The sequence below is a fragment of the Tachypleus tridentatus genome, chromosome 1, assembly GCF_004210375.1.
Source record: "Tachypleus tridentatus isolate NWPU-2018 chromosome 1, ASM421037v1, whole genome shotgun sequence".
Taxonomy (NCBI): domain Eukaryota; kingdom Metazoa; phylum Arthropoda; class Merostomata; order Xiphosura; family Limulidae; genus Tachypleus; species Tachypleus tridentatus.
Window position 1 is genome coordinate 93,259,135 of NC_134825.1, and position 134,302 is coordinate 93,393,436.

At 33.0% G+C, this 134,302-nt stretch overlaps 1 protein-coding gene across 6 annotated transcripts; it reads right to left on the reverse strand.

Moving 5' to 3' along the window:
• Window positions 1-5,488: 5,488 nt before the first annotated feature.
• LOC143255631 (alpha-actinin-like) lies at window positions 5,489-116,262 on the reverse strand. Of its 6 annotated transcripts, none has more exons than XM_076511629.1 (24): window positions 116,029-116,262; window positions 114,510-114,626; window positions 90,709-90,943; window positions 85,189-85,275; window positions 84,653-84,740; window positions 79,410-79,488; window positions 70,379-70,460; window positions 65,946-66,031; window positions 63,292-63,384; window positions 62,614-62,844; window positions 61,835-61,911; window positions 56,847-56,976; window positions 55,894-55,985; window positions 34,808-34,916; window positions 34,393-34,455; window positions 32,912-32,989; window positions 28,817-28,975; window positions 26,011-26,095; window positions 24,592-24,791; window positions 23,286-23,339; window positions 17,161-17,229; window positions 13,110-13,268; window positions 12,684-12,842; window positions 5,489-6,114 (listed from the first exon to the last, which is right to left on the reverse strand). In XM_076511629.1, the coding sequence occupies exons 2-24, from the start codon at window positions 114,603-114,605 to the stop codon at window positions 6,058-6,060; spliced, it is 2,568 nt and encodes an 855-aa protein (XP_076367744.1). In that variant the 5' UTR covers window positions 114,606-114,626; window positions 116,029-116,262; the 3' UTR covers window positions 5,489-6,057. The 6 variants fall into 6 exon arrangements, with proteins under 6 accessions (XP_076367744.1, XP_076367719.1, XP_076367754.1 ...); XM_076511604.1 differs by having other exon boundaries at window positions 5,489-6,130; XM_076511639.1 differs by having other exon boundaries at window positions 115,986-116,262.
• Between the last annotated feature and the right edge of the window lie 18,040 nt (window positions 116,263-134,302).

Below are 134,302 nucleotides of genomic sequence, written 5' to 3' on the forward strand. Positions count from 1 at the left end.
GCTATTGGATAAAGCATTAAATGACCTCAACAAGTAGGTGTTTTGACTTGCGACATAAAGAATCCGCAATAAGATAATGTACTTTTAATTTTTATGTAATAAGGCATATTTAAAATTCGATGTCGAAAATCGGTATTACAAATTGTCCGTGTCAAGATTGATTGTATGATACGTCTTGAAACTCTAAAGTCCTTCACAAATCTGTTTGTGCCAATTACTGATGTATATCATGGTATACAATAGTTAATCATATATTTTTACATGACACAAAGAGTTTGTAATAAGTTAATGTAGCTTCAAAGATATACGAAGTACGGGTATTTAGTATTCATTGTTGAATATCGGTATCACAGATTGGGTGAAGAAGTGTTATATACTAAGGCTTAGAACATTTAACGTTATTTACAGATATTTGTTTTGATGTGTGGCACAAAGAGTCCATAATAGGTTATATGCAGTTTCAAAGTTGAGTAACTGGGTGTATTTGGTATTCATTGTCGATTATCGATATTACACTATTATGAAATTCAACTTTATATGTACATAGCTTATTAAATGTGTCACATTTTCGGGTATAATAAAATAAACTCGCCCTCATTAGTACGACTTTTAAATTTCGTGTTATTTTTCTAAAATTAATTGAAACATTAAAAAAAAAATTAGATATTATTATTTTGTAGATCTCATAGTTTCGCATTTTGTCTTGCCTAATTTGAAGAGGTTACAGTTACACAATTATTGACGTGATATAAAATTTTTTTGAAACAGCAGATGTCGTAAAATGTAGTCAAACAAAGTATTAAACTTTATTTGTAACTTCATTCTAAGGGCTACTTTTAAGGGGTTTGCTGTTCCGCTTACCTGTTTTAGGGAAAGCTTACAAGTGCGTTTGGTTTGATTCTGAACACCGTTTTGCCAGTCAGCGGAATTTATAGTTCCGTTTTCACTGGTGCTTTTCCCGTGTAATTCATGAATAAATTTTCAAGTGTAATGTAGAAAGAACTATATAAGAAGTATTAAGGTAGGGATTGTAGTTCAATTTAAGATATTTTATTATTTCATTTCTTTTGTAAGTGCAGAAGTTGGGAGTAACAAACAGCACATACATCCACAAATAGTGGTCTAAAAAAATAGCAAGGCTTATATTCCAGATTTATCGTTATTTTTTATGTACATTTTGAAATACCATTGCAAGGCTTACGAATTCATTCATTGTACAGCACTCCCACTGGAAAAGAATATTTCACCCTACTTTCTTTTTTCCTTTTTTTTTCCCAGCACGTTAATTAACTTTTTTCATGTGAATCTTGTAATTGATACTTTAATAATCATTGCAGTTTTTTGTCATCATATCTTAGTATGTTAAAAATTTCATTTTTGTATATTCAGCATGTTGTTTAAAAATAAATTTGTACTTTCTTATCAATGTCATGCTAAGTCTAATAATTATAAATAAATTGTTTGAAAGGATAAAGTAGAAAAGCTAGGTACATCCTCTAACTAGTAATACAAAAACATAACAGTATTAGCCAAAAAAGTATATTACGTATATTTTGGAATGAAACTCAAGGACCATGACAAATAATAGGCTTCCCACAAAGTATGCACTATTTCTGTCAATGAGTTGAGACATGGATTAAAAGTAAAAGTATTTGCATTTTGGAATTTCAGTGGTCTGGAGGGAGCCTAGAAACCATGGGGAAGATTACTATTTTTGCTTGTGTAATGTGCAATGTACAACACTCGAAATGAGAAGGAAACTTCTTATCCAAACCTTCAGCCGGCTATAAGACCTGATGTACCAATATCTACTCCACTGAAGCCTCTTGACACAGTATCACCTCATTCTGATATCAATAGAAATGATGATAGGACTGTTTTCAACCTAAAATGTCTGATGAAGCACAACTTTTCACACAAGGTGAACTTAAATGATTTGGTGAGAGATTTAGGCTTTCTAAAGGATTCTTCAGAGATTTTGGGGTCTATATTTTGACTAAGAACGTATTTTCTCCAGGGACATCATTTTACTGGTACAGAAATTGCAAGAAAGTTTATACCATACTCTTCACAAGAAAGTTCATTGGCTTATTGCAATAATATTGCTGAATTAATGCCAAAGCTAGGAGCTGTAGTCTATTAAAAGAGTGAGTGGTGGTGGTTCATTGATTTCTCCCAAAAGAGTCTAAAAAAGGTTCTCCTTCATAATGAAACATATATGCATCTCTTCTTATTGCTCATTAGGTTTACTTGAAACATGAGAATCTGGAACTTATTCTTATTAAGATCAAATACAAAGAGCATGGTTGGTTGCTTTGTGGTGACTTAATAGTTCTTTGTCTGTTGCTGGGTCAACAATCCAGTTATACAAAATTTCCATGTTGTTTGTATGAGTAAAGCAGCACATCCCAAAATCAGTACTGGATAAAGAAGCAATGACCATGGAGAGTCAACCTGGTCCAAAGATTGAAAAACAATGAATGTGAATGTTTGGTTGACACAAGAGTACCTTTCCCTTCACTTTATATAAAAATGGGGTTGATGAAACAGTTTGTAAAGGCTTTAGATGATGATGGCAACTGTTTCAAGTATTTGAGGCAATTTTAGTTTTCCCAATTTGTAAAAAGTCCTTAGGTGATAGAAAAAAATGCACAACAAAAACGAATATTTTCTTAATCTGCATAGCTGAATTATAGATGTTATAAAAACAAAAAAAATTTTCTAATAACATAATTTATTTAAATCTTAAAATCACAGACCTGTAATGTATTCATGGTTACAGTACGTATGGAACAGAGTTTTGTTGCAACAGAAAGTGAACCACAGACTTTCAGAAGCAACATTCAAGATGTTAACCTATCCAGTCTTTAGTTATGAATAAGAATTTTAAAAATGTGAGGTATCTTTTTTCTAACATGAACGACAAAATATGTGTTACTGTAAAAGCTTATGACAATTGATTTTAATGATTTACTATACAAACGAACTGTCAAATAAATCGATGAAATAGCTTTTTCTATATAACATACATAGAAGTCCTTAGCAGTGATTAGTGGGATTGTGATATTGGTAGTATTTTTGTTTGTGTAGGATATGTAATAAGGAACTTTATGAACTAAAGCAATTTGACATATAATTAGCTTAGAAAAAAGCTGTTTAAAAAGCCAGTGTAGTTCATTAATACAAAAGAGACTGAAAAGAAAAATCAGTTAGTGCAAAGTAGCTCTTTCATGTTCTTTGATGACATAATATGAACAACCATTCAAATGGAATACATATTAGTGAATTACCTGTAGAATATTACACAAAAATTACTTATTAAAAATTCTAAAAGTGTATTTACTTATCTAGATTTTCGTTATGTTAATACAAACCTAAACCATTATTTGACAAGTCTGTGTGTATATTCACTTATAACTGGTGACGCATTGTTCTGCTTGTCACCAAACCTGGAATATACTCCTAGGTATCCCCAGGGAGTGACCTACAAGGGCTGGTGTTCAGTTCTTGCATTCCTCTGTCCTCCTCCTGCATTGAAGTGATTGTTATGTCAACTAATATGTCTACCAGAGACATGATATACAAAAGAAGTATAATTTATATTATTCTGAGTAAGTTAAATTTAGATATACTGCTTGGCTTTGTGAACTAAAAATGTTAATAAATTATAATCTATAACATTATGACTGCCAAATACTTGTTTTTTAAGTAATGACAAGGAAGTCTCAGATTTGGCTGAAGTTTAAAAGTAAGTTGAATAAGCAAAAGGATAACTAAACCAAGCAATAAAAATGCCCAAACATTATAGAGGAAACTGATGATTTTGTCTAATAAAAATAACTTGATTATTTCATGCAATTATGAAAACAAAGAATATGATGACCAAGATATGCAAATAATAGATCTGTGTGCAGTTCTGATATCAATTAGCAGTGTGGAATCATAGTGAAAGTAGACAGCTATTACAATGGAACTATTTTATATGAAATGTGATGAATAGGTTTACTAAGCCTAAAATGGATGATAATCTCAAGAAACTCCTATGTTCCAAAATTTTTTTAAAACTTGACTAAAACATAGTAGGAGTCAATAATTTATTAAGCCTATTTTAATTTTATATTTTATAATAGCATGTTATAGTTTTTTTAGTGTTCAACTCCACATTTTGCATTGCAGTCCCACCAAAATTTGAATAAAAAAACAACATACATTTGCATTAATTTTTTTCAAACACAAAAAAGTTACAACAATGTGTATCAAATGGCACCATTGTATGTCCATTAAGACAATATGTCTTGAGGAATCATCCTCAAATTCCCCTAGAGGTATTACGTGGATCTCCTTCCTTTCAAAACCTTTTTGGGTTTTCAGATTCATGACTTTTTAAGTGTCACACTTCAAAATTCTCTATTTGACTGAGAAATACAGAAACAACAAGATAAAAGAAACTGCATTTTGTACATTTACTCTGTTCTTTGGATATGCTAAACAAAACAACTGTAAACTTAAATATTTTGGAATAAAACTAGGTTTTATATCAGTGATTATCTTGATGTGATCTTGTTCATGTTAATAATAAATATACAGTAGTTCAAATATCTTAGATTCATCACAGTGATGTGTGTGATTTCATCAGTCAAAAATGGCATCACTGTTGTCTTTTAGCTCATTTATAAATTAAATAATATTTCTGTATATTTTACTAAAGTTATTGTGAAAAAATGTGGTAAATAAGCAGAAACTGAATTTAATGTGAAACTCACCTAACACGATATTGTTTGGTGTTTTCTTTATAATCAGGGAATGACTTTAACCTGTATGAACAATTTTAGAATTGACGCATGAAATAAAACGTATAGGAAAATTGATTAAAGTACTTCATATGTTTCATGATTCTTTTAATTAAATTTATTTTTTATATGTGCTTTGGTTAAAAAGCATCCTTAAAAACTGCAAAACAAAATATTTCTCCTGGAGCCTTTACACGTTATATCTAATATATTTGTTCAAAATTCCAGCAAAGCTACACAAGTCTTTCTGTGCATAATATCTTCAGCTTTGAACTAATAGACTAGAGGGAAGAAAACTTGTCTAAGTTTGTCAGGGAGATTAGTGGAACATGCCTATCACTTTTATAACATACACATGGTCCAAACTGTGAAGTATTTTTTGAAGGAGTGGGTAACGAACCATAAAATTGCAGACTCAATCTCCAAGTGCCTTAATTACAAGGTCACACTCAGCCCACTATTAGACTATTTTTGTATGCATTACATTATTAAAACTATTGGTTTATGACATGATAAATTAATATATGAACAGTACAGTTTGAATATTTCTGTACTGTTCATATATTAATTTATCAAGTCATACTCCAATATATTTTAATATATAGCTAGGTTACTTACACCTAGTCATAAACCCCTATGACAGGCTTATAATAATTCATCAGACCAGTTTTCTGAATAATGAACACAAGGTTAAAATATCAAGCCAAATTATTATTTAATGACCATCACAAATTGCTTTACACAAACAATATTTCTGATACATACACTCTAATTTGGAATATAGTGTTTCATTTATCTGAAGAACTAAAATGTGGCCTTGATAACAGGAAAGAAAAAGTCCTTTTATACAGATTTTTTAGCAATATTAAGCGATCTCTTAGGAGTCTGGAACTCGCTGGTTCCATAACTTAGACCATTACAGAAAACACTTTGGTATTGACTGCTGATTAAGGTACAATACCACATATTTGATACAAAAATCATAATCTGCTAATCATTCAGAATTATACATGCTTAATAATATGAACAGTTTTCAAAACAAACAAAACTGACATAAAGGCAGAGACAATCCACTGATGCTAGGTTTGTTTTGCAAGATCTCTGAAACAAATTGCAATATAGGACATTTTTGTTGAATAAAGGCACATCCTATTTAATCCAAACAGAATTCTAATGACAGACTAGAGATCACTCTCTCCATAGAGTGCAGTAGAAAAGGACATGTAATCCAGAGCCCCAGGTTCTGCCCCTGTCCCAATGTGAGGAGTCATCCGCTGAATACAGTACTCAGCCTGGTCTGGAGGAAGCTCCCTACGAAGTTCATCTGCTAAAATATATGGCTATGAAAAAACAAAACAAGAACACAAGTGTAAGAAATATGATCTTTTTTTTACAGTAAAAAAAAAAAAATGTCAGTACCCATGCACTAAAACAAATTAAAATATTCAACACCATTAAAAATCTTGCATGTTGATAGCACATGTATGTAGCTTTGTGAAGTTGATATATTTATGTATAGTTATTACTGAATTACACTATTATAATATAACAAATTGGAAAAACAAAGGCAGTATGAAAACATAAATTCAAATGAATGTCATACTTTTGGTTTCCGTGAATACTAGTTTTTGAAATGACCTATTTAACAAAGAAAATGTATTGGTACTTTAAATATAAATTTCCATTTACAGGATATTAGACATTTTTATAGATGTCATTACCTCTACAAAACTGAAATCCTGCTACATCAATTATAACATAGTCAATCAAAGTGACATGAACAAGTGATATTACAAAAGTTGGTTGGTTGTTTTGGTATTTCATGTCACAAAGCAGCTACGCTATCTGCACCAAACATCTGGTAAAAAGTTAAAATTAAATTTAGTAAAATTAATAAAAGAAAATTAACATAAAACAAAACAAAGTTTAAAACATAAATAGCATAAAGCCAATGTTTACATCTAGTCTAAAGCATTAAGAAAAAAACTTCAGTAATACAAGTTACAGAGGACTTTCTGTAGCATAACTGTAATAATCATAACTTGCCAGGATGATTAACAGGAAGTATAAACAGCAGTGTTGGTCACCTGAAGTTGGCCTTTCCAGTCTTGGTTTTGAGTTATTTGACATTATGGTCATTCTCTAAATTCAAATCGAACAAGATGGACTGTGATGCTTAAAATGGAACCACATTAAAAAAGGTATAATGTATAAACTAAAAAAAACAACTTAAATAGCATTAAAGAGATTAATGGCCTTTAAAAAACTAAAAACATTTCCAAGGTGGACAGTGTCACCACTGCCAATAACGCGGTCTAACATTAAGGAAAAATCTTGGAACAAAACATGTTTAAAATGGTGCCGTCGTTGAGAATCATAACGATGGCAAGACAGTAAAGTGTAGCTTACTGCAACCTGAGTTCAGTTGCAGATAAAAGAAAATGATGAGTTAAGAAACTGACCAATGTGTAGTCTAGTTAGATCAACTTCCTCTTTCCAATCCTTACAGAGGAAAGATGGCCAAAGTCCAATATAGGGTTTTATTTGGAAAAGCTTGTTTTTACGTTGCTCACTCCAAGTTGACTGCCAGCTGGCACATAACCGAGCCTTGAATACAGGACCACAGTCCATGTATGGAATAGGCACAGCAGTGATAGTGCCAGAGCAGATAGATTTAGCTGAGGTGTCAGCAAGCTTGTTCCTACAAATACCAATGTGGCCCAGTATCCAGAAAAACTGGATAGAAATGGATGTTAAAGAGAAATGGGCCAGGTGGTTTTTAATATCGGCTAGAACAGGATGTGAACTAACATGAAGCATTCCAGGGCCAGTGGAGAACTAAGCAAGTCAGTATAAATAGAACAGTTTGAGTACTGCTTAGTTTCTATGTGATCCAGGGCAAGAGAAATAGCATATGGTTCAGCAGTGAACACAGAAGCTGCAGAGGCAGTTCTGCGTGCAACCACCAAACCACAACAAACCATGTCAGAGCTCACACAGTCACCTGATTTCGAACCGTGTGTATAAATAGGAATGGAAGGATGGTTCGAATGATGTTCAGCATGTTGCAGACAGTATTTCCAATCAGGAGTGTCTGCTTTCCTCAGATGACTTAAAGAGAAGTAACATTTGGGGACTGTAAGAAGCCATGGTGGGATGGGTTGACCAGTGAATACAGCAACGTTATCCAACTGTGCCTGGGTACGAAGGCCAAAAGGAACAATAGCGGATCATCTGTTCCGAAAAAGTATGGCCCTACGAGGAAGATAAACACAACCCCAGGTGGGATGCTTTGGTAAGGAACAAAAATTCAAAGCATATAGTAAAGACAGTTGCAAATGGCAGAGGTACAGAGAAGGTTCATGAGACTCTGTGTACAAGCTCTGGTGCAGAGCTGAAGTCCTTGATGATGAACAGGGTCCATCATCTTTAAGCCTTAGGTCTTGGCAGAGCCATAGCTCAGTGATCAGTAGTAGCGTTTCGATTGAATAAGACCACGATATTTCTGTAGCACAGAACATCAATCTGCTCCCCAAGTGGTGGAAGAGCTGACACGGAGGATGTTAAGTGCTACTGTACATTTGACCCACAGCTGCTTGATATGTGGTATATCTTACTGTCAAAGATAAGCCCTGAGATCTTTCTCTCAGGGACCAGAAGCAGCACAACTTCACCAATATGGAGTTCAGGATCAGGGTGAATACCCCGTTGGTGGCAAAAGTGCATGCAAACAGTTTTAGAAAGAGAGAAGTTAAAGATGTTTGCTGTGGTCCACTTCAGTAGACAACTGAGGGCTGTTTGCAGCTGCAGCTCAATATACCTTGTGTTCGACGACTGATATGAGATGTGAGAGTCATCGACATAGAGCCCGTTTACAATGGTAAGAAGGTGTTGTTCAGTGATGACATTAATTTTTATACTGAAAAGTGTGACACTCAAAACACAGCCCTGAGGGGCTCCAAGTTCCTGTAGAAAAGAACACAAAAGTGTCGAACCCACACAAACTTGGAATCTTCTGTCCATTGAAAATTTTTTAATAAGAATGGGCAACTGGCCACATTACCCATGTATATTGAGGTCGCACATAATGCCACACCCCCATGTTGTATCATAAGCCTTCTCAATGTCAAAGAATATTCATACAAGATGTCACTGTCTGAGAAAGGCTTCTCTGCTTGACATTTCAAATTTAATCAGATGGTCCACTGCAGAGCGCTGTCGTCGGAACCCACATGAGCTGGGTGAGAGGAGGTTGTTTGATTCAAGGAACCAAACGAGAGGAGCATTCACCATTCTCTCTAAGATCTTACAGTGATAGCTCATCAAAGCAATGGGATACTTTGAAGGAATCTTGGGATCCTTTTCAGACTTAGAGAAAGGTAAGATAATAGCCTGGTGCTAGGCAGCAGGAAAAACATTCTCCTGCCAGCTCCAGTTAAAAACAATCAGAAGAATAACAAGAGAAGCTGTAGATAGATAGAGCAGCATTTCATAGTGTACATCATCAGGTCCAACCGATGTATTGCCAGACATATGAAGAGCCATTTTCAGTTCCACCAATGTAAAGGGACAATTATAGTAATAGAGACAATCTGCCCAAGTTTTGATGGCTAAGAAGGTGGAGAAAGAAACAGAAGTGCTAGATACCTGACAAAAGCTTTCACCTAGAGTATCAGCAATGGTCTGGGTATCAGCCACTTCCTGGCCATCAGAAAGCAAGATCGAGAGGGAGACAGAATTGTATTGTCCACTACCTTCCGAATCTTGTCCCATATGGTTTTGGAACTGGTATTAGAAGATATGCTAGATGTGAACTTAATCCAAGATTCTTTCTGGCTTTGATGTCTTACCCACTGAGCATGTTCATGGGCCTGCTGGAAAGTGATGAGGTGCAAGAGTGTTGAATACCTATGAAAAGTATCCCAGGTCCATTTTTGAGCTTTCCGTGTCATGTGGCAGGCAGAATTCCACCACGGATGAGGATATTGTGGAAAACATGTAGATGTTTTAGGAATGCACTGAGCAGCTGCTTGTACAATACAGTCAGTTACTGCTGCCACACACTTGTCTACTGATGGCTTATTGACGATTGCAGGATCAAGTTCTGTGAGAGCAGTGAAAGAGGACCAGTTTACTTGATCCAGCTTCCACCGAGGTACGTGGGGGTGGGTAGCATTGACCATAGCCAGTCTCTCTTACAATTATAGGAAAATGATCATTGCCTCGTGAATTATTGTCAACCCTCCAAGAAAGATGTGAGAATAGTGAAGGGAGACAAACTGAGAGATCAATAGCAGTAAACGACTTGCTAGGTGAATGAAAATAAGTAGAAGAACCAGTATTGAAATGAGAAAGGTTGTGATCAGAGAGCATATGCTCTATGGAGTTACCCCTCCTATCAATATCAGCACTTCCCCAAAGGGGATGATGTCCATTAAAGTCCCCCAGAATTAAAAAGGAAGATGGCAACTGTTCAATTAGAGCATCAAGAACTGACTGATCATAGGTCTCTCCAGGCAACAGCTAGAGAGAACAAACAGTGATGGTATGACCCAAGGAAACACAGATGGCTACAGCCTCCACAGGTGTGTTGAGTAGCAAAGACAGAGTTGGGCACATGCTGATCAACCAAGAGTGCCACCCCTTCATGCACTCGTCCATCACACAGCCTGTAATTTCTATACAAAGAAACCTGCCAACAAATGACTGTATCAGCAGGTTTCAGAAATGTTTCCTGTAAGGAAAGACATAAAGGATGGTAGGAAGCAATCAGTGTTTTGATGTCATCCAGATTACAACATACACTTCGACAGTTCCATTGTATCAAGGTGGCCATTTTTATTTATCTGTAGGAGGTAAAAAGGCTTTTCATTTGCTTTCAAAACAATTCTTTTGGAGGCAGAGAGAGATCTGTCTGCACTCTTACTGTAATAGTGGAATGGAGTGCAGCAGCATACGTCCGAGATGAAATTGTGGGCAGCAACTTTTGAGCCTCAGGATAACTAATGTTATGAATTGTTTTTAAATGCTGCACCTCATTTTCTTCCAACCATTTAGGGCAAGAATGAAAGTGAGATGGATGAGAGCCATTGCAATTGTTGCAATGAGGGTCCATTTCACAATTATAGGCATTGTGGTCCTTGCCACTGCAACGAGCACACATTAAGGAACCACTGACACTGGAAACATTGGAGAGGGTTTGAGATGTATGGCCATACACTGCAATTAAGATAACCTGCCTTGATGGTGGCAGGTGGATGTGGTGTTGTAAATGTCAGAATGAGGACACTGGTCGGCATTGTAATTCCATCTTTGAATGTGGAGATACGCTTCACTGCAGAAACTCCTTTGGTGGAGAAACCAGCAAGAATCTCTGACTCAGGGATGTTTTTCAAATCCCTCTCAATAATAACTCCTCATGATGAATTCAAAGTAGCATGAGGTGTAACCTCAACAGGTATACCCCCAATATCCTTTGAATGCAAGAGGAGTTCACTGTGTTGAGATGTGGATGTTTCCACCAATATGTCACCAGATCGAAGCTTCTTTATTGACTTTGGAGATCCAGCAAGTCCCTCTAGTCCTTCTGAATGAAAAAGAGAGATATTGTTTTCTAAAGCTTTGTCTGAAAGAGAACGTAGTATAATAAAATGAGGTACAACAGGTGTTACAGATGTTGAGGATTGCTGCTCAGAACCTTAAAGACGTGGTAATTTATCTATGGACTTTTTTTCATTATTTTGTTTAAGTTTTTATTAAGGAGGATCTATAATAAAAAAAAGGAATATTTTGGTGTCCACTGTCCCCACCTACCATGGAGCCCTACGTGGGGATGTACTAGAATGTCAAACAAGGACACTGCAGCAATGCCAGGGTTTCGTGAGCACTATACCCAAACACCAGCATCAGATAAAATGTCCAAAACACTTGTTGAGGACATCCAACATTGGTAATTGGTTGACCCTAGCCCAAGTGGACCTGGAATTCAAGGCCAAAGATCCAGGGTCACCACGGACGGCAAATACATGGGTGGATGTTTAGATCTCAGAGTAGGTAAAATGAAAAAACAATTCTGTGTCCCACAGCAATTCAGTTCAGTTCAAAACTGATTTGAATTCCATGTACAGGAATCCACACCGAGGAATATTACAGAAGGAAAAACATTTTAAAATCTTAACTTATTTTAACACACTAATAGATATCATGCATCAGCTTATATGGCTTTAAAAAATTTCTCTAAGGTCCAATTTTTGACAGACACTAGAACTAACACAAGAAGGAGTTTTAGAGACAAATATCATTTGGTTCTAGAAAAAATAAGTATATCTTCCTTGGGGTTTACTAATTGATGTTTGAATATGTTCCACTTCATTACAATGAAATTGGATCTTTGAAACGTAACTTTGAAAAGCTAAGAGGTTTTGTAACCGAGTTATTTAAGATTTTATTGTTTAGAATAGTTAAGAAATGTTTCTTTAAAATGCGATTTTCTGTCACATGTAATTTTGATTTCAATAAACTACAGATGTGTACCAACTTTACCATGATTATCACTGAATCATATAAAAAATATATAAAACAGCAATTTTAAGTGATGTAAGAGACCAAGTCCATAAAAAAGTTAGAAAACAAAGGGTTAAACAAATAGCACAACTTATTTTAAACTAACAGAAACAAAATAATCAATAACTGAGAAAAACATAGTGAACAATCTTAACTCAGTGCCATAGGTAACTTTTTCTATACTTATTTTCAACAAGTTATAAAAATATGCTGATAAAAAGTAATAAAAAATTGAAATTTTTATTAATAAAATCTGTAATTCCAGATAAAAATATCAATTATGTAATCTTGTAAAGGTTATAAAAAGAAATCTGTTATTTTATCACAAACCTTATCTCCTGCCAAAATACGAAAAGAATCTATAATCTGCTCTGCTGTATCTCTGTCAGTATTTTCTCTAGTCATAAAATCAAGGAAAGCATCAAAATGCACATAACCTGTGTTGTTTGGGTCCACACTGTTAAGGATTCTTTTGAATTCAGCATCGCTCTTTATATGTTAGGAAAATATAATAAATAAATTAAGAAATGATTTGAAAATACATTAACAAAATCGAAAGAAGTATATAAATAACTAGCATTTTAAAAAGAAAATTGTACATGAATGTGTTAAAACGTTTTTGAATCATGAGAATAAGTTCTATAATTTCTGGTGTTTCTCCTTCTTAAAATATTTTCAGTATGTTATTATACCATTTTTTATCTATATTTATTACAGTGAGACAAGGTTCATACTATTAAAAACAAGTTTTCTTACTTGTTTGTCATTTCTTATGTTGAAACCTAAACTGACAAGACAAGATTTGAATTCCTCTGGTTGGAGACGGCCTGATCGATCCTTATCAAAATGGTTAAAGGAACTTCTGCATTCATTCAATTGCTCCTGGGTAATTCCCTTTGAGTCTCGAGTAAGGATCTATTGAAAATTCTCATCAATCACAATTTGTTTATAGACATCAATTTTTATCGAAACCTATCTTCTAAAATGGTGAGAGTATTTAGTCTATGCTGAATTGACATAGACTTCATTTACCTGATTTTTCTAAAACAAGGTGCTGAAGCCTCTTTAGGAATGGAACAAGCATTCACAGTAAATTTCAAGAAATGATACTTTAACAATTTCAATTTCAGGACAAAAAACAAGAACCTGCAGATTTACAGCATCTTACTTAACCATATTTTCCCAAACACAGCCAGAATTCTGCTTAGCTATATATTTAACAATAAGAACTTTTATACTTTACTTTAAAAATTAAGATTTATAACTCAAAAGTTATATTTTCTTACATTGAAAATAGATTTCTGACAAGTACTTATTCCACTCACATAAAGCTATTATCATTCAGTGCTGCTCTTTTATTTGCAAAATTTTTCATGTCGTAAGCCTTTCACTCCCATGTACCCCTCAGTTCACATGGTGTGACTGATTCATGCATACAGATTTTCAGGAGACAAACTTCCACCAACACATACACCCTACAAATGTGTGACTTGTTTTACTCCCACTATGCTATTCTACCTAACTATCACTTTGAGTTTAGGCAGAAACCTAAGCACTAGTGAACAGTGGGAAGGCATTTTTTAGTGTAGGAAAATTATAACTTCCAACAAGGTACATTACTTCCACTCACGTACATAGCTAGAATCTTACATTCAATATGTGAAGGGACTTGGGGGCAAGGTAGAAGGATCCTTTGAAAACATCTGTATGATACCCTCATGAAGGAACCCTCTAATAAGAGGATAGTATGTGGATATATCTCTACCTGGTATACTCTTTGCCCAGATGTGGAAAAGGTGAGATAGATCCAGGCAGACAAATCGAAGAAGCAAATCTCAGTTTGAGAGAAAATGATTGGACAGTGATCCTAAAAACAGTATATAATATTTCTCCAAGATGAATGAAATATGTATAAAAGAAAAGATGACACATGTCCTAAGGCTAGGATGTGGTGGACCATACAAAGCAAGTCTACTGCATCAAAAACTTGACCACTTGGAACCAACAATCATATAAAGCTAGGACAAGGATCATACAGCAAGTCAAATAGAATCCAAAACTCAACTGCTGGGAACTAACATCCACATAGGGGTAAGAACTTCAAGTTCAGCCAATCTGAGGAAGAAATTTCTACTATTGATTGAAGAACAGAGTACATGTGATCAGAGCAAAATACATAGATGTCTCATTCTTACCAAACAAACTGAACCATTCAAGCACAGTGACATCCTCAGCACAAAGACACTGAGGATTAGTGCAAGATAAAGAAGTAGAACAACCAACAAGTGCACCTACAACAAGTCAGTGCATCCGAGGTGAAACAAGAGAGGAATGTACAGAGAAAAAATAAAAAGTGCAATGGGTGACCATAAAACTTATTTTGAAAAGCAGACCAAATCTATTTATTCAATCTGAGGAATGACAGGAATGTGCAGCAATCTCCTCCTACTTTACCCATAAAGTCCATAGGTCAGTATGGTCTGGAATATGCATATTTATGAAGCAAATGTATTGTGAAGAATAACCTGCAGGGGATCTTATGGATTACACTATTTCTAGCATATGGAATAGCAAAGAACAGTGTGCATTTAGTGGCCATGGAAATTATGAAAGTGAAATAAACATGGCCTTAAAATGTGGATTTGAGTACAAATCTAAGTGATTGAATTATACCTAGATTGGCACAACTTGCCACAGAGTGGGATCCAAATTGAAACATGGGACAAGCCCTTGAAAATATTCATAATGAAAGAAGAAAAACTAATGTCTGAAGAATGACAACAAGTGGAAGCCACTAACCTGAGGAGGAAGAAACAACAACACAATGCAGATAGTGAGAGATGAAAGTATGCAGAGCAGTCCACATGCTCGCTTGAAGAATTTCCTACATAAAATGACACAGATTAGACAACAGGTAACACTGAACTGGTAAGAATCAAAGAAAACAGATTATGAACAAAATATAGTTGCCAAGGTATGAATAGACAGGAAAAGTTATGACAGAAGGACAGTGAAGTCTACCTGGATCAGACCTGGAAAAGAAGTGGGAAAAGGAAGGATGGAATATTGATGAGAAGGAGCATTTACCCTTCTCAGCCACCAGAGGTTTGGGTAAAAGAGAAGATAAGAGGAATGGGTACATAGTACATGAAATGCTGAAAGCAAACAAATCTGACCAACAATATCTAGAGACTAAAATAAGGGGAAATGCATTTTAAGGGATAAATAAAACATGAAACAAAGAGACAAAGGTTCAAACAGAGAAAAGCAGAGTGGTGAAGCACAACATTAGCATCCCACACCAGAAAAGGCTGCATGCTGTGAAGGGTGACTAATCTGGAAGGAACGTGACAAGGTATGGGAGGCAAAAACTTTAGTGCCAGGATAATGAAAAGTGTGGGATAAGGCTGCCCAATAACCCATGATTGATGAGAGCAAAGAACCCTGATAAAATAACCAAGTGAGAAAACCTGTAATAAGAGGAAGAGTAGGACAAGCAGGGAAGAACCCTTGACCCAAAGACCAATGGCAGGATTAAGTATACGAGACAAAGGTTTCTGTAGAAGGAATGGGGTGCTGGGAAGATGCATATGTGGAGAAGATTGGATCTGGAGCAGACCTGAAAACCCACAACTGTGCCATCCTGTAAGGGGCAATCAGAAACTGATATGAAGTGTATGGTACAAAACAATCTTTGAAAGAGTTGGATAAGGAGGATCAACCTGAAGGAATCTGTTAAGAAAATAACTAATATATCATACTAACATTCTGAATGTGAGTCCACAAAAGCAGTGACATAGCCTTTGACTCACATCAGCAGGGTTAAAGTGGTCATTTTTTGCAAGCACTTTATGGTTTTTGAGTGAAAAAGTAGTAAAAAATATGGAAATCAGGCTTTGCAGAAATAAAAAGTATTATACTATTCTACATGAATAAAAAATAAATATCAAGCTATTATAAAACAATATTAAAAGTAACAGGTAAGTAAAATCTGTACAGCAAAAACTGTACTGTAAATGTTTTGAAAACTGATGACCTTCTTCATCAATAGGTAAGAATTAAGCAATATTTGTTAGTAGAAACTGTTAGTACAACTTGCAGTGTTTTATTATACCCATTAATGAAGTACTCTGTTGGCTTTCAAAATGTCTGCAGGACAGTTCTTAGTTTACAGACTTTTAATGACTAGTGAATTTCTATAAGTTTTATGAAAGTTACATAGATTTGTCTGAAAATGTTTATTTGGTTACAAATAGGAAATGTGCAAGAAATGCTGTGAAAATGTTTAAATATTCAGAGAGACCAAATAATAAATTTAATACATAAACTCAGACTTTAACACAATAACTGACTTTCTTGCCTTATTAGTTTTGGAAGTCTTATGTTATTATGGATCTTGTCATAAATAACAGTTTGGTTCCTTAATAAGTTCTCAGAAAAGGACATTTTTGAGATACAAAATGTTTTTCCTTGGCTAAGTGCTAACACTGGCACCTGAAAGTGTTAAATAATCTATTGAAGAAAGCATTCAGAAAATTTATATGAATACTATGTTTGGTATCTCTTCTGACTGAGTGTTTGATTTTTCTACTTTAAAACAGGATCTTTACAAACATATAAGGTCAGGATTTCTCATTTTCAACTAATAATTTAGTACATAACTTAGATTAATTGGCTGAAAGTCTTTTGTGCAATTTATTATGCATCAATAATGTCAAAAACAATGAATTACAAAAAGGATTTATAACATGTTTCATTCTATGTAGCAGTTAGTCTTATTTCAAATCTATTTTAAGTGTAAACTTACCTGGTTCTCAACTTCATTAATATTTCGGTGAATAGCAGTTAAAAGTTGTTCCCAACCAACACGAAGTGTCTAATTTTGGAAAACATTTTCAAGAATTAATTGCTTTTCAAAAAGTATATAAGGTACTTATAATTAAAAGCAATTATATGTTTATTTTAATAACTTCAGGCAACCTTATTGATTTAAATCCCCCTGTATATTGTTTAACACACTTATCAGAAAGGTATATGCATATGAAATTCAATATTTAATTAGCCCCTCTGATACTTCAAATCTATTCAAAAATATTTGTAAATAGAAAAAAGACCATGTAACCCCTTGTACTTGTTTAAAGGTCTTTATACTTGATACTCTTAACTTTCATTATAGTGTGTATATCTTCACAAAATTTGGCAGAATATCAGTATACATTATAAGCCTTTCACATATAAAATACCATATTTTTTTTAGAGAAGTACCTTTTAATAAAATGAAAAAAGGTATGCCTACAAGTATCTACATGCAAAGTTTCATATCAAGATTAAAAATATTTGTCATCTCAAAAATCTCAAATTTCATTTGCACAATCTCTAAAACCTACTAAATTAATTTGAAATCAAAATAAATCTAAATTACCCTTTTTTACTTTCTAGAATGACTTCAAGTTATAACATGAAACTACATTTTTTTATCCTAAATATCTTCGAGCTTATAACAACATACATCTATTTATACTTAAATTTTATTGTTTTATTGCCCTTTGAACCACATCTTATAGGGTCCATACAAACACAAGTTGAAAACAATCAAGGAGTTTTTCCAGGTCATTTTCAAGAACAATGAAGTGAATAATTTTAAACAAAAAATGACTTGCAGAATCTATTAAGTGCATTAACTCCTATATAGTATAACGAGCAAATATGGGCATTTTATATAAATTAAATATTTTAAAATGTCTAAATTTGAATGATTCTGTTCAATAAACTGCTTCAGTGTCTTTAAATTTTATTTTCTGAGCAACTGTAACTTAAACTCAATGTCATCATTTAGACTCTGTTAAGTGTTCCTTTTGTTATTGGCTGTTCTTGTTCTGTTCTATCAGCATCTTTTGCAAATTCTTTAACCTTTTTCTGAATTCTGATTTTTTTTATTTTTAATTCTTCTACTTCATAAAGTACAGATTTTTCTCTGCAAGTTCCTCCTTTCATTTTCACTTTCTCCAAGTAATTCACGTAATGCTGCCTTGCAGCAGCTGTAAATGCCAAAAGTGGTTTAAAGAATTCCACATCCTGTATTCTTTCAACTGACAGAACAAAGAATTAACTGTGACTATGAACAACCACTAATTCTAATAAAAGTTGAAAATTACTTGATAAACATAGAGTTCATGTTATGCTATTGTACTACATTATCTATTAGCTCTGCTCATATTCATGCCTCATGAAACATTCTTATTATACTATTAATTATTTTAACTAATCTCACCTTAACAAGCCTAAAGAAATCATTATTTTTACATTTCAGTTAGCTTTACAATAATAAGGATGAAAAACAAAAATAAAGTACTTGGGTCTTTCTTTTTTTTGCTATTAACTGTGAATGATATTTAACCTTACTTTTTTATACTAATGGTAGTAATGCACTGAATAATTTTTATTTAATTAAATAATGGACTAAAGAATATAGAACAATAATATGCCAATATCAAACAACTTCCCTAACTGTCACAATTTGTCTAACTTTCTAACTTTGCAACAAGAGCTGTTACAAATTCAACCAAGCTAGTCATTATCTTTCGTGTGGGAATGAACTTTGTACTAACAGAGAAAGTGGCAATTCTCTGTTAAGAAAACAATGTAATCTAGTTACGTCATTTCACAGATGAAAATCTTGGCTTTCTAATGGGTTATACATAATATAGGATTAAGAGTAAGAAAGAAATATTAACAAATCCTGAAAAAAGGGGATGTGGCAAGAAGGGTCTGATTTTCTAATTGATGGCTCTATAACCAAACAAGATTGAAGACTATAAAAAGTAATGACAATTTTATAGTGAGTAATTTACATTAAATTTCATAGTTACTCCAAGGGTGATGAATAAAAGAGAAGAGGGGATGCCTAGAGAAAATATTCATATTTCTCACACTAGGGGAAATTCACAATTTTTTCAAAATATTACCTGATAAAATTAAGAATGTAAAACCTGTATACTATTAAAATATGGATTATTAGCTATGATTTTGTGCAATGATTACTGGTTTTAATTAATTTGTTAATGTAAGTCACTAAAACCTTGTGATATTTACAATTAAAGTTGCTTATAGCAATAGATTTAAATGCATATTAGTTAATAAGAAAATTCCAATTGTGAAAGTAATGTTATAAAAAAGTAAAGCTTTAAAGAAAATATAGTATTTAACCACAATTCGACTCAAATTAGTATCATGATTTAAAAATAAACACTAAAAAGTTCATAACTTTTATACAATTCCATAAATTTATATACTCATAACAGAAAATGAGATACAAAACCAGGCTAATTTGAAATGCTGATTGAAACTCTGAAAGCAGCACTGTTTAAAGTTATAACAAAATATTTTGTAAATAAATAAAAAGTAGCCTATAAATACTAACAATAAATAAAACAATATGAATCTGTCTTATATAATAAACAACTGCTTTTAACTGTGGTTTTATTTTTACTCCTTCCCTATGATGAACTAGCGCTTGTCATGGCACCACCTATCATCTTTGATAGCAACAAATGCCTGTTTGTCATGACAAATTATTATCACTGATTATTTATGGTTGTATTTTTTCTAAAGTGAGCTATGGCACCACAACTTGAGTTTTTTAAGTAATGGCTGTAAATAGTAAGGATGTCATATCAAATTAGCTAATGGTTAGCTTTAAGAGGCAGAAACTAATACTCATAGTACCACATCTGGTGAAATTAGTTTTTAGACAGTTTTGAATTTTAAGGGAAATCACAGTTTACTTTTTAGTTGTTTTTCTTGCTATATAGCCATCAAAGTTTGATATTGAAATAGAAATTAGATAGCAGAAGTGAATCTACTGTGGATAAAACTGATGAAAGTTTGACGTTGAAAGTGAGTCATTTAGTGCTGATGAAATTTAGCCCTTACAAATGTCTGCTGGTTGGATTCATGTGCCTAACATTTTTGTAGATAAAAGACCAAGTTCAGAGGCAAACTTAATGTGTAGCTTTTTGGGAGTCAACTCTGCTCTAGACTTCACTGAAAACATGAGTGTTTTTGATAAGTTCAAGAAGTTTATGACACCTGATGTTATAAGCTATATTGTGTTCTACATGAAGGATAAAACCAAATTTTGTTTTAATGCAGATTCATGAAAAAGAGAATTATAAATTGCATATGGTGGAAATATGTCAATGTGACATTACACCTTTTTAGCTTTGTATTTTTATACAAGAATTTGTAAATATAGTGAAATAAACCAGATGTTCATTTTTTTTGCATAATAATCATGAGCAAAGAATAATCATGAGCAGCATAATGAAATTCTGTGAGTTAATAAAGTTAGTGACATAAAAAAATGCCCCTTGTACGTGCTTAGATGCACTGTGTGACATGTTGATCACTACTTTAATGAAACATGTTGATGCAGGTGAGCATATTTCCATTAAGCCTTGGTGCTGTGAAAGAGACGTCTCAACTTTTGTCAGTTTATAAAAGCCAAATGAGCAAAGTTTAGAATAAAACTGTTTGTTATGTGCAACAGTGAAAAAATGAAATTGCTACAACTATAATTTTAGTGGATACATGGTAAAGAACTCAGACATTCCTGATGCTAACCAGTCTTCCTCTATTAAATGAATAGTCATTTATTTGGCACAGTCTGTTCTGGATCAACGACGTTGTATCTTTGTAGATAACTTGTACACAAGTTCATGTTTGGTCTTATTTTTGGATTCCTGCAAGACAATGATAACAGCAACTATTCATCCAAACAGGGGTCTTTCGAAGGAGTTCAAAGAAAAGTGCCTACAGTGCTGTGAGGCAGCATTTGCAAGGAAAGACATAGCCTCATTGGTAAAGTTGGAGGACAAGAAAACAATAAATGTGATAACCACAAAATATACAGCTGGAATGAATGAACAAGATAAAACCTATTTTGAAGGAATCCATAAATTCTACCAGAAGCCATATAATATATATAAAAAAAAAAATTATAATTTGTACATGGGAGGAGTAGATATGGCAGATCAGCTGTTAGAAAAACCTTATGACCCAACTTGGAGATCACATGCATGATTCAAAAAGTCATGCCTTCACTTGCTTTTGAGAATGGTGCTGAATAGCTACCTTGTATGTAGAAAGATAGTTGACAAAAGTATGAAATTCAAATATTACATTGTAAAGAGCAGTGAGAAAATTGAAAAATATGTGGCAAGCAATTTTCACTCAGGATGAAAGAGGGTCAATATCCTTAAGTTCCCTGGCAGTTGAGTGTCATGCCCAATAAAATAGTGTAGCATTTGCTATTTTAAAAGGCAGAATGCAAGAAAATGTTGCATAGGCTGTGCAGAAAGCCAAACTTGTGTTCTCTTAACTATTTGCAAGCATGGCATAATAAGGAGGATTCGTCTTCTACTTAGGTATGCATTCTATATTATTGTTCATACATATGTACATGTACATTTTTGATCACATTTTGGTAAGAATCTAATTCAAAATGTGAAGATAATATGAAAATACAAAATAAATAACAGTTGCTTAAAAACTCATGTATAGCATCATATTGCCTTTCCAAAGCTGGGTGGTAGGGGTTAATAACCACATAAGACATAATAATAGAAGTCACTCCCCACAAATGAAGAAACAATACCATTGTGTTATGTGTGATAACTTGATCTTTTACCATATCATAACACATGTACACATACATTTCAATTAGGCATTTAAAAATTGTCAATACCCTCTGTTCAGGCATCATCTACTGCTTATGTCAGTCATGAAATTTTAGTGACTTACTTTCAAAATTGAATTAAACTACTTTTTGTTTAAGTTCTAACAATTTGTATTGCATAAAATTGTAGCTAGTAATCCACATTTTAATAATATATAACTTTCAAGTTCTTAATCCTGACTTTCCCTTAGTGTGAAAAATGTGACACATTTTCTCTAAGCATGGGGTTTTCTCGATTTAATTCATCTCCCCTCCAATAATTACAAAATATAATGCAAATTACTGACTATAAAATTGTCATTGCTCAAACAAACCATAATTTCTACAGTCTTCAATCTTGTTTGGTTATAGTGCCATCAAATAGAAAATCAGAACCCTTTGCCACACGCACATCCTCTCTTTTACTCTAATATTATGCATAATCAATGTTATCATCCTATATTCTTTGGTGCATTATTTAATTAAATAAAAATAATTTAGTATGTTACTACCATTAGTACAAAATAGTGTTAAGTATCAGTGGCAGTAAACAGAAAAAGAAAAGAAGAGATGACCTCGGTAAGTACTTTATTTCTTTTTTTCTATGTTTATTCTTTATTTATCATTCAAGTATAAATAGATTTATTATACTGTTATGAGTTTGGAGTTACTTAGGATAACAAATGTAGCTTCATGTTAAAATCTGAAGTCATTCTAGAAATAAAAAAAGGGTAACTTAGATTTATTTCGATTTTTTCGGCAGTTACAAGGTTAGTCAAATTTACCCATCTTGTAGAGAGTTAGGATAGAGAAAATTTTAAGTTTTACTGAAAATACATTTGAAATGTATTTAGAAATTTGAGATTTTTGAGGTAAAGGAAAATATTTTTAATCTTGATATGAAAATCACTTTGCATGCAGACTAGAAAAAATATTCAATATAATAATTTTTGTTAGTTTACTACAAATACTTCACTAAAACATGATTTTTTTGTATCTGAAAGAGCAGTAATGTAAAAGGTTTTTTAGAAGTAATGTCGTTTAATATATAATTTTTATTTTGGAAAAATAACATGGATAAGTGCCATAAGTTTTAAATTTAAACATATTGTTCAAAATTAGATGAAATATGATGAATAACATACTACCACAAGTTTTAAATCTTCAAATGTTGTCTGAGATATAAATGTTCACAACTATATGAATTATAAACATACCTCCATCGTATACTGGGTGTATGTGTTCTCAAAAATCATAGATTCTTGTACTTCCTGTGAAAATAAAATTTTTTGTCTTTATAACCAGTACTTTAAAACCTCTTAGACAAAGAATAATATTTTCAAAGGTTACATATTTTTTAAATGTCCTTAGAAAACAGAAATTTTGTGAAAAGTTTTTAAAACACAGAGAAACTGAATACTGTACAATAAAAAAGTGGCTAATTTTACTGCAGAAGCAAACAGTATTTGAGTATTTAAATTTATTTCAATCTTTAATAACCCTAAACATTTTATAGGCTAGAGTACTTCAAGTTCCAATTTCATCTTTCACTTTCCTTCTTTATACCTGTCTCAAACCTTAAAAATACTTAAAAGTTAGTGATTAAAAGATCAAAACATCTAATAGTAGAAGACAGCATTTTATATTGCATAAAATGATTTACTCTTGAGCACCATGTACAGATGATGCATCTCAACATTATGGTCAATTATTAGAAATGCATTGTTATAATTTATATTTCTCCCATTTATTTTACATAAACATTTATTTCTTCTAATTTAAATGCTTTATAAAACATGATTTTATTTGTTCCTATAACAATACTAGATATTTAGTTTACACAGAACAGTGTTAGAACAAATGCTTTTTATATCATACTGTATATATATATATATAGCATATATTCAAATCAATTATAATTTTTTTCAATCCAATAAATTCTCTATTGTTCTATTTAATACAATTTCTACTTTTCAAAACTTAAATTAAAAAAATATTTTCACATGTATGACAAAAGTAAGAAAATGTTTACTTTTATAGGACATAGATGCCTGTATATATTTGTATCTAATGATATTTCATTCATGACAGGAATGTAATTTACCATCCATGTTTATAAAACAATAATACACAACCTAAGCTATAATTATTTTAAATAATTTATATCATTAAATTTGTACAATGTAAACATGTCATACCCATACTTTACAACCTACTACTACTATGCATATTTCACGTACTTTTAAACATGATGACACTCAGCATTCAATTTATACCATGCCAATTTCTATGCTAGTCTGCACTGTTCACTACATAACTTTCCCATTCAGATGCTAACATGATAACCATTCCTTTAACATTTTACTACCTCAGCTAAAGAAATCCAGCAATCCATATGCTTTGGAGGATTGAATTTTCAAAGATGAAATGTATTTATATTATCAAACTTACTAAATAAAAATTATAAAATTCATACCAATAATACTGCATTACTAAGACTATTTTGAACTTTACATTTTATACCTGATGACATTTTTCAAGCTCATCCATATGAGGCTGATACTGTTCTACAGCTTGTTCAAGCTGTTGGAGTTTGTTTAGCTGATCTTCCAACACTCCTTGCATACCCATACCTAAAGCTGCCACACAGTCCATCTGGCCCTCAATCCACGGCCCTACCACATTAGCCTTCTCTGCAAACTTGCATCTCAACCTTTCATTGGCTGCAGAATAAGTTAAAGTCTAAAAATTTGTTTATTTGAAAATTATTCTTGCACATGATTGATACAGACCAGATTATTATTTTCCCAGGATATTTACATATTTCAAAGAGTACTTTTGCTTAAATAACTTTGTATCTTCTCTTACAACATTAATGAAACTTATACAAAACAAACCATTATGGTGCATTGTCTTCAAGCTATAAGATGACTGTCCACACTATATCTGGATCTGACTTTATTCTCTTACACACAATTTCATATAATAACAAAATGGCAATAACATAATCAAGAAAACAGACGTGTTAATTGCATCTTAACCAATATATAAAAGGTTTCAAAGACCATAAATTATGTGGTACACAATAGATTCAGAAGCTGTAATATTTTAATAATAAATCTGAGACATGAATTTTTGACAATAAAGAAAATTTTAAAAGTGAATATTTTAAGCAAAACAGTCTGTACTTTTTGAGCATTTGAGTGCAACAGTGTTAGTTCATAGAAATTTTTATGGTCAGACAGACTTTAACCTTTTTTGAGAAATTTAGACAAATATTGGCAAACATCAAGGAGGTTTTTTTGGTAAGTCTTAAAATACGTTACACAAAAAATAGAGAAACTAACAAATAAAACATCAGAATGTATCTGAGAATGGTTCGTATGGGTATTAATACTTTTATTGATAAGCAGAGAACATCAAGCTATAGGAAGGTCGAAACATTGTTCTCTGCTTATCAATAAAAGTGCTAATACCCATACCAGCCATTCTGAGATACCTTTTTATTTCAAGTGGGTTTCTTGTCATTAGGAAAACAACAAAGTGTTCTTATTATTAAAAAAAAAGACATTTAAAAAAAGTTTATATATATATATATATACACACACATGTCATATTTTGGCTATCAATATCTCTAGTAGTTTATGAGATCATATTGTATCTTGAAGGATTTTAGTACAGCTAATTGCAGCTGCTACTTCTGGTTTATATCAGTTGTAAGTATAAAATAGCACATTGAGTACTAAAGACATTTTTGTATGACTATTTCTCCTTATCCACTATAAGTTTATTCCCTTATACTACAATGTTATGGTTGGTACTGTTGTAAATAATTTTTCTGATGTTAATTCTCCTTTTAAGAACATAATTACAGTTTATAAACCTCATGAGTTATCAAACTGCTTTACTAGAAGGTAACAGCAACTAACAACTAAAGGATACATTGTTGTCGTAACAATTCTGTTTCAAGCACTTGGTCTCTCTTTGGCACAAGTTCTTTTACCTCTAACCATTTCTCTGTTAATTCCTGATATCAGAGAAAACATGAAATAAGAATAATTAACATCTTGTGAAAAATAAACTGGAAACCTTCGTCTTGCAAAGGTAAAAATTATATAGTACTTATAAGAATTATTTAATAGTCATATATCCTAACACAGTACTCTAGATTTATTTATATTACAAAAGTTTATTTATCGATAAATACATACAATTCATACTACGGTATGCACAACTATTAAACCAATAAACAAGTCCATATATATTGATGTTAAACGCTTCATTGAAATAAAAAAACTGTAATGTAAAGACCAAAGCAATGTACAATTTAAAAACAACCTAAAAGGTTTTGTTTGTTTATGGTAAAGTTAGTAATGCTATATGCAGCTGTTAGGACTGATAGATAAGTGGAACTTTCTAATCAATTAATTGTCAAATTTTTTAACATACTACATTCAACTATTCAATTATCTTTATAAGACTTCAGTAGTTGTAATAATTGAAAACATAAATCAATTATGTTGAAAAACCTTGAATTATTAAAAAAAATGTGTGAAATCACAATGAAATATTTTTGATTGTTTTGATACATAGAAAAATTTTAAACATTAATTTTAATTACTGTAAGTAATATTAAGTCTCTCATTACAGGCTTGGTCCCATGAATTGACCTCAATCATTTTGTGCTTGTTATAGTTTTCATGAGATAACTTTTAATGCAGTATATTCATCTTCACAAAATTGTGCAGATTATTAGTAAATAGTACAAATCTTTCTTGTAGAAAAATCATATTTTCAAAATTAAGTATTAAGATTTACTTTCAATAATGATTTGTATGTACATTTTTTCCTTTTTGAATGTTGGCTATCCAACAAACAAAGTGATTTTGATTTTAAGATTAAAATAACTTCAATGCATCAGAAAATTGTGGCATTTCACATGAAAAGTGTTTATACCTCCAGATAATTATCAAACTTTTTAAAGAAGAACTTTACATTTTATCTGTTGTTTTCACTATGGTATGGGTTTGGCCAATATGACTGACCTTGTAACTATCATAAAATGTTAGGAAATATATATATAAGTTATGCTTTTTAGCTCTAGAATTACAACAGGAAACCATAAATATTTAGTCTAAATAGGTTAAATCTTATTATTTACTTATTATTTAGTGACTTTTCAACCATATCTAGCTCATAGAAGTTTCAATGATGTGGCACATGTAAACTCAAGTTTACTGTATCCAACAGTATAAAACGAGCTTTATTCTAGTTGACGAGTATTTTGTAAAATACAGTCACATTTTGCTTATAATACATTACATACATATACATATTTTTACTATTTACAAATACATTCTTAAAAGTCACTTATTTTCTTAATGTATAGAACAGTATATAAAGAAATATAGAAAAGAATCTCTACTACTTACAATTGTAAAAGGTTTTTACTTGCTTGCTGTATCTTGCATGCTAAGCTTTGCTAACTTTTTTACATAAATGATGTAAAATATAATTTTTTTTTAAGGTTCTATATATGCATTTTTAAATAATAATAAAAATTTCAGTCTTGTACAACTACACTGTAATTTATCAGGTTTACTAAACTAAGTATATGGGATTGAAAAGAAAGTTTTTGAATAACATTTTACTTACCCTTTTTTCCGAGATATGAGATAAAAGAAATAATATTGGAAAATTCCCACCTTTAAGAGGCTGAGAAAACCATATGTGGGAAATTCTGAGCTCTTGACTAGTTATAAACACATGATAGGGCAAAACAAGTTTACGTAAGCAAGTATTTCCAAAAATGGAAGAGATAGATGAAGCCACTGTGTTTGGTTCACTAAATATAACACTATCTCAGCAAACAGAAAAGATAAAGTTCTTATTTTATGTTTTAGCTTATCAATATCTGTAACTGTAAGAAAATACAGGCTTTGTATTCAGACATTACACGCATTTAATTTAAACAAAAGCTGCCTTCAACATACCACAACACAAAAATTGATATTTAGGATTGTTTTTTAACATTTAAGTTATAATCTACAATGTCATAGCAAAGTATCAACATACATTTATAAATTAGTAGTTCAATAAAATTTTGAAACCAAGTCTACGAACATTAAGACATACCCTTTGATCCCTGATCACACAAAAACCTGTAGGGATAGAATTAATCAATGATCATAGGTAACTTATTATATTGATTAATTGCCTAACTCTAGTTGCCATTCTTCCCAGTTAACTCTTGGACTACTCCTTTATTAATGAATAGTTGGATTGACCATAACATTATAAAGCCCCTGTGGCTGAAAGGGTGAACATGTTTGGCACATGTTTCAATCTTGCATTCCACATATTGAGTTGAACACTATCCACTGGGTCATGCCATGCCACAAAAAAGGATAAATATCAATGTGAGTATATAATAGCATAATGAAGTCTAAGACACAGGCCTCATTATTTTAAATCAAAAATAAAAAGTTCTATTTTTTAAAAAAAGCACTATATTTCAATATAACCATTATGACTGACATGCACTATAAAAGCAAATAACAAAAGTGTTCAACTGCATGTTCTAGATTTATAGTGATAACTTCTGTATATGACTATTAAAGGAAACCTACAAGATAAGAAATAAACAGCTGATGTATTTTCTATAACTACATAATCTCAATTTTAAGTAAAAACAACAACATAAAATGTATTTTTTCATCATGTAAAAATTCTCATAACACAAACTCACAACAGTTGTCAAGGCTGTGTATGGGTTATCAATACCACCAGGAACCTGATATTTGCTTGCTATATTTTCAACTTCTTCTGTCAGCCCCACTATGGATTGGTGTTCTCTATCAGCATCTCCAAGTGTCTGCTTAAATTGTTCATGGGCATCTATTAATCCCTAAAAGTATAAAAATCAGATCATAGATAAACATTTCACAAACAGGTAGTCTGATGAATTGGTAGAACCAAGTCATTATTTTTCAATTACCATATTGCCCATAATTACCCCTCCAGTATTTTTATAAAGCTTACCTTCTGTGACAGTAATCCAACATATAATCCACTTTCATTACAGTACTTTTGATATGAAAAACAAAAGAAGAAGAAAATATGCATTCACACACTTGTTGGCACTGAAATAAGAAAATCCAGAACTGCATAGGTAACGTAATTAGCATTTTCCACCCCTTGCAGTTTGCAAAACCTCTGGGGTGTGAATTACAGGCAATACAGTAAGTACAAATTTAATAAGAAAATAAAAAGTAATACTTGCAAGTATTTAATACATTTATTTATGGACCAAAAATAAATTATATTAAACTTTAATGTACTGTGAAATACAAATAAATCTACAAACTACAAAGCTATTCATTGTGACTTGCATAGACAGAATAGATTACCACAGCAGGACCTGTTCATGCATTTTCAAAGTTTTTGTTTCATAATGTTCAAAATAATAAGAAAAGTCAAGAATTATTAGGTTATTTTGATATTTGTAACACTTTTTGTCTGAATTTAGAACAAAGGTGACTTCAACATCTTGGCAAGTTACTTCTAATAATTCTAAATAAATGACATAAAATAACATTGTATAAAAACAATCATATAAGAAAGTAATACATTTTAAATTCAATAACTAATTATCAAACATCTCCTACACATTTCAGTATTTGTCAGATTTATACACACATTTAATCTTTTCAATTAAATATTCATTATAGATATTTTGGAATCTCAGAAAGACAAAAAACTGCAACTGCAATTTTTCAGTAATTGCTGTACAAATTATCAATACAACTACTTTATCTCCATAAAAACTGAAAGAAAGAATGTGTGACAGAGTGAAAACTGCATTTTTAGTGACACTTCATTGATGATTTAATGTATCTACTACTAACTTAAAGTTTCAAAGTGCAATAACTGAATCATATTTCTGTTCTTTGTGTGTAGAATATGTAGTCTTTTTCTGATTCAAATGCTTTGAAATTTCAACATATTATGAAATAAATTTGACATCTGATTAATCTTACTATTTTTCATTTTTTGTTTTTACATGTATTATATTTTCTCAGCTACAATTTATGAGTAAACTTGACCACCAAAAGGCAGTGAGAGAATTTTCTACTTACACATGATAGTAGTATGCTAGCCTACCAACACAGTTTCTACTATGGCTAACTCTTGCCTTCAATTATTGCTCTATTTACAACAGTTAAATAACCAGCACTGCAAGACCAGATTTCCATGTATTTTACATTCTTTTAAACTTACTATTAAATTAATAATTTCAGAAGAAGGGTTTTAATTTTTTTGTCACCCCATCTGATTGATCTAGCATTCACTCAGCATTAAGACAAAAATAATGGGGAAATTTTTCTAAATTCATAGTTGAAGAAAAATTAAACTGAAATAATAGGTTTACAACAGAAAAATGTCAACTTTTATTTTAGTAGCATGTATGTATTTGTATTTACTGATGTACCAAGAACATTTTTATGTTAATTATCAGAGGTCTGCTACTGGAACTGTAAGAAAGGGTAAGATAAGACATGTTTACAAGTACCTGGAACTATGAATTACTGGTGAGCATTTTGACCATAACCTAAAAATTTAACTTACAATAAAGTATACAGTAGTAGTGTGCATAAATTCTACTAGCAGTCTCATGGATAGCCTTTTGGTTTCTGAAGTAAGTATAGACTACTTATACCTAACAAAAAATGATGGCAAGTAAAAAAAAAAGAAAAGTTTTAATAACATAGATTATTTATGTAAGTTTTTTTGTACAGATTTCAATAACAATTCATATATTATTTAAAATTAAGACATGCATTTTTGCTTTGTTTCTTTTACAAACACAAATATGAAAAATGAGACATCTACACTGTGCTTACTCTATGGATCAAACCTCAAATTTTGGCATTATACATCATTAAATTTAATGCCGAGTCACTTAAGGGGTTACAAACACCTCTAACTACATTTTTAAGCATAAAGAAATAGCAAATTCAAAAAGAAAACAATTTGAGATTGAAGTGCTTTTGTAAAATATATACTGGTATTCTTTGTTATATCAGAAATGAAAACATCCTTGATGACAAGAAACCCTTTTTGAAATAAAAATGTATCTCAGAGTGGTTCGTATGGGTACTAACACTTTTATTGATAAGAAGAGAACAATGTTTTAACCTTCCTAGGTCATCTTCAGGTTAAGAAAGGTTCTTAAGGTCAAAACATTGTTCTCTCCTTATGAATAAAAGTTTTAATACCCATACCAGCCATTCTGAGATACAGAAATGAAAACACTTTTCACTGACAGCTGTTATTCCTCTTTCTACATAGTGCAATTTTCCTTCTTTCAGGATAGTGATTAAAATGCAGTAAGTCTTATACACGACCTTTACATTCAAAGAAAACAAAGTGAGGAAAGAGGATAAAAAGGGATAATAATTAAAAATTTGAAAAGTTAAAATAAGAATACCTTTCAAGTGTTACTACTTAAGGCTGTAAAGTACAATGGTATCTATAATAAAATACATAAACAAGTATACAAAAACAATTTTAGTTCAACATTTCTATTGGACTGACAAGAGTATTCAGCTTGAAAGTTATTATTTAGTTTATTTGGTGATTTAATTTTCAATGATTATTTGATTTTCATGACAACTTTCATTTAGTAATTCTATACAAGTCGAATGTTGTGTGCATAGTTTAATTGTACTAGGCTTTTATAATATTGTTGATATCATTTTACTTAAAGCTTCTAAGTTTTCTCATTATATGCAATACTTTTATTCCTAGAGGGCTAGATATTTCTAGATTTTTCTGTTGCACATTATACATGTGCAGATACATGTGCAATAAGAAATTAAGTTACTTAAAGCGAAGTTAGACTGTATCAGCTTAGCAATAATGGATGACTTCTAAAGTGAGTTTCACAGTTTATATTATAACAACAGAGACAAAGGAAAATAATTTGTCTTGTCAAATGGTGTTCTAAAGTAATTGACCTCACCTATGTAGATTGACACAAAGGAGACAATTATTTAAAGCTCTGGAAACAATTGTGGTAACTAAGAGTGTATAGTGATGACTTTTAAAATGTTATGTTTACAAACTGTATTGTAATAACAGAGTAAATAAGAAGAATTTGTCTTGTCATTTTGGTTCTGAAGTATCTGAAACAGCCTGTATGTACTTTTAATGTAAACAAGAATTATTTAAAGGTCTGGATAGAATTGTGGTAACACACGGGGTAATTGTAAGTGACTTTATCATTGACTGCATTCTGATAATACAGTAAGGAAGAAATTGTTCATCTTGTCAGTCTGGTTCTAATGTAACTGAACAAGTTGGTGTGGACTTTGACAAAAGAGTCAATTATTTAAAGCTCTGGATACAAATGTAATAACCAACAATATAAAGAATTTTTGTAGATATGTTTGACTTGTTTTGAGTATATTATTTTAAAACAAGTGGATTGTGTGCTGTCTGTTTGAAATTTATTGCTAACAAGTCACAAACATCTACTGCAAAGAATCCAGCCTAATATAAAACTTTATACTTTGAAATACTGGTGTTTAAATTTTATATTTGCATTAATTAATTGTACACACAATCACAAGAAGAACTACTGGCTCAAAGTTACAATAATATATGAGTTTTAAATTTACAATCTACAATGAAACATGTAGTAATCTAAGAAATCTAAACCTTCTATAAGTTATATTTGCAGTAAAAATACACACCTCTAAATATTTCAAATGTATCTCAAATATAAAGCAATATTATGCCAAGTATGATTTATACAACTAATAATAATTTCTACCATTACCTGAATCTCATCCATTGTATGTACTATAAACATATCCACCAGATCTTCTCTAGCACCATCTAACCAATTGTTGAAAGGCTTTAAAGACAAAAACATGAAGTCAGAAACATATAACCAAACTGCTCGTAACCAATGTTCCCTCTAAATCTTTTTTTTGTCCAGAGCAGGCTACAGAGTGTACTGTACACTAGTTTATTTGTTCTCTTTAGGAGTCTTCTTATGTTGAATTAAGTCACTGTCATGTTACTGGAATTATATGAATGCCTTGATCAAAAGGTGCACAGATGGCGATGAGAATGTTGTAAAACTTAAATTAAGCCACCAAATAAAGACAAAAATACCTGCATATTCTGTAGCTGTCAATGGAAGCACAAACTTATCAGCTCAATAATTGCTGTTTACCCACCTGGAGATTCCACCTATAAAGCAACTGACAGTTTCCTTCCCTATTTGGAAAGGAAACTTATAAAAATGTATGTTTTTAATTTGTATAAATAAATTTACTGTGAGTGAAAAGATTTATATATAAATAAAAAACATATTATTCCAATGAGGAAAATACAGATACTATACGTGTAATTACACAGAAAGCTGTCAGGCACTAAAATGTTATCAACCATCAAACTGCTTCATCTGATGTTGCATTTTAAATTCTTTCAACTGACCAAAGCTAACACTTGTGCCAAACTCTAAACTATTCTCAACTAAAAGAGCTACAACTAGAGGAGAAATTGCATGCTTTCTGACACACATCACACATATCAGTTTGTTGTGTGGCTGGAAAGTTTATAGAGAACACTGCTCATAGTAGTTCTTTGTATATCTAGTCTATTTACATCAAAAATTCAAAACATTTGATAAGTTTTAAACAATGGTGAAAGATATGTTGGATTTAATACTTGTAGACTTAAGGAGAAAGAGTAATTAATAATATATTATAGCTGTTTATGCAATTACTATACTTTAATTTGTATTGAATTTTATCATACAAAGGTACAGGTATTGTACAAGCAATGGAAAGAATCAAATGAAGCAAGAAGTGTAACAGCATATATACCAGAAAGAAGAGGTTCAAACAATAAGTTCTTTAATAAGGTAATACTTCTCAATTTGACATTCCTTCACTGCATCATTATTAAAAAATACTGATTACTATTAACCTTCCAAGAATATCTGAACTAACATTATTACCTTGGATTTAAATTTGTTCTATCCTAATAAATACAGTTAAATGAATAAATGAAGATACAGATATCATGAAAACAATCTACTCATGAAAGTCTAGTTAGTTATAAAACTGCCAGACAAAAAAATTGTTTTAAATTTTTCATAATCTATTACAAGTTATTGTAAAGTATAATTAAAAATTAGCACTTTCCACTTATTTCAGGGCTAAAACTTCAATTTTACAGCAAAAATTTAATACACACATAAGGTTAATATGTAGTATAACAACAATAAAAAAAATATTTGATACTAACAGCTGCTCTCTTGGCAAATTCAAGGTGTAGTTGATCTATTTTTTCCAGTACAGTTTCTGCTTCCTACAAATGATATAAATATTTCATTAAGTAACAACTAGAACATTTTGGATCATGGTACTATGAATTAACACCAGCATGAAAATAACCAAAATACAAATAAATAACTACACAAAACATAAAAAGTTATGTTAGAAGTACAAACTACACAAATGTTAAAAAACATAAACAAACAAGTTTCTATAAAAGCTATGCAACACATAAATTGTAATTTTCTGACACTATCAGGAAGAAATTAAACACCTAAGAGAAGGAAATACCAGTTGAAAAAATCAACCATTTGAGGTGTTTTTGAATTAGCACTCAACTAACAGGAATTTAATAAAAGTATATAGCTGCAACTACTAATGTTTACCTTCAAAGCATAACTTCGTTTCTGCGTCAATGTCCCTAGTTTATCCCATTGTTTGCATATATTTTGACATCTTGTGTTTATAGTGGCTAAGTCATGGTAATCCAAGGCACTGAAATAATAATACATAATACAGTAGCTTTAAAGTTGGAAAAAACAGTTTTCAATGATGAATTGATTTAACCTTTGTGATTGTTTTTTTAGCATCTTTAATTTTGAATACATGCAAGACTATGACAAACAGATTTTATCACCAAAATAAAATCTTAACAAGCAAAATCATGTTGTCTGATTCAGCACATAAAAAAAAGTAGAATCTGAATTTTCTAATGGTACTGAAGTTCTTAACCCTGTTGATATGATAGGATCAAAGTGTGCATGTTATGACTTTATGTTATAGACTTACATTATAAATCTAATTAAACAGCTTTATTATCAAAGAAAGTCAATACACTGAACATCAAAATATAGTTTATAGTTCAAATTTATATATATATACAAATTTTAATTTTTTAGATTTAAAGGGAAATGCTGATATAAATTTTCAATATGCAGCTCTTTAAACACATGATTTTATAGTGCTTTGATTTCTAATTTACAGAATTTTTATTCTATTACAAGCACTTTAGGTTGTTCAAATGATTAAAAACATGTTCTATGTGTATTGACAATAGAGAATGTAAATTTTCAACCTTTTATCTCCTTGCTTTAGTGAGATATCACAACAAATCTTCTACCCACATTGACACACTCCTCTCAAACAATCTGCTTTTTAAGAACATCTATAATTCTCTCTTACATTACTACTGGTCATGTTTATAATCAAAAGACATTATTTTTCCATTTCAAGATCACTGCCATCCTTTTGAATTTTTCACCATCACACATTATTAGTCCAGAATAAGTGTCTAATCTCTGTGTGGTGTAAAAAAAACAGTTTTTTGTCACAGTATTAACAATTTTTTAAACTTATCTGTGGCTTAATTTGAAAGCCAGTTAAATCATAACCATTTTGAACATTCTATTTCAGTAATCTAAGCATTATTTATGTTTTACAATTTATATTTGAAAGACATAAACATAACATAGTGATGCTTTCAAAAAAGAGGAAAAATAAGTGCTGCTCATTTTATATCAAAGATGTATTTTACTCTATAGTAAGATTTAACTACAATGTAAATATATAGAAATGAATAGATAAAATATAAACTTTCGCTGAAAAACCTTTTGATATTCATTTAAAGCATTCAAGAGGTTATGAATATTTGAAAACTGTCAAGTGAAAAGATATATTTATTCTAGCATGAAAATTACCTTCGACTGAGACTAAACACAGTTTAAGTCAGACTAACTCCATGAATTTATAGCTTGCTAAATTTCATGAAAATGTACTTATTCCTCAGTATTATACTTTCATGGTTACATGATTGTTACAATGTTGGCTAAAATAACTAAGCCTGTATGCAGAGATTTAAAAAATACAAAATGTACCAAGAAGCTTATGGTTTTAAGAGATGGTACTTAGTACTTTCATGAAGGTATTTGTACTCAAACCATATATATGAAATATAGTACATCAAAATAAATATATTACTCACTACGATGTTAAGTTACAAATTTTACAAATCACAAAAGAGGTGAAAGTTTTGAGTATGTGTGTGTGTATATGCACATTCACATAACTTCTATGCAGATATACTGAATACTTGTATAAACTTTTCATGCAATTAATCCTTGTACATAGAGTGACTACAAAGAAAAATTTCGTACTTAAATTGATTACAACGTAAAAACTACTTGTCCTATGAAAACTAAATTTTACAACAAAATTATTCATGGAAGTTTGTACATGGAATAAAATGTTTCAAAACCACAACATAATTTTTCTTGTAAATTAGCATCAATTTTGCATCTTCTTTTTTCATTTTAACAATAAAAGGTTGGTGATTTGAATAAAATGTGCTGTTAGTATACAGAATAGTTCAAGATTGGTTAGTTGGTTTGACATTTTATGGTGCAGAGCAATGAGGCTATCTATGCCAAACATTTGAAAAAAATTAAAATTAAAGTAAAATTATTAAAATTCATAAAAAGATATCAAGGAAAAGCAAGACAAAGTTTAATTTTTGAATGAAAAACATAATTAGCATTAAATCCAATTTTTACATAGTCTACAGCAGTAAGAAAAAACTATAGTAATACAAGTTGTAAAGCACTTTCTGTCACATAATTATAATAACCATAACTTGCAAGGAAAACTAAGAGATAAGTTCAAAAACCATAGTTAGTCACCTGAAGTTGGCCTTTCCAGTCCTGGTTTCAAGTAATTTGACATCGTGGCCATTTTATAATTTCAAATCGAACTAGATGTACTGTGATTCTTAAAAGGCAATTGCATTAAAAAAAGGTCTAATGTATAAATTAAAAACATAAAGGCCATTAATCATTCTAATGCCATTAAAAACTAAAAACATTTCCAAGGTAGACAGTGTCATCATCACCAGTAACTGTCTAACATAACAGATAAACCTTGGGACAAAACATGTTTAAAATGGTGCCACTGTTCAGAGTCGTGATGATGGCAAGACAGTAAAATGTGGCTTATTGTGATCTAAGTGTTACATAGACAACACATTGGTGCATCAGTCCCAGATAAAATAAAACCACGAGTTAAAAAACTGTGACCAATGTGTAGTCCAGTTAGAACAACTTCCTTTTTCCGATCCTTACGGAAGCAAGACAGCCAAAGTCTAATGGAAAGCTTCATTTGGAAAAGCTTGTTTTTACATTGCTCACTCCAAGTTAGCAGTCAACTGGCATGGAGCTGAGCCTTGAATACAGGACAATAGTTCATGTATGGAGCAGGCACAGCTGGAATAGTGCCAGAGCAGACCCGTTCCTGCAAAGAGCAATGGGGTCTGATATCCAGAAAAACTGGACAGAAGTAAATGTTAATGAGAAATGGGCAAATCAGTTTTGAATATTGGTGAGAACAGGGTGAGAATTAACATTAAGTGATTCCAGGGTCAGTAGAGAACTAAGCGAGTCAGTATAAATAGTGCAATTTGAGTACTGCTTAGCATCTATGTGATCCAGGGCAAGAGAAATGGTGTACAGTTCAGCAGTGAACACAGGAGTTGTAGAGGCGAGTCTGCACGCAACCACCAAACCACAACAAATCATGGCAGCCCACAGATCACCTGATTTTGAATCATCTGTATAGATAAGAATGGAAAGATGGTTCTATAGATGTTCAGCAAATAACAGACAATATTTCCAATCAGGAGTGTCTGCTTTTCTCAGATGACATAAAGATAGGTCACATTTGGAGACTGTAAGAAGCCATGGTGGGATGGGCTGACCAGTGGATACAGCAATGTTATCCAAGGACAGACCCAATTCATTCAACTGCTCTGAAAAAGCATGGCCCACTGAGGAAGGAAAACACAACAAGGTGGGATGCTTTGGTAAGGAACAAAGTTTTGAAGCATACAGTAAAGACAGTTGCAAATGGCGTTCATAAGACTGTGTATAAGCTCTGAACTGGGGAAGTGTGGAAAGTCCTGGTGCAGAGCTGAAGTCCCTGATAAAGAACGGGGTCCAGCATATTTAAGGCTGAGTTCCTGGCAGAGCTGTAGATCAGTGATCCAAAGTCTAGTTTTGATACATCCTTAGCAAAGAACATCAATCCACTTCCTAAGTGGTGAAAGAGATGACACACAGGATGTTCAGTGCTTTTGTACATTTGACCCATAGCTGTTTGATGTGTGGTATAAAGGTCAGCTTACAGTCAAAGATAAACACCAAAAACTTTGTCTCAGAGAAAACAGATACAACAGTTTCACTGACATGGAGTTCAGGATCAGGGTGAATACCCCATTGGCAGCAAAAGTGCATGCAAATGATTTTAGAGAAAGAAGTTAAAAGTTTTTGCTGTGTTCCACTTCAGTAAATGATTGAGGGCAGTCTGTAGCTACTGCTCAATATATCTCACGTTCGACAACTGACATGAGATGTGAAAGTCGTTGACATAGAGGCTGTTTGCAATAGTAAGAGAGAGTTGTTCAGTAATGGCATTAATCTTTATACTGAAAAATGTGACATTCCAAACACAGCCTTGAGGGACTCTGAGTTCCTATTGGGAAAGAAATGGAAAGTGTCGAACCCACATGAACTTGGAATCACCTGTCCATTAAAACAACTTTAATAAAAATGGGAAAATGGTTATGTAACCCTATAAATGGAAATCTCACAAAATGCGATACCTCCCATGTTGTATCATAAGCCTTCTCAATGTCAAAGAATACTGATTGGTTAAAAACAATCAAAAGAATAGTAAGAGAAGTAGAAGCTAGATGGCACAGCATTTTGGAGTGTACATCATCAGGTCCAACCGATGCACTGCCAGACTGATGAAGGGTCAGTTTGAGTTCCACCAGTGTAAAGGGACAACTATAGTCATAGAGACAATCACCTTAAAAGGAAAGAGGTGATCACTCTTGCTGAGTATTGATGGCTAAGAAGGTAGAGGATGAAGCAGAAGGGCTAGATACCTGGCAAAAACTTTCATCTAGAGTACTTGCAATGCTCCAGGTATCAGCTATTTCCTAGTCATCAAAGATCAAGATCGTGAGGAGGACAAAATTATATTTCCACTAACCTTTTGAATCTTGTCCCATATGACTTTGGAATTGGTGGTAGAAGATATGCTGGTTGTGAACTTAATTCAAGATTCTTTCTGGCTTTCATGTCTTACCCACTGAGCACTTTCCTGCTGGAAAGTGATGCGGTGCAAGTGTGTGGGATACCTATGAAAAGTATCCCAGGCCCGTTTTTCACCCTTCTGTGCCATGTGGAAGATGGTATTCCACCACGAGCGAGAATATCATGGAAAAGGTGTGAAGGTTTAAGGAATACATTGAGCAACTGCCTGTTTAATACAATCAGCTACTGCTGCCACACAATCGTCTATTGATGGCTGACAGACGATGGCATGATCAAGTTCTGCGAGAGCAATGAAAGAGGGTTAGTTTATTTGATCCAGCTTCCACCAAGGCATGTGGATCAGTTGGCATTGACCACGGCCAGTCTTTCTTAAAATTATAAGGAAATGATTGCTGCCTCATGGGTTACTGTCAATCCTCCATGAAAAGTGGGAGAATAGTGAAGGGGAGCAAATTGAGAGATCAATAACAGTAAAGAACTGAGTTGGTGCATGAAAAGAAGTATAAGAACTACTACTGAAAAGAGAAAGATTGTGATCAGAGTGCATACTCTCTAGAGAGCGACCCCTCCCATCAGTATCAGCACTTCCCCAGGATGGATGATGTCCATTAAAGTCCCCCAGAATTAAAAAGGGAGATGTCAACTGTTCAATTACAGCATCAAGGTCTGATTGATCATAGATCTCTCTAGGATACAGGTAGAGAGAATAAACAGTGATGGTACAACCCACGGAAACAAGGATGGCTGTGGCTTCCAAAGAGGTGTTGAGTGGCAAAGACAGGGTGGGCCCATGCTGATCAACCAACAGCTCCACCACTTCATGCACTTATCCATTGCACAGCCTGTCATTTCTGTACACAGAAAACTGCAACAAGGTGACTGTATCCACAGGTTTGAGAAGTGGTTCCTGTAAGGAAAGACATACAGGATAGTAGGAAACAAGCAGTGCTTTGATGTCATCCAGATTAGAATGTAAATCTCAACAGTTCTATTGTATCAAGGTGACCATTTTTATTTATGTATAGGTGAATTGGGTGGAGACCTTCTGTTTAGGACCATGTCTGTTTTCTTTGTTGTCTTTATTTGAGGGAGGTCTATTGACTTCCATGGATCCTGCCCTTGGTTGATTGGGCAGGTCTTTGTCGTGGGAAAAGGATTCCAGCTACTGAGAACGTGAACGAATGATTGTTTTGCATCTTGAGGTGGGAGAAAAAGATGTACCCAAGAAAAGTCTGTAGCAGAAACCAAATGAAGTTGATCATGGGGTTTGCTGGAATGCATATTAGGGACAGAGATGGGTGTTGATGTTGAGTCATCAACTCTTTTAATCATGGAGGTCAAAAGACTTTTAATTTGATTTGAGAATGATTCTTTTGGAGGCACAAAGAGATCCATCTGCACTCCCACTGTAGTTGTTGAACGTAGTGCAGCAGCATACATCTGAGATGAAGTGATGGACAGCAATTTTCGAGCCTCAGGGTAAGTAATGTTTTGAATTGTTTTCAAATGCTGCACCTCTTTTACTTCCAACTAATTAGAACAAGAACAAAAGTAGGACGGGTGAGAGCCATTGTAATTGATGCAATGAGGGTCTGTTTCACACTCATAAGCATTGTTGTCATTGCCACCACAACGAGTACACATCAAGGAACCATGACATGATGTCTTCGAGTGACCAAACTGCTGACACTGGAAACATCTGAGAGGGTTTGGAATGTATGGTCATACCTTGCAATTAAGATAACCTGCCTTGATGATGGCAGGTGGATGCAGTGGTGTAAATGTCAGAACAAGGACAGTGGTTGGCATCATAATTCCACCTTTGAGAGTGGAGATACACCTCACTGCAGAAACTCTTTGGGTGGAGAAACCAGTGAGAATCTCTGACTCAAGGGTGTTCTTCAAATCCCTCTCAACAATAACTCCTCATCATGAATTCAAATTAGCATGAAGTGTAACCTCAATACGTATATCCCCAATCTCCTTTCAATGCAAGAAGAGTTCACCGTGTTGAGATGTGGATGTTTTCACCAATATGTTATCAGAACGAAACTTCTTTACTGACTTTGGAGAGCCAGCTAGTCCCTCTAGTCCCTTCTGAATGAAAAAGGGAGACATCTGCCCTAATAGTTTGTCTGAAAAAGAATGTAGTGTAAGAAAATGAGGTACAGGTGTTACAGATGTTGAAGATTGATGCTCAGAATCTTCAAGATGTGGTCATTTACCTATGGACTATTTTTTCACTATTTTATTTAAGTTTTTATTTGGAGAATCCATAAGAAAAAAAGAATATTTTAATGCCCACTGACCCAACCTACCATGAAGCCCTACGAGGGGATATGCTACAATGCCAACCAAGGACACTGTAGCAATGTCAGGGTTTCATTAGCACTATGCCCAAACACCAGCATCAAATACAGTGTCCACAACACCTGTTGAGAACATCCAACACTGGTACTTGGTTGACCCTAGCCCAAGTGGACCAGCCAACTGACTCTAGGTCAAAGTGGTGTGTTAGGGTTGAACCACTGAACCATCAGGATCCTCTCATCCCCTTCATGGGTCACCATGCATAGCAGACATGTGGGTGGACATTTAGATTCCATAGGAGGTAAATTGAAAGAACAGAACCTTCCCTGGGAGGTGCCCTCACCATGTACAGGAATCCACACCAAGGGGATAATGTAAGGATCAATGAATACTGTCGAAGACAAATGATATATGTATTTACAATTTTAGTATAGGTTTGATATGTTGAGAAGAACAGAAAGCATTTTGAACACATTTTGTATCATGTACAACCTATACAAAATTGTTATTCCAATGTGGTTCTGGCATAATTTTTTCTTCTAGGGAAATTACTGTCTTAATAAAATATATTTTCCAGTTTTTACACATATTATACATACTAGTAAGAGTCTTATGTAGGAGTGAGATGATGTACTAGGACCATGATACAATATTCACACAAGTCACAATATGATATATATCATGATCCATAAAATCTCCCTAACATTTCTGTTCATGTGCAAGTGACCAAAACGTAATTGTTACATTTTTAGATCAACACAGAGTAATTTGAACAAAAGCACATTTATTTTCTAACAGAAAATACATCACTTGCATTTAAAACAGTTATAATCGCTCTCCTTCTCTCATAAAAAAACACCTCTTCCAACTGTAAGTTTTAGTTTATTAAATACAAAATACAACTGTTTCTTTCACTGGTATCTTTTACAATTCTTGCAATTCAACTCCAGAATGATACTGGTAATATGTATCAACAAGATCTTTGTATCCCTCATCCTCACACATTTGAGATTTTTTCTGCAAAGTTTGCACACAGTGTTATTGTTTATACATACTGTTAAGCCATTTTTTGTGATGACAGAAAATATAAGGTACTCTGACACAGCTATGTATAAAGTGTTGAAAGGCTCTAAGTTTAGGATTCTTGATTTTCGTCTTTACTTAATTCTTTTACCATGAGCTTGACCACTTAATCATTTTGTTCTAGTTTTATACTTCACTATTCAAAACAAATATAATGAAATATTTAGCTGACTTAAAAACTATAAATTAAACTTCCAAAACAGATGGCATTTCATGCTACAACTTTTAATACAGTATATGCACCTTTACAAAAAGTTTCAGATTACCAATAAACATTACAAGAGTTTTGTACACAGAATATCATTCTTTTAAAATTAAAATTTACAATATTTTCAGTAATGCTTTGTTCATGCATTTTTCTTTTGGAACTTGGACCATCCAACATGCAAAGTAATTTAGATTTTAAGATTAAAAATACTTTTATGCTCCAGAATAGCATCAACTTTCACATGCTAAAAGCTTTCAGTTAATTATAAAACTTTTGTTCTAGAAAAACATATCTGTTATTTTCACTAGTGTACCTCTGTACCAGACTTTTGAATTGGACCAACCTCATAACTGATACAAAAATTAGGAAATAAATATAAATTATGCCTTTTTCATTCCAGAATATAACAAATCATAATAAGAAACCATAAATGTTTAGTCCAAATAGTTTAAATCTCATAAACATTAAACATCTATGTGTATGTATATTTTTATTTCATTGGTCTTTCAGCTGTGTCTAACTGACATTACAGAAGTTGTAAAGATTCAATGCATGCTGGCCTTTAGATAGTGACCTGTCTTAGCTTTGTTCTTGTGTTTTTCAAAAAATACAATTATATTTTGGTTATATTACATTACATATGTATATACACTGCTGGCCAAAATCTTAAGGCCAAAGAAAAAAATGTGCATTTTGCATTGTTAGACTCAACCACTCATTTGAGTAGAGCTTCGAAAGATGAAAATAAGAAAAGGGAAAATAAAATTAAAAAACCTTTTTAGCATTTATTAGGGAAAATGTGAACACTATGAAATTAGCCTAAGTACTAGCTGGTCAAGAGTTTAAGACCATACTGAAATGAAGTGTAAATCGGTAAACATGTAACAAAATTCAGTCATTTGTGTTCAAGCATTAGCATTGTCAACATCTCCCACTGACAACTCCTATGTTACATTGGGTAAAAACATGGCAAAGGCCAAAAAGTTGACAGTTTGAACGTGGCAGAATTGTCGAGCTACAAAAGCAGGTCTCTCTCAACGTGCCATCACTGGTGAGATTGGATGTAGTAAAATTGCTGTTGCAAATTTCTTAAAAGACCTTGAGGGATATGGAATGAGAATTTCAAGTGGTCAGCCCAAGGCTTTGAGCAGGAGGATTCGAGGGATTGTCCGGCAAGACACCAGTTGATCGCAGTTGGACACAGAATGCAGCTCAAGAACAATAAGACGGCATCTACGAGAGAAAAGCTTTAAAAAACCGTCTTCAACGGCCACGCCTCCTTCCACACCACGACACAGCACGGTTAAACTTTGTTGAGAAGCACCAAACATGTAACGTAGAAAAGTGTGCAAAGGTTTTGTTCTCTGATGAGAAAAAAATTAACCTGGATGGTCCAGATGGCTTCCAACATTATTGGCATGATAAGGGTATCCCAATGGAGACATTTTCTACAGAACACTGTGGAGGAGGTTCTATAGTGATCTTGGGTGCTTTCTCGTTCCTTGGAACAATGGAGCTTCAGGTCATGCAGGGGCATCAAACAGCAGCTGGCTACATTGGCATGTTGGAGAGAGCATCTTTATTGACTGAAGACCCTCGCTTGTATGAAAAAGACTGGGTCTTTCAGCAAAACAATGCTGAATCCACAATGCCCGCAGGACAAAGAACTTTTTCATGTCAAATAACGTGATTCTTTTGGACCATCCAATGTGTTCACCCAAACTGAACCCCACTGAAAATGTTTGGGGGTGGATGGCAAGGGAAGTCTATAGAAATGGACATCAATTGTAAACAGTGCATGATCTTCGTGAAGCCATCTTCACCACTTGGAATAACATTCCAGCCAGCCTTCTGCAATCGCTTATGTGGACCATGCCAAAGCAAATGTTTGAAGTTATTCACAATGACAGCCGAGCAACTCACTGCTGAGACCTCTTGTCGGGCATTTCCTACCCTGTTTAGAACTTCTTTTTGGTATGGTCTTAAACTTTTGTCCAGCTAGTATTTACGCTAATTTCATAGTGTTCACATTTTTCCTGTTAAATGCTAAAAAAGTTTTTTATTTTTACTTTCCCTTTTATTATTTTCATCTTTTGAAGCTCTACTCAAATAAGTGGTTGAGTCTAACAACACAAAATACATATTTTTTCTTCATGTTTATTGGCTTTAAGATTTTGGCCAGCAGTGTATATATATGCAAGTTTTTTGGATGATGCTGATGAACCCTGGTCTTCCACTCATGCCAAACGTTCTCAATTGGGTTGAAATCGGGTGAATGCAATGGCCACTCCAGAACGCTTATATGGTTTTTCTGCAACCATGATTGCACATATTTTGATGTGTAGTTAGGGTCATTGTTGTGCTGGAAGATCCAATGATGCCCAAGCCGCAAGTTCCGAGCATCATTCTTGACATAAGTGCCTAATATATCAATGTACTCTTCTTTTTACATGATTCTGTTGATGCGGTAAAGGCTGCCTATACCAAAAAAGCTGAAGGGACCCCATAACATGATCGAGCCACCTCCGTGTTTAACTATAGGGACAGTGTTCTTTGGAAGATTTCGTTCCCCCTACTTACAGAAAATATAGCGAACAGCATTGTGGCCAAAAGCTCGATTTTAGTCTCGTCTGACCAAAGAATACTCTTCCAATAGGTAAAGGGTTTATCTACATGCTTTCTTGCATACCTCAATCGTGCTTCTAAGTGAACAGGCTTTAAATATGGAGTTCTACGAGGATGGCATGCTTTGAACCCAGAAGAACGTAACATGTTCGTAACTGCAAAGGTGCTTACTTCAACCCCAGTTTCCCTTACCAGTTTCTCTATATCATTACGTATCAAACAAGGGTTCCTACTAACTTCTCTGAGAACCTTCCTCTTGGTTCTCTCTGGAATTTTGGTGGGGTGTCTGGAATGAGGGAGGTTAGCAGTTGATCCTGTGAGCTTAAACTTGGCAATTTTGCTTTGAACAGTAGATTTCGGCACATTATGTTGTGTAGCAATACCAGAAAAAGACACATGAGACTTGTATTTTACAATAATTTGGTTTTTTAAATCACTGGACAGTTATTTCCTGTTCGCCATGACGACCAAGCAGATAATGACGGAGACAGCACTAAATTGCCGAAAGTACATTTTTTGCTGGCTAAATTCCAATAATTATGAACCCAATGTCTAGTTCTGGAATGGTATAATGTAGTTTATTCGCCAAACTAAACAAAATGTTTACGGGAATATCAGTTTTTTCACACGTTCTGAACTGTACGAACACTTTCTGCTCCTCCTATTTTTGGTTATTTGTTTATAAACAGTTTATTTGTCATTTAATTTATATAAAAATCTATGTAGATGTGTGTTAGTAAAATATTTATAGCATATTACACTTCTGTTAGCCTACTCATGATAATTTTTAAGTTATGAGCAATAAACCACTCGAGATGCAGGGGTATGAACACTTTCTGTCGTAACTGTAGGTGCATGTAAGAATAAAATAGAAAGAAGTGGGCAGGGCCATTGGGTCTGATTTACTAAATGTAGCAATATCTCAGCATACAGAAAAAATAGAAGGTTCTTATTTTATATTCAGGGTTATTAATATTGGTAATTTATAATAAAATATAAAAGATGTACTTGGACATCACAAACATCTAATCTGAACATAAACTACATTCAACATATCACTACACAAAAATTTATATTTAGGAATTTTATTTTAATATTTAATTTTAAATGATGAAATTAATTAATGTATAATACTGAAATGAGAATTATAATCTACAATGTGACACCAATCGTACTGGCATACATTCATAAAATAGTATATCAATAACATTTTGAATGTTAGTCTACAAATGTGATGACATGCTCTTTGATCTTGACCACAAGAAGACCCCATTGCACGATGATTATCTGCTATTTATTGCTTGCTACTTCATGTTACACTTACACTTTGCATACATCAGGTGCAATTTACATACAACCACATAATCATAGAACTAAGCATTTATTAATGATTTGCAGACAAACAACTGTGGCATATTAAAAATGCAAACATACTTGTACATGTTTATTTTTGTATTACAACACAACTTTGTATCAAGTAGTTTTATAAAATATCATGATATTTTAATAGATTAAAATTTGTTTTTCACACTTCTGAGGATGACATAAACAATGCTGAAACATACACAATGTTTTATAAACAGTTATAAAAGATTTTTAAATGAAATTTAAAATGCGTATTATACAATGTTGATCATTTGAGTATTATAACATATCACAATACACTTCCATCCTCACACCTATGGCTATTCTTATCTTGTGGTATGAACATATTAATCAATAATGAATTAACAGTTCATATAGCTTCATACAAAGAAAAATAAAACAATACAAAATTTTAATATATTTGGAAAATAATATACACTAAGAGCTTTATAAAACATTTACTGGTTTAATGCAGTATTTTTATGTACAGAAGAAAGAAGTTTGAAAACTTTGAAATAAACCTAATCTAAACAGCCTTTATTTTAAGAATACAGTATTCATTAGCGTAAAATATACTTAAATGCACTTCACAGCATGTTTGACATGTTTTTTTCTGTATATTATGTTTAACAGTTATATTTTAATAGACAATCCAAGTATTCTTTTATTATTGTGTACTTTCATTAACAGACACATCATAGGTAAATTACTGCTGATAATTTGACATAGCTGAAATAACAACATAAATTATCACAAGTTTGTCACAGGTGCCAACCTTCTCTTAAAGTTATATTGGGGAGTGACTTAATTAATTTTCAATGGGCAAAAGACAATCAAGGAGAACTGAAGAACATTCAGGCCATTTGTTAGGGTGTGTCGTAGTGATCCATAAGTGAGGATGGGTCTGGTTAAAAATGGCAGCCTGCACATTGCATATGGTGGCTCATATGCCAGGACACTGTCAAAACCCAGCCAAAGAAATAGAGACCATAAACCTGTCACTAACCAGGTACAAAACTGCCTCAAAAGTTTAATTTTCCCTGACATCTAGAAAGTAGGCCACAAAAATACAGATTTTTCTTCTTCTGCTCTGTCAGCTGTAACTGACCAGATTGCACATCAAAACACTTCACTACTCCCTGGGATGTGCCCTTTCATACCTACAGCAGCAGAATTAACCAGGGTCTCTGATCAGTAAGACGTGTGCATTATACGGAAGTAGATAATCGAATTTATACTCTTTACTGCACCGTGCAGCATGCTGGTCACAACTTATCTTGCTTCAAGATGTAACATCTATAGCATTCATGTAAGAATGGGTAATGCTGTATTTCCTCCCATCTTAAATACTGTCTATTTTTTTTTTATCTTTCTCCATCCTTATAATCCAACAATTTTAGAATGTTTTGTTACTAGTACTAACATTACGTTTTGCAAAGAAATTAGTTCTATAACAGCGGGTCAAGGAAACAGTTAGTGTTTCTTTGTTCCCTAAGTAAGATATACTATACTATTTATTTATTTACTGTTACTTCTATTAACAGTATTGGTTAGGCTGTTAAGTATACTGCATGCCAATAATTCTTAATTTTATTTATTATTATTAAAGACACAGTTTTTATATTTTTAGCCTCACATGCATATATGTTTGTGACTACCTTAAATTTCCTAAGCTATTCGAACTTTGGAAGACATTACTGAAATTACAGACAAAATAATGTTGACAGCAAGAATACCCAAATAATGAAACAAGACACTCTAATCATTATAAATGGAAATGCAAAAAGATAAATTAACTAAACTAATTGTCACATTGGCTCTAATTTTTTACCTAGGTAAATAATTTGCTTTGATTGGAAGTCAACACTAATAAAACATACAGTACTCTTCACATAAAAAAATAAAGTTGTTGTACTCAATACCTCTTCATTTTACATTAAATATAAGCAACAGTTAAAAAGACATCTGCAATAATTTATGTTTTTAACACTGCTTTCATGGGCCAGACACCCAGGAATTTGCAAAACCTAATTTTTCAAGTCATTTGAAATCATTTGTTTACTGTCTTACACTTTTACCAAAACCTGGTTGGACCCTTTGTGAAAACTGAATCCACAGCTGCCCACAAAACAGATTTCAACATACTTTCGACATTTAGTGAGTAAATTGGTTGGTTGATTGTTTAGCATTTATTGGCTCAAAGTAACTAGGCTATCTGCACCAAACAACTGGTAAATAATTAAAAATAAATTAAAATTATTAAAATACATAAAAAGGAATCACATTAAAATAAAACAAAGTCCAATTTTCAAATTAGGACCTTAAATAGTTAAAAGAGCCATTGGCCCTGAAAAATTTAAAAAACACAACTGAAGGGAACATTGTCACCATTGCCAACAATACTGGCCAAATCAAGGCTAAACCCATGGTAAAGATATGTCTAAAATGGTGCCATTGCTCAGTAAAACATACGTTACTGTGACACGATAGTCAAAAAGGCCACACACTGATGACTCAGTTACAGATAAAAGAAAATGATGAGTTACAAAACTGTGACCAATGTGTAGCCTAGCCAGGAGAACTTCCTCCTTCTGATCCTTATGGAAGTAAGAAGGCCAAAGAGCAGCAGAAGGTTTGATCTGGAAAATCTCTTTATCATGTTGCTCACATCAAGTCAACTGCCAATTGGCATGGAGTCAAGCCTTGAATACAGGACCATAGTCCATGTATGGGACAGGAATGTCTATGATAGCACTGATAGCACCAGAGAAGACAGACTTAGCTGTGGTGTCAGTGAGCTTGTTCTCATAAATACCAATGTGGTTTGGTATCCAGAAATACTGGATAGAAATGAATGATAAAGAGAAATGGGCTATAGACGGTTTTGAATATTGATAAGAACGAACGTGAAGTGATTCCAGGGTCAGCAGAGAGCTAAGCAAATCAGTATAAATAGTAAAGTTAGTGTACGGCATACCTTCTATGTGATCAAGGTCAAAAGAAATGGCTTACAGTTTGACAGAGAACACAAAAATTGTAGAGGGGATCATGTGTGCAACCACCAAACCACAACAAACCATGACAGAGCTCACAGAGTCACCTGATTTTGAACCATCTGTATAAATGGGACAGAAAAAGTTCGAAAGATGTTCATCAAATAGAAGATGGTACTTCCAATCAGGAGTATCCACCTTCTTCAGATGACTCAAAGAAAGGTCACATTTGGAGATGGTAATAAGCCATGGTGGGATGGGCTGACCAGTGGATAAGACAATGTTATCCAAGGACAGACCCAATTCAGCCAAATGCACTTGGATATGAATGCAAAAAGAACAATGGCAGACTGTCTATTCTGAAAAAGCATGACCCACTGAGGAAGGAAAACACAACCCCAGGTAGGATGCTGTGGTAAGGATAGAAGTTTCGCAGTGTACATTAAAAACAACTGCAAACACTGGAGGTGTAGAGGAGGTTCATGAGACTCAGTGTACAAACTATGAACTGAAGAAGTGTGGAAAGCCCCTGATGGTAAGTGAGATTCAACATCTCCAAGGCTAAGATACTGGCAGAACCACAGACCAGAGACCCATAGTTCAGTTTCGATTGGATGAAGGCACGATATATCTTTAGCATGGAACATCGATCAACTCCCCCAAGAGATGGAAGAGAGAGCACGGAGGATGTTTAGTGTTTTGTACACTAGATGCTGCTTGATGTGTGGAATAAAGGTCAGCTTATAGTCAAAGATAAGCCCTCAGAACTTTGCCTCAGAGACCATGGGAAGCACACTTTTACCAACATAGAGTTCAGGATTGGGATGAATACCCCATTGGTGGTAGAAGTGCATGCAAACAGTTTTAGAAATGAAAAGTAAATCAGTTTGCTGTGGTCCACTTCAGTACATGATTAAGGGCAGTCTGTAGTTGCCGCTCAATAAACCTAACGTTTGATGACTTACATGAGATGTAGAAGTTGTCAACATAGAGCCCGTTTGCAATGAATGGTATGAGGGAGTTTTCCAGTGATGGCATTAAACTTTATACTCAAAAGTGTGACATTCAAGACAACCTCGAGGGACTCCAAGTCTTCTGTAGAAAATAACAGGAAAGTGTCGAACCCACAGTAACTTGAAACTGCCAGTTCATTAAAAATTTAAAAAAAAAGGCAAATGGCCACACAACCCATATGAATGGAGGTCTTGCAAAATGCCATATCTCCATGTAGTATTGTAAGCCTTCTCCAGGTCAAAAAATACTGACACATGAAGTTGTTGTTTTAAAAAGGCTTCTCTGATTGATGTTTCAAGTCGAATCAAGTGGTCTACAGTGGAGAGCTGTCGTCAAAACTCACACTGGGTGGGTGAGAGTAGGTTGTTTGATTCCTTGAATCAAACAGGATGAGCATAAAACATCCTCTTTAAGATCTTACAGAGACAGCTTGTCAAAGCAATTGCATGGTAGTTTGAAGGTATTTTGGGATCTTTCCCAGGCTTAGAAAAAGGGAGGACAATAGCCAGGTGCCAAGTATCATGAAAAGCACTCTCCTGCCAGATCCAGTTAAAAACAACCAGAATAATAGCAACAGAGGCAGGAGATAGATGGTGCAGCATCTTATAGTGAACATCATCAGGTCTATCCAATGTACTTCCAGACTGATGAAGAGCAAGCTTAAGTTCCACTGGTGTAAAGAGGAGATTATAGTCATAGGGATGATCAGAGTATTGATGGCTAAGAAGTTGGGGGAAGAAGCAGAAGTGCTATATGCACAAGAAAACCTTTTACCCAGAGGATGAGTGATGCTCTAGAAATCTGCAAATTTACGGCCATCAGAGAGTAAGATCTAAAGGAGGGCATAAGTATACTACCCACTGACCTTCTATATCTTGTCCCCTATGACTTTGGAACTCGTGGTAGAAGAGATGCTGGTTGTGAACTTAATCCAAGATTACTTCTGGCTTTGAAATCTTAACTGCCAAGCATGTGCACAAGTCTGCTGGAAAGCAATGCAGTTTGAAAGTATGGGATATCTATTAATGGTATCCCAGGCCTGTATTTGAACCTTCCATGCCATGCGGTAGACAGGAGTCAATGTAAAATATGTCAAGGTTTTAGGAATAGATTGAGCAGCTAGCTGCTCAGACAATACAATTATTGCTGCCACATAGTTGTCTATCAATGGCTTCCAGATGATGGCAGGCTCAAGTTCTGAGACAGCAGTGAAAGAGGGCCAGTTGGTCTTGTCTAAATTCCACCATAGCACATGGGTTGGGTGGCATCATGGCCAATCTCCCTCAAAATGATCACTGCCTCATGGGTCACTGTCAACCCCCCAAGATAAATGAGAGAAAAGTGAAAGGGAACAGAAAGAGAGATTAACAGCAGTAAAAGACAAACTAGGTGAATGAAAATAGGTATAAGTACTAATACGGAGGAGACAAGGGTTATGATTTGAGAGCATATGCTCTACAGAATGACCCCTCTCATCAATATCAGCATCAACCCATAGGAGATTATGTCCATTAAAGCACCCCAGAATTAAAAATGGAGATGGCAACTGTTCAATGAGAACATCAAGGTCTTATCCGATCACAGATCTCTCCAGAAGACAGGTAGAGAGAACAAACAGTGATGGTACAACCCAAGGAATCACAGATGGCTGTGGGCTCCAAAGGTGTATCGAGTGGCAGTTCCACCCCTCCATGTACTCGTCCATCACATAGTCTCTCATTTCTGTAAAAAGAAAACTGCCAAAAGATGACTGTATTGGCAGGTTTCAGAAATGCTTCCTGTAAAGAAAGATACACAGGATGGTAAGAATCAATCAGTGCTTTCATGTCATCCATATTAAAATGCAAACTTCAACAGTTCCACTGTATAAAAGTGTCCATTTTTACTTATGTGAAGGAGAAATGGGCAGAAAGCCCTTCTGTTTCTGATCATATCATTTCTCTTTATCAAAAAGTCAAGCAACTGCCATGGGTCTTGCCCTGAGTTGAATGGGCAGGTCTATGTTGGTAGATGAAGATTTTAGTGACTGAGAGCTTGAATGAATAATCATTCTGCATCTCAGGGCTGAAGAAGAAGATGAATCCGAGGAAACACCAGAAGCTGGAGCCAAAGGAAGTGAATCCAGGGAGCCACTGGAAGGAATGGTGGGGATAGACATAGGTGTTAACATTGACTCATCAACTTTCTTAATCACAGAGGGCAAAAGATTTTTCATGTGGATTAAAATGACTCTGTCAAAGACAAGGAGAGATATGTTTATACTCCCACTGTAGTAACTAAATGGAATGCAGCAGTGTATGTTCAAGATGGAGTGGTGGACAATAACTTTCAAGCCTTGGGTTAAGAAATGTTGTGAATTGTTTTCAAATGCTGTACTTCTTCTTTCTCCACCCATCGAGGGCAAGAATAAAAGTAAGAGGTGTAAGAGCCACTAAAATTAATACAACAAGGATCCATTTCACACTCACAGGCATCATGATCCTTACCACCTCAACAAGCACATCAAGGAACCACTACACGATTTCTTCGAGTGACCAAATCACTGACACTAGAAACATCCGAGAGGGTTTGGAATATATGATCATACCTTGCAATTTAGGTAACCTGCCTTGATGGTGGCAGGTAGATGTGGTGATGTAGACGTCAAAATTAAGACTTTGGACAGCATCATAATTCCACCTTTGAGAGTGAAGAAGATACACCTCACTGTAGAAACTCCATGGGTGGAGAAACCAGCAAGGATCTCTGATTCAGGGATGTCCTTCAAATCCCTCTCAACAATAACTCTTTGTGACAAATTCAAAGTAGATGTGGAGTAACCTCAATGGGTATATACCCAATGGTCTTTGAATGCAAGAGGAGTTCACAGAGTTTTGGAGTGGATGTTTCCACCAAGATGTCCTCAGAATGTAGCCTTTTGACCAATATAGGAGAGGTAGCAAGCCCCTCTAGTCCCTTTTGGATAAAAAGGAGGGAAATATGCCCAAAAGGATCATCTGATAAAGAATGTAATATCAGAAAATGAGGTATAGGTGGTGAATACGTTAGACTGGTGTTCAGTATCTTCAACACATGGTTGTTTACCTATGGTCTGTTGTTTTATTATTTTATTTTTATTTGAGGAATCCATAATAAAGAAAGAATATTTCAGTCCCCACTGACCCCACCCACAACAGAGCCCTATGAAGAAAGGACTACAATGCCAAGATTTTGTGAGCATTATATCCAAACACCAGCATCAAACACAATGTCCATTACGCCCGTTGAGAATGTCTGCCACTGGTACTTGGTTGACCCCATCCCATAGGAATTCAAAGTCAAAGTGGTGTATTAAGGTTAGACCACTCAACCACCAGGATTCTCTCCTCCCTTTCATGGGTTGCTAGGTTGCTACGTACAGCATAAGTGGGTTGATGTTTAAATCCCATTACATCCCAGAAGAGTTAAACTGAAAATACAGAACCTTCTCTAGGAGGTCCCCTCACCATTTACAGGAGGGGCAGTAAATAAGTACACTGATCTTGTACTGATAAAGCAATGTTAACACATGAAAAAATAAAATGACTTCTAAGTGCAAATTGGGAAATGCCCTTGATGTCAGTGTTGATGCAACAGTTTAGACCTCAAGGTAAAAATGGCATGAAAAGCAGGTGGGAAACAGCTGCAGAGCTAATTAATGGCACAAAGAAAGAAAAAATGAAGGATTGAATATGCTATTCCATTGGAAAGTGATGAAGATGAAATGCTTAGTGATACTTCTGAGGATCCCTTGAGTTTTATGACACCAAATAAATGACACAGATCATCCAAGAACTCACATGTGAAAGCAAGGTGTTCAAATTGGTTGTTGTAGTACTCCAACAGGGCATGGAAATGATGTCTATTCAATTCAGCAGTTCTTTGGTATTAAATTCACAGCAACATCATCATTTCCAAATAAAGAAGTCTGATGGAAGTCACCAAGTTTCAGTGCTCTTATGTTCTGCATGACTGCATTAAGGATTTCTATGCACCATGTTACTCCTAGGAGATCTAGATGATTTGATAAACACTACTGAAAATGACACTTTTAAGAAACCTGATGATACAAAACTATTTTCATCTGTCAACAATGTGCAACAAACTCTGCCAGAAAAATGTATCCAGAGAAAATTTATCTTGTACTGTTGTGTTAGTTGATGACATTCAAAAAAAGTAAAAAAAAAAAAAAAGAGTTTGAAGAACAAGATTTTGAAACAACTAGATGGCACTTTCATCAGCTGAAGTCTGGGTTTCAGCTAGAATCTACATTATAATATGTCCACCATTATTGCAAATGAGTTGCACTGAAAGCAGTAGAGTACAACTGATCAAGGTGATGAGAATTATCTCATTGATGCCAAGGTTAAAGCTTTCATGTCTACTCTGAAAACAAAGTACTAAAACTCAACAAACTATGCTTGATCATAGCTAAGAGGCTGAGTAAGTCAGTCCACAATTTAACACCTCACACACATTTTCTTAGTTTAATACTGTGTACTATGGAAGTCAAAAACTTGCAATGGTGTCACTAAATCTACAAATTTTTTGTAAAAATCTTGTGTGGAACTTTAGTTCAACTTTTAAACACTAAAAATAGAGTATTAGCTCATTCTGTAATGATTTTATTTATTAAAGTCTGCCATACACCCCAAATCCTGGATGCCTGACCCATGTAAGTGCAGTTAAATATTTGAAGAAATACTCCAAATTTTTACAGAAATTTTTCAAAGTGTTGAAACACTTACTTCAGCTCTTGTGCAATTGCTGCTATTTGTTCCACTCTGTCTTGATGAGCAGCTAAATCACTCTCAAAAGCTTCATGTTTCTTTTTCAAAGCCTGTGGCAAATAAATTGAGCATTATCATTATTAAATATATAAAACTGTTCAGTTTTGGAAAACTCAAATTCAATGAACGAATGATACAAACATCTGGAGGACAGAGCAATTAGGATGTGTAGTAAGGTGTCCATCACATTGACCTTCGATATCCACAGATCTGGTGATAAACACCACCAGAGAGGTAAGAAGTTATCCACCTAGAATGATATGCTAGTCACCAGATGATTGTCTCTGGATCTTCTTGAAGAACACAAAAAGATGAGAGGAAACTCCTGAAGAAGGGCAAACACCCTCTTGATGGTGGGTTTGGTTAAAAGATCCAATACTCCACATTGAAGACAGATGGAATCAGAGGAAGGAAAAATATTCTAAACTGTCCTGTCCTTCACTTTTGAGTGCTACCTTAACTGTTTTGTTTTCTATATAAATCTTACAGATGAGCTTAAAATTATTCTTAAAATAACCAATAATTTTACCCTTTAAAAATTCATGAGACCACAAATAGAGTTAACAGTTTTTGCAAGAGATCTGAATTGAGAATAGCATTAAATTTTAAAAAATCAGTTAAACTGTAAGTACAGATAGAACATGTCTTAACTCCCACAATATAAATTATTATTTCTGTAGTCACATTGAGACAATATAGTTATGACTGACCAAAATGGAAGAAATATTTTAGTATTATATTGTAAAAATCTATACACAAACCAAATTACATCATACCACATTATGCAAGGTCTTTCAGAGTTATCAAGCAACTTCTACTCTTCCCATGGATAGAATAGGTTAGTCAGGAAATTAAGTAAAACTGTGCTAATATAAATTTTACCATATTTAATAATTTTATCCACTACTTACTTTCACTTCATTCAGTCGACAGTTTCTAAAATCTTCCCTTTCTAGCATTTCTTCTTTTCCTTCCGTCCAGTCTTCATGATTATCAGCCTTGTGTTTGAATTTCTGTGCAAGATGATCTAAGCGTTCTAATCTAAAATTTAAGCAAAAAATACCACATTTATACTTTGCAAGATTTTGTTGCAAGACTATTTTAAAAAAACAAAAGAAACTTCCTTTTGTCTGAAAATTTAATTTTTTTGTGTTGATCAGAAAATTCACTTTTATATAAGGAGGGAATAAATAAGCATAAAATTTAAGTCTGTTCAGATAATATAGTATTACTAATGTTAACAAGTAACAACAATGCTTTAACTTCTTCAGATTAGCTGCAGTGATGTTTCATTGATTATAAAATAACCCTCACTTCCAGCTGTAAACTGTAAAATATGCAACAAAGATTTATCACTTACTTAAAAGCAAGTTTTGAATATTGTAAACAAATTTTTAGGATTTCTTAGATAAAAAAGAGGCCTCTAATATAATAAATATTTTGAATTAATCAGTGTTGATCATACAGTCATAAAGTTACAATAATGTAAGTATATCCTGTAAATAATAAGTTAAGTTATAATCCAGTGATTTCAAAGCTTATAATCTTTATTTCAATTAATACAATTGATAAAAATATAAAAACAGTAAAAAATATTAAAAACATTTAATTACAATTACACAATTATAATTATTTATAATCATATTTAGGAGAAAAATTATACCATTAGTAAATATGATACTAGTTTTCAATAGTTTTTAAAACATTAGTACTTAAAAAGTCATACCAACTGTATTTTCATTTATTTTTAACATCAACAATATGAAAAAAAATTTTCTTAAGAAAATTCTAATTTCTAAACAAGAAAACATCTATGTTACAAGAGGTGCATGTGTCCTAAAGACACTGACTTTGAAAAAACAAACCTAGAGTCTAGACATATCTGAAATGTCCAAGGCATGAAAATCTACCATAAAAAGTTTAACTGACATATATATTGTTGTATTACTATAAAAATTACTCATTATTTATTGACTGAAGCTTTAACCAGATTATTTAAGTTTTAAAGTGGTTTGCTTATTTGTACTTTTTGTTATGTTTCAACCACTTGTGTGGTCATCATCATCAAACTGTCATCTATTGTGTGAAATGTGCAAATGATTGAAATAATGTAATAAAGTTGAAAAAAAACTAAAATAAATAATCCAGCCAAAAGCTGTTTTGTTTTTTGAATTTCGCACAAAGCTACTCGAGGGCTATCTGTGCTAGCCGTCCCTAATTTAGCAGTGTAAGACTAGAGGGAAGGCAGCTAGTCATCACCACCCACTGCCAACTCTTGGGCTACTCTTTTTCCAACAAATAGTGGGATTGATCGTCACATTATAATGCCTCCACGGCTGAAAGGGCGAGCATGTTTGGTGCGACAGGGATGTGAACCCGCGACCCTCGAATTACGAGTCGCATACCTTAACACGTTTGGCCATGCCGGGCCACCAAAAGCTGTACCTCTGAATGTTTATTTACCATAGTACTAAGGGTTTTTTTTTATCCTTTGGTGTAGAGCATACTGATAATTCCTAATGATACATATATAGAACTGTTCAAACATGTTAGGACAAGAGAATACTTTGTTATTCTTTCTATTTTATGGAGCTAATTCTCCATGACATTATAGAATGTAAATTTCAATGCTATGATAATGTTTCACTGGGCCCATGTTGACAACTTAATGAAACAGGGTAAGAATACTTATCCTTTTTTAGAATTCCCATATACTTGTACCAAAAGCATGTCATATGGGTTGTGCTTAAATGAATGTATTGATCAATCAAATGTAGGATCTGAAGTAACTGTCATGGTAACTCATGCAGTGTGTCAAACTATTTAGAAAAAACTTCCAAAGAGCTAGCATATGGTACTGGTATTGCTAGAAAAAATCATTTTGATAGCACTCCACAAATAAACCTCGATAAGCACCATGTTTAACAGTATATATTACGTTTTGTCATTATGCCACAAACCAAAAAGCAAAGAGAACTGTCAGTAGAACAGAGTTTACATAAAAGCTTTACATGATGATGGTTAGACTCCAAGGAATTGTTGCAGACTTTAAATGCTCCCCAAACACTGTCAAATACACCCTAGGTCATGAGACTGAAACAGGTAAACTTGAAAATAGGAAAGGAAGAGGCAAAACACGTAAACTCAATGCTACTGATGTTAAGTATTTTTGTTCATGCAGCCTTTGGAGCAGAAGAAAACTGCCATTAATCTCAAGCAAGAGAAAAACAATCCTGTATCAAATAACAAAAAAGTGCCTAGATCTATGGTATCAAAAAGACTCAACATAAATGGAATATTTGGTTGTGTAACAGGTAGAAAAACCTTTGCTTTCTTCTCCAAATACTGTCAAAAGACTAAAATTTGCTAAAAAGTAAAAAACTGGACTGTTGATGACTGGAAAAGGGTGTCATGGATAGATGAGTCTAAGTTTGAAATATTTGGTTCAAAGCAAAGGTTTTTTGTCTGGTGGAAAAAGGTAAAAGATACTTATCTCAATGCATAATATCTACCATGAAGCATGAGGAAGGTAGTGTGGTGTTTCTCAGCTGAGGCAACAGGAGATAACTGTAAAATAGATGTGGACCAGCTCAAGTATCATCAGATACATATCTGAGATGATGATGCCCAGCAGTTTGCATACTATTGGTAGAGGATTATAACTACCAAGAAGATAATGATCCCAAACATTCATCCAACCTATGCAGAAATTACTTAGCTGAGAAAGAAGCTGATGGAGTCATCCAAATGATGCAATGGCCCCTATAGAGCACCAATCTCAACCAAATTTAATTGATCTGGGATTTCATAAGTGAAAACTCGACAAATCGAAAGTTACTTTAAAAAAGACCTTTATGGGAGGTGTATTAGAGATATCTGGAGAAAAATCACAAAGGATGTTTGGTTAAATATGTTGAAACAATGCCTGAAAGACTGTCTACAGTTATTAAAGCAAAAGGGGGACACACAAATTATTAATTGTTTGCTGAATTCAAGCAGCACTTCCACTGAGTTTCTGTTGTACTAAATATGAATATTAATAAAATTCCGATGTTTCACCTGTGATTTACCTTTCATTAGTCTTTGCAAGTAGTCTGAAATCTAATTTTTGAATTTGTCCTAACACTTGCATAATACTGTATATATTGTATAAATCTTATTTTTCACAACTGGATGATATAAAATAATATACACAGAAAAAGGTATACAGTAAATTGAAATACACATCTAGTGCTTATTAAAACTAGCTGGTTATAAGAGAAATTTTATCAAAACCTTCCCATAACAGGTTTCAATTCAGAAGATATATTTGTGCACAAATGGACTTTAAAAAATTAAGTAGCAAAATGATGAGTTTTAGTTTTTCCTTTATTCAACAAACATCTTTTGAGTATTCATACACAAGTAAATGTGACTGAGAACCAAAAAGGCCAACATTCACAGGGGAATATAACATACATATCTAACCACGCAATCCTAACATAGCCAGTTTTGACATCTGGAAAACTGTGAAAACATAGAAAAATAAAAAACTGTTTAGGACCTGCATAAAGGTATCATTGTACCAAATCCCATGTAAATTGGTTGACATACACATAAACAGCCAGAGAAACCTCATATTTTATTCTCCTCATTAAAAAATTGAGCAAAAGAGAAAAATTCCAAAATTGCTTATACTTCTGTTTGGGACCTACAGAGAGTATCTATGTATTTAAATTCAAAGTAAATTGGTTGAAATGTGGCTAAATAATTGACAAAAACCTCAGAAACTATGGGTTTATTTAATCTTTTGGCACCTCTAAAATGACCAAAAATGGGCACATCCAACATTTGAGTATGTATGTGTATGGGATCTGTAAAAAAAAAGTATCTTTGTACCAAATCCCTTGTAAATTGACCAAAGTACAGTGGAGTAATTACCAAAACACCCATAAAATTATAATTTTATGGCATCTTAATCTTCTATAATTACTACAGATAGGCAACTCCGCCATTTTTATTTATCAACATGTGGGACCTTCAGAAAAATATCTTTGTACTCAACCACATGTAAAATGTTCAAAATATGGCTTTTTTGTGAGCCCTGAATTTCCATAAAAAGATCAAAATAGGTAAACTCAACCTTTTTATATCAATTTGTTGGCTACATGAAAATTTATAACTGTGACAATTTTCATTTTGAAAGCTGTCAATATGACTGTACAGGAACTCAAAATATACTAATAAAAAAGCTTGAATAAAAAAATGAAAACATTGCTTGTGTTTACTGGATGAAGGCATAACTCTACAAGTTTCAAGTTTATCTGCTGTGAATTGAAAGAATGGCAGTTGTCTGAAATGTACTTGGAAATTGAAATAAATAAAAAAGAAACAAACAGAAACACAGTAGGTTTCTCTGCAGAAACATAAGTATTACTGTTATTATTAAAATTGTTTAAGAAACAATACACTGGATTAATACACTGGTCTCTTGAAAAAATTATCAAAGTGAAAAGATGAGTTGAAAAAAATAAGAGTGAAAAAAATGAGTCAAAAGAAAAAGGTTCACTCAGAAGTGGTGGCAGTCAAGTGGTATTCCTTAGAAAGAGTTGATGTTGTTAACTAATATTATTTTCGTATTTTGATTACATATGCAAAAAAGTTTTTATTCTTCATTTTATACACATTTTATTTGTTCGAATATAAAAGGTAAACAGTGAAGAAAGTAACTGCTACAATTTTAAAAGGAGAAAAAGTCAAAAGTCAACTGAAGATAAAATAACCCAGTATTCAAAAATAATAATGTTACATGTTTATGTATGGTATTATCACCGTGTGTGTGTGTGTGTGTGTGTGTGTGTGTGTGTATTACAAATAATATATATTAAATATACTGTTTCTTACATGTACGTATTCCTACCTCATCATTTCTGACAAAAGCCATTCTTCAAATCCTTTTTCTGCTGTTTCTAATATTTTCCAAGTATTGGCTATATCCTACAGAGAAATGTTGAAAAAGAACTTATTTTAAAATATACTACTTATGCATGTAATGAAGGAAAACAATGACCTTTAATATTCTGGCCAAAATTTAATATTGTATGCAGAAAAGTAATGTGTTAACCTCATTCACTGTGGTACTTTATTCAAAAAAAAGCTCTTGCTTTAACTGATTATCTGAAGAGAAATATATATATGATGTTAAACAGCTTCGTACTGTTAACATATCTATAAGACTGAAACAGGTATATGCATTTTATTCATAATGTGAAAACAAAATCTGAGTACTTAAAAAATGTTTTCCAAACAATAGAAATAAGTATACAAATGTCCTATATTTACTGATGCAATCTGAACAAATTTTAGTGTTTGAGAATTTATGTTTCTTCCAAGCTGAAACAGAATAGCGTTAATGAGACCTCCTTTTCAAAATGTACTTGGGCAGAAACTTGCCATTATCAATTTTCAAACTTTTGATCAGTTCATTCCTAATTTAACATTTTTGCATTTTAATATTAGTTAGGAATACTATATTTAATCCTAGAGAAGTACATAAAGCTGAAAAGTTAGGTACAAACAGTTTATTAATTCAGAGTTTGTGATGATATTTTTAACATCATTTCTGTACTCCAGTATATAATAAATTGTTTTAATTAGAAACAGATTACAACTATTATTTACAGAGTAAAAATAACTTACAGAAACCATTTTGCCTTCGCTTGGAAGGTAAGCTGGACGATTGCTCAGCCTTAACTTGGTCTGGAGAGTGTTGAAATTTGTTTCAAGTTTGGCTTTTTCTTCAACTCTTGGTGGTTTGCCAACTCTCCTATAGTTTCGAAATTCTTCAAGCTTCTTTTGGACTCCATTTAATGTATTATCTGCTGTTCTATTCTCAAGCCAAGGTGTGGTTTTATTGATCCAGTCCAACAACTGGAATGTACATGTTGAACAAGTACCATACATACAATAACATTTCCATCAACAAAAATATTTCTTCAGAAATTATCAAACAGTAAGTTTATCAGATAATTGAAAATTATTGATGACAAGAAACCCACTTGAAGTACAAATGTATGTTAAGACAACTAGTATGTGTATTAAAACTTTTATTAAAATAAAGTAGATAACAATGTTTCAACCTTTTCAGGTCATCTTCATGTTAACAAAGTAAGTTTGCAAATTCAAATATAGTATACTCAATACAGATTTAAACTAATGTTAGGCCTAACACAAATAGAGCTTTTAGATTTCAGTAAATACAATTATATTTTGTAGTGTTCTATAAATCCTATATTTAAAGAAGTATTGTTTCAATAAACATACTAATTTTAATTCAAATCTTTTGTAGGTATCTGCTAGTATATTCATAATACTTACATCACTGACCAGCCTCTCATATTCATCCATTAACCTTTCATTTTCTTGGTTAACCTTAAGCACTTTACAGATACGGTTAGAAGCTGTCTCAGCCTGCAAGATACTATACACAATTACTTCCAGAATGGTGCTAATAAATAAACTTGGCTTACAATTATACGTACACATCAATTCATTTCAAACAAGATAATGTAATGTTCTCATTAGTTGTTTAGCTCCCTAATTATTTAAAATAAAGAAAAATTTAGATGAACTTTGTATATATTGTTTACTTAAAACTACTTTATCTACACTGAACATTTTTAAACAAAAGGACATCTGTTAGAAAAAAAATTAATTATAGATTTCCTTCAATTGATTTTTTATTACATAATTTATAAATTTGTATATATTAATGCTCAAACAGTGATAAGAAATTAAATGACAATATAACATTTTTATTTTATTCTAGTTAATGGTATGATCAGTTCATGTACTGATGGTATACTTATAACCAAACTTCAAACAGAAATATCTGAACACAGACTATAAGAAAAAGGATAAAAAATTTCCCTTAATTTCCTTTAAATTATTCTAATTTGTAAATATGCTGATGTAGGAGGAAGCATGCATTTGTTTTACATCTGTGAAAAGTCATACAAAACTAAATTACTTAATGATAAATTAGTAACTTTCAACCCTTTAATTACAGGCTCAGTATAATATACTAGTTTATCTACACATTTGCATATGTTAAGTATTTCTACTATAACTTTAATACAGCATATGTATCTTCACAAAATTTGGTAAACTTTTAATATACGTAACAAGTATTTCTTGAACAAAAAATAAGATTTTTAGTGAAATACTTTTTACTAAAGATTTAATTGTGAAAATAAAGTGTTTTGTTACTAGTCCAAGTGCAAAAAAATTTCATGTTACGATTAAAAAAAATATTCTTCCTCCCAAAAAATCTCAAATATTATTTGCGTAACCTCTAAATCCTTCTGAATACATTTCAAATGTTTGTTTTCTGTAAGATTCTATATTTTATGTTATTTTCTATACTTTACGTGGGGTCTGTCGTTTAACCAACTTCTTAACCACCACAGAAAATATAAATTATGTTTTTTTCACGCTAGAATGACTACATATTATAGTATGAAAATACAAATATTTATCATAAGTAGCTTAAGTCTCATAATGTTATATATTTACATATATATATATATGTAAATGGTATTGACCTTTTAATCGTGCATAGCTAACATTACATAATTTGCATTAATGTGGTGCACATGCACTCAGGTCACATATCCAGTAAAATAAAACTGACCTTTAGTCTGCCTGTTTTGACTGTGCTTTAGTGGACTAATATTTTATAATATGCAGTCACATTTCAATTATAATACATTACATATATTTATATAGATTATTACTATATAAAAATAAATTAGTAAAATTATTTTTCTTTCAATATAGAACAATAAATCAAGAAGTAAAGTAAACAACTGTTTCTTCTTGCTGTGCTCAGTCATTACTGGACATAGGTTGCTCTGCCTTTTAAAATTTCACATGTGGAGAATATCAAATTTTTCTTAGGTTTTATTTATACAGTTCAATAAAAAAAATCATAAATAACCACAATGATACCCCAGAATTCCACTATAATTTCTTAAGCTCAGTAATTAAGATTTATTTTGACTTTTAAATAATATGAAACTTTGAGGAAACTGAAGACACAGGATAAATTTGAAAACTTATATCAAAAGAATGTGGTAGGCTTTTCACATATTAAAATAGCTGATAAAACCACTCTGGAGACATTATAAACTACTGGTTGGTTATTCACATGTCATATACTGTAGTAAGAGTACATAAGGGACCATTTCAAAAAATGGAACGAGTCGACTGGCTTGGTTTGTTTTGAATTTCACACAAAGCTACACGAGGGCTATCTGCACTAACTGTCCCTAATTTAGTAGCGTAAGACTAGAGGGAAGGCAGCTAATCATCACCACCCACTGCCAACGCTTAGGCTACTCTTTTACCAATGAATAGTGGGATTGACCGTAACATTATAATGCCCCAATGGCTGAAAGAATGAGTATGTTTTTTGAGTGATGGGAGTTGAACCTGCAACCCTTCGATTACAAATTGAGTGCCTTAACCACCTGGCGATGCTGGGCCTGGAAAGAGTTGAACGGGGCCACTGTGTTTGATTCAATACATAAACCATATCTCAGCAAAATAAAAAAAATACGAGGTTTTTATTTTGTATTATAGCTTGTAAGTATTAGTAATTTGAGTTCCTAATTTGTATAAAAGTATAGACTTGGTATTTTGAAATCACAAAAAATATAATTTTAAACAGTGCTGCATTCAACATACCACATGACTCACTAAAATCTATACTTAATATTTACTTTTAAATTAAGAAATTAACTCATATATATTATTCAAATTTGAATTATAATCTACAATTTGATTTCAAACTTAATGACATAAATTTGTAAAATAGTAGTTTAATAAAAATTTGAATGCAAGTCTACAAATGCAATGACATGTGACCTGTTGCAAAAGGGTTAATAAAAGAAGAAACATACAATATCTGATATTGTTATTATCTATAACACACTTCAAATACAGATGAGCATTAATCATAAAAGACTTGCCTGTTGAGCCCCAGAAAAAGTGTGATAATATGAAGAAATATATGTCATAACTGCTCGTTCATCTGGCATGGCAGTACTGTTAAGATCTACATAAAAAAACAAAAAACCTTCATGTCTGCATTGTACTGAGAAAAGATGTCCAGAGAAAAGTTAGAATGTACTGAATTTTATTTCTGGAAACTTTGAATTTATAACTGTCTATAATTACGTTTTCTTCAGAACTTTGGATTTTATTATTTCTCTTTTTCCAAGGTATGATGATGGTTTCAAATAACACATAACAGGGTTTGAAAAACTGTCAAAGACGTTTTATTAACAGATGAGGCTGACCATTTGTTACATACAATCTCTGTTGCAAGATGACAATGAAGAAAAATGTATATCATTTCAAAGAAGGCTAAAAAAATATTGTGGTAGTATCAAAAGTTAACTAATATGACCATATCAATATCAAATCAAATATGGATGTGAATGATAAAGTGCATATTTTACTTTGCATGTATGAAGTTTTATATTATACTTAATATACTTATTGATAGTTTTGTCATTATAAAATAAATATTACAATAACCATTTCAGCAACTATACATATTACATACATATTATACATATATATATATATTAGCACTAATTATAATTAATGGAAGACTAAGGTCTGTGAAATCACAATTAAAATAACACAAAATATTTCATTAGTAGGACCTTCCTTGTTTAGTCATAGTGCAAAAGTAAACAGCTAAGTACACAGGACTGGTTGTTAAAACTAACATAAAAGTAGGACGTATTTGTAATTAATAGAAAATTCTGTATACAGACAGAGAAAACAATGAAATATTTAAAACAAATTATCCAAATGGCTATCTTGACAGTTTATATAACATAGCAAATCAATAAGCATGTTATCAACAGGTGTTCTTGTACATATTACATTTAATAGCTCCCTTAGTTTTAAAAGACAGTAAAGCCCAACATTGTTTTCTTGTATTTGTTAGTGTTACTACTGGTGATTTAAGGCATGACAACCATAGGTTTCAGTTGTTTGACTTGAGAAGAGTAGATTCAAGTAATCAAATGTAAATTGAACATCATATTAACTTTGCACACAGGATGCAAGTTTTCTGCTACTAAACACTAATTGTTAGGGGCAGTGTTTTAAGAATTGGTTAGCACTATTTTCACCATGCATAATTGTTTGTTACCTGGTGTAGCATGGCATCTTTTGAGTTTCACCCACTGTGGGTGTTTTCAGCCACTTCATCTGGAGATATGATGAAAATGTTTCAGTTTCCAATCAAGCACAACTGTGATATGATAAACAATGAAATACTTACCTAGACAGCTGACTTTTCTAAATTCACTTTAAAAACAACCTATAATGTACTGAGGTAAATTAAGATAAGCACATTATAAAACTATACAAATTTGTTACAATACTGAACCTAGATAAACAGTTCAACAAACAAGAAGCCAATAAAAAGCAAACAGACAGATTAGTAAATACTTTTCTTAGTTCATATTTTAAAACAAACAACTTTGCACACACTAATACATCCCACAGTTCTTTGTACATATGTGATGACTTTTATTAAAGCAAACCAAATCTTCAGTGGAATCAAATACCTTTATTGTAAGCCTAATTTCCTATTTTTTATTTTGTGAAAATTTCACATTTTTCAAATTCAAATAGCCACAACTCAACAGGTTCTGTAACTGATTACATTTTTTTAAAAACTGAACCACAAAACTTAGAAACAAATTTTACATTTGTTTTCACTTTAAACACAAGAGATTTAAAAAAACAGTTTATTATTTACTTTTTAATGTTAGACCACTGCTGAATGTTTTACATTTGAAATAGAGCTCCTTGTGGTTGACCACTAATACCAAATATCAGCCAACACAACAACTAACCCTTTTGTTACAGACACAGTATAACATAAAGTTTATCTACACATTTGCATGCATTATGTATCTGCACTATAACTTTTGATACTGCACGTATATCTTCACAACTATATTGTACACCAAAAATTCGATTTTTTTATAAATATTTTTACTAAAGATTTGTTTGTGAAAACAGAGTCTGTTTTGTTAATAGTCTGCCGGCAAAGTGATTTCACGTTATGATTTAAAAAGATGTTCTTCATCCCAAAAATCTCCTAAATACATTTCAAACATTTGTTTTCATTAATCTAATTAACTCAAGTCTCATAACACTATATATTTTTACATATATATTTATTATTTTTTAGTATATTGACCTTCCAGTCATGCCTAGCTAGCATTACACAACTTATATTGACATGGTGCACTCATGTTACGTATCCTGTAATACAAAACTGATCTTTAGTCTTCCCTATCTCGGTTGTGTTTTAATGGACTGGTATTTTGTAATATACAGTCATATTTCAATTATTATACATTATATGCATGTACATAGATTATTACTATTAAGAAATAAATTATTAAATATATTTTTTAAAAATATAGAACAACAGACCAAGAAGTAAAGCAAACAATTATCTATCCTCTCCATAGGCTTTGTATTTAGTTGCTGCTGTACAAAGGTTGCTAAGTCTTTTTAAAACTTTGCACATGGAAGAAACCAAACAAAATTTGTTTTAGGTTTTATATATACAGTTGTATAAAAAATTAAAAATAAATAACTACAATGATACCATAGAATTTCACTATAATCTATTAAGCTTAGTAACTAAGATATATTTATATTTTAAAAACTATGAAACTTTAAGCAGACTAAAGACACAACCTACCTGATTAAAATTTTGGATTGAAAGAATGTGAAAGCCTTTTTAAAGGTTAAAATGGTGTGGAAAACCACTCTTGAAACATTATAAGCTGTCATTCAATATATTGAAGTAAGTGTATATAAGGGACTGTTTCCAAAAATGGAAAGAGAAAAAAGGGGTTGCTGTGTCTGATTCAGTACATAAGCCATATCTCAGCAAAACAGAAAGATATAAGATTCTTATTTTACATTCTAACTTCTTAATATTGGCAATTTGAGTTCCTAAATTGTATAAAACTATAAACTTAGTATTTTGACATCACATACATCTAATTTTAAACAGTAATGCATTCAACGTACCACTTGCCTCACTAAAATCTATATTTGGATGTGTTCTTTCAATATTTACTTGTAAATTAACTTATATATATTATTAAAGTTTGAAATATAATCTACAATTTGATTCCAAACTTACTGACATAAAATTAATAAAACAGTAGTTCAATAAAATTTTGAATGCAAGTCAGCAAATGCAATGATATGGCCTTTGAAAGGGTTAATATTCACTTATAACAGGTCTCATTCTAAACCTACAAGAGAATGGGTTGTGGTTCAAATGTTTTTGTTCATAAACTGAAATTTCAATATGATTGCCAAAAAAGAAGAGAGAGAAGAAGAAAAAAAATCTAACAATACATTAGCTGCCTCAACAAATTTGAAGCCTAAACAGAACTGAATAAATTGTTTATGATTTTTACAATACTATGATAAATTTGGATATTTGAAAATAATCAATGTGGCTGTCAAGTAAAAAAATTTTTAAACAGATTTTTATGAGAGCTTTCAAATCAGATAAGATAGAGCAAAAGTACCGTGTCATAAAAGAGAAGAAAACTGATCTGCTTTAAGATCATTTTTTTTTAAATATTGGGTTGAGGAATAATTCGTGAGCGTTTTTTCAAGTTATAAAAATATATTCATAAATGAAACGCTTTCTCAAAATATTTCATGTCATTTGGTAGATAATTTTTTGCTCTAATAGATGGTGTGTTTGATTTTCATATGTCTTTAATTTTTGCTTTCATTTTCAGCTCATTAAATGGAATGACAAGTGGACAAAATCGAGCATTTTCGACACCATCTGCTTTTCGCATTTAATTTCTTGCAATTTTGTTTAAAACAATGCATACTATATACCTAGGTATTACATGAAATAAAGTATCATAATAAATGTTTTGGGTGTAATGTGTTCATGCATTGAAGTATTGTATAGTCTTGCATGTAATGCTTGAATGAAATTATTTAAAAACGCTCACAAATTATTCCTCAACCTAATACTTTGCTTCTGGCAAATAATAAAATTAGCAAAAATACTTTCTTACACAGTTGCACCCACTTTAGAAACAACATAAACATTCATAATTTTATTTCTATTTGCTCCACTTACCTATATTTCATATTAAAAAAATTCCAATTTTTTTTCAATATAATTCAATGAAATATACTCAAATACTTATTCTGATATTGAGTACTGGTACCTGATTTTGCTAATCCCCTTTTTATGATTTACATCCATCATCATTTATGTCCACTGACATTACTTTGTTACATACAGAAACATAATTTTTTTCATAATTTCAGAAAATATTTCATTTCTAAAAACTATGTTAAGCTTTATACTAACCATCTGAATCCAACATCTTAGGAATGTTCAAGTGTTTTTCTGCAACATCGAAGGCGAGGTTAAGATTTTCAAGAGGACTTTCCTGTCAAAAAAAATATGTCATGTCAAAGTACAATATATTATGTAATTTGATTAATGTTTGAAAAAAAAAGCAAAATAAGGAGTATGAATAAATTATAATAATCACTGAAATAGAAAGAATTAATTTGGGTACTAACAAAGAAACAAAATGATGTTTTACTCGCATCAAACATTATCATTGTCCCATAACAAAACTGTTATATAAATGTATGCAAAAGAATGAAACAATGGAGTGAATCACTTTTTATAATTTGGTACAGTAGTCTGAGAGATGACCAGGAATTTAAGATAACTTTTGCTAGACATACAAACACTTTTTGATGGATAAGTCCATCTACTCTCCTATTCAATGAGTTATTTAAACTGCCAAAACATGAACCCCAATTAAAACAGTTTTGATAGGACTGTCCACATACTTCACTTTCAGAAGTTTAGTTGGGGGTCTAAGATTATGTTTGTTTTAGGCTTACTGGTGTGAAATTATTGGGCTATCTGTGCCAAACAACCAGTAAAAAATAATAAAGTAAAATACTACAAAGACTTAAAAGAAAAACAAGCTTAAAATTAAACAATGTCCAAAAACAGGTAAAAAACTTAAATAAAATAAAAAAGGTCAATGGCTCATAAAAATAGAAAAAAACACTCAAGTTGGACAGTGTCACTATCACCAATGACATCATCCAACATCAGGAATAAACCTGTAGAAAGTATATTTCAAAAATGATGTCACTTCTCATAGTTGTAACACATTGACTACTGTGACTAGAATGTCAGAAAGGCCAAAATTGTTGGACCAGTCCAAGATAAAAGAAAATGATGAGTTAAAAATTGTAACCAATGTGTAGTTCAGCCAAGACAATTTCCTCTTTTAAATACTTACAGAAACAAAATGGCTAAAGAACAGAAAGTTTAACCTGGAAAAGCTAGTTATGATATTGCTCACATAATCTGTCAATTGGTACAAAGCTAAGCCTTGAAAGCAGGTCTGTAGTTCACATGTGGACCAGTCATGGCTGTGATAGCATCAGAGCAGATAAAATCAGCTGTGGTGTCAGCAAGTTTGTTCTCTAGAATAGACAGTTACCCAGAAAAACCAGAAAGAAATGGCTATAACAGAGAAAACAAAGCCAGCTGTTTCACAATATCTAAGAGAACAGGTTGTAAACTAATGTTAAGCAATTCTAGGGTCAGTAGACAGTTAAGAGAGTCAATGTAGATAGTAAAGTCAGTGTTTTGCTAACTTCTATGTGATCCAAGACAAGAGAAATTGCATACAATTTGGCAGAAACACAAAAATTATAGATGGGATTACGTGAAATACCATCAAGCCACAACTAACCCTGGAAGAGCCCACTGATTTCAAAACATCCAGGAAAACAGGAACAGAAGAATGGGGTGAAAGATGCTCAGCACAGAGAAGACAGTACTTTCCAATCTGGAGTATCTGCCTTCCTCAGATGATTCAAGGAAATGTTATGTGTGAGAGTGGTAAGAAGCCAAAGCAGGATGGTTAGATCACTGGGCTCAGCAATGTCATCTAATGACAGACCCAACTGAGCAGGATACAAAGGAGGAATAGCAGACTATCTATTCTGAAAGTGTACAGCCACTGAAGAAGGAAGAAAAAAACCCAGGTGGGGTGCTAGGGTAAGGATTGAAGCTCAGTAGCATATTGTAAAAAAAAAGTGCAAATGGCAGAGTTGAAGAACAGATTCATGGGAATCTGGCAAGTACAAAAGGCTCCTATGCATAGCTAAAGCCCCAGATGGTGAACAGGGTGCAATGTCTTCAATGGTCCAGCTTGGATCATATGAAAGCATGACAGATCTTGAACATAAGAACATGAATCAGCTTCTCACAAGGTGGAAGAGAGGACACAAAAGGTGTTCAGTGCCTTTGTGCACTTAACATAAAGCTACCTAATATGAGTAATGAAAGAAAGGTTATGGCAATGATAAGTCCCACGAACTTTGCCTCTGGAACCATGGGAAGAACACCACCACCAAGATGAAATTTAGGGTGTAAACTCTATTGGTAGCAAAAGTGCTTGTAATTGGTTCTGGAAAAAAGAAAAGGTAAAACTGTTTGCTGTAGTTCACTTTAACAAGCAATTAAGAGCAGTCTGAAGCTGCCACCCAATAATACTCATGTTAATACAAGAGATGTGAAAGTTGTCAACATAGAGTCCATTTGCAACAGTAGGAGAAAGTTGTTGAGTTATAGCATTGATTTTAGCACTGAAAAGCATGACACTCAAGAAACAGCCCTGAGGGACTCCAAATTCCTGTGAAGGAATGGGAAAGGATCAAACACACAAGGACTTGGTATTGCCTATCCAGTAAAAAAATTATTGATAAAAAGACCAAATGGCTATGCAACCCATTTAAATGGAGGTCCCACAAAATGCCAAACCTCTATACAGTGTCATATGTCTTCTTGAGATCTAAGAAAACACTAACAAGATGTTCTTTCATGAGGAAGATATCCCTGACTGAGATTTCAAACCACATCAGGTGCTCCATAGTGACACTCTGTCGACTGAACCCAGATTGGGTGGACAGGAAGAGATTGTTTGATTCAAGAAACCAAACAAAATAAGCATTATAACTTTTCTCTCCAAAATCTTAGAGACAGTTAATAAAATCAACATAACAATAATTAGAAGGAATCTTGAGATCCTTCCTAGACTTTGAAAAAAGTAGAATACAGCCTTGTGCAATGTATTAGAAAAAAACTTTCTCCTGTCAGATGGAGTCAAAAACAACCAAAAGAAAAAGCAAGAGATAGCACAGCATCTCATAGCAAATGTCAGCAGGCACAATCGATAAACAGCAAGTGTATGTTCCACCAGTGTAAAAGGACAATTATAGTCAAAGAGACAATCAACTCAAAAAAAAGAGGTGACCAGACCCTTCCTGCCACACCCACCTGTCATATTATTTCTTGGATAATTTGTTAATTATGTTTAATTATATATTACCTATAACAAATAGAAACTCAAGGTTTCATGTATTAAATTATGTGTTGCATAATGTTATGTTCTGAATGTTCTTTGAGTGAAACTGACATTTAGCCAAACACTGTTCCTGTGGAAGAGTTAATGACTAAATTGGATGAATTCATAATGATTTGTGTCACAGAGTAAGAAAGTCAGAAAAATTTTGAGAGGTAATGAAACTTGTCTATTTTGTATATGTTATTAGTCTATATTATTTGAAGCATTATTTAATGAAATAAAAATTACTAACTGCAATACTATGAGTAGTATAAAAAATAAGGTTAACTCTCTTCAACAGCCGAGAGCAAGAAAAAAGAAGATTGGATAAGTATTTTTTTTTGTTTTTCTTGTTTATTCTGTATGTATAATTATAAAAGCAACTAAAATGTAAAAATAAGGATATTTTTAGGTTAGTTAAGATTACGTTAAGTAAAATAAATAATAATAATATAAAAATGCTTTATGAGGCATGCATACAAGCTATTACTACCAACTGTAGTAGCTCCTGGAAAATGCAACTCAAATTTGAAACATAAGCTGCACGTCCTGAGTGATTTACAACTTATAATGGCACAGACAGTAGTTAGTCACAGTTCAAATGGCAATAAAACAATACAATTTAATTATAAATAGATGTATACTGTTATGAATTTAAGAGCTACTTACGATAAAATATAATTTCATATAATATGAAGTCATTCTAGAAAGAAAAAAAAAAGTAATTTTGTTTTATTTTGATTTTTTGATGATTACAAGGTCAGTAAAATTAATCTATCCTGTTTTGAGATAGAGTAGAGAAAATAACATACAAACTATCAAGTTTTACTGAAAAAAACCTGTTTGAAATGTATTTAAGGAATTTTGAGATTTCTTAATTTTAACATTAAAATTACTTTGCACACAGACTATTCAAAATAAATACTCAATACACTCAAAAAAATATTTATTTTGTAAAAGATAGTTCACTAAAAATATGATTTTTTAAATGTTATAGACGTATAACATCATCTAAAATACTGCGAAATTTTGTGAAGTCAAAAGTAATAAATCTTTTGGTTTTTAGACTTTAAATGAGTACAAAGAGGTCAAATGATTGGTTGTAAAAACTGAGCCAGTGTTGAAAGAGTTAATTTAAAATTCCTTCTGGTCTTGATATCTGATCTGCTGAACTTGGGCATGAGCCCATTGGAAAGCATAGTGGTTAGAAAGAGTGGGATACCTATGAAAGGTATTCTATGCTCTTTTTGAACCTTCTGTGCCTGCTTGCAGGCAAAAGATCACCATGGACAAAGATACCCTGTTGAAGTTTTGGGGACAGAGTGAACAGCTGCTTGAGTTATACAATCAGTTACTGCTTCCACACAGATGGATATTCACGTGCAAATATGGGAAAGCAGTGGCCTGGTAAACTAAATTAAAGATATCTGGATCAAGATTCAGTTCAAATAAATGAATTTAAAAATGTTTTTATTTATTTGTTGTTACATTTGTAACATATACATATTGTGTATCATATACACAAATAAATGATCAGCAAATCTGCTGTATAAACAATAGAAACAAGATCTCTTGCAAGTAGGCACATAAAACCCATAGGAAAAAGAATTCATATTACAGTTATTCTGCATAAATACTTACCTTGTATTTGTAGATGTAAAAGTACATGATTGTTTTGTTAAATTTTAGTGGAACATTTTGTGTGTGTGTGTGTGTAATTACAATTCAGCATGCTTAACATTTGCATTCATTATATATTTCAGATAAGGACTCACTACTACTGTTTTGCATTTATTTGCCATCCAACTGCAGAAGACATGTTAAAATATTTTCTGAAGTCCACAAAAGATTTAGATCTCAATAAACTGTAGCAAGTGTCTATGGTCAGACCAAATGTTAATTGGAAATTTCACAGGCAGATGCAAGAAACAATGAACAAAAATCATCTGAAAAATTTAGTGAATGCTGGTTCTTGTGGGTTGCACACAGTTCACTATGCATTTTGAAATGGTGAAGTGGCATCTGGTTGGAGATTAGAAAGCATTCTTTGAAGACCATATTACTTGTTTAAATATATTTAATGATACTCTAGCATGTAGGGAAGACTACATCACAGCAACAAGGCCAAGTGTCTTTCCTCTGAAGTTTTATAGCCATTGATGGATAAAAAATGTAGTTGCTGCTGAGAAAGATGACTTAACATGCTTAAATATGTAGAAAATGTCCAATGGGAATTTATCAAATCCTGGTACCACATCATATGATGTTGTGGAAACCAGTTGTAAAGATGCACCGATGGTAACAAAGCTAACATGTTTTGTTTCTGTTGCTAGCCAAGTAACACCATTTCTACACACATAACAGACAGACAATTCAATGTTTCCATTCTTGTGTGAGGATCTGGATCGTATGGTAAAAGAACTAATTGACTGTTTTGTCAAGAAAAAAATCCAAAACGAACATTATCAACAATGCAGAGTTACTTCAAATAACTGTGACAGAAAAGAACATATACAACAGTCACAAACATTTGCAGGTTGACTTTGTGACTGAAAAAGAAATCCAATGTTTGTTGACAATGATATCTCAAAAATTTGTGAAAAACAACTCATGAAATTCAAAGTAGACTGCAGATCTTTTCTGGTATCATTTATATTGGTAAATTAGTTGAAAAAAATACCTATAAATTATCCAGTTGCCAGAAATATGTTTTGCTTAGATCCCAGACATGTGGTATGTGATGGGGATGATTGTAAAAGAAAAATGAAAAGAATGTTCAACAATCTGATTAGAGCTAAAATGTTACAAACATCTCAGTGTGATGAAATTTTCAGGCAGTATGAGCGATTCCTAAATGTGAGTGTTGCAGCAAATGGAGATTATAAGAAGAATTTCAACCCCTATGCTGTGAATGCTAGATTTCATTTTCTGCTTGCCAAGGACATGGAAAATTAATTTCAATACACCTTACTGTGTATTGTCTGAAACTACATTTGGCATCTACAGCTTCTGCAAGGCAACATTACATTAATTATTTGGAGGAAAAGAAAATGGAACAGGAGAAAGAAAAGAAGAACTTGAAAAGAAAATCTGTACTTGATGAATCAGAATTCAGAATAACATAGAGGATCTTATGAAAGCTGCTGATGCACATGCTGATAAAGTAGAGGCTATAGGTATCTTAGCCTTTATGATAAAGTCAAACAGCTTGAGGTGAACAGCCAACGACAAAAGGAACACTTAACAGAGTCTAAATGATGACACTGCGTTTAAGTTACAGTTGCTCATAAAATAAAGTTTAAAGACAATGAAGCAGTTTATTGGACAGAATCATTCAAATTAAAACAACTTAAAACATCTAAGTTACATAAAATGCTTAGATTCTGCAACTAATTTTTTAAACTATAATTATTCACTTGATTGTTCCTGTAAATTTACATATTCATTCCTGGGATTTTTTCAACTTGTGTCTGTATGTATGCATCTTGAAATGGTAAAAGCACCATTATTGAAAGAAGGAAGGTTGTGTGTGATCTGTGCTCCACCAAACAATCCTTCCCATCAGTATCAACACCACTAAATTGGAGACTTTGTCCATTAAAATTTCCCAGAATTAGAAGAGAAGAAGAACAGGCAACTGTTCTACTATAGTATCAAAATCCAATTTTTCATAAGTATCTCCAACAGACAGGTAAAGAGAACAAACAGTGAAGGTACAACACATGGAAATATGGATAGATACAGCCTCCAAAGTATAGTGAGTGTCACAGACAAGGTTGTTTCATGCTGGTCAACCAGCAGTGCCACACCTCTACAAGTTCATCCATCATACAACCTGTCATTCCTATATAAAGAAGACTGCCAAAAAGTGACAGTATCAGCAGGTTTCAGTAATGTTTCCCAAAAGAAGAAAAACAATCAATCAAGGCCGTAATGTCATTGAAATTTGAAAAATTCCACTGTATTAGTGTGACTATTTTCATTTAAATGTAGAAGAGCTGAGCAAGAGAATCCTTCTCTTTGCAACCACACAATTTTGTTTTGTAGACAGAAGTCTATCGACCTCTACAGAGCCTGAGTTGAGTTGATTGACAGATTTCTATCATGGGATGGAGACTTCAGACTGAGAGCACTACTGAATAATGATTCTGCACCTTAAGGTTGAATAAGATTGACCTGAGCAGTCTACTGGAAGCAACAAAGGGAAAAGAGATAGAAGCAAATGTTGGCTTGCCAACTCATGCAATCATGGAAGGCAAAAGACTCTGTGCATGATGTTAGAAAGACTGAGAAGCATGGAAAGATCTGTCTGCATTTCCACCGTAGTAGTGGAACTGAAAGCAATAGTGTCCAAGATGGAGTAGCTGACAACTTGAGAACCACAGGATGAGACTTTATTTACAGTTTTTAAGCATCATACTTCTTTTTCCTCAAGTCACTTAGGACAGGAATGAAAATAAAAGGGATGAGAACCATCACAAATGATGCAATGAGGGTCTAACTGACACTTGTAAGCATCATGGTCTTTGCTGCCACAACAAGCACAAGTCAAGGAATCACAACAAGATGCCTTTGAATGTTCAAACTGCTGACAGTGGAAACATTTGAGAGGATTAGGAATATACAGTCATACCTTATAGTTAAAATAACCTGCCTTCACAGAGGCAGGTGGATGTGATGATGTAAATACCAAAATCAGAATACTTGTAGGCAAAACCTCAATGGAGCTTTTTTGCAAACTTTGGAAAGTCAGTAAGTCTCTCTAAACCCTTCTGAATGGAAAAAGGAGACAATGTCCTAAGAATTTATTAGACAAAGAATGAAGAACTGAATTGGGTGATAAATGTGTAACAGAGTTGTTTATGTGTGGTTGCTTACCTATTACCTGTTTTATTTTTATCTGGATATGAGGAAACCATAAGAAAATGAAAATTATTCAGTGCCCACTGACCCTGCCACCATGGAGTCCTACAGGGGGATGTGCTACAATACCAAACAAGAGTATAGTAGTAACACCAGGACTTGGTAAGCATTACAATCAAACACAGCATTAGACACAATGTCCACAACACCCATTTAGAATGCCCAAAATTAGTACTCAATTACTCCTAGCCCAATAGGACCAACTGTCTGACCCTGGGAGAGCCACCTCTAGGCCATCAATTTACAAAAATTCAAGACCAAGATGGTGTGTTAAAGTGCCTCAGACACCAGAATTTCAAACCTCAGAGGAATTAAACTACAGACATACAAATTTCTTTGAGAGGTGCTCTAACCACAAACAAGAATTCACATCAAGGGGTTTAAATTTCTTTATATTCTTAAACTGTTGATAAAGATTACTATTTACCTTTATATATCAAGATAAATGTAAATCAAATTATGTTTTCTGTATGTTTAAAATTCATCATCAAAGAAAAATTCAAACATCCAAAAAACAACAACATGCACCCATTATGAAATGCCTTACTGATTTTTTCAGTTAATTATACATTTTATATTTGATTAATTATTTATATAATTACTATAATTAATAATTATATATTTTTACATATTATATAATCATTTAATTATTTTGAACAAAATTACAAATAATAATTAAAAATAATGCATATATCAGAAACAAATGCTTTCATCTGTAAAAATAAGAATGTCTTAATATTTGTTAATGGATAGAGGTAATTCCAATTCTAAAAATAATACTATGAAGATAAAAATTTTGTACTAATATTTCTCGGTTATTTTAGTCACATAATTATTAAAAGAAGAGGAAGATTCAACAAAATTTCCTGTATATAATTATTTGTTAGAATGAATCATATAAAGAAAAGATGTTTTCCTATTGATAAATTTTTTATTAATGTTTTACAAGAAAAAATATTTTGCAATCAATAACTTTCAAACAAATCTATATATTTATCAAGTACTTTACACTTCCACATACAAGAACCTCACCTTTGACAGTTTGCTGTAATCTAATAAATCTGGTCTGTGCCGATGAATCAAAGCACAAAATGCTAATCCATCTTTCCAGCTGCAGAAAATAACATGTAATTCATACTTATTTCTTGATGATGTTTCTTAAAATAGCTGTAATGGATGTTACAAAAATAATTACATATTAAACATGAAAACTTGGTGAAAAAAAAAATATAATTCTGTGTGCTCTTATTTTCTGATGCTTCATTACAAGAGATCATAAAAACAAATTCATTTACCTAAGTAACTTTTATGTTTCTACATCTATATAGCAAACTGCATTAATTTAAGTAAAACAACTACAACAATGACAAAATGTAGTCTTTATTAATGTATGGCAACATCTAAATCGTGTGTATCCTTCCATTAGTGTGTTAATGTTATGTTTAGAATGTATTGTGTTACACTGAACATTAACATTTTCTTACACTGAAAATGTATTTCCAATAGGTACTTACTTTTTTCTCACACAGCTATTTCAATCTTCTTTCTGCCCCCTAACATTTCTAAAATACTTAAATGCAAAGCAAACCAGTCTATATACCTCACAATTTTGTGCCACTTTTGAATACATATATATTGGTGATCACCCTCCACCAATAGTAAATACTTAATGAAAATACATTTGCAGTGTAAGAAAATGAAAACTTTTAATATAGTCTTATCTCTTCTCATACAAAGCTAGAATCCCTTATTGAAAATTATGGAGGTGGCCAGAGTATGTGCCTAACAGTGAAACCAAGCAGAAAATAATACCTAGAAATAACTGGTGTGCTCATAGATGAAACCGAAGCATACATCGGGTCACCACACTACTTCTGGAACAAGTATGCTTTTCACTCTATAAGCAGGAAATGAACTTGACACAAATGGAAAAAAAAAAGATGTGTATAAGCTCAATTCATTCTGATGATTGCAATGTATTATAAAAAAATGTTGCAAGTTTGAAACATCCTTCATTGTATAAAACAGACCAGTAAACAGCTGGCTACCACGGGTGATGAATCACTACATGAAACAAAAACTCGATACACACCCGAAGAGAAACAAGTTAATGGACAGTTTGCCAAATTAGCATGATGGAGAAAAACAACTAGTCTTGGCTATGTATCTACTTAGTGCTAACCAGACAGATAAGGTTCCACAACCTATCCCCAGTATTAGGAGATTGAGAATCACACAGACAAAAATGAAATTAGAGTAACCTAGACATTTTGGTTACAGTATGTAGACTATGTAATATATATATATTAAAATATTAGCTCCAACCAGAAGTAAACAAAGTATCATATGAAAAGCTTGCTTGTTTGTTTGTTTTTGAATTTCATGCAAAGCTACATGAGAGCTATCTGCACTATCCCTCCCTAATTTAGCAGTGTAAGACTAGAGGGAAGGCAGCTAGTCATCACCACCCACTATCAACTCTTGAGCTACTACTCTTTCACCAATGAATAGTGGGATTGACCGTAACATTATAATGCCCCCATGGCTGAAAAGGCGAGCACATTTGGTGCGATGGGGATTTGAACCTGTGACCCTCAGATTACAAGTCAAATGCCTTAACCAACCTGACCATACCAGGCCTATTAAAAGCAACCAGAATTATAAAGAGCAATGTTTTAAAAACATTGTAGCATTTTGTTCATTCATACCTCAAAAGAAAATTCTGATTAATGGTTTCTTCCAATAAACAGTAAAGACAAGCAGTCAAAGACATAGTAATATGGCAAATTTGATTAAAAAAAACCAATGAAGAGATGGCAATCTTGCCTAGATAGGTCTCAATACTCTTAGGAGTTGACAAACCCAACCAGCTAATGTGACATTGGATATATCACAGGAAACAGAAGGGTTCCAGGAGATAAAAGGTTAGAAACGTGAATCCCAAAAGGAGTCAACACATGCCACATAACATAGTAGGGAGTAAACCTGACAAACAAACCCACTTGGATCTAAGTTGAAGAACAGGTGGGAGATGAGAGGTAATGAAATGAGTGAGAAATCATATGGCCTTCCAAGGCCATAGAGTTCTTTAAGAGTTTGAAAAGAAGGACCAGTCTGAATATGACAACATAAGAGGTATAGCAGAGGATTCTGGTGACATTGATAGCATAAGTATCAGATCAACAACAAGACCAATAAAAAACAAAAATGCAGAGTGTGACAGACCAAAATAAGAAGGGGCTGTAAAAAGTGAACTCAAATTTCTTCTTGTATTCATCCTCAGAAATATTGTGAGATTGAAAGTGAGATAAAATCACCACCCAAACATAGTAACCTAACTTCCTGTGAAGTAAGGCCTGTACCTCCTCAGCAAATGAAGTTGAACCTGATGCTTAGGTAGTTGTACGCGAAATGTTGTTTATTGTAACAGAAGTTTCTATTGTTAAAACACTGAAACACAGTCATTCTAAATTATTATATAATTCAAACAATAAACACATGCAAAAAACAAAACTGAAACAATTGAATACAAATGCAATAACATAAAACTGTTGAAAACAGTATTAAAATATCAAGGAAGTATAATCATAAAGGATAGTCGCATGTAAAAATACACACACAGTGAAATGATACTATGCCAATCAAGAAAGTGAGGACTGAGCAGGAACATCAAAGCTGCACCAATATAGTTGTGCAATACTATTGGTGGAAGATACTCATATGCAATACATACACTGCTGACCAAAATCTTAAGGCCAATGAACACACAGAAAAATATATGCATTTTGCATTGTTAGACTCAACCACTTATTTGAGTAGAGCTTTGAAAGATGAAAATAAGAAAAGAGAAAATAAAAATAAAAAACTTGTTTAGCATTTAATAGGGAAAAGGTGAACGCTACAAAATTAGCCTAAATACTAGCTGGTCCAAAAATTTAAGACCATACCAAAAAGAAGTCCTAAACAGGGTAGGAAATGCCCAAAAAGAGGTCTCAGAAGTAGTTGCACGGCCGCTATTGTGAATAACTTCAAACATTCGCTTTGGCATGGGCGATATAAGCGTTTCCAGAAGGCTGGCTGGAATGTTATTCCAAGTGGTGAAGATGGCTTCACGAAGATCATGCACTGTTTCGCCATGAAAAAGTCCTTTGTCCTGTGGATATTGTGGATTGCAGCATTGTCCTGCTGAAAGATTCAGTCATTTCCACACAAGCAAAGGTTTTCAGTCAATAAGGAGCTCTCCAACATACCAATGTAGCCAGCTGCTGTTTGACATCCCTGTATAACCTGAAGTTCCATTGTTCCATGGAAGGAGAAAGCACCCCAGATCATGATGGAACCTCCTCCACTGTGTCGTGTAGAAAATGTTTCCAGTGGGATATTCTTATCATGCCAGTAACATTGGAAGCCATCTGGACCATCCAGGTTAATTTTTTCTCATCAGAGAACAAAACCTTCGTCCACTTTTCTACGTCCCATGTTTGCTGCTTCTCAGCAAAGTTTAACTGAGCTGTTTCATGGTGTGGAAGGAGATGTGGTCTTTGAAGATGTTTACAGTTTTTAAAGCCTTTCTCTTGTAGATGCCGTCTTATTGTTCTTGAGCTATATTCTACGTCCGTAAGGGCGTTAATCTGGTTTGGCGATTGGCTGGTGTCTTGCCTGACAACCCGTCGAATGCTCCTGCTCAATGCAGGAAACATTTTCTTGGGCCGACCACTTGAAATTCTCGTTCCGTATCCCTCAGGGTCTTTTAAGAAATTTGCAAGAGCAGTTTTACTATGCCCAATCTCACCAGCAATAGCACGTTGAGAGAGACCTTGCTTTTGCAGCTCGACAATTCTGCTACGTTCAAACTCTGTCAACTTTTTAGCCTTCGCCATGTTTTTACCCAATGTAACACAGTAGATGTCAGTGGGAGATGTTGACAACCCTAATGTTTGAACACAAATGACTAAATTTCGTTACGTGTTTACAGATTAATGCTTTGTTTCCGTATGATCTCAAACTTTTGTCCAGCTAATATTTAGGCTAATTTCATAGTGTTCACATTTTCCCTATTAAATGCTAAAAAGTGTTCTATTTTTATTTTCCCTTTTCTTATTTTCATCTTTCAAGGCTCAACTCAAATAAGTGGTTGAGTCTAACAATGCAAAATGCATATTTTTTCTTTATATTCATTGGCCTTAATATTTTGGTCAGCAGTACATATTTAAAAGTGGCACAAGTTTCTGGGGCATATACTCTGATGCACAGAGCATTTTTTTTTATCAATGCTTAGGGGCAATAAAAAAATCAAAATAGCTTTGTGTTAGAGAACATTAGACTGCATTTAATATTTGCACATACAAGTATCTATTCAAATCATGATGTTTCATATTATAAAAATATGAATGATGCAAAGAAAAACTGACTATTTGAAAAACCAGCATCTTCCAATCTTTATGTATAGCTTCATACACACTGTATGACAGAAAAAATTAACTTGAAAAAGTAATTTAGGGAAATGATTATTTTAACTTCTTCTTCAGCATATATTCATTAACACTTAAATAGTTTGTAAAGAGAAAAAAAAAGCAAATGGGTACACACAGATATAATTGTATCTCTCTCTGATGAATGTGAAAATTAATGCACACTTAAGTGTCACCTACCACCAACTAAGTAATTTAAAAAATAGAAAAAATAATATTGATGACTTTTGTAATCTGTTTGCTCTTAGAAATATACATGCAAAAACGGCTCGTTTGGGTTGAGAAAATATTTTACGTAGAAGAGCAAACAACATTTCGACCTGTCACGATTCACGATGACCGAAGAAGGTCGAAACGTTTTTCACTCTTCTACGTAAAATATTTTCTCAACCCAAACGAGCCATTTTTGCATATATATTTCTCTACAAGTGGGTTTTCTCGACATCACTGTTTGCTCTTAGGTTCTAAGGATCAATATATATATATATATATATATATATATATATACTTGTAAAAAATTAAATAATAACTGCTAAATAAAAGTATCCACAAAAACAACAAAATTAGTATTTTTAAACAAGAAAATTCTAATATTGTTGTTACATCAATTAGTATAGCCTAATGCACAGAAACTCTACACTGGAGGTATAGGATTCTCGACTTCTTTTTCAAGCATACTAACTTTAAAGCCAAATAGTCCTGCATTAGCTAAATAATTGTTAAAAATAACATGAATTTTTAGGAATCAGAGCTTAATATCTATATTATCTAAAAACTTTGTAGCATCTTTTCTTTCATTCATACCTCAAATGAAAATTCTGAACATTTACATTTCTATATGGAGCTGTTTTTCGCTGGCACCACAGAAGTAATCCTTCTTTAGCTGTCATTTCTGAAATGGAAAAAAAATTAAAAATTTATGACTTTATGAGCAGTAATGATTCCAATAGTACAATTTGAGTACAATTACAAAACTTATAAAATGCTTAAAAAACAACAACAAATAAATAATGTAGTTTCAGTATAATAAAATCTGAAAATACCAAAAAATTACTAAAAACAATGTAAGGAAAATAACTAAGTGGTAAATATTAATGCTATACAATCATCATTAAGTGATTAAGATTCTTTGATCAATAATAATTTTCTTTTTTTTTTTGCAACTTTAACCATTTCTATATAATTTCTGATTGTAATAACATAATAAATAACTTAAGGTATGATGAACTTGTCAATTACGAATATGCTAACATGCTGCAAACTTTGTATGTATAAATATGTAAACTTATTGTATATTTGTATATAAAAATATCAGGAATATACTATACATAATACCAAACCTTCAACTGATATGTCTTGAATAGCAAATCGAAGAATGATTGTCCAGATAAGTCCCAACGTCATTTTGACATTTCCATCCACAATTTCTGAAAACAAAAAAAGGAAAATGTGATACATATTATACAATTACTGGGGCAGGACAAATATAAAATGAAGATGTTAAGTTGTACTGCTGGAGTCCCATTGTAATGGGAAATGGACTCATCTGTTTTCATAATCCAAACTACACTCTGTTACTAATATAGGTACATATTTGGTGAAAGAGACTGCCAATCTAATTGGAATGCAACTCCAAATGAAGAGAAATTTTGCTTCGACCCCTTCAGTAAAGTTTGAAATGATTCCAAAATATTATTTTCAACTACATTTGAGTTTTTAGATGGTTTAAGCATATTCTGGATGTTATCTATCTCAAACTAGTGCTGGACATACTATGGAGTATAGCAAGGTTCCATAAGGTAGATAACAGCTCCTACAACTACATTGCACAACAAAGTTTTTGCTTCTTGAACACTGTTGGGTGTTCATTATAGATTTTTGACTGCTGATCATGAAAATCATATCCAAATTTGCACATCACATACCATTTCATCAAAATCTTGGTTTCACCAGGACATTGCTACAATGGAAAAACGATATCAGGGCAACTGGAATGCGTCAGTTCTTGCTGACTACTGTTGGACACTGCAACGTGATGCACTGGACATTGAATACAAATGAAAATCAGGAGCAAAACACTTTTAATTATGTTGAACTTAATAGCGTATCAGAAACATAAATGCAATTAAATATGTTATTGCCAGTAAACAGTTAACTGTCTATTTCTCAGAGTTCCTACATGATGAAGCAAAACCAAAAATATATTTGTGCATACCCATCAGGTACCTGTGAAAATCATCAAAAACTTTTCAAAAAAATTTTTGTGCAGTGCTATTAGAATTATGCAGACCTAACTACACCAATTAAAACTGACATTACAACTGTTCACAGACAGGACAATGCGATCATTTTTATATTTTTCAGACAGCTGTCATACCTAGCTCTGGATCTTTCACACAACAGTGAGTAATGGGATTCACTGCTATACATAATCATTTCCTATTCTTCACCTGAGTTTCAAAGCTCAAAGCACTGAAAACCCAACACCTTGCATTTAATACTTCTAAGCAACAGTTCAACTATGAAACCCAACATCACATACTGAGCTACAGATATGAGCTGTTATTAAAAGTTCCCTAAATGGTTTCATTTCAAAACATTTTAAAGTTTGTATGGACTGAGGAGTAACTAATTTTGGGCAAAAGGATGAATGTTTTGGTAACCTAAAATTTCTTTAGCATTTTCTTTATAATCAATTAGGCCATAAAAGGACAGCTTGGAATGTCTTTGACATTTATTTCACTAACAGTGTATTCAATAAGAGTTAATCTTTGATGATCTGTGTGCTTCTGAATACAGACTTCTGATCAGCTGCTAAATTTGTAAACCTTAAAATACTTTAACAGAATTAAATGCACTTTTCCACTAGTTTATTAGAAATGCATGTGTTTATCAGTACTAGGGTTAAAAGCATGCTTTAACTCAACACATTTCTACAAGTTTAACAAAGTTCACTGTACAATTTTATTAGCTTGATCAGGCACAAGTATGTAAGATTATCACGAATCTTGCATTTCTTAATACTTCTTTAACTGTTATATACACTAAGCCAAATTGCCAGAGGTGGCATTTATGTTTTAATAATTGAATACTGCAAATGCAAACATTTCTGAAAAATGCACATTACAATGTGTATAGTACTTTTTAACTTAAAAATTTCAAAATTTATATTCTGTAATTCCTCAAATTTATTCACTATACCTTGAAAAGAAAAAAAATGTTTTCAATATTCAATGTTTCATTTCTGTATACTTACAAGAAGTTCTGCCTGTAAATGATGTATTTGTACATTATTAAAACTTTGTCTGCCTATCCCAATGAATATGTTTTTCAGGAACCACCACCTTTTAAAAACATACTTGTTCATGACTTTTTGTCATGTGATTTTCCTTCTTTGTTAGTGATTTTATTACCAAAGGTTTTGTTCCTACTCTTGTGATATCATACCATGTGGTCTGAACAATTAATAATGATGTAGTGCTTTGATAATGACTACAGGCAACATTTAAAAATGACCAGTTAGAAACTCTTTATGCCACTGTAAAATAAATAAAATGATCTGAATGTATAGTTTTGTCAAAAAGTAACTAGACAAAACAGAGATGAACAGAAGAATAAACTGGAAGTTTACAAAACTTAAGAATGAACCAGTTTGTTCTGAGATTTTTTTTTTTATAAGATCTTAAGATGTTTTTTCTATGACACTGTTTTTGTTTTGCTACATATTACAAAATGAAATAGCCTAAAACTGAGTTAAAGCTCCCAATTTATTATGTCTTATGATTTATCTTGGATGAGCCTCCAGTTTATTATGTTACATATTATGACTTAAGTAGCTTGAAACCGAGTTAAATTAGAATTTAAATTCAGAAGTTAATTAAATGTCAAAATGTATGACATTTATGATATTTGCCAACAAGATTGATACACACAGTTTTCTTTCTTAATACAAATATATTTAAATACACAAACAATAATATAATAATTACTACAAGTAATGATTTATATACAAAAGTTTTACAAACTTACAAACAATATTGAATCTCCTATCTGATCCTGAGCTTCTTTGACATCCTACATTCTAATTCATGATTAGTAAAATAATAAGGAGATGCTGTTAATACAATTCACTTGATGAAGAACTAGCTAGCTCTTCACTGATTCCAGGTGAGTTTTTACAGTTAAAGTTAGATAATGTCTTTGTAAAATGCTAACATCTGAGGCTAATCCACTGAAGTTAAATGGTTTGTAATGTTCAAAATTTATAAATGTTCCTGTAGTGTTTCACTTTATTTTCATCCATGCAACTTTTTAGGTCATCATATGCACAAAATTTAAATTCCTCAGTTGCACATAATGGTCTTAGTTTGTCAAAACTGTTCTCAATATGCATAGAACTACACCATCAATCAAAATAAATCTCTTTTTCATTGGCAAATTTCATATAAAATTAATTATCTTGCTTCCATTAACCTTGAAACTTTTGGTGATAAGCCTCCAATACTAACTTATGTGCTTTGAGAATAGCTGCTTTAACCTTATCATAATTTGTATTATCTCCTATAGAGAGAGCAACATACGTTTTTTGTGCTTTACCAGTTAAAACACTCTGTAATAATAATGACTATATTTTGGTGGGCCATTCTACAATTTGGGTAACCTTCTCAAAATCATGAAAATATTCATCAACTTCATTTACATTGAACTAGTTGATTATTTGTGGCACCAAAGCATTATATCCATGCGTGATGTATTTGTGGCATCATATCTGCACCTTGAGATTGGAGAAGAATAAAATTCTCTATGGTGGGAAATGGAGACAAAACAGGAACATCTCGTAATGAAAAAGTTTTTCCAGTATCGTACATACATAAGAAAGAGTTCTATTATAGTATGATGTGCAATGTATCATGGCATCATATCTGTAGCCTGAGAATGGAGAAAAATAAAGTTCTCCATCATAGGAAAATTGTGACCTTATTACATATCTATATGCATACAGGATAAATATTTTGTGAAGTTGGGGGTTGCACACTGTGTAATAAGAACGTTTTTCCAGTATCATATAAGCAAGAGTTCCATTATAGTATGATGGTGGTACTTTAACATGCCAATTAAGTTCAAAATTGTCATTTGCCCTTGGCCATTTGGAGTTCAATCTAACTTCCATTTATTTCAACCTAATTACTTTTTCTTTCAACTTCAATACAGGCTTGCTTTTTCTTGGCTGTGACAAGGGCTCATTGAAGCTCAATTAGTCTTGAGTCTTAGCTGGATCTCTAACTTATCTTCATCACTCAATTCCAACTCACTAGTGTGGACACTAGTGCATTACCTAAATGCTTCCTCATATAACAAATCATCACTGATCAGTATTGCAATATTATACTTTTTAGTTCACTTTTTTTCTCATTGATTTCTTAACTTCTAATTCTAAATATTCAGTATTTGAGCAATTAACTTTTGTTATACTTTTCTGGTTGTTTGAAGTTGGCTGTGTTAAGAAAATTTTAATAATCAGACATGATTAAATCTTTCTGGCACTCATAAATATAAGCTGAATTATGATTTGAATTTTAACTTAGAACAAATTTTGTCTCTGGTCAGATCTTGAGCATGAATTCCCAATTTATTGTGTCTTATGATTTATCTTGGATGAGCCTCCAATTTATTATGTTATATATTATGATTTAAATAGCCTGAAACCGAAGTTAACTGAATGTCAAGATGCATCAAATTTATGATATTTGCCAACAAGATTGATACACACAGTTTTCTTTCTTAATACAAATATATTCTAATAGTCAAGCAATAATGCAACTTATAATAACTGTTATTACAAATAATGATTTCTATACAAGTTTTACAAATTTACAAACAACACTGAGCCTTCTATCTGATCCAGAACTTCCTTGAGATCGTATATCCTCCTTATTCACGATAAGTGAACTATTTTTGAGTTGATATTGGTATAATTCACTTAATGGGCAGTTACCCAGCCCTTTGTTGAACATACAGGAGTTTTTGACAGCTGAAGTTATATAACACCTTTGTAAAAATACTAACACCCAATATTAACCTGCTGATGTAAAATGGTTTGCGATGTTCAAAATCTATTAATGTTCCTGGTCAAATATCCCTAAGTTCCTAATTAATAAGCATTAATCACAGTCATAGCTTATGAGGTTTAAAGCATACAAACTGTAGCAAACCAACAATATACTATCTCTTGGCACATTCTGTTGATTATTTTTTATATGCATTAGGTGAGATTCTAGAAATTTCACCTAAAACAACAATACTACTATTTACATATACATTGTTAAATGTTACAATCAAGAATTTTCTACAAGGTTTGGCAGGAATTTCACAATACAGATTTAACAATATAAGTTACATGCACTTCTAAATATATATTGAAGTGAAACAAACATTGATAGTAAAATAAATATATAATAGTAAATATTTCACAATTTTAAATTTTTACTGTTTAAAAGTTACAGAAATTGTCTTCTATGATAAGACATTATGTAAGCTTAGTTAGGTTTAGCCAGTCTGAATATACACAGTGAACAACTGAAAAATTAAAAACTTGTGTATATAGCTGTTTTCAAAACATTTCTCAAAGAATAGGCTACAAATGTAACATGTACAACACTTCATTCTAGTCACATAAAACCCTAAAATCTCTGAAATTGCCTTCTAGTGGCTGCATATGTCTTACATCAGTGCTTCTACAGTATCAGCACTTAGTAACTACATGACTTCATAATCATTCCTGCAGATAAACACCAGATGGAAATCATTTTGACAAAAAACAAACAAACAAAACATGTCAGTACAAGTAATTATGAATATACCTTCTGCTCCAATGGACACAAGTTTAACTCCTTTGCTGGCTATAAAATCAAGAGCCTTGTTGACATTAGCTATTTTGTGAAACCTCATTTTCCCTTTGTCTGGCCGGGGCAGTGTTTCTCCAGATATGACCTCCAACAACAACATAAGTTTCAAACCATTTCGGAAATCTTCTTCAATATTTTCAATCTGAGTTCCAGCTTTGCGAAGGTGGGAGTTACACCATGCAGTGAAAGTCTAAGTAGAAAAAAAGAAAAAGAAAATTCTTTAATAAAAAAAAGAACACTGTTCATGTCAAAACACCGATAAAATTTATCAGTAAAATCAGAAGATGATTAATTAATATGATAAATCCAGATCTGTGTAATATACTTGATTTTCATTCTCACTACTTACCTAGCCCCATGAACAAAATTCAAAAAGGAAAAAAGAAAAAAGGTTGAATCTCTTATCAATAAAAGGTCTTTTAAACTTCAAGCTATTGAATGGGTTGCATATGACTCACAAATTTAAATGAGCTTTTATGAAAAAAGTGTGTAAAAACTTAAAGCAAGTTGTGGCATAGGTTTTATCATCAATTAGCTCTAGTTACAATTGTAAATTATTATAAAATGACAAAATTCTATACCTAGATTTTGATAATTAAAAAAATAGAACAACAAATTTTAAATAGTATTTATTTTAATCTTGATTTATTCTAAAAACTGAGAAATTCAAAACAAAAACACTAATTAGTGCAATAAGTTGTCAAACAAATTAAAATTCTCTATACTGTAGAAAACTTTCCTAATCCATTAGTAGCTTTTACTATGTTTCAAAACTTGTTTATGGCAACTGGTATGTCAAGTCACTTTTATTCAATAATAATGATACATTACGTTTATAAGTAATATTAGTCTTACATGTAATTATTACTGACAAATAAAATACATTCATATTTCTAAGACATATATTACTAAATAACTGATAGTTGAAAAAGAAAAGCTATAAATGACCAGACCAACTTAAGATCCTCCAAATTTTTTAACCCACTTGTCTCTAGATGAATGTCAAGGCCATTTCTAATTCTTTGTTTAAACATATGCATGTTTAAACATACAAAACATCTGAATCTGTACCTGATGATGCCTTTTAGTAGCAAAACCATGGTCATGAATAAATTATGTATTTGTGAAGTGTACAGCTGTCTTGTTTTTTCTCAATTCTGTAATATCATATTAAAATTATATTCAAGTTTTATGGAACCAGTTCAATAATGTTTTTTGAGATGCAAAGGAATTAATTTGAAACATAACTTCAATAGCAGGTTAAGGAGAAGTAATCTACATCAATGTGTGTGTATAGGGGAAGTGGATATTTTGCACTTATCCACGTGGTAAAAAATAAAGATTGCAATGTAGTAGTAAATTTAAAACAGTTAAAAATTCTAAATGATATATAACTTTTGGACTATTAAAAATCTTTCATAAAAAATAATAGAATACATGTATAAATTTGTGTGTATGTGTTTACATGTATGATAAATATGAATTAAATGCTGGGATGTACATACAACCAACCATCCAGATAATAATTTCTGCCCCTTGTGGTGTAGCTATTTTTAAGCCACTTAATCTAAAAAACAACCTCTACATTATGACTATCTGCTCCATCTAAGTGTGGTTAAAAATACAAGTGTTCATCTGTGGGATTTTATTCACAACTGAAAGCATATTACTTCAAACATTTTGATCAAACATCATTGTAATTAACCATAACTGTCTTAAGCTTCAAAATAATATTGGGTTTGATCATCCAGCTTTAAACTTGTAACGTCCATCTTATAACACATTTATTTTTGTGCTTCTTAGTTTAACTCTCTGTACAGAATCATACAAAGGCTATGTACACTAGCTAATACTAATGTTAAACTGACAGAGAGGAGGGAATGCAACTAACTAAAAAATAGTACTCATCAACAATTCTTGGACTATTTTACTTGAATAATGGGATTTAGACATTCTTATAATACACTCAATTTTAAATTCATTGCTGAGAACTACTTTGGGGCAATAAGATGGGAACAATGGACCCTCAAATTTGAGATCAAATACGATAACCACTAAGCCATGCATAAAGACAGGTGTATATCATCTGGATACAAAATAAGCTATGTTTCAATGAACAAATTTCTTTTATTTCTTAGGTCTGTTGATCAGGAAATTAAAATGTACCTGACAGTGAACAGCAAGTGAATTATATTTGCTAGATGAAGTGCCCATCCCTTGGATGGAAGTTGTGTAAATTAATGATCAATGAAAGATTACCTTAGAGCACAAAGTTGCTCCATTATATATAATTGTAAAAAAAAATGAAAAATCGCCCATAAAAACAGCAAAACACACAAAATTTAAAATGTGTATGTATCTTTCCTTGGACCCAATTAACATCCATACCAAATTTCGTGAAAATCCATTTATAGGGAAAGTAGCAGTAAGAAAACAAAACGCCCCCCCCAAAAAAAAACAAGTCACAAGCCGTAAAATGCTAAACTGAAAAATTGAATGTTTCCTTGCATGAACCTAAGGAACGTCCTTATCAGTTTGAGTGAAGATTTATTCAAACCCTGCGAAGTAGTTACATGGTTATAAATTAGATAGTACTAGTATATTTATATATATACAAGAAAACATTACGTTACATTCTTGAAACTTTGTTTCGTGTTTCAGGCACATCTTAATAACCCGTACCTCCATGGAGCGAACATTTACATTACAACATTAATAACATTAGAATGGAGAAAAATAGAAGTTCTCCGTGACGAGAAACAGAAGACAAGCGAGAAAATCGTGACACCTATTACAAATCTACATGCACACAGGATAAAAATTTCGCGAAGTTTGGGGATTGCAAATCGCGTAATAAAAAAGATTTTCCAGTGCCATAAATATAAGCAAGAGTTTCATTACTGTATGATGATACAATATTTAACTTCATTGGCTAGTTTCTTCTTCATAAACATTGAAATTTTCTGATACTTGTGTCGGTTGGTTGTGTATGTTTCATCATCAATGTTCTGTGGTTTGGTTGTTCAAATTACACATCTGTGAATATGTACACACATGAATGTGACACTGTGCTCTTCCAAACGATAACTGTTTCAAAAGAAATAATGGACCACGCAGCTCCCTTGATAAATATCCACTTAAAAAAAATATATTTTTATCGATGTCAAAAGTCGCAACTAAGTTACCTATACTGGCATACGAAAGCTTCGCCCAAATGATTTAACCACGCGTTTCACTTCGTAACAAGACATACTGAAAAACATCATTTTCGTGCTATACTGTGAATAGAGCTTGTCATCTCAAAACTAAAAATTATCTATGAAAAATTACACGCTCAAACTATATTCGTGTGTTCAGAAAAAAATAAACATTTTTTTTAAAATAAAACAAATTAGTTCACATGAGTAGGCGTTTAGCATTTGGTAAATCTCTATGAACGTATCTCCTACATTTGTGATTAACATTACCGGTTAGAAAGCATTTTACGTGTGACCATAATGGAAAAAAAAACATATGGAACTATTTCTAACATGTTGTCTATAAAAGCGACAACTCTTTCTCAGAACCTAACGCCACGCTACAAAGGTTTGTACAAGCGAGGGAGGCGCCTAGTTTATTTTGTTCTTATTTAAATAATGTTGTGTATATCTTATGTAAGCCTGCAATGTTTCGAAACATATGCTCAAGGATCGTGACTGGAGTTCAGTTGTGTTGTTATTTAGAGCTTGCATGTAGAAAACTTTAAAACAACTACGTCACAATTATGGGGTAAAAATAACTATAGAAAATATGTTTCTTTATTATTGCGAATTCAGTAAAATTAAGTACTATAAATGTATAAAAAATACCATTCAACATCACTAGCATAGACATAATGAAATGTAATTGAAACAACACAACCTACAGTAAAACAAATTGTCCAGGGAGAGGTATTTTCCCTACACACTGTACAGCAGAGATTTCGACCATACAGCACTATCTCAATATAAAGTTTTACGGTTTTCGAATCCCCTTTGCACCAAACATACTCGCCCTTTCAGCCGTTGGGGCATTATAATGTGACGGTCAATCCCACTATTCTTTGATAAAAGAGTAGCCCAAGAGTTGACGGTGGGTGGTGATGACTAGCTGCCTTCCCTCTAGTCTTACATTGCTAAATTAAAGGTGGCTAGCGCAGATAGCCCTCGAGTAGCTTTGTGCGAAATTTAAAACAAGTAAATCGTCTAGTAATTATTTTAAAAGGATTTATTTAACTAGACAGCGTAGTTGTGTTAATTACAAATATAATAATAAGTAAACTTAGTTTCATGAAATGTTTCCTATTCAATTCAGTATCATAGTTATTTTTCTTCGTCTCAAATGAGTTAGTTCAGAATTACCGTTAAGAATACCAAAAACAAAGAACAAGGTTACATAATATTACCCTTCTTCTTTTCTTTTGTTATTAAATCCCTAACGACATATTCTGCTCTGTGGATGGTAATAATTGATAAAACTGTGTCAAAATTCTTTTACAAAAAAAAACAACAACAAGGAAATGTGCCCTATTTCAGTTTTTCTCCTTTCTCGAATAAAAATCCGAAAATAAAATGGCATATGTACAAGGTCATACTGTTTCCAGTTACCGTACCAAAAATGAAGATATTCGAGTCAGTCGACTTTGGGTGTTGGCTACTAACACACACCTAAACGCATGTATAATATATTGTCTCTGTCGTAATATGTAAATAATTCCGTTAAGTCTACTATAACACTCACGCGTGCGCATTTGTAACTGAAGGAAATACTTATCAAGATTGCCTCCCAGCATTCTATTCTGAAAAGATTTGTCGAATTCACAAGACTTGCCTATGTACATTACCGATTAATCATTCCATATTCAATTTCCATTGCTAAAGTGTTCAAAAACTTCACAGAAAATGGTATGGTTGTTTATATAGATCTAATGATACTCTCGTACCGTGGCACGGTACTTCATCAAGTAAGTGTAAAAGCTACAGTGGTTAGTTAGGTCTTTGTGATCCATGATTTATGCCAACTTGTTGCACCCAAGAGATAAAAGCAGAATGTCACCACTTTAGAACTGTTCCACGCATGCTCATGTATATTAACTTACAGGGACGTAGATCCTCGGGGGATGGGTGGGATATATCCCACCTTCATTTTAGGTGGGGGATATGGTGCATACAATCATCCTCTCCTACAGTTTGGTCTGTTGAATTGTTTTATTGCATAACAAGCCTACAAATTGTGTGTTTGTTCTTGTGATTCTCGTGTTCTTACCAATCGGAATTACATAATTAGGCCTAGATGTAGGCTTTTTCAGTAGCCGAAATGTAAAATGCAAAAGAAGTCTAGCCAAAATATTCAGAAGTTTACGTTTCTTACTGCGTCAAGGTATAGCATTACGTGGACATACTGATACAGAGGGGATCTTCCTGCAGTTAATGAAGCTCCTGGAAGAGGAAGATCCTGAGTTGATAGACAACTTGTCAAAGAAAACCACATTCGCATCACCCCAAGCTCAGAATGAAATAATGGAGATGTTCAGCCATCAAATACTGAGGAACATAGCACACGAAGTGCAGCAAATAAAATCTTTGCATTAATGGTTCATAGCACTGAAGATGTTACAGGTGCCAAACAGGAAGCAATATGTGTACGATACGTAGATGAGAACCTTGACGTCCATGAGACATTTCTTAGTTTGTACAGTGTTTCCAATACAACTGGTGAAACAATATCCTCGACTATACTTGACGTACTGACTAGACTCAATTTACCACTGTCAGGATTAAGAGCACAAACTTATGATGGAGCCACTAACATGAGTGGTGCATACAGTGGATGCCAGGAAAAATAAAAGAAAAGCAACCGTCAAATTTGTTTTTTCACTGAAGAGCACACAAGGCTAATTTAATAATGCAGCATGCAGTTGAAGCTTGTGAATGTGTTTGAGATTCTATCCAGTGGGTACATGAACTTGGTGTCTTGCTTCAGAGGTCAGGCAAATATAAGACAATCTTTGAAAATATTGTATCGTGAGACAGCCACAATGGTCTAGTTAAATACATCCGTCCACTGTGTCCAACACGCTGGTTGTGCCGCCTATCTGCAATTACATGTGCCAACATTGTTAATTCTTTGAATTAGCAAATGAAAAATCAGATGTAGCAGTGAAAGCACGAGGTTTGTTGAACAGATTTGACAAAGAAAGACAGTTTTAGGATTGTTGATGGCTCGGCATCCATTAGCTGCATTAGAGGAACTAAACCGAGCATTCCAAGCAAAATCAGCGACAGTATCTGACATGATTGAAGCATCTGCAATGACAGTTGAGCAATTGCGGGTATTGCGAACAGAGGAAAATTACAACAAGATATTTGATGAAGCTGAGAAAAAGGTAACTTCCCTGGATCTGGTGCCTATTGAACTTCCACACGTTCGCAGACCCTCTAGAAGGATCACAGGTGATGACTCAGCACACCATTCTGCAACAGCTAGAGATTACTACAGAAGCCAATATTTTGAATTTGTGGACACAATCAATGCAGACAACAACGACTTGAGGCAATATTTGGCACTTGACAACATGATCACATCTGAAAAGATTGACAACTCGGTTATAAACTTCTATCCAGAAATCTTTGCACAATGGCTCGAGTTTCAGTTGCCCATGTTAAAAGGAACCACAAAAGCAGTATCTCTTAAAGGTGTGAAGGATGCTTACTGTACAATGCATGAAACAAGCCAGCAGATGTTTAGTGAAGTGTTTCTTCTCATGAAAATTTTGCTTGAATGTACAGTATCCAGCTGCGAATGTGAACGCAGCTTTTCAGTGCCGCCTTAACCACGTGGCAGTTTGTCACACTCACAAAGATGAGGTCGACAAGATAAATATAGAAGAGCTTATGAAAGAATTCATAAACAGATCATCACAAAGGAGGTCTATGTTTGGGAACATGTAGACTAGAGGACTAAATGAATCTTACTTCATTGAAAAGTATGAATAATTATGTGCTACACTGTATTGATGTGTAATTTTCAAGAGTTCGCAAAGACATTTTAATTATTTTTATCAAACAACATGAACAGTTTTTCAGTAGATATAAACTTATCAAGGGTAATTATTAATTTTATTTATATTTGAAAACGTAATTCATGCAATGGAAGTTATTAGTAACCTTGTCAAGTATAATGGCCATCTTTTATACTGTGCAGTGTGCAGGAATAAATTCATGTGGCAGTTAATTTGTGACACATTTGTCTTTATTCTATTAACATTTTGAAAACTGTTCACAACACCTCACTTATACAAACCTACATGGAAACCTTAGAGAATCGTAGCAACAAGATTACTCTGTGACTGCATGTTTACAGCATTCAGGTTCACATTATCAGAGATTACCAATTTGAAAATTGAACAGTCCACATAAGTGGTTGCAAAAATCATCCCCCCATCAGGTGTAAAACACCTACTCCCCTGTTAACTTAAATAGTCATATTAATATATTATACTTGTATTTGAGATTCAAGAGTAAAATATGCATGTTTTGCAACTGAGAAGTTATACAATGAAACAATTAACTATTCATGAGGTGAAAGCCATTAAAACAGGATATTTTTCTTTATAAATTGTCGTCCCCGAACGTTGTCTCCACTCATAACTATTGCCACTTAATCTGGGAAGTACCTTTGAGGTCCCAAGGAGGTGACGTAAATGGGGCAGTGTAGGGGTATGATACCCCTGTCATTCCTACATCTTCTTCATGTTTTGACTATTATAAAAGCTTTGGAAAGCCTCTCACTAGGTATTAAAACCAATTTGTGTTTGATTGGAGCTACACTATAGACTTCATCCAAATCCTAATTCATAAAAGCTGCTTTTGCTTTCTTACTGGATATCAATCATAACGTCTTTTTCCCAGCTTAAAATAACAAAAGCATGTAACAAGACACTTACTTACACTCCTATGATTCTGTTATGATAAGCAAACTTTACACATTGTTGACAAGAGCTGAATTTCAAATTAACGGATGGACACTGAGAACCCCAAATTCCAATTTATTTTACAAAATATATTCTATTTAATGTCCCTCCCCCACAAAAACTAACTCAGAACATTGTGTAGGGTGGACAAAACGCCTGCTCCTTCCGCAAATCAAGATAGTGTTGATAACAGAAAGAACTTATTGCATATTATTAACATGCACTAACAAATGGTTCGATTGATAATCCAAAATGTTTGTTGTCTTTAATATTTCATAACAGGATAATACATGTATGATATATCCTTTTTAGCATATCAAGGGTGACCTTTGAAAAACGTTCAAAAATTTTGTTTCAAAGCACCAAATATTTCATATTGTTTCTTTCCCACAATCATTACTAAAATGCCAAAAACTAACTTGATAATAGGGGATGGGGTACCAGACTCTTGCCCATCCTGTAGAACCTCACTCCACATAATCGTTACAATCATAATTATAGTTAACTTTGATCAAAATAAGCTACTTACATACACCACAACTAAATATTAATTTATTCATTAATATACATAATTGAATACATTGTGTATTTACAAGATTTTCTGTAACATTAATTTCCCACTTTTAACAAATATGATTTACATAACTTTAGTATTAACTTTCATTAAACCTACCATACCTACGGGTATTTTTTTTTAATAGTTACAATATCAAAATGTGAACATGACCAAGGTATAACAATGAAGCAATCGGTATTTTCGTATTTAACACAAAAAATTAGTGAATAGGATCATAAAACACAAACAAAATAATCCGGTACAAAAATGCTTATATTTATACAGGTGAAAAACAAATATACTAAACATAAATTTGCATATACATGCTTTTCTTCAGAGATATACATAATGACATTCGTTCAAATAGCTATATTTGATTAATCTTCTTTATGTATTTGACAAGCAATCAAAATATTGCTGTATATTGAACTCTCTGACCATACATTGATTTAACCACTTCACAAAATTCTGGATATGCTACATAACCTCAAAACTCAAAATGTATCAAAATATGGTTGGGTACATTTAGAGTAGTGACAGTATAAAACATGTATCGTTGGTTCTTATGCCCGAGAATATTCTACAAATTTAGACAACAGATGGGGCTTTTGCCATACACATTTAACAAGTTACATGCATTTGTAAATATATATTAAACTGAAACATGGATACAAAAATATGAATATAAATGAAATCTGTTACAATGTACATAGAAAATCAGAAAACAACAGTTAGGGCAAAATTAGGGAGAACTGTTTGCACAAAGAGTTACATCCATCACCGGGATCAGGACCTAAATTTTACTGCTATAAGCTCTAATATTTATTGTTCAACCATAAGAGTAGAGCTGTGAATATACATAATCGACTAAAATAAGAATGAGACAAATCGTTGTTTTTAAATTCCTTGAGATCTTACTTCATACATGTAAACACGTTTCGTTTCTGAATCACGATCATATGCATAAGTATTGAACATCATCACTGAATGATATGTATACTTCACCAGTTAGACCAAACCAGTTTATAAAAACCAGATATAAAATTTCATACTTCAACAACACGTGAATCTGGTAATAACCACTCTTACAAGTTTTTGTCATTATGTGGGAATATTTAACATAATGATACAAAGAAATGTGTGTTAAAGCTATCCATTTCATTTTGGTTTTGTATAAGATGCAGCCACTTGTGCTTACATCAAACCCTGCAATGACACAGTAACAACACTTACATGTATTTATTTTGATGTAACAAGCTATGTATTTAATATACTTAAAATAAATTTCAGTTGATTCACAATAAAACATTTTCACAATTTATCATGCCCTATTACGAAACCAGAAGACTAAATAGCTTATATGCTTACACATTACAATGATGTGAGACATAATATTATACTTTGAATATTCCGAATAATATACTAGAAATGGGTTCAATGATTAAACAATATATATGAAAAAGATTTTCTGCAAGAACTCAGTCACTGATTTTCTTAAAAACTACACACAGAAAATATTTATATTATCTTTTCCAAGTCTTGCAAATATATATTCAAAAATTAAACAAAGAACAAAAATAAAATGAAAAAATGTTTCAACACAAAAAAGACAGAGAAAACTACCAAAACTGTTAAAATTATATTAATAATGTGTATAAGGAAATTCGGTTCAAGTCACAATTAGATGAACTTACTCTGTGGTAAAAAGAGGAAAGGTTTTGAAAACATACACTCATATAAAAATGAGAGACATTTGTTTTTAATTTTGCGCAAAGCTACATGAGGGATATCTACACTAGCTGTGGACACTACTATTTTACCAACGAACTGTGGGATTAACTGTCACCTTCAGTTGAAGATTGAGTGTATTTGGTGTGACGAGGGTTCAAACCCACGACCCTCAGATTACAAGTCAAGCACCCTAACCACTTGGTCATGCCAGGTCCAATAAGATACACGGCAAGTGCAAGTTATACATGAGGGTAAATTTTATTTCTTTGATCAGTAACTAAAACAGTGAAACATTTTAAGAAAAAAGAAAGAAAGGTTAAGGCAAAGAGCTGTACAGTACTCAATTTGTATAAAATGCAACGCAAAATATAGGCACACATATCATACATAATACAATTAACTCAAACTGTTGATTCACCTGTGATTTTGTTTACCTAAAAGTAAACTATTATTACTGGTTATTTTGAAAAAAACAAGTTTTAACTCCTAACTCAATTGTATACATGAAAATAATTTGTGAATATAAATCTTAAAATAGTGTGTGACAAACTTGAGTACACAAACATTATTATTAACATACTACAGTTCCCACCTGTGGATCACAAAAGTAACTTGTAAGTTTTGACATTAGTTAAAGAGGGCAGAGCTGGCCATTGTATAGCTTTGTGCTTAATAATAATGAAACATATTAAAGTTGCACATATGTTCAGTAAGTGGAACTTTTTCTGCATTAAATTTTCTATTGGACAGTACTTTGTACAAGAAATGAAAGTAATATTTTCTACACATTTAAACAAGAGTTTGTCCTTCTGAGTATTCTCACTGTGCACAAGAGTAAATCCAAATAATAGATATTCTCACATGGTTGAACAATTGACATTTCTCATAATGTTATAATCACTGTAAGATACCCTAATGCTGGCTGATAATTATTTAATACTTTATTACAGATTTGTTTCTCTTAGTTTCTTTAATAAACATCCTTTAGCAATGTAGATCATGCACACCTATGTATGATCTTTTTATCTTAAACATGCTATCTAAAATCACCATCATATTAAAGTTGTTAATGAGGGTAATTTTGAAGAAGGAAGACTATTGCCATCAGTTTCCTGTTTATGTAAATTGTGAAATTTTCATATTTTTGTCTAGCGAGTCTTTCAAATAGAATGCAAATGTATTGCATACTGGGATGCCTTTTTGTTACCAGATTCTTTCTTTATTGTTTATGAAGAAATATATTACTTTAAACCTCATATAATTTTAGAACTAATGGTTAAATGTGAACTTGGAGGAGGGTGGTGGCCACAGGAAATAATTAAATTAAAAATCACAAATTTTTAAAGTTAAATTCATCATTGATTGTTTTTTCAGCTTTAAAACATTAAAAATAAGAAACGCTGAACTATATTAAAACTTAATGTCTCAAAATAAATTTGAACTTCGAGGAAAAGCTGGTAAACCTTTCATTGTAAGATAACAAGATTCCCACTCAGTACTTACACACTTCTTAATTAGAATCAACTCAATTTTATAGGAAATTTTATACCTATACAACTTCAACAATGCTCATATGACAGTATAGAGTAAATATCACAGATTATAAATGCATTTTTTAAACAATTTCTGTACTGAAATATTCTTGGCAAATGCATGTATATGATAAAGCAGGTACATGAAGTTCTAACAAGAGTGGGAGGCAATGATGAGACTTAAAACAAAAGCTAAGTGGTAATACGTATGTGTTCATTGTTAAATGCAAATACATCAGCATACACTTTTGACAACTACAGCACAATTATTTTTATGCAAAGATAATAATGAATCTTTTAACAAGCAGATTGTTTTTTTGATAAATGTAAGTAGATAGCTCAAGAACTATAGTTTCTTACTGCCTATCTTACAATGTAGATGTTTACAGAAGTCATTTTAAAAGTATTTTTATAGTTTGCAAAAACACTGGCCCAGCCCTGAATATTAATGTAGATCATAGCTTTTTTAATTTTTGCATGTATTGCTACTGAATACACTAAATCTAAAATAATTAAATTTAATGTGAAAGTCATAATAATAGCCTTAAACAATTTATTGAAACTTTTTTACATTTTTACTTCTCTGTTGTAAGCAACTTATCTAAAAATTTCATGTTCAAAACATGCTTTCTTCATTTTTGTTTAAGAGGTTATTGTTTACTGATTATCCAAAAAATTTATTATTTAAGTCACTTAAGTTCATAAAAATTAAATAAATGTATGAACATGTTTCTTCTTATTAAAAATAAGTTAGTAATGAAAAATAGATTTCACTTTAACATTAATAATCAGTTATGAATAATTTGCATTATATATATTTCACAAATTTACTGTACGAGAATAATGTTTATTTTTTAACAAAACTTAATTTTCCTTATATAAAACTATACTTATTCTGAAGTATGTGCAATAACGTTATTAAAATATTATGAAAATAGTAAGCATAGAAGTTTCTTGTATAAGCATTACAATAACCATATCCATGTAGGTGGCAAAATATGTAAGCATTTTAAATCAAGTATCTTCAACATCTAATGTATTTTTTATTCTTAACTTTTTTTTTCAAAAAGTAACAATTTAAGTAAGGATTATTATAACTAGTTTTGTTTTCCAAAAAATCATGTAACTTATGAATACATTTATAAATGTTCTCCTACAAGTACTGTACTGTATTTTAATATCAGTGTAGATACTGTACATGTAATTGTTCAAGTGAAAATATAGATACTGTATACAATAACCTCAAAAACAAGAATATCTATTAAATAGCACAAGTAGAATCATTCTAAATTATTTTACTCACTTAGAACACTTTGAGATAAAAAACAAGAAGGCACATAACCAGTTTATATATGAAAGTACAGCCATAAATAAGAAATTTTATCAGTTGTCACTCCATGTACTCCAAGATTAAAAGTTAAAATCAAGGTTTGTAAACTTTTCATAAATTCTTATACATTTGTAGCCATAAACAATGCCAATGTTATTGAAGCTTACATTCAGCCAAATTTCAACCATTTACTTTGTAATAAATATAAAATTGAAAATACACAAGAAGGTATCACTCAGTGTAATAATCTAAGATGTAAACTCTAATCTAGGTAAAATTATAAATACCATATCATTAAGAACATAGGTAAAACCATTTTGTTTAAAATGAAATATTTTTTCTTCAAATTCTAAGAATTTTATCTATATGTTAAAATGTATGTTTTCAATGCAATACTGGTCAAACTGAAAATTTAAGGCAAAAAATGAAATGAATCAACAAAACTTTCATGTAAAATTCCAAGTTATAGTCCATTAAGATGCTCTGAAAATTATAACAATTGCATATAAATGCCCATGTTTTCCATTTTGGCCTTGTGATAATCAACACTAAAAACAAAAAAAGATTATTATATGAAGTATATTTTATAAAACCATATGGAAGTACTTTGAGTTTTATCTAAATTTATGAATGTTATAAGTATTTAGTTATGATTTAGTTACATGCTATTTGTATAGATATTAAATAATATACAGTAATTTATATATTTGTAAGTTTATGTTGTTTATGTATTGGAAATAATATAAAATCTATTTACATTTTTGTTAAAAATATTTTTCCAGGTATGCATTTGTTGTGCCTGCATTTTCATTTTGTTCAAAAATATAATGTGTTTAAGTAGATTTGGCTTTAGAGGAGTTTAAGCTTTGAAAGAGCTTCCAACCAACCAAAAATAATAAAAATATAGTACTCAGAATCTAGTAGTTCTCCTAACATTTTTGATACATATGGATACATATATTTCTGTATCTAGGTAAAGTACTTGTATTTAATGATGAGAAAACCTTCTCCACATATTGTATTTTTGTTGCAGTACAGTGGAGCGCAGTTAAGCCGCGGTATTTGGGGGGTCAACCTGCTTACCCGCGGCTTAAGTGGTCCGCGACTTAAACCTTTGTGACTGAAAAGCTGAAGTCGCCAACAGCTCTGCCGAGGACCCTCATCCGGGCCATTGTGTGATCATTATATCGGATTATCGAATTAAAAATAATACTTTAATTATTGATCACTTTTTTCATGGATTTACTGCGGATTAACTTTACTGTATGGAGAGGTGTGATTCGGTAACAATGACGGCCTCCATAAAGCTGACATAGAGAGCGGATAAGGTAGATTAACGGTCGATCTCTTGTAATATATTTTATTTATTTCCCAAATTAAAGCAAATCCTTTTTAAATATCCCCTTGAAGTTATAAAGCCAGGATTAAATTTGTAATCCGCATTTTTACACGTTCTTAAATTAGCGGTGAGCTGCGATAATCCTCGCTCACAAGACTTGCTACAGCGGCTTAAGCGATTTCGCAGTTTACTGGTCCAAGGCTTAATGGCACTCCACTGTATTAAGCTTGTAATAGTTGTTTTTTTTAAACTACTATTCAGCCCATCTTTATACTGTATAATCATACCTCAAGTTATCTGATGAAGAAAGTTTTTAAACTTTCAAACAGATATAATTTAACAAATGAATACTTTTACAATTCACAATAAAATAAACATTTACAGAAGTTATAAAAAATATAAAATCAATAAAATTTATTCACTATGGTGTGAGTCTAATTCTTGCTCTGCCTAATAATATTTAAACTTTATAGCTGCTTTCAAAGCTACATTTTATTAGAGAGCAATTAAATAACTTGATGAGGCAGCATCATAGCAAGCTTTCAATTGTGGTCAACCCATAAACTAATGGAAATTCTTTAAAATCAAGAAATAGATAGTATATTCTCAATGGATGATAGGTTCTTAGCAAAAATAGCTAATACATGGGATGGGCAGAAAAGTTTTAAAAAAACTTTAAGTAGGATTGTTATGTTTCCAGACAAAACTCTTTATACTAGTTCAGGAATGAAAATATTAACTTTGTTCTTCATGACATTAAATCCAATTTTTACACCTAGTCTTCAGCAGTGAGAGAAAAACTTCAGTAACACAAGTTGTAATTATCAAACTCACCAGGATGACTAACAGATAAGTTCAAAAATCAGCATTTGTCACTCATAGTTGGCCTTTCCAGTCCTCGTTTCGAGTTATTTGAAGTTATGACCATTTAAAGAAATTAAAACAATACAAGTTTTAAAAAGACTTGTAGCAAACTTTTAATTATTATAATTCACCAGGATGACTAACAGGTAGTTCAAACATCAGTGTTAGACACTTGAAGTTGCCTTTCCAGTCCTGGGTTTGAGTTATTTGACGTTACAGCCATTTTCTAATCTCAAATTGAACTAGATGTACTTTAATTCTTAAATGAGAATCACATTAAAAAAGGTCTAATTTATAAATTAAAAACTTGACTAGCATTAAAAAGATTAATGGCCTTTAAAAAATTAAAAACATTTGTAATGTGGACAGTGTCACCGATGCCAATAACACTGTATAACATTAGGAATAAACCTTAGGACAAAACATGTTTAAAATGGTGCTGTTGATGAGAGTTATAATGATGGCAAGACAGTAAAATGTGGCTTATTGTGACCTGAGTGTCACACAGACAACTCATTCATGCATCAGTCTCAGATATAAGGAAACAATGAGTTAAAAACTGACCAATACGCAGTCTAGTGAGGACAACTTCTCTTTCTGATTCTTATGAAAACAAGATGCCCAAAGTCCAGTAAAGGATTTTATTTGGGAAAGCTTGTTTTGATGTTGCTCACTCCAAGTCAGCTGTCAACTGGCATGGAGACGAGTCTTGAATACAGTACCATAGTCTACGTATAGCACAGGCACAGCAGTGGTAGTGCCAGAGCCAGTTCTCACAAATACCAAGGCCTAGTATCCAGAAAAACTGGATAGAAGTGGATATTAAAGAGAAATAGGCCAGTCACTTTTGGATATCAGTGCAAAGAGAATGAGAACTAATGTGAAGCAATTCCAGGACCAGTAGAGAACTAAGCGAGTTAGTAGTGCAAGTTGAGTACTGCAAGAGAAATGGTATACAATTCAGCAGTGAATACAGAAACTGTACAAGGGATTCTGCATGCAACCACTAAACCACAACAAACCATGGCAGAGCCCACACAGTCATCTGATTTTGAATCATTTGTATAAATAGGAATGGAAGAATGGTTTGAAAGATGTTCAGTAAGTAATAGACAGCATTTCTAAATAATAGTGTTGGCTTTTTTCAAATGACTTAAAAGATAGATCACATTTGGGGACTGGCTGACCAGTGGATATAGCAATGTTATCCAAGGACAGACCCAATTCATCCAACTGGCCCTGGATATGAAGGTCAAAAGGAGCAATGGCAAATCATCTGTTCTAAAAAAGTATGGCCCACTGAGGAAGGAAAACACAACCCCAGGTGGAATGTTTTGGTAAGGAACAAGTTTCGAAGCATACAGTAAAGACAGTTGCAAACAGTGGAGTTGCAAAGAAGGTTCAAAAGACTCTGTGTATAAGCTCTGAACTGGGAAAGTGTGGAAAGCCCTGGTGAAGAGCTGAAGTCCCTGATGATGAATAGGGTCCAGCATTTTGAAAACCAAAGTTCTGGCATAGAACATCAATCTGTTCTCCAAGTGGTGGAAGAGAGGACACAGAGAATGTTCAGTGCTCTTGTACATTTGACTCGTAGCTGCTTGATGAGTGGTATAAAGGTCAGCTTATGGTCAAAGATAAGCCCCGAGAACTTTGTCTCAGGTACAACTTCACCGATATGGAGTTCAGGATCAGGGTAAATACCCCGTTCGCAGTAAAAGTGCACGCAAATGTTTCAGAGAGAGAGAGAAGATAAAACCAATTGCTGTAGTCCACTTCAGTAAATGATTGAGGACAGTATGTAGCTGCAGCTCAATATACCTCATGTTCAATGACTGAAATTAGATGTGAAAGTCATCTACGTAAAGCCCGTTTGCCACAGTAAGAGGGAGTTGTTCAGTGATGGCATTAATCTTTATACTGAAAAGTGACACTCAAAATACAGACCTGATGGATTCCAAATTCATGTAGTAAAGAACGAAAAATGTCGAACTCGCACGAACATGGAATTAAATGTCCATTAAAAGAATTTTAATAAAACTGGGCAAATGAACACGTAACCCATATAAATAAATGAAGGTCTCGCAAAATGCCATACCTACATGTATTATCATAAGCCTTCTCAATGTCAAAGAATACTGATACAAGATGTTGTCATTTGAGAAGTCTTTCTCAAATGACAACATCTGATTGACATTTCAAGTCAAATCAGGTGGAATGCTGTCATCGGAACCACACTGGGTGGGCTAGAGAAGGTTGTTTGATTCGAGGAACCAAACAAGACAAGCATTAACCATTCTTTCTAAGGTCTTACAGAGACAGCTTGTCAAAGCAATTGGATGGTAGTTTGAAGAAATCTAGGGATCCTTCCCATGCTTAGAGAAAGGTAGGAGAATAGTCTGATGCCAGGCATCAGAAAAAACATTCTCCTGCCTGATCCAGTTAAAAACAATGAAAAGAATAGTAAGAAAAGCAGAAGCTAGATGGTGTAGCATTTTGGAGTGTATATCATCAGGTCCAACTGATGTACTGCCAGACCAATGAATGAACACTTTGAGTTACACCAGTGGAAAGGGACAATTATAGTCAGAGAAACAATCAGCTTGAAAGGAAACAGGTGTTCGCTCTGCCCGAGTCTTGATGGCTAAGAAGGTGGAGGATGAAGCAGAAGTGCTAGATACCTGGTAATAGCTTTCATCTAGTGTACTGGCAATGCTCTGGGTATCAGCTACTTCCTGGCCATCAGAGAGCAAGATTGGGAGGGGGGACAGAATTATATTGCCCACTGACCTTTTGAATCTTGTCCCATATAACTATGGAACTGACGATAGAAAATATGCTGGTTGTGAACTTAATCCAAGATTCTTTCTGGCTTTCATGTCTTACCCACTGAGCATGAGCATGAGACTGCTGGAAAGTGATACTGTTTGAAAGAGTGGGATACCTAAGAAAAGTATCCCAGGCCTGTTTTTGTGCCTTCCATGCCATGTGGCAGGCAGGATTCCACCACAGATGAAGATATACTGGAAAATGTGTTGAGGTTTTAGGAATATATTGAGCAGCTATCTGTATAATACAGTCAGTTACTGCTGCCATGCAGTCACTTTCTGATGGCTTATAGATAATGGTAGGATCGAGATCTGTGGGAGCAGTGAAAGAGAGTCAATTGGCTTGATCTATCTTTCACTGGGGCACGTGGGTTGGGTGGCATCGACCACGGCCAGTCTCTCTCAAAAGTATAAGAAAATGATCACTGCCTCGTGGGTTACTGTTAACCCTCCATGAAAAGTGGGAGAATAGTGAAGGGAAGCAAATTGAGAGATCAATAAAAGTAAAAGATGGACTAGGTGCAAGAAAATAAGTATAAGAACCAGTATTGAAAAGAGAAAGGTTGTTATCAGAGAGCACATCAATATCACCACCTCTTCAGAGGGGATGATGTCTATTAAAGTTCCCCCAGGATTAATATGGAGATAGCAACTGTTCAATGAGAGCATCAAGGTTTGATTGATCACAGGTCTCTCCGGGCAAGAGAACAAATAGTCATGGTATGACCCAAGGAAACACTGATGGCTACGGCCTCCAAATGTGTGTTGAGTGGCAAAGACAGAGTGGGCACTTGCTGATCAACCAACAGTGCCACCACTTCATGAACTTGTCCATCACACAGCCTGTTATTTCTGTAAAAAGAAAACTGTCAAATAGTGACTGTATTGGCAAGTTTCATAAATGTTTCCTGTAAGGAAAGACATACAGGATGGTAGAAATCAATCATTGCTTTGATGTCATCCAGATTAGAATGTAAACCTTGACAGTTCCATTGTATCAAGGTGGCCATTTTTCTTTACATGTAGGCAAATTGGGTGGACAGCCCTTCTGTTTATCTTTTACCTTTATTTTCGTTATTCAATTTCCAAAGATCTTGCCCTGGTTAATAGAGCAGGTCTTTGTTGTTGGGTAAGGATTCCAGCAAATGAGGACGTGAACAAATAATTGTTTTGAAATTTGGGGTGGGAGAAGATGTACCCAAGAAAATGTCCATACTTGGAACCAAAGAAAGTGGATCTTGGGGTTTGCTGGAATGAATTTTAGGGACAGAGATAGGTGCTGATGTTGATTCATCAATTTTTTAATCATGGAGGTCAAAAGACTTTTCATATGGTTTGAGAACAATTCTTTTGGAGGCGCAGAGAGATCATGTGATGAATTCAAAGTAGTATGAGGCATAACCTCAATAGGTATATCCCCAGTTGCCCTCATGTAAGAGGAGCTCATTGTGTTTAGATGTGGATGTTTCCATCAATATGGCACCAGAGTGAAGCTTTCTGATTGACTTTGGAGAGCTGGCAAGACCATCTAGTCCTTCTGAATGAAAAATGGATACATTTACCCTAAAGATTTATCTGAAAGAGAAAGTAGCATAAGAAAATAAGGTACAGATGTTACAAATGTTGAAGATTGCTGCTCAGAATCTTCAAAATGTGGTTGTTTACCTGTGGACTGTTTCTCTATTTTATTTAAGTTTTAATTTGGAAGATCCAAAACAAAAAAAAACTTTTCAGTGCCCACTGACATCACCCACCACGGAACCCTACGAGAGGACTCACTACAATGCCTAACACGGTCACTATAGCAATGTCAGGATTTCATGAGCACTATACCCAAACACCAACATCAGATACAATGTCCACAACACCTGTTGAGAACATCCAACACTAGTACTTCATGGATCCAAGCCCAAGTGGACCAGCCAACTGACCTTACAGGGGCCACCCCAATGCTGCATGTCTACAGGAATTCAAGGCCAAAGTGGTGTGTTAGGGTTGGACCTCTCAACCACTAGGATCCTCTCCTCCCATTTATGGGTCACCGTGCATGGCAAACACGTGGGTGAATGTTTAGATCCCAGAGGATGTAAACTGAAAGAACAGAACCTTTCCTGCAAGGCCCCCTCACCAAGTACAGGAATCCACACCGAGGGGAGATGCAATGATGTAGGTATTTGGTTGTTCAGCTTAGGCTATGGGTTACAAATTGAAAGGATGACAAGAAACTAAAATGTAGCTTATTGTGATCTGAGTGTTACACAAACTACACACTAGTGCATCAGTTCCAGATAAAAGAAAACTGAATTAAAAATTACAGGAAACATTTATGAAACTTGCCAATACAGTGTTTCCTTTTTTCTTAGAGTCCATTCATCTTTTGCTGAGTCTATTATTTTGGAATGTTCATTGTTAGGTTTTTGACTACTATCTTTGCTTAAGTAGTTACAAGTTCCAGAATTATTGAAGGAGCTGTTATGCACATGTTCTTTGATTCTGACAGCTAAGGTTTGAGTTATTGACTCAATATAGACTCACCTGCTGGGAGTACAGAAATTTTTGTATAATACCAGCAATTTTTTTAGAGATATTTAGTCTCTAAACAGAAAAAAATTGTGTATTCATTTGTTCAGTTTAAATATTACTATTAAGCTGACTTTGGGGTAAGTTGATTGCAGAATGTTTTTGATTTTAGTTTTTAGTTTGATACCATGAGAACTAGTGAAAAATGACAGGATATTCTGGAAGGTTGAGGTCAGGAATTTTGGGATTGTAAACCTCACTGATAAATTTAAAAAAATCTTTTGCTGATGAATGCTAGATGGAAAGCATTTTTAATAAAATATTTTAAAATTCTGATAAGTTCATCATGAAAATAGTCATAAGAGCTGATATGTTTATAAACTTTATCAACTAATAGTTATTGAAAAAAACTTTTACAGTCAGGTATAAATGTGCTGAAATGGCAGTACAGGCCAGAAAATACAGGTGTGGTAGTACTTAGTTTTATATGAATAAAGGATGCAAAAAAAAAAGTTGCCTACAATATAACTTTTTTCTATGTTAATTATGTTTGTTTACTCAAAATGTTACATCTACGATTTTTCATCTATATGATTTGAATTTCTAGCAAAAACTGTAATAAAAGTTTACAGGACCTAAAATATGTCAAGTTGAACAAGTCACCTAAAAAAAGACTTATCAGCTTACCTTTAAAAGAAAATCAAAATAATGTTTTCTGACTGAAACATTACATTTTAACAATTAAATTACTGTAAAACATAATGGATACACAGGGGCTTACATTAAAACTACCAAAAATATCAGAGCAGCAATTTTAAATCTATGATATGTAAATATGAATTTTTTTTGCATGGATTGTGAAAACAAAGATTAAAATATATTTTAATTTTTATGAAAAGTAAAACTACCCCTAACTTTTTAAGATGCTGCAAAAACTACTCTAGCTAGGGCTTAAACTTGAAATCCCTTAACACATACAAGTTTTTAAACCTGTATTTTACTGAGCTAGCAGGGCTTAAGTAATATGAAACAGCTTTAAATACTAGCCCTCATAGTGCTGTCATTCAAAACAAAATTTGAGTCCATAACATACACATATGTAGATTAATTCAACAATATAAGTGCAAATTTATAAGCTCAGATCAACAAAAACAAAATTTTTACACTGCTTTTCTAAAGCTACAACATATACATTAAAAAGAAGAGGCAAAAAAACTATGGCAATAAAATAGTTGAAGTAATTTTTATTTGTGAAGAGCTTGTTTTCGTATTTTATACAAAGTTACATGAGGGCTGTTGGAACTAGCTGTCCCTAATTTAGCAGTGTAAGACTACTGTGTGTGTGTGTTTTCTTATAGCAAAGCCATATGAGGCTATCTGCTGTATTTATTGAACCCCTGATATTAGAGTTGTAAATCCAAACACTTACTGCTGTCCTACAAGGGTACATAAGACTAAAGGGAAGAGAGCTAGTCATCATCACCCACCACCAACTCTTGGGCTATTTTTTTACCAACAAATAGCTGGATTGAACATCACATTATAATGCCCCCATGGCTGAAAGGAAGAGCACATTTGGTGGGGCTGGGTATCAAACCCATGACCCTCTGATAATGAGCTAAGTGCTCTAACCAACCATCCATGCTGGGCAATTTGTGAAGAGGAGCATAAAGGTTTGAATATTTTTTCTGGAGTGTAGAAAAGTTAATTATTCAGTCAAAAACTGTTAAAGAATTGAGGTCTTCATACGGTTGGTTTAGGTACTTTAGTGAAAAAGTTTGAAATATGAACTTGATTATCGGGGGTAATAGGTTTAATCTTTGGAAGATAAGACAGACATGTTTTAATACCAAAATTATTTTTCTGTTAAAGTTATAAACACTTGGAATGGTTTGCTTAACAATGCAGCTTCTGTTAAAGGTTTGTATAGATGTGTATGTGTATGTGGGATACTGGGTTATATTTGATATTGATTTAATGTCTTGACTGCTTGTTCTTAAGGATGAAAAGTGATGAAACTTTGTAAAATGGATGGCAACTGCCTGTTGTGGAGATACAAGTGTAGAGGATGTTTCGAAAATCTTCCGCCTTTTGTCTTCTGGGCAGTGCGAGTGTGTGTAGGTGTTATCGGTCTTTTATAGTGTCCTGGTGGATTGTGGAGAGTGTTATGATTGGTTGGATTACCACTGTTTCTGATTGGAAAGAAGATTTCCTGTAGATTCAACTAATGACAGCCACAGGTTACCTCTAATCCAGAATCTCTGTTAGGTGAAGGTTTGATAGTGTTAGTATAAAATGATTCTTTTATTTTTCTTGTCTTCCAGAATTTACCTGTGTCGATGATTCTAGTTTTCTCCCCGTTTATTCTGTGCCCAGTTGACGTGGTGTGCTCTGCAATGGCTGAATTTTGCGTTTTCATGAGACGTACTATATTTATGTATTTTATTCTTCCTGCAAGTTTTCTTCAGATTTATCCAATGTATGTATCAGTGCAAGAACCTGGAATTTCATAGATGACGTTTTTGAGATTCTCTTTGGTAGGCCACTGTTTGTTTGTTTTTTACCAGAATGGACCTTAAGGTATTGTAGGATTTCCACCTGACCTCTATGCTGAATTTTTTTGGCTATGTGTTTGAGTTTTTCACTGAAATTATGGTAGGTAAACGATGGTAGTGGTGGTGACTTTATGATTTTTTTTTCTGTCATGGTCTTCTTCAAGGAGTTTTTGATGAAGGAGGAGGTGTAACCATTCCATTTAAAACTCTCTATGATCTTTTGGTGTTCTGCTTTGAAGGATGTCTTATTGCAAGTGTTTTCTGCTCTCTTGTTTAGGCATTGGATTACACCATGTTTTATTGAGGTCAGATGATAGGACTGGAAGTGTAGGTATCTGTCCATGTGGGCGAGTTTTTGTATACAGTTGTGGTTATTTGTCTTGCTTGTTTGCTGATGAGTATGTCAAAAAATGATAGACTGTTTTGTTCCTCTATTTCCACAGTAAAGTAAAACTTTTTTTTAATAGTTTGAATGGTTCTCATACTTAAATCCTGTAGAAATGATCTGGCTTACCTTTCTTTGTTGTTTTTCCCAAGCTGGGTCCAAAAGTCCTTCTCGTTCCCACTCCTCTTCTGGTTCCATATATCCATCACCATACGGTTCACTCATCTTGTCAAAACACACTTACTACTGTTGTTAAACAGATCAGAAATTATAATTGAAAGCCGTTGTTTTAATTTTCTTTTGTTTTTTATAATGAAACATTTTCTATCACTACATGTTCATTTTATATACCTTTAAAACTTCTCCAATTCCTAATATTTACTGTATTAAACTTCCCATTCTAGAAAAGCTAAATGAGACTAATAACCTAATGAATAATTAGTAAAAAAGTACAACAGATCATGATGTAAAAAAATCTGTTTCAACTGGAGCCATCACATTATAATGTTCAAAAACGATGGTTCATCCAAGTTAGCAGGACTCAAGTCCCATTCAGAAAACTCTTCATCATGACTGTTAAAACTGATATTTTTTAAGGTACTGATGACACTGTCTTAAAAAAGTAAGATAAACCACAATCCAAAAACCCAATAACCTGAGCAATTTTGAATGGTAAACTATCTTTCTTCAGTAGTACATAACTTGTGCCAAACAGTTACTTATGGTAACTTACATGATTCCTCATAATGGCATTAAATAGGTTAACAATTTTAAACTAAAACATTAACTTTTCCTAGTATAACATTTAAGTGAAGCTGGTTGCCTTGAATTAAATAAAATACAATTATTAGTGCTGCAATTTGCAAGTAATAAGAAATAGCAATAACACACTGTTCACCATTTACAAGTACTTCTGCTATTACAACACAAGTGAACATGTTTATCAGGTATCCATGTTTGTATCTACTGACTGTATTGTATTATTAGTAACAGTACAAGACCTGTTGCTGTTAATTATTTCACAACGTAATAACAGTAGTCAAATAAACGTTTTCAAAATTCAACTAAACTTCAGCCTTACAATATAATTTATATCATATTTTTATTTAAAAAAATTAGACTTTAAGAGCAAAAACTCCTTTTAAAAACTGTGGCAGTAACTTGTTTACTACTATTGTTTTTAAGCTACTAAAGGTGATTTTTCTCTGAAAGTGTAATTTCTTTATTTTAAGACCTTAATATTTTTCAACTTATCTTTTTGTAATCTTCCCAGCGTCTTAAATGTATATAAAATAGGGCATTTACTATTAATATATCAAGAGAAACGTCTGACAACAATAATGTAAGAATATATGATAAACAAGACGTTAGATTCGATTTTAAGACTATTGCTATACAATCACAACCAAATGTTTACTAAGCCTAACTTATGTATAACGTCACAAACCGATAAAAATATCCGTGGACATGAAATATCGGATTGATAGTTGTAACTTTTTAAACTAGTTTGAAAAAACGAAAAATAGTAGTTTGTATTGTGAATATATAACATAGGGCTCAAAAATTATCTCTTCAGCTTCAGAAAATACATAAAAACTCTAGTACTAGTTCCAAGAGTAGGAAAACACTATAATCCACTTCAACCAACTTGTATTGTCAGTTACTTTCACAGTACCAGGCTGCCCAAGTCACAACACTAACGTGATGATTTTAATTAGCACTTTTGGTTGCGGTAAATTTTCTGTTTTGGATAAGAATACAGTAAATTTTCCTTTCATACTATATAACATAATTGAATAATTATTTCTTGTTTTATATCTATGATTGAATTACACGAACAGATTTTTTTTTTCCGTGCGAAGAGACAGAGACATCTGTCGACAAGGAAATATATGAGTAACTGTGAAAATAGCAATCTCAGATTGATACATAAATTCGCTTTTCCTGTAGATTGAAAATTTCATTCTTTACTGAAAAAAAAAATTGCTAATTTTTTATTAATTAAACATTATCGTAAACACAATACTTCCATCTACACGTGTTATACTTACAACTGTTTTCCTTTGTCGTGGCAAATATATTAGTCTTAAGTTTGTTTTTCTCTGGAATATTACTCTTATAAAATAATATTTATTGATTTATATCTATATTCCAGAATGTATCTGTAATTCCTTTCTTCTATGCTCAGTTTAGATGGCCTAGCACTTGTTAATTGGGTACTTAAAATCCAACAAATTGTTGTTGGAAAGCCATAATTAATATTATTTTCCTACTGTTTAGTCATCCGTTAGTCTCTAGGCTGACTGGCATTAACTTTTTTTTAATGAATTAAACTCCTTTCTTTCTTTCTTGGACATCTGTTCACATTTTTATATTTGTATGATTAGGCTGAGTTACTCATATTACACATTATTTTATTTCAGTCATGCAGATAATGTTGCTCTTTGTGCACATTGTATTGTTCATTCAGATTTTTAGATTATATTTTAGTAGAGTTATTTTGTTTTAAAGACCCTCAGTGCGGTGATTTTGTACCACCTAATATATTCGCAGTTTATGTCATCAGGTACTCGTACAGCTCCATCGAGTGAGACTACGGTATGTCTGCGGGTCTCACACCTCTAAAAACCGGGTTTTCATACTCATGGTGGGCAGAGCACAAATAGCTTCTTCTGTAGCTTTGTACTTAATTCCAAACAAACCAAAACTTGTGTGGTATGTTAAACATACCAGGCATTTTTTTTTAATTTAGTTTAGACTGATGAATATTGTATGTTTAAAGAAAATGTTCATAGATACTACATGTTCAGCCCCACATGCAGATTCAGCAAGACTGATTCTGAAACATAGCTAACTTTATGCTGGCTTAGTTACATATTTTTATAGAGCAGTTTTCTTTGATATTTCTAAATCCTCCCAAAGAAGGTGCCGTTGAAAACTGTATACATCAAAACCATTCATTTGTTTCTGTTTTTCTTTCTAGTAAAAATAACTTCATAGAGGTTTAGTAATAAATAAAGGCTGTTTATTTTTCATTTTTGTTTAGAGAATGATCATGTGATGAAGGTGATAAGTGTTCTTGGTTATATATGTGAAAACGACTGGTATGAATAGAGAAAGAACTGTGTAAAGGAGCGAACAACGTTTCGACCTTCTTCAGGTAAGAAAGAAGTTTCAGAGTAAGAGGACGATCATGGAAAAGACCCTAATACAAAACTTTCAAATAGTACGAAAATAATAATACTGTGAAACACTAAGACCTTTACTATAACTCTAGATTTTCATTTACGCTAGGAAGTGCAATGTGTAAAATATTTGAATTTTAATATTAAAATGATTTTGATCACTTTTAAAACAAACTTCCGGAAACTTTAATTTTTCTACTTAATTGAAAAAAGTAATGTTTATAAGTGAAAGGAATTACTTTTTTCCACTTAGATTTATTTGTTTTTGCATTACAATGTGCACATGATCGCTTTAAAAACGGGCATATATCAGTCGGACAACAAAAACGTTTTGTATGGTGACGAGTAAAACCTCGAAAACTTTGTTATTCTCAAAAATACTTGAGGAAACTAAAGATTTCGAAAATTCCTGTGTGTCTTTCACTGGTAATAATATTTTAAAGATTCATCACTTGCCACATTTAACAATAGCTCCTTAAAATGTCATACATTTAGTTTTATGTGATAAGGATAATATACTAGTCTTGGAACATCAATCAAAAATGTATAAAGATGTCTTATTGGGTTTAATAATAGTAAACAAAATAACACATAACTTATCCATTAAAATGTATGTTTGTTTTTATGTCCTTAATGTTGAGGGTATCGTTAACTCAAAACTTGATTTTCTCCCTCTTGTCTATAAGTTAAATAGTTCATATTTGTGGCTTGTTTTTAAATCCTCTTCTGTAATTAACTACTCGTTTTATTTCTGAATTGCTTGTCTCCAATGGATGGTACAGTAATCTCTTGGTGATCTACAACAATTTAACTTGACCCCAGACTGTAAAAGATACTCTGAACACGTTATTACAAGAACAAATAATGTAAAAGGAAAAAGCAACAGAATACTTCAACTGCTCTTTATGTTTGTTTTTAGCTTCAATAGTATCACCATACAACTCAACATTCTTTAGTTGAACTTCAAGAACTATAGTATCACAAATGACACTTGTTTTGTTTGTTTTTTTAATTTTGCGCAAAGCTACACGAGGGCTGTCTGTGCTAGCCATCCTAATTTAGTAGTATAAGACTGGAGGGACGACAGCTAGTCATCACCACCCACCAGAAATATCATATATCATACTACATGTTGGTGTGAAGCATTATTGTATAACATAATTTAAAGTGAGAGTTTACTTGTTTAAACTGAAAGAAGATATATAAATATTTTGTACTCAAGTGATGAAATAATAAATAGTCCTCTTGTGATTTATTTGTACGATTATTTGACTTTTCTTTCATTTCACTGTATAGCTGTGAAGGTGATGAGGCAAATGAGTGATCATTTACTGATATATGCTATATTATCTCAACGTTATTGTGACTAATGACAATTTTGGCTCACAAAAACTGGCAAGAATCTTTTTGAGATCCAAAATGAATTTGACCAAGAGTTAACAGCTACTGCAAAAAAAAATTGCTTGTTTCTCGAGTTGCAGTACGAAAATGGATTTCTGGACATTTTTCTTTTTCTATTTTTTGCATGACTAATATGTTAAAACTTCTTAACTTTTTTCTTTTGTGTGTGAAACATAGAGACAAAATAAAACTGAAAATTTAAACAATTTTGTTACTAAATACACAGTTCCATTATATTTTGGAAACCTAAAAATATTCGTACAGAATATAAACAATTTGGTTGGAATTTTTTCAAGAATAAAAGCAACTTCTGCTCATTTGAGATAAACAATAACACCAGAGAACCTTTGGTGAAATAATAATTCATGATGACGAGAAAACCCATTTGTGGAGAAAAATATATGTATGTAAAAACGGCTGGAATGGATTGAGAAAATTCTATTTAGAGGAGCAAACAACGTTTCGACCTTTTTCGGTTCTAAGGCTATCCGAGACCCTAAACCCTCAATAGACATTCGCAGGAACCAATTAGCAACCTTCATAGAATTCACCACGATGAAGACAAACTTCACGCTCAACAACCACAACGATATACAAACAAATGGCCTAAGCAAGGGCAACCCAGTATCACCAGTTTTAGCCAATATTTTCATGGCACAAGTTGAAACACAAGTAATTAACACAGCATTACATCCACCACTATACTGGTACAGATATGTAGACGACACGATTGCGGGATTCACATCTACAGAATACATACTTAATTTTTTCAATCACATCAACTCTATACATCCCAACATTAACTTCACATGTGAACAGGAAGAAAGCAATCAAATATCATTTCTTAATCTCAAAATTACAAGAACCAATACACAATTTAAAACAGAAATCCACCGAAACATTATCCATACTGGAATATACATTCCTTGGGACTCAGCACATGAAACAAACAAAAACTCAACATATTAAGAAACCAAATAAACACAATCATAAAGCTATGCTCACCAGATAAAATTAACGACTAATTAGACAAAATAAAACAATACTTCATCAACATCAATAAGTTTCCTCCACAAACCGTAAAAAACATTATACGCACACACCTAGACAGAAAGCAAAATCAACTAACAGAAGTAAATATATCCCACGAATTAAAAAATCACGAAACCATATACTGCTGCATACCATATATTCCCGACATCTGCAGAAAAATAATCAACATTGACAAAAACTAGTAACAAAATATGACATACCAGTTAATACCAAATTTATTCAAAAACCAGGCACAAAACTGAGGTCTATACTATATAAAACCATACTGACAAACATCACACCAACATTATTTATAAAATACAATGTGATAACTGTCACGACTTTTATATTGGAGAAACAAGTAGAAAAATGGAAAGCAGATTCAAACAACACAAAAAGTCATCTTCACACGTTTTCGAACATTACAAATCAAATAAACACAACATAAACAAACGCAAAATTAAGGAAGCCTTACTTATACAACAACTCAAGCCACAAATGAACTAATACAAAGGAAGATCTTTATACGTATATTAATAAATATAATCAAACATTTAAGCACGCCTTCTACATTCCTACACTCAATTACACAACTCCCTTCAAACACGTGGTCAGCTATCGGTCAGTTACCTCTTTCTTTCTTTGTGAACCTGACGATGACCGAAACAGGTCCAAACTTTGTTCGCTCCTCTACATAGAATGTTCTCAATCCATACCAGTCGTTTTTACATACATAGAGAATCTTTGGATTCAAGTATAACTACTCTTAATTTGGAACTGCTGACCAGTAAGAAAGCAGCCAAACAGTAGTGCTGATTTGTTCGGAATTTTGAACTAAATAAGATGATTTATTGTTACATTTATGACACACAAACAGTATAGCGACTTTAAGTTTTGAACCCTAGGCTCATCGATCCACAGGCAGCTACACTAACTACTAGGCCAAAAAAGAAAGATTTTGTTTTCAATATGTCTTGTGTACATAAATATCTTTCTGCAAAGTTTATTACAATAATCAGAACTTTGAAATGAAATATGAATTTTTTTTGTTTATGTGAGTAAAATGAAACAATAATAATAGATACTGCTAGGTTACGGCCTGGCATAGCTAGGTAGTTAATGTGTTCAAATTGTCACGTGAGGGTCGCGGATTCGAATCCCAGTCACACGAAACATGCTCGCCCTTTCAGCCGTGGAATCGTTATGAAGTCACGGTCAATCCAACTATTCGTTGGTAAAAGAGTTGCCCAAGTGTTGGCGGTGGGTGGTGACGACTAGCTGCCTTCCGTCTAGTCTTACACTGCTAAATTAGGGAGGGGTAGTACAGATGGTCCTGGTGTAGCTTTGCGCGAAATTCAAAACAAGCAAACACAAAATTACACAATGGGCTGTATGTGCTCTGCCCTCCACAGGTAATGAAACTCGCTTTCTAGAGTTGGGAGTCCGAGGATGTACCGCTATGTCTGTGAGGAGCTTGTAATTCTCGGTATTTAACGGAGCAGTTCAGTTAGTGTACAATTATTACACACTTCCCACTCAACACTCTGTCATAATTATATATTCAAACGAAATACTGCCTAGAACGGGTCGTTGACCTACGCATGCAAACAATGTTCCACTATCTTTAATTTTAACATCTTAATAAATTCTGGCATGAATCATTTTTATACTTGCTAAATGTGATTAATCTTTGATGACTAAACTTTCTTTTACTTTATAATGTACGTATTCAAAACCGCCGTGTCAAGTAGGAAATGTATGGGTGTCGTTCTAATTGTCGTCATTCGCTCATAACTAATGACAATCTCACTAAAATAAGAGTGATCAATATTGTGGCAAATTTTATGAAATCAAAAGTTAAAGAGGAAAATAATTATGTTGTGATCTATATATTTACATTATACTTAACGTTTAAAATAAACGGTTCTAACCGTACGTATCATACGTCTTTTATATAACTGTAACTCGCTTCCAAAAATCACCAGATATAATTCTCAAATGGTGTAACAACGAAAACACCAGTCACAGCCTTTTACAGAAAAACTGCGTAAACATATGAAAACACTAAAGAAAATAAATTAATGTTAGGGCTGCTCAAATAAATATAAGTAACAATATCAAATTTATAGGAATCGCCTCGACAATAGATTAACATGGAACAAACATATTCAGAAAATATATGCTTCACTTAGCAAACGCATCAAGTAAAACTAACTGCACTTAAACACACAAACCGCACGCAAACAACACCCTTGAACGTAAATTGTTTGTTTGTTTGTTTGTTTTTAAATTCGCACAAAGCTACTCGAGGGCTATCTGTGCTAGCTGTCCCTAATTTAGCAGTGTGAGACTAGGGGGAAGGCAGCTAGTCATCACCACCCACTGCCAACTCTTGGGCTACTCTTTTACCAACGAATAGTAGGATTGACCGTAACATTATAACACCCCCACGGCTGAAAGGGCGAGTATGTTTGGCGCGACGGGATGCGAACCCGCGACCCTCTTGAATGTAAATAAAATACCCGTTTGCTCACTTATAGAGTATGAATTTCATATAACATATAATACGTCCAAAAATAACTTCAAGTAACTTCAAATCAACAAAACAAAGTATTAAGGTTAGCCTTAAAGCTACCAAAATGTATTCCAGAAAAGTATATACACAAAATCGATAATCTCCCGTTTAAAAAGAGTAGATTAACTGAACTATCTTTCAACTATTACAAAAAAGCAGAGGAAAGAAACAGTCTGACTGCGGCATTACATAAAATCGCAAGGGCTTCCTCCAAGCACACCTCACCATATAATCTATTTTGCAAATAAGAAAACACAAACAAAGTGATGGTTATTATGTTATGTCTAACAATCGTCATGTATTATCTTATAGTCAGGGCACAGGACAGATAGATTATTTGGCATCTGTCCTGTGAAAGTCGGTTTTCTCAAGTCACTATGGTTTCCCCTTCCTCATCTAAATTCAAACAGGCATGGGTTTTTCGGTTTCCCCCTTTACTGAAAAGGGTTATTAACCTACCTCAATAAAAGGAATTGAAACGAGTTAAAATTGAAATTACAATGAAATTTTCTAAAATTTTATTTAAATAATTTGTTGTAAAAATGTATAAAATACGTTAAGTCCACGCGACAAAGGAATCAATTATTGGAATGCATGTCTGGATCTCCTTGCCTCATTTTACTGACCTTACCTAGTCGGCTTAACCACTGCTGGACGGGAAAACACTAAGTTTGCTCCCTCCGACTTCAATGCTTTCCTGTAGCTCTGAACTACTATTCTCTTGTTTATTTCAATTAAAAATTATGATCACTCAAGTAATGCAATCTCACGTATGGAGTTGAAGGGGAGCAGCAGTTGGGAATAACAGGCAAACACAAAGTTTACTTTCTGTTGTTTTTTTTTAAATTAAATTACTTTCATACTGAGTTTTTTTTTCTACAAATACTTTGAATTCAAGCGATTACTAGTTCTATTAGTGATAACCATGGACAACTCAACTGAATATGTTTTGAATATATTTCTGAACCAAATGGAATAAGTACTGTTACAGATCTATTTTAATAACTTATAATTATCATAAGCGAGAATATAAATGAATTAAGGAGAAATGTGTGTCTGCTATTAGGCTGAATTTTCTTCCTTATACAAAAATGACCTCTTTATTTTTTTTTATTTTACAGACAATCAATGACGAAGATAAACTGACTTCCTGAGATGTCTAGCAGTCATTTAGCGTGGAAGGAGAGTTAAGTTTTCAAAACTTAAATATAATTTACTTATCTAAAATTATTTTCTTTTACCTCGTAAATATATTTTACGCTATACTTTATTATACATATTATAAGCATTGCTTAGTAAAAATCCAAATTATAAGTATGTTAGTGATCAACGAAAACCACTATTAACAAGTACGGCTAAATACGTAAGTGCTTCACCTAATGCTCCAAAAGGACCATGCGGTATAGAAGATACCAGTAAATTTGAATGTCATTCAAATGTTTAAATACTTATAGAATATTCAGAAACTTCAACTGTGTAATATATAAATGTTTTTCATGCACAAAAAATATAATTTATGATACCATGGTAATCATTTCGATGTTATAACATTAATGAAAAGTTTCCTTGGGGTGAAATAATACTGTTCAGAATATGAAAAGGCATGTAAGCATGAATATCATTGTTCTGAATATTGTAATGTTTATTGTAACAGTGAATACTCTTAAGATCAACCCGTTGTTTGTTTTAATTGTGACATATTTTGTAAGTCTGCAGAATAATACAACAGACATAAATAAAAAAATGGTAAGCAAACGATATCTTTGCATGATAATTTTTACCAGCATAAAAATGGTTTTCCATTATTTACAGAAAGGAACACAATCCAGAATTTCATTAATTTGATGAAATCATATGTGTAAGATATAAATCGTGTGTTGTAAATAACCATTTATGTTTCCTCCAGAATAAAGATGGCAAATATTCGTCAAATAAATACTTTTTTTTTTACTTTGAGACAGATTAGTAAACCAGAATTCACGAGGTAAACTATTGAGTGGTTTATGATTTCAACGGTAAGAAATAGTTGCTAAAGATTATAATTCATATGACGAGTTTTGTCGATTCTTATTTTTGAAAGAACATAACAATCACACAGCTATAGTGCATAATATGAAAGATTTTGAAGATCACTTTATCTTTAATTACCTTATTTGTCAAGGAGTAAAACCCGACATTATCATAAATGGTGGAAAAATTATGGTTGTGGCAATGAAAAGTCTCAGAATTAAAATAATCAAGTTACAATTTTATTCCTAGGTCTTTAACGCTATTTCTAAAAAAAAATATGAAAAAAGCAAAGAGTTTGGTTTTTGGAATTTCGCACAAAGCTACTCGAGGGCTATCTGTGCTAGCCGTCCCTAATTTAGCAGTGTAAGACTAGAGGGAAGGCAGCTAGTCATCACCACCCACCGCCAACTCTTAGGCTACTCTTTTACCAACGAATAGTGGGATTCACCGTCACTATATAACGCCCCCACGGCTGGGAGGGCGAGCATGTTTGGCGCAACGGGGATGCGAACCCGCGACCCTCAGATTACGAAGCGCACGCCTTAACGCGCTAGGCCATGCAAAGCAAAGAGGATTAGATGAACTACAGAAAGGATATTTTCCCTCATCTTTTAATATAAAGTTAAATCAGAAATAATGAGTGCATACTGGCTGTCAGTATTTTACTTTATTGACACCAACTTACGTAACATCATGGGTTAGTGATGGTTCAAAAACGATGGATATTTATGCAATGATGGAAAGCTATGCTGTAAAATTAGAGAGTTTACCCTTGTTTTACTAATAACAACAAAATTGAGCTTTTCATCATAACAATGTATGATAACTGATATATTCAGTATTTATCATTCTCCTATAACTGTGAAGATTTGTAGAAATTTAAAGATATAAATCATCTACAACAAAGAAAAAATGAAGAATTATTGCCCAGTTTACACAAAATTACACATCCCTTCAGACTATAACACTGTAAAATATGGTACTGTAACGGATTTACCGTTGCACATTTATTTTAGTGACTATGTTGATTTCTTTATAGTTTTCTTTTTTACATGTAATGTATATTCTTGACTGCGTATTGCGCAAGTCCTGCCTGTTATCGAAACTTGTAGGGAATTTATAAAAGTGAGAAGCAACAATATTTGTTTACAAAAACGCATTAGAACATTGTTCTAAGCGAATTTTGGTGAAGGTTCTAGAGACTTGCGTGATTTGTATAAAAGTAACGCCCCAAGAAGAGCTACAGTCAGTACCTTATAGACCTAGGAAGCTATAACTGTAATTAACGCCCATCAATAGGAAAACTATAGAACTGGACCAGGAACGTTTATTGATTTCGAACATTATCAACTGTTCAACTTCAGTGAATTATTTTGGACATTATTATTTCTACGAGGATATTAACTATCTTTTTCAGCAAAAATGAAGTTCTAAATGGTGTGAGGCAAATCAAAAAAGACCTCGTTAGCTAAGGCGAGACATAAAAATATCAACTAAGAATTAATTTCCTCGTGGTTTACTTGGATCACGATTAAATAAATATTCAGTTCTAGACCGGATAAAAAAACTCATTATTGTTTATGAGTTTGTAGAACTCTTGTATATTAAACCATCATTTGTAATAATTGTTAGTAACAACCTTCATTATAAATTGTATTGTTTTTATGTTTCTATATTAAAATATATTTGTATTAAAAAAGGAATTCGAGCGTATCAGTCTTATTGGTAAATAACATAAATTTGATATATACGTTGCTGGCCAAAATCTTAAGGCCAACGAACATAAAGACAAAATATGCATTTTGCGTTGTTAGACTCAACCACTTATTTGAGTAGAGCTTTGAAAGATGAAAATAAAAAAGGGAAAATAAAAAGCTTTTTAGCATTAAATAAGGAAAATGTGAACACTATGAAAGTAGCCTAAATACTAGCTGGTCAAAAGTTTAAGACCATACCAAAAAGAAGTTCTAAACAGGGTAGGAAATGCCAAACAAGAGGTTTCAGTAGTAAGTTGCTCGGCCGTCATTGCGAATAACTTCAAACATTTGCTTTGGCATGGTCGATATAAGCGTTTGCAGAAGGCTGGCTGGAATGGTAAAGATGGCTTCACGAAGATCATGCACTGTTTACAATTGACGTCCATTTCTATAGGCTTCCCTTGCCATTCACCCCAAACATTTTTAATGGGGTTCAGTTCGGGCGAACACACTGGATGGTCCAAAAGAATCACGTTATTCGCCATGAATAAGTCCTTTGTCCTGCAGGTATTGTGGATTGCAGCGTTGTCTTGCTGAGAGATCCAGTCATTTCCACACAAGCGAGGATCTTCAGTGAATAAGAATGCCATCTACATGCCAATGTAGCCAGCTGCTGTTTGGTGCCCCTGGATAACCTGAAGCTCCATTGTTCCATGGAAGGAGAAAGCACCCCAGATCATGATGGAAACTCCTCCACTGTGTCGTGTAAAAAATGTTTCCGGTGGGACATCTTTATCGTGCCAGTAACATTGGAAGTCATCTGGACCATCCAGGTTAAAGTTTTTCTCATCAGAGAACAAAATCTTCTTCGTCCCATGTTTGGTGCTTTTCAGCAAAGTTTAACTGAGCTGTTTCGTGGTGCGAAGGGAGGCACGGCGTTTGAAGACTTTTATGGTTTTAAAAGCCTTTTTCTCGTAGATGCCGTCTTATTGTTCTTGAGCTGCATTCTGCGTCAGTAAGGGACTTAATCTGGTTCGACGATCGGCTGGTGTCTTGCCAGATAACCCGTCGAATCCTCCTGCTCAACACCGACGAAATTTTCTTGGGCCGTTTACTTGAAATTCTCGTTCCGTATCCCTCAGGGTATTTTAAGAAATTTTCAAGAGCAGTTTTACTCCGCCCGATAGCACATTGAGAGAGACCTTGTTTTTCAACTCGACAATTCTGCCACTTTCAAACTCTGTCAGCTTTTTAGCTTTTACCATGTTTATATTCAATTTAACACAGGAGATGTCAGTGGGAGATGTTGACCACGCTAATGCTTGAACACAAATGACTAAATTTCGTTATGTGATTACTGATTAACGCTTTGTTTCAGTATGGTCTTAAACTTTTGACCAGCTAGTATTCAGGCTAATTTCATAGTGTTCACATTTTCCCTATTAAATGCTAAAAACGTTTTTTATTTTTATTTTACCTTTTCTTATTGTCATCTTTCGAAACTCTACTCAAATAAATGGTTGAGTCCAACAACGCAAAATGCATATTTTTTCTTTATGTTCATTGACCTTAAGATTTTGGCCAGCAGTGTATATATGTATATTAACATTTTATTAGCTTATAGATTCAAATTCAAATTTTCGGTTATTTCAAATAGCAATACCTTAACATATATAATTTATGAGTCGGAAACTCATTTGAAATAAATTATAATACACGTAACAATACTGACTTTTTTCATCTTCTGGAACTATCTCCTCACCATTGTTTATAGACTGAAAAATGGCATATGTAGGGCCTTTGGGGCAGTTTTCAAGTATGCTCAAACATAATCTGTAAAAAGTGAGTCTCTTTCATTTATGTTACAAAAATGAATACGTTGATTAAGATCATTGGTTACATACCTTCTTTCTTCAGTTCTTGTAAGATAAGATACATGTATTCAGTGTATAAGAATTGATTTCATTGTGTACTATGTATGATAAGTAAGTATCAAAATGAGAAATTTGTATACATAAATGCTATCATTCTTATTTTTATAAGAGAAAGAGATAATGTTATTAACTTCCTATTAATCTGAATGAAATAGGTTAATGACAACAGATACCTCTGTGATCAAACGACAAGCAGTGTAGTGACAATGCAAAGAATGAAGGACCATATTGAAAAGAGAAAGAAACAGAACATTAACAGGACATGCGACACTTTATTTTTAGGTTTGACAGAGAATATTGTGAAGTTTGTAACATAATACATGGGAAATTGTTTTTTGATAAAGGTGGATACAAACATGATGATTGATGTTTCTCAAAATACTGTAAACAATTAGTATGTAATTGTTATGATACTGATTGTTAGTGTAATATATCCAATGGAAATATTTTCACAAACAAAACCTTTGTTTTATCTTTGATTCAAAAAGTATTTTAAAATAAACCTATCACTTCAACTAGATAAATCAAAACTGACCATTCATGTAGTTGACAATTTCCTCAATATACAGTATTTAAAATTTTCCTTAAATATATGGTAACAATGTTTCAGAACGTCTTTGAAACATGATATATTTAAAACAATAATTAGTGTGTACTTAAATCACAGATCTTTAAGCAGAATTGAATCGATCTTTCATTTTGAGAAAATTGTTCTAAGCCAAATGATACAGTCTGACCATTTGTCGGCCACTTTTATTCACTTTTAAATTTCAGTGGTATAAAAAAATTTAGTTAAAGCACAGTGAACATTAAAATTATATATAAAATTCATGATGATGTAGAGTTTGGACCATTTATTTTGAATATTAAATATAATGTAAATACATTGAGATAATGTATTATAATTTACTTTTATTAAGCGTTTTCCATACATTCAAACGAAAATGTTATATGTATTTGCTAATTACACTGAGGGTCAGAAAAATTTTCTAAATTGAAATATCTGCCCAGTTTCTGCAGCGGCCTTGAATATAAAGCACGTGACTTACGCCATGAAGTATGGACTGTCTCTCTCTCTCTCTTTAGGTGTTTGGGTATATATATTTGTATACCCAGGAGGGTCAGGTACACTAGACCTCTTCCTCCTTCCATTACTTAGTTGGAATGGCCTGATTAATACATTTAGAGTAAATACAAAATGGCTGAAGTAATAGCATAACTTGAAATGTGGTCCTTTTCAGGGCAATGTCCATTTATTTTGTTCTTTCATTTTTTATTGTTTATTTGTTTTTAATAAGTCTAGAACGTAGGTAGCCTGTTTTATTTTAGCATTATTTTATTATTATTATTTTAAATTTGATTTTATCTTAAAGATCTGATGTACAAGTTTAACGGGGAGAGGTATTTAGGTCTCTTTTCATCATATATGCAATATCTGTCTAATTCGCATAACATCATTTTTTCGCCAATTTTTATCAAAATATTTTATTGTACTGTGTAGAAGTCTGTCTGGTATTGTTTGTGTATTTGAGTAATTGTGCATGAACTTTGATGAAGTGGTTTTAGGTACTCTGTATGCTGATGTAATTAGTGTGTTCTGTAATGTTTGGAGTTTGGTTTGTATTTGTTTTTCACTTACATTGATCCATGCAGGAGCTGCATAGTCTATTAATGGTCTAATGTATGTCTTGTGTATTTTAATGATGTTTTCTGGTTTTGTTCCGTAGTTTTTACCAGTTAGACTTCTAGCATAGTTTATTCTTCGCCAAATTTTAGTTTTTATGTTATTTACATGTTTTATCCAGGTAAGTTTAGAATCATATGTTAACCCTAAAAATTTTGCAGATGTAGCAGTTTGGAGAAACTCTCCGTTCATGTAGATCTGGAGTTGAACTTTTTGATGTTTCGTTGATTTTGAAAATATTACTAATTGTGTCTTCGCTGTGTTTATTTTGATTCTATATTTTTGGCAGTATACACATAATCTATTTAGTTGTGGTTGTAAGTTAGTGGCTGCTATGTCTGGTGTAGGGGCACTTTTCCAAATTGCTACATCATCGGCGAACTGTGACGGCGAAATGGTTTGGGTCTTTGAGTGGCATATTATTTATATACATGATGAAGAGAATAGGACTAACCACCCCTCCTTGAGGGACGCCAGCTTCTGGAGTGAAGAACTCCGAAAACTTTCCCTCTACGTTTATTCTACATTTTCTATTTTCCAAAAAAGTTAGATAACCAGCGAATAATTCCACGCGGTAGTCCCATTTCATACATACGGAACCGAAGACCATTGTGCCATATAATGTCGAATGCTTTCTCAATATCGAGGAAGCAGGCGACAGTGCATTCTTTTTTTTTTTAAGCTGTTTATTAAAGCTGTTTATTATTGTTTCAGTTAATCTAATTAAATGATCTGTTTTTTGTCTGTATTTTCTAAATCCGTTTTGTTCTTCTGGTAATTTTGAAATAATCTCCCAAAATGTGGAGAGTTTATTGCTTATTATTCTTTCAAGAACTTTACCTACACAGCTGGTCAGGCTGATCCGTCGATAACTGTTTGGTTTATTGGCTGGTTTTCCTTCTTTGTGGAACATTAAAATATTAGCTTGCTTCCAAGAAAGGCCCGGCATGGCCTAGCGCGTTAAGGCGTGCGCTTCGTAATCTGAGGGTCGCGGGTTCGCGCCCGAGTCGCGCCAAACATGCTCGCCCTCCCAACCGTGGGGGCGTTATAATGTTACGGTCAATCCCACTATTCGTTATTAAAAGAGTAGTTCAACAGTTGGCGGTGGGTGGTGATGACTAGCTGCCTTCTCTCTAGTCTTACACTGCTAAATTAGGGACGGGTAGCACAGATAGCCTTCGAGTAGTTTTGTGCGAAATTCCAAAACAAACAAACAAAACAAAGCTTCCAAGAAACTGGGATGTATCCAAAGTAAAGAGATAAATTTAATATGGCTAATAGGTAGTCAGATAATTTTGGAGTGCCTCTTTTGAGAAGAATTGTTTGTATTCCATCATTTCCCGGTGCTTTGTTTTTTGAATGCTTGTTCAAATTCATTTAGTTTGATTTTTTTGGTAAGTAGTTGGGTGTTGTAGTCATATGTATTATTGGTGTTGCTGTTTATAATGTTGATTGGAAAATGTGGTTTATATAATTCTATGTCATTGTTAAGTGGCTGTTTATTTTATTATAGTAACAGTTGTTCAGGCTGTATTCAGTTAGTTCGTTTGTTTTGAATTTCGCGCAAAGCTACACGAGGGCTAGCTGCGCTTATTCAGTTAGTGAGAAATAAGCTTGACTAGAGAAAGAAGTAACAACTGTAATTGTTATTTATTCAGATCACCCATAAAGTTAAACATGAAAATAAGCGTTTTTAAGCATACATATAGCAATACTAAATGTATAGGTTACTGTAACATTAATTAATTAATAATTGCTTAGTATCCATTAATTTAACTGAATCTTTGACCAAATGTTGTAAAGTGCAAAGATTTGTACATTGTTGTTTATAAGCTGTATAAAATCTTACATATTGTATTGGAAGAGGCATAATTTATACAAAAGTTAATCTAGTAAGCTATAAACTATAATGTTTATAGTACCTAAAGTTTTGGAAAACGTGTATGTCACTTTTTAATTTTACTTACGTAATAGTGTATTGGATTCAGTGGTAGATTTAAGGTCGTATGGGCCTTACATCCCACGTAATTTTACATAGAATAAAATTATAAATGATCCCCCATTAAAACCATGGGTCCTAGGACTGAGCCCCTCTTGCCCCTACATAAATACGCCACTTACTAGACTATGACAAAACGTGAGTTTTATGTAAGATAATCTCAGAATACAGTTTTTACTTATGATCTTTTTTATCGTGAAATAATCGAAAAACTACAGGTAAATATCGGTGATGTTCATTTCTATAATTGAAAAACAACTAAGTTTAAACGTACATACTTTTTTAAAGATGTAAAGAGGAACATGTGATGTTCTTTTCTATAATTGAAAAACAACTAAGTTTAAACGTACAGATTTGTGATGTTCTTTTCTATAATTGAAAAACAACGTTTAAACATAAAGAGGAACATGTGATGTTCTTTTCTATAATTGAAAAACAACTAAGTTTAAACGTACATACTTTTTTAAAGATGTAAAGAGGAACATGTAATGTTCTTTTCAATCTGACTTATGAATAATGATCACACTTATCGACTGTAAAGCTAAAATACCTCACAGCCTCACTCTGTATGTTTAACCACGCGACAGCTTCCTAACTATCACTTACTTGTCTTGACGTCCACTCTGTATGTGTGCGACTACAAGGTGAGCTTTGTAATTCTTAAAAGTCTGAACCTAGATTGTATGCATATGAGGTTAAAACTTTTGAGTTAGAGATCACAGAGAAAAGACGTGCATAGTTATAGTTCCAGAATCTCTTCTTCGATCAATGTTACATTTATTTTCTTCCACACTACATCATGGAGTGAAGGGGCAAGAATACCACTAGTTCTAGCTCCAGTCCCGACTTGGAACTAAAACACCAAATCCATAAGGACTGCAGAATATAATTACCAGTTTCCCATCATGTATTGAAACTAGATCTGCCAGTAAACCCTTGACTCATAATAAGTAGCTACCTGAGATCCAGAATTACATCATCTTCACCCACCGTCACGATATTCACAAAATCGCACACCCTGATCAACCAAGACATCAGATCACTGCGAAGTAAGCAACCCACTCCTTACAAAGTCTCTATTTCCACCAGTCAGCAGCCAAAAACTCCTTCAAACATCATCATGGAAGAAACCCCAGCCAACAACAGACGTCCAGAGCTGAGAAAACTTTTATATGTACAAAAACGGCTCGTTTGGGTTGAGAAAATATTTTACGTAGAAGAGCGAACAACGTTTCGACCTTCTTCGGTCATCGTCAGGTTATTGACTACTACAAAAAAAAAGAGAGTTTGTTTGTTTTTTGTTTTTTGAATTTCACACAAAGCTACTCGAGGGCTATCTGTGCTAGCCGTCTCTAATTTAGCAGTGTAAGACTAGAGGGAAGGCAGCTAGTCATCACCACCCACCGCCAACTCTTGGGCTACTCCTTTACCAACGAATAACGGGATTGACTGTTATATTATAACGCCCCCACGGCTGAAAGGGCGAGCATGTTTGGCGCGACAAAAAAAGAAGAGAGAGAGCTGGAATGGGCTACTTTCGAATGTTATGAAGGCACTAAATTTAAATGAGTTTAAGAGAAAGCGTGAAAACTATGTGAATGATAAGAGCTGACTTTGAGATTTCTAAAAAAAAATAGTTATTTAATAGTTTTAGTTTAGTTTTGAAGATGGGATAGCGGAGATGGCTCACCGGAGGGCTTAACCATTATGTTGTTCTGTCTTATGGCAGAATTAGATCACGAATTTACGAAAACGGAGGAAAAAAAAAAGGAAGGAAATCTGTATCATGTGATTTGTCATTGTCAGATAAATCTCCAAGTGGAATTTAATAGAGAGGTTCATAATAACATATTAAATTTATCAAACTCATGTTGAGGTACGTTTGTTTGTTTTGAATTTCGCGCAAAGCTACACGAGGGCTATCTACTCTAGCCGTCCCTAATTTTGCAGTGTAAGACAAGAGGAAAGGCAGCTAGTCATCACCACCCACCGCCAACTCTTGGGCCACTCTTTTACCAACGAATAGTGAGATTGACCGTCACATTATAACGCCCCCACAGCTGAAAGGGAGAGCATGTTTGGTGCGACTGGGATTCGAACCCACGACCCTCGGATTACGAGTCGAACGCCTCAACACACTTGGCCATGCCGGGCCTGAGGTACGTTTAAACAGTGAAAATATAATATTTTCCTGTTTATGATTGGGACAAAAAAAAAAAAGACTAAAATCTGAGACATCTGGTAACACTACCTACTGGCTCACTATGACCTGATCTGACAATATTTTTCAGTATTGCTTGTAGTAGTACAATATTAGTCTTACTGGTACTGGACCACCAGGGCCAAGAAGTAGATCTCGATAGTTCAGTTATTTTTAAGCAGTCTAACGTTTTTGTATACCTAAT

Excerpts from the sequence above, each read along its gene's own strand:
- LOC143255631 (XM_076511604.1), bottom strand. The coding sequence starts at position 114,605 with ATGAGTGAACCGTATGGTGATGGATATATGGAACCAGAAGAGGAGTGG. Across the intron at positions 70,461-79,409 it reads ATTACAGCAAACTGTCAAAG|GAAAGTCCTCTTGAAAATCT; the intron begins GTGAGGTTCTTG and ends TTTTTTTGACAG. Across the intron at positions 12,843-13,109 it reads ACATAAGAAATGACAAACAA|AGCGATGCTGAATTCAAAAG; the intron begins GTAAGAAAACTT and ends TAACATATAAAG.